Here is a 144179-nt window from a genome sequence, read left to right on the forward strand (position 1 = left end):
AGTTGATCTTGTTGCCATAGTTACCTTCTTTTTTTACGTCATCGATCATGCCGATGTATGATGATTCCCCTCTATTTACTTTGGCTCATATTTTATGTAATAAGCCTTACTAACCTAAAGGCTCCACCCATAACCATAGTGTACACTGACAATCATATCAAGGCAAAATACGCCATGCCTGCCCACCTTTAAAAATTAATTTCGTAAACTTTGAATTTAAACCACCACAACATCTCCCCCCCCCCTAAACCTCATGTGTTTGAATGCCGCCCGACTTCAGTTTGACGCATATTAATTAAACTCACTTTACTATCTAAATCTAAAGCATCTTCACCTTCGAAAGCTAAAGAAAGATAAGAATTCTTATGCTCTCCTCTTCTCTCCATTGACGGCCGTAATATAACCAGTGAAATCAACAGTCCCCCACCCGCATGAAGTCCCCCGTAATGAACACATGTTCAGACGATCTCAGACTCGTAACTCTCTCTCGCAGTCTTGCTTCGTAGTGTTTCTCACAGTTGCTCACTTGCCTCCTCCTCGAGAAGAAGGTCAGTACTTCATCTCCAGGTGAAAATTATTCCCCTTATAAATCAATAACTTTGTGAAACTCAATATCATTGTAAGAATAGTCTTAATACTTAAATTCCCACGTACTCGCTCGCCTGCTTCCTAAGAACAGAGCTGACATAAGCAAGATGTCACCGACTCAACGATGTTTCGCCACAACACACCACACAAACACACAAAAACGGGTTTTGTCTATCGAACCAAGTGAAGTCTTATAAACTCTTGGCATAAGTACTCAATGCCTAGGAAGTAGTGTCTTTGTGATAAGCGGCTGCTGGTGTTGTTTCTGGAATTATGTAAAATAAAGAAAACCCTCTAATTTTCTTAAAAGAAAAATAATCCTCTGAAGATTTTTATTATGTTCATTGTCTCGTCACGCTTACCTCAAACATTGGCTTATTAAACTTATTGATTGGTATTAGAATAAACGTACATATACTTTACTACAAAGTTTGTGTGTGCTATAATATTAACAGGAAATAAATAATTCTTTAAATACTCGCATTTCAGTAGAAGTAGGCTAATTCATTTCTCATCACTGCACTTCACAACGACAACACAATCCGTTATCATTGCTATTCATTGGAGTTACTCATCATATACTATTTTGACTTACTTTGATCTTCCTTCTCTTCCATGCATATCAATATATTACTTATTTTAATTTCATGCCCTTTACAGATTGTACAGAATGTCACCACCACCAGCTAAGAAACGATGTCAGTCAAATGAAGAGGATATTAGAGAATTTAAGGAATACTGGACTGAAAAGTTTGGCATGATTAAGAAGGATGATAAAGCTTTATGCATTTTCTGTTCTGACACAGTTGTTTGTAGAACTTCTTCTGTAAAGAGACATTTTGAAAATGTTCATAAGAACTTAAGCAATAAAACTGAGGAGGAACAAAGTGAATTAATTTCTCGTGAACTGAGCAAGACAAAAACACAAGCTGAAACTTTTATGAATTATATTTCAGGTAGGCCCAGTTCCAACTTAGTTGCTGCTAGTTTTGAAGTTTCAAAAGTTATTGCCCAACACGGAAAGCCTCTCTGTGATGGGGAGTATATTAAAGAAGCTTGGCTAGAATGTGCACCTTTTCTTTTTGACAACTTTTCAGAAAAGAAAAAGATTATTCAGCGCATTAAAGATTTGCCTGTGAGTAGGAAAACAGTTAAGGATAGGATACTTAAGTTGGAAAGAAATACAGCTGAACAATTGACAAAAGATTTGTCTTCATGCAAGTTTTTTTCTATTTGTGTTGATGAAAGTACAGACATTACATCATCAGCTAGGCTAGCCATATATTCTAGATTTTGTAGGGGTGATGAAGTATGTGAAGAGATGGTTGCTCTTGCATCACTACCTGAGCGTACTATCGGGACTGAAATATGTAAAACAGTTGTGAACGAATTCTCTACTCGGCAAATTGACATTTCAAAAGTAGTATCCGTCACAACAGATGGTGCCCCAAACATGACTGGTGAGAAGGCAGGATTTGTAATCTGTTTGCAAAAAGTGTTGGTCATCCACTGATTGGCTTCCATTGCATCATACATGAGGAGGCTTTATGTGCAAAAGCTGGCCTAAAGGAACTGCAAAAAGTGATGCAAACAGTTACCAAGGTTGTTAATTACATTTGTGGTCGGCCTTTAAATAAAAGACAATTTCAAACTCTACTGGATGAGGTAGAATCTGTGTATAAAGGACTGAAAATGTACAACCATGTTCGTTGGCTTAGCAGAGGCTTGGTTCTGAAACGATTTATTGAATGCTTAGATGAGATAAAGCTCTATTTGAACGACCAACAAGTGTCATACCATGAATTGTCTGACATCGTGTGGGTTTGTAAACTGATGTTTTTTGCAGATTTTTGTGAACATTTAAATGAATTGAATATTAAGTTACAGGGCTCTGGTAAGACACTTGATGTTATGTTTTGTTACATAAAAGCTTTTGAAATGAAGCTTAAAGTTTTTAAGAGGGATGTAGATAATGAGAGATTTAGATACTTTCCAAACCTAAAGAGGTACATCAGTGATCTAAAAGATGACAGAACAGACCACAAATGTCTTCAAAAGCTGTTTGTAAACATTATCGAGTCAACAGTTTGCAGTTCTCTACAAGATTTGCCAAATTCAGAGAACTGGAAGACACAGTAAAGTTCATCAAGTTTCCAGACAGCATCAAAATGGATGAACTAAACTTGCAAATGTTTTCATGGATAGACATGGATGATTTTGAGATGCAGTTGATTGAATTTCAGAGTAGCTCAATTTGGAAGCAGAAATTTGTTGACCTTAGAGTTGACTTGGAAAATATTGAAAGAGAGAGATTAGAGATGAAAGTAACAAAGAGAAATGCGGAAAACGAAGTATTAAGGACTTGGAATACTATTCCAGAAAATTATGTCTGTTTAAAAAACCTTGCAACAGCATTGCTACCATGTTTTCGTCTACATATGCTTGCGAATCTTTGTTCTCAATTATGAACTTTGTTAAGTCTCGTAACAGGAGTAGCATGACAGATGAAACTAGCGCTGCATGCATATCTCTCAATGTTACTAAATATAAACCCGATGTAAAATCTCTGTCATCAGTTATGCAGCAGCAGAAGTCTCACTGACAGTATATAAAAGGAGTCAACAAGTTTTTTATCTGTTGTATTCTATTAAAGTCACAAAAGCTTAAAGGCTGTTGAAATGTACTTCTGAAGGTTAAATAATTTTTTTTCTGTTTTTTTTATACTATGTTTTACTGCACTGAGGTAATTTATTATTTTTTCGTTTAAAAAGTTCTTAAGAGATACCAAATATGTTCTAAAAAAAATGGTTGGCACGTGGAAAAAGTTTGTGTCAGAGACTTGGCTGATTTTGGCACGCACTCTCAAAAAGGTTGCCCACCCCTGATCTATACCCTCCGGGAGATCATTTACATATATCAGAAACAAGATAGGACCGAATACAGAGCCCTGTGGACTCCACTGGTGACTTCACGCCAATCGGAGGTCTCACCCCTCACCGTAACTCTCTGCTTCCTATTGCTTAGGTACTCCCTTATCCACTGGAACACCTTATCAGCTACACCTGCCTGTCTCTCCAGCTTATGTACCAGCCTCTTATGTGGTACTGTGTCAAAGGCTTTCCGACAATCCAAGAAAATACAGTCCGCCCAGCCCTCTCTTTCTTGCTTAACCTTTGTCACCTGGTCGTAGAATTCTATTAAGCCTGTCAGGCAAAATTTACCCTCCCTGAACCCATGTTGGCGATTTGTCACGAAGTCCCTTCTTTCCAGATGTGCTACCAGGTTTTTTCTCACGATCTTCTCCATCACCTTGCATGGTATACAAGTCAAGGACACTGGCCACACTGTGTGTGTATGTGTGTGTGTGTGTGTGTGTGTGTGTGTGTGTGTGTGTGTGTGTGTGTGTGTGTGTGTGTGTGTGTGTGTGTGTGTGTGTGTGTGTGTGTGTGTGTGTGTGTGTGTATGCCTTCAGAAACATAACTATCACTATGGCATTAACAGAACATTCGTTGCTTGCCTCCTGCAGGTGGTGCCAGGAAGTGGGCGAGGCTGGCAGCTGTTCCGGGTGGAGGGTCGCCGCCGGGGGAGCCCAGGTGGCGACCTGCGCTCCGTCGCGCCCCTCGACTACGAGAACCCCAGCCACAGACGAGGCTTCCGCTTCAGAGTCCAAGTGACAGACATGGTACGTCTACCTCCCCCCCCCCCCTGAGCGTATCACAGCGTTGGTGAGGCATATATTGACTCAGGCCGCAGATAAAGCGTGCTGAAATAACATGTTTGTATTCAAATGTGCCACATATCTCTCTCTCATTATCCTGGAACGAGGACCCGGGCTGGAAGACTGCCTTTCATCAAGCAGGCTGTTACCTCTATCCTCGTGCCTTGTGCCGCATATTGCGTTATTTACATCGCTAAATAGCACATACGTAATGTTGTTTTTTGAAAGCTCGTAGACACAATTAACGATCAAAGAAATTTTGATAAGAAACGAAAAAATTAATTTCTCAATCAATTTTGTCGCATCTTGAGGTTATCTTCAGATGATTTCGGGTCTTTTTAGTGTCCCGGAGGCCCGGTCCTCGACCAGGCCTTCACCCCCAGGAAGCAGCCCGTGACAGCAGACTAACACCCAGGTACCTATTTTACTGCTAGGTAACATGGACATAGGGTGAAAGAAACTCTGCCAATTGTTTCTCGCCGGCGCCTGGGATCGAACCCAGGACGACAGGATCACAAGTCCAGCGTGCTGTCCGCTCGGCCGACTGGCTCCGTATGATAGAGGGACTTTTTAGATTACGGGGGAGGAAATTTATTTATATAATTATTTATTTAAAATGTATATTGATGATCATGTTGTTAATCATAGCATTTAATATGTACTGATAAGCAGATATCGATACTTTACTGAATATCAGCTTGTACATACTGTACTGTATATCAGCTTGTACGTACTGTACTGTATATCAGCTTGTACATACTGTACTGTATATCAGCTTGTACATACTGTACTGTATATCAGCTTGTACATACTGTACTGTATATCAGCTTGTACATACTGTACTGTATATCAGCTTGTACATACTGTACTGTATATCAGCTTGTACATACTGTACTGTATATCAGCTTGTACATACTGTACTGTATATCAGCTTGTACATACTGTGCTGTTTATCAGCTTGTACATACTGTACTGTATATCAGCTTGTACATACTGTACTGTATATCAGCTTGTACATACTGTTGCTGTATATCAGCTTGTACATACTGTACTGTATATCAGCTTGTACATACTGTACTGTATATCAGCTTGTACATACTGTACTGTATATCAGCTTGTACATACTGTACTGTATATCAGCTTGTACATACTGTACTGTATATCAGCTTGTACATACTGTACTGTATATCAGCTTGTTCATACTGTACTGTATATCAGCTTGTACATACTGTACTGTATATCAGCTTGTACATACTGTACTGTATATCAGCTTGTACATACTGTACTGTATATCAGCTTGTTCATACTGTACTGGATATCAGTTTGTAAGTACTGTACTGTATACTGTATTGTATAACAGCTTGTTTAATGACCGTTCTGCTTTCTCCAGTCGATTCAAGTCTTCTGTGTCTGTATGTTGGCATGTGACAAGTGATGGCAGTCTCGGCTCTCTGTAAACATTACCTGCCTCCACCACACACACACACACAAAACACCTGCTCATGTATCCGTCTCCATCACACACTTGTCATAAGTATATATATCACTGGAACTCTGCATATCTCCGCCCTTGCAACTGAGAACGCCAAAAAACTAGTCAGCAAAGAAGACACCTGTCTTCCCTTCTCACATGTTTTACATCAGGGGAACGACGGCTGGGAAGACAAGTATCACGTTGACAGTACCTGGGTGAACCTGCGACTGGTGGACGACAACGACAACACCCCCACCTTCAGCAGCGACCAGGCCCACCTCACCCTGCCGGAGGACACGCCCCCGGGCACACTCCTCGCCACCTTCGTCGCCCGGGACAGAGATGGGGTGAGTGATCCCCAGAAACCAGGAGTTTCCGTTGTTGATCATTGCTTTCCCGTTTTCCGATTGAGTAGATCTGTTAACATCTTTCATATTTTAATTGATTTAATTTATTTATGTGATAATTCTCATTTTTACCATTCACCATTTACCCTGAAGCATTCATTTTTCTTTACGTTCTTCATATTATTATGGATTATAATATTATAATAATATTAAATATTATTATATTATATATATTATAACACTATACTTCATATTATTATAATATATAATTATATATTATTATAATATGAAGAGGCATGACCCTCAGCAACCCTTCCCTGTCCCCCAGTCCTCCCCACCATTCCCCCCTCCTCTGTCCCCTTGTCCTACCAACCATTCCCCACCCCCGTCCCCTCGTCCTCCCACTCCCCCATCCCCTTGTCCTCCCCACCATCCCTCACTCCCCTGTCCTCTCGTCGTCCCAACCACTCCCCACTAACCTGTCCTCTTGTCCTTCTCACCATTCTCCTCTCCCCCATCCTCTCGTCCCCACCATCCCTCACTCCCCATCCCCTCGTCCCCACAATCCCCCACTCCCTCGTCCCCTCTTCCTCCCCACTATTACCCCCCTCCTCCGTCCCCTCGTCCTCCCCACCATCCCTCACTCTCGTTTTCTCATCCTCCCCACCATTCCCGTCCTCGTCCGATGCGTTCCTAAATGATCTGATGTTCCCATCAGACAAATGGAAACATCAAATGATATGATGTTCCCATCACTGAAAAATGAGAAGAATAGTTAAAAAGCGAAATAAAAACAATGAAGAAATTAAAAATAAACTATGCTTACAAAATGAACGGTATGGTAAACAACGCAGCTCAATTCCAACACAATGTCACACACAGTAATCAAATAAAAATGATATAAATCAAAATCTATGAAAATTCAATTTATCCATGCAATCGGTAACATTGAAATGTAATCGTAACATATTTAGTATAGCGTGTGTTACTTTTACAGGCAACAGAGGGCGCTGTTTTCCCAAAAAAACATGTCTTTACCGGTCATAGGTGTGGCATCTATATAGCAGGTAAAAAAAAAACGCGCGTGTTCAAATGCAACGTTGGGTCAAAATTTCAAAGCAATCGGTAAAGAGGTTTCGGAGAGTTCCTTCACATGAAAAGCATAGTTAAAAAAAAAAGGCATTTTTTTTTACCTGTCACATACGTGACATCTATTTAGCATGTATTTAAAAACACGCTCCGATACGAATGGAACGCCGTATCAAAATTTCAAAGCAATCGGTGAAGAACTTTCGGAGATTAGCGATTTTGAACAACATTTACATGTTTATTTATATAGTTTATTATTGATTATTAAACTATTCACCTTCAACCTCCTTTATCTACATCTTTCTCTACACTTTTCTTCTAATTTTCATGATATGTGGTTGAATGAGAAGGAGGGAATTATCAAGGTAAAGCACCACGCCATTACCATAATATCCAGGTTGAATGGAATTTATGGGTGGGAGGAAGGTTATGTAACGGCACATTTACACCTGCGGTGTCCCTGACCACATGGACACTGGTGGCGCCCCTGACCACATGGACACTGGTGGCGCCCCTGACCACATGGACACTGGCGGCGCCCCTGACTACATGGACACTGGCGGCGCCCCTGACCACATGGACACTGGTGGCGCCCCGGACCACATGGACACTGGTGGCGCCCCTGACCACATGGACACTGGTGGCGCCCCTGACCACATGGACACTGGCGGCGCCCCTGACCACATGGACACTGGTGGCGCCCCTGACCACATGGACACTGGCGGCGCCCCTGACCACATGGACACTGGTGGCGCCCTTGACCACATGGGCACTGGTGGCGCCCCTGACCACGTGGGCACTGGCGGCGCCTCTGACCACATGGACACTGGCGGCGCCCCTGACCACATGGGCACTGGTGGCGCCCCTGACCACATGGACACTGGTGGCGCCCTTGACCACATGGACACTGGTGGCGCCCCTGACCACATGGACACTGGTGGCGCCCCTGACCACATGGACACTGGTGGCGCCCCTGACCACATGGACACTGGCGGCGCCCCTGACCACATGGACACTGGCGGCGCCCCTGACCACATGGGGACTGGCGGCGCCCCTGACCACATGGGCACTGGCGGCGCCCTCACCACATGGGCAATGGCGGCGTCCCTGACCACATGGGCACTGGCGGCCCCCCTGACCACATGGGCACTGGCGGCCCCCCTGACCACATGGGCACTGGCGGCGCCCCTGACCACATGGGCACTGGTGGCGCCCCTGACTACATGGGCACTGGTGGCGCCCTCACCACATGGGCAATGGCGGTGCCCCTGACCACATGGGCACTGGCGGCCCCCCTGACCACATGGGCACTGGCGGCCCCCCTGACCACATGGGCACTGGCGGCGCCCCTGACCACATGGGCACTGGTGGCGCCCCTGACTACATGGGCACTGACGGCGCCCTCACCACATGGGCAATGGCAGCGCCCCTGACCACATGGGCACTGGCGGCCCCCCTGACCACATGGGCACTGGCGGCGCCCCTGACCACATGGGCACTGGCGGCGCCCTCACCACATGGGCGCTGGCGGCGCCCTCACCACATGGGCACTGGCTGCCCCCCTGACCACATGGGCACTGGCGGCGCCCCTGACAACATGGGCACTGGCGGCCCCCATGACTACATGGACACTGGTGGCGCCCCTGACCACATGGGCACTGGCGGCGCCCCTGACCACATGGGCACTGGCGGCGCCCCTGACCACATGGGCACTGGCGGCGCCCCTGACCACATGGACACTGGTGGCGCCCCTGACCACATGGGCACTGGCGGCGCCCCTGACCACATGGGCACTGGCGGCGCCCCTGACTACATGGACACTGGCGGCGCCCCTGACCACATGGGCACTGGCGGCGCCCCTGACCACATGGGCACTGGCGGCGCCCCTGACCACATGGTCACTGGCGGCGCCCCTGACCACATGGGCACTGGTGGCGCCCCTGACCACATGGGCACTGGTGGCGCCCCTGACCACATGGGCACTGGTGGCGCCCCTGACTACATGGGCACTGGCGGCGCCCCTGACTACATGGGCACTGGTGGCGCCCCTGACTACATGGGCCCTGGCGGCGCCCCTGACCACATGGGCACTGGCGGCGCCCCTGACTACATGGGCACTGGTGGCGCCCCTGACCACATGGGCACTGGCGGCGTCCCCAGACAACCTGGGCACTGTCGGCGCCCCTGACTACATGGGCACTGGCGGCGCCCCTGACCACATGGGCACTGGTGGCGCCCCTGACCACATGGGCACTGGTGGCGCCCCTGACCACTTGGGCACTGGCGGCGCCCCTGACCACATGGGCACTGGTGGCGCCCCTGACCACATGGGCACTGGTGGCGCCCCTGACCACATGGGCACTGGTGGCGCCCCTGACCACATGGGCACTGGTGGCGCCCCTGACCACATGGGAACTGGCGGCGCCCCTGACTACATGGGCACTGGCGGCGCCCCTGACTACATGGGCACCTGAGACGTCATAACCACAACGATACCTGCGGTGTTATCAGGGGTAACCCTGTTACCGCTGTAACAAGGTTATCACTGTTACCATCTTAAAACAGTAACCCGTTTTAAGTCGCGTGAACTTAAATCTGACATCAGAGACTCCAGAAGCATGATTTAAGTTAGGACTTTTAAATGAGGTTAACTTAGTGCAGTATGTTTGAATGTAATTTTTTTGTGGGCAGTCAAAATGACGTTCAATAGATTTCTGACGTCACTTGCATCATCAACTTCAAATGTGACCTAATTAAGCCAATTGCAAAAGCTGAAGGTTCAATCGCAAACAGTGATTCGCTAACGATAAGAAGATTCACTTTGTGGAGTGAAAGTTAGGTATAGTACACTGCTGAGGGAAAAAGATAAATGTCGCAGTCTTGCAGAAGTAGAAGAGAAGCGCCCAAGTGTGGTCGTCCTGATATTCCGAAATAAGTCAATATAAATTATCAAGTAAGCAGTGAAGACCATGTGATCGTTCTTATAGTAAACCATGTTAGAAAACGAGCCGGAGTGTATCCAGTGACGTTGCTGGAGTCTGACTCGTGGTTTCTTGAGATTATCTTGAGATGATTTCGGGGCTTTTTAGTGTCCCCGCGGCCCGGTCCTCGGCCAGGCCTCCACCCCCAGGAAGCAGCCCGTGACAGCTGACTAACACCCAGGTACCTAGTTTACTGCTAGGTAACAGGGGCATAAGGTGAAAGAAACTCTGCCCATTGTTTCTCGCCGGTGCCTGGGATCGAACCCAGGACCGCAGGATCACAAGTCCAGCGTGCTGTCCGCTCGGCCGACCGGCTCCCTTGAAGGAAGACCATGGAGGAAGAACTGAAACACGAACTTCCCAAGTAGTTTCATATATTAATACATCTTCATTCCTTCTGAAGATGTATTAATATACGAAAGTACCCAAGGAAATTCCTGTTTCAACTCTCTCTCCGTGGTCTGACACTTGTCATATTATATATATACCTATACATATATATATATATATATATATATATATATATATATATATATATATATATATATATATATATATATATGTATATATATATATATATATATATATATATATATATATATATATATATTTTTTTTTTTTTTTTTTTTTTTTTATATATATATATATATATATGAGAACAAGCCTGAATGGTCCCCAGGACAATATGCAACTGAAAACTCACACCCCAGAAGTTGTCCGGTCGTGATGGTCAAGTGGATTAAGGCGTCTTGTACATACCAGTTGCGTTGCTCCTGGGAGTATGGGTTCGAGTCACTTCTGGGGTGTGAGTTTTCAGTTGCATATTGTCCTGGGGACCATTCAGGCTTGTTCGCATTTGTGTTCCTCACGTGTGCCCCAAAGAATGAGGTGATTTGGTAAAATGCTATGCCCAAGATTACCATCCGAGTGCCGGCGGTGGGGTGGTTCAAATAGCTTCGGCTATCACCTCATTTTGTCCGGTCGTGATGGTCAAGTGGATTAAGGCATCTTGTACATACCAGTTGCGTTGCTCCTGGGAGTATGGGTTCGAGTCACTTCTGGGGTGTGAGTTTTCAGTTGCATATTGTCCTGGGGACCATTCAGGCTTGTTCGCATTTGTGTTCCTCACGTGTGCCCCAAAGAATGAGGTGATTTGGTAAAATGCTATGCCCAAGATTACCATCCGAGTGCCGGCGGTGGGGTGGTTCAAATAGCTTCGGCTATCACCTCATTTTGTCCGGTCGTGATGGTCAAGTGGATTAAGGCGTCTTGTACATACCAGTTGCGTTGCTCCTGGGAGTATGGGTTCGAGTCACTTCTGGGGTGTGAGTTTTCAGTTAGTTATATATATACATATATATATATATATATATATATATATATATATATATATATATATATATATATATATATATATATATATATATGTCGTACCTAGTAGCCAGAACGCACTTCTCAGCCTACTATGCAAGGCCCGATTTGCCTAATAAGCCAAGTTTTCATGAATTAATTGTTTTTCGACTACCTAACCTACCTAACCTAACCTAACCTAACTTTTTCGGCTACCTAACCAAACCTAACCTATAAAGATAGGTTAGGTTAGGTTAGGTAGGGTTGGTTAGGTTCGGTCATATATCTACGTTAATTTTAACTCGAATAAAAAAAAATGACCTCATACATAATGAAATAGGTAGCTTTATCATTTCATAAGAAAAAAATTAGAAAAAATATATTAATTCAGGAAAACTTGGCTTAGTAGGCAAATCGGGCCTTGCATAGTAGGCCAAAAAGTGAGTTCTGGCTACTAGGTACGACATATATATATATATATATATATATATATATATATATATATATATATATATATATATATATATATATATATATATATATATATATATATATATAATGGATAACGAGTAAATATATATATATGTGTATATATATGTATATATATATATATATATATATATATATATATATATATATATATATACACATATATATATCCTATAGCTAGCATTTTGAATATTTTAATGTATATGTTCATTTGGGGGAGGGGGGGGGGATGGGGTTTATGTGATGGTTACTTTAATAAGTGGGTGTAGTGTACAATGTAATTGAAATTTATTTTCACTTTCTATATACAAAATGAAAGATTCTAGCAAGTCAACCTGCATGTGTACACTAGTAAAATACCAATTTTAAATAAATAAATAAAAAGGCAATTATTAATATATTAACAATCTTGTTATGATGTAAAGATTATCAAAACACATATCAAATCAAATATGAAATTAAAAAACAACTAAAACAATTAGAAAGTCAATTTTTTACTTGTTATCTATTAAAATGAATTCTTTAGAAAACCCCTTCAGCTGACTTATAGTGCAAAGAATGAGATGATGCAGTAACATGTCAGGTCATGCAAACCTGACATGTGAATTGAATTAATTTTTATATGAATCAGTTCTCACCGACACGTACCGGCGTTATCACAAGTTGTGTGATGTCTTGCTACCTACACAACTCAACGTATTATTATTTACTGGCCCGCACGCATTACTGCATAATCTGTGCCATATACTTTGAGAGATATGTGTCAAATAGCTCTATATAAAACAAGAGCAGTTCATTCCTACAAGTTTACCATTTTAAACCCCACATTCTTACTAAAAACAAGACCCCTCATCCATACCATAGTTTAGACTAACTGTATTTGACTTGCACATACGTTGCCCGTTTTCAAAGATTAATAAATTTAGACTTGACTCCCCTAGCTGTTTTCTCGTGGATCACTACAAACTTTTACGTCATTTAACTACAAGATGAAGGAAGCAGCAGCAAGAGAAAAGTATAAATCTAATTACCTTTTTCACACAGGCAATATTTGGCTAGACAAGAATTAAAGGAATATGAGTAGATGAAAGATTATTTAAAACTTTGGTTCAGAAAATAACTTGTTAATAATAAAGCACAGTAACTAATAATAAAACAAAGTAACTTGCTTAAACACCAATTAAGCAAGGAGATAGCTTAAGACTGGAAACAATGAATTCATCCTTAAGCATAACATGGTAGCTGAAGATTGACCGCAAGTGTTCGTTACCACTTTGTAGAGGTGTCATAAAGAATCTCTAGTTCTTATTACCCCAAAGAGGACACAGCCAGGTGTCCTACACTAACACCCGTCACTAACCGCAGGGAGGACACAGCCAGGTGTCCTACACTAATACCCGCCACTAACCGCAGGGAGGACACAGCCAGGTGTCCTACACTAACACCCGCCACTAACCGCAGGGAGGACACAGCCAGGTGTGCTACACTAATACCCGCCACTAACCGCAGGGAGGACACAGCCAGGTGTGCTACACTAATACCCGCCACTAACCGCAAGGAGGACACAGCCAGGTGTCCTACACTAATACCCGCCACTAACCGCACGGAGGACACAGCCAGGTGTACTACACTAATACCCGCCACTAACCGCAGGGAGGACACAGCCAGGTGTCCTACACTAATACCCGCCACTAACCGCAGGGAGGACACAGCCAGGTGTCCTACACTAACACCCGTCACTAACCGCAGGGAGGACACAGCCAGGTGTCCTACACTAATACCCGCCACTAACCGCAGGGAGGACACAGCCAGGTGTCTTACACTAATACCCGCCACTAACCGCAGGGAGGACACAGCCAGGTGTGCTACACTAATACCCGCCACTAACCGCAGGGAGGACACAGCCAGGTGTCCTACACTAATACCCGCCACTAACCGCAGGGAGGACACAGCCAGGTGTCTTACACTAATACCCGCCACTAACCGCAGGGAGGACACAGCCAGGTGTCTTACACTAATACCCGCCACTAACCGCAGGGAGGACACAGCCAGGTGTGCTACACTAATACCCGCCACTAACCGCAGGGAAGACACAGCCAGGTGTGCTACACTAATACCCGCCACTAACCGCAGGGAGGACACAGCCAGGTGTGCTACACTAATACCCGCCACTAACCGCAGGGAGGACACAGCTAGGTGTCCTACACTAACACCTGCCACTAACTGCAAGGACACAGCCAGGTGTGCTACACTAACACCCGTCACTAACTGCAAGGACACAGCCAAGTGTGCTACACTAATACCCGCCACTAACTGCAAGGACACAGCCAGGTGTGCTACACTAACATCCGTCACTAACTGCAAGGACACAGCCAGGTGTGCTACACTAACACCCGTCACTAACTGCAAGGACACAGCCAGGTGTGCTACACTAATACCCGCCACTAACTGCAAGGACACAGCCAGGTGTGCTACACTAATACCCGCCACTAACCGCAGGGAGGACACAGCCAGGTGTCCTACACTAATACCCGCCACTAACCGCAGGGAGGACACAGCCAGGTGTCCTACACTAATACCCGCCACTAACCGCAGGGAGGACACAGCCAGGTGTCCTACACTAATACCCGCCACTAACCGCACGGAGGACACAGCCAGGTGTACTACACTAATACCCGCCACTAACCGCAGGGAGGACACAGCCAGGTGTCCTACACTAATACCCGCCACTAACCGCAGGGAGGACACAGCCAGGTGTGCTACACTAATACCCGCCACTAACCGCAGGGAGGACACAGCCAGGTGTCCTACACTAATACCCGCCACTAACCGCACGGAGGACACAGCCAGGTGTACTACACTAATACCCGCCACTAACCGCAGGGAGGACACAGCCAGGTGTCCTACACTAATACCCGCCACTAACCGCAGGGAGGACACAGCCAGGTGTCCTACACTAACACCCGTCACTAACCGCAGGGAGGACACAGCCAGGTGTCCTACACTAATACCCGCCACTAACCGCAGGGAGGACACAGCCAGGTGTCTTACACTAATACCCGCCACTAACCGCAGGGAGGACACAGCCAGGTGTGCTACACTAATACCCGCCACTAACCGCAGGGAGGACACAGCCAGGTGTCCTACACTAATACCCGCCACTAACCGCAGGGAGGACACAGCCAGGTGTCTTACACTAATACCCGCCACTAACCGCAGGGAGGACACAGCCAGGTGTCTTACACTAATACCCGCCACTAACCGCAGGGAGGACACAGCCAGGTGTGCTACACTAATACCCGCCACTAACCGCAGGGAAGACACAGCCAGGTGTGCTACACTAATACCCGCCACTAACCGCAGGGAGGACACAGCCAGGTGTGCTACACTAATACCCGCCACTAACCGCAGGGAGGACACAGCTAGGTGTCCTACACTAACACCTGCCACTAACTGCAAGGACACAGCCAGGTGTGCTACACTAACACCCGTCACTAACTGCAAGGACACAGCCAAGTGTGCTACACTAATACCCGCCACTAACTGCAAGGACACAGCCAGGTGTGCTACACTAACATCCGTCACTAACTGCAAGGACACAGCCAGGTGTGCTACACTAACACCCGTCACTAACTGCAAGGACACAGCCAGGTGTGCTACACTAATACCCGCCACTAACTGCAAGGACACAGCCAGGTGTGCTACACTAATACCCGCCACTAACCGCAGGGAGGACACAGCCAGGTGTCCTACACTAATACCCGCCACTAACCGCAGGGAGGACACAGCCAGGTGTCCTACACTAATACCCGCCACTAACCGCAGGGAGGACACAGCCAGGTGTCCTACACTAATACCCGCCACTAACCACAGGGAGGACACAGCCAGGTGTCCTACACTAATACCCGCCACTAACCGCAGGGAGGACACAGCCAGGTGTCCTACACTAATACCCGCCACAAACCGCAGGGAGGACACAGCCAGGTGTCCTACACTAATACCCGCCACTAACCGCAGGGAGGACACAGCCAGGTGTCCTACACTAATACCCGCCACTAACCGCAGGGAGGACACAGCCAGGTGTCCTACACTAACACCCGCCACTAACCGCAGGGAGGACACAGCCAGGTGCCCTACACTAATACCCGCCACTAACCGCAGGGAGGACACAGCCAGGTGTCCTACACTAATACCCGCCACAAACCGCAGGGAGAACACAGCCATGTGTCCTACACTAATACCCGCCACTAACCGCAGGGAAGACACAGCCAGGTGTGCTACACTAATACCCGCCACTAACCGCAGGGAGGACACAGCCAGGTGTACTACACTAATACCCGCCACTAACCGCAGGGAGGACACAGCCGCGTGCGCTACAAGATAGCAGAGGACAGTGACCCCAGACGACAGTTCAGTGTAGACGGGTCGGGGGCGGTCTGGGTTGTGGGCGGCCTGGATCGCGAGACAGCGGCCGCCCACTCGGTGCTGGTGTGGGCGGTGGATGACGGCACCCCTCCCAGGACTGCCACAGCCAACCTCACTGTAAGTACACATGTTTTTCACTGTATCAGCACTGTAGGTACACATGTTGTCACTGTATCAGCACTGTAGGTACACATGTTGTCACTGTATCAGCACTGTAAGTAATAACTTGTCTGTATAAGCACTGTAACAACCAGATGTTTCGTTAGGTTTACATCGTTTTGAATGTCCCTCACTGGCATCTTTTCCTAATATGCTTCCGAGCTAAAGTGTGTTCTCTCTTACTATTTCCGTTGACCAATTCTTTGTGTCAAAATGCGTTTCTATTCGCTATTCTGGAGGAGGTGTTTGTATATATTATCTCTCTGAACCTCCTCTCACTCGCCTCTCAAGCATTGACTCAAAATGAGTCCTACTTATCTGTATCCAATCGTGAATTATCTTTATTTATATATATATATATATATATATATATATATATATATATATATATATATATATATATATATATATATATATATATATATATATATATAAAGATAAATATATAAAGATAAATATATATATATATATATATATATATATAAAGATATATATATATATATATATATATATATATATATTTTATATATATATATATATATATATATATATATATATATATATATATATATATATATATATATATATATATATATATATATATATGTATATATATATATACATATATATGACAATGTCAGACTACGAAGGAAGAATTAAGGCAGGAATTTCCGTAAGTACTTATGTATTTAATTAATAATACTTCTTCAGAAGTGTTAATCCTTCTATATGACGCTGTATGTACACAACTTGTCACTGTCTCGGCACGGAAAGTACACAACTTGACATTGTCTCGGCATTGTAAGTACTCAACTTGTCACTGTCTTTGGAATGTCGTTATATCCATAGAGGGATGGTCAACCATATGCCTGAAGATGACCTCACCCTGGCTGGGTGCTCTTCCTGCAGGTGAACGTGACGGACGTGAACGACAACCCGCCGTTCCTGGCGGTGCCGCGGGAGGTGGAGGTGGTGGAGAACGGCAGGGCCCAGGTGGTGGCCCGGGTGAGGCTTGGGGACCCTGACGACTGGCGCCAGGGCCACGGGCCGCCCTTCACCGTAGCCCTCGACCCCAGAGCGCCCCAGCACGTCCTCGACAACTTCAGGGTCACCCACGACAAGAGTGAGTTGTCAGGGGCAATCAGAGATAATTATCAGGAGAAAGCACTAAGCCATTATGACAATAGCAGCCATCAGAATGTCACAAAAAATCACATGTCAATAGACAACATATCAGTTGATCAAATCTCCATTTTATCTATCTATCTATCTATCTATCTATCTATCTATCTATCTATCTATCTATCTATCTATCTATCTATATATATATATACATATATATATATATATATATATATATATATATATATATATATATATATATATATATATATATATATATATATATATATGTCGTACCTAGTAGCCAGAACTCACTTCTCAGCCTACTATGCATGGCCCGATTTGCCTAATAAGCCAAGTTTTCCTGAATTAATATATTTTCTCTAAAATTTTTCTTATGAAATGATAAAGCTACCCATTTCATTATGTATGAGGTCAATTTTTTTTCATTGGAGTTAAAATTAACGTAGATATATGACCGAACCTAACCAACCCTACCTAACCTAACCTAACCTGTCTCTATAGATAAGGTTGGGTTATGTAACCGAAAAAGTTAGGTTAGGTTAGGTTAGGTAGGTTCGGTAGTCGAAAAAAAATTAATTCATGAAAACTTGGCTTATTAGGCAAATCGGGCCTTGCATAGTAGGCTGAGAAGTGAGTTCTGGCTACTAGGTACGACATATATATATATATATATATATATTAGTATATTTTGGTAGCAGTCTTTCCTGTAGACATATATTATTAAATATGACCGAAAAAGTAAGATTAATAATTTTAACACGAATTTTCTCAATCTTTCGTACAATATGCTTCACTGTTGGAGGTAAATCAAAAATCACTTCTCCAAAATTCATTTTTATTTCTAGTCTGACGCGACACGGGCGCGTTTCGTAAAACTTATTACATTTTCAAAGACTTCACAAATACACAACTGATTAGAACTTGCGTTTCCCTGATTTTATATCTACATTTGAGTGAGGTGGGAAGGGTGATGTGGCATTACATTTGAGTGAGGTGGGAAGGATGATGTGGCATTAACACAAGACAGAACACTAGAGGATATTAATAGGGTATTAAAAGTATCAACACAAGACAGAACAGAAACAATGGGTATTGAATAGAAGTGTTTGTAGAAAGCCTATTGGTCCATATTTCTTGATGCTTCTATATTGGAGCGGAGTCTTGAGGTGGGTAGAATATAGTTGTGCAATAATTGGCTGTTGATTGCTGGTGTTGACTTCTTGATGTGTAGTGCCTCGCAAACGTCAAGCCGCCTGCTATCGCTGTATCTATCGATGATTTCTGTGTTGTTTACTAGGATTTCTCTGGCGATGGTTTGGTTATGGGAAGAGATTATATGTTCCTTAATGGAGCCCTGTTGTTTATGCATCGTTAAACGCCTAGAAAGAGATGTTGTTGTCTTGCCTATATACTGGGTTTTTTGGAGCTTACAGTCCCCAAGTGGGCATTTGAAGGCATAGACGACGTTAGTCTCTTTTAAGGCGTTCTGTTTCGTGTCTGGAGAGTTTCTCATGAGTAGGCTGGCCGTTTTTCTGGTTTTATAGTAAATCGTCAGTTGTATCCTCTGATTTTTGTCTGTAGGGATGAGCCCGGATGGGCACATGTATAAGCAAGTGGATGGGGTCGCCATGGGTTCTCCCCTAGGTGTCCTGTTTGCAAACTTCTACATGGGTACCATCGAGCAAAAAGTCTTAGTCGACATGAACTTGAAACCGGCCATATACTGCAGGTATGTTGACGACATTTTTACACAGGTACCTGATGTCAGACATCTGCAGGAGCTGAAGGAGGCATTTGAGCAGAGTTCCGTGCTGCGTTTCACTTACGAGACGGAAAAGGATGGGAAGCTGCCTTTTCTAGATGTAACAGTCATGGAAAAGGGCGGAGGTTTCCACACTGCAGTCTACACAAAGGAAACAAACGTAGGAATGTGCCTAAATGCCAACAGCGACTGCCCTGACAGGTACAAGAGGAGTGTTGTTAACGCATACGTCGACCGTGCTCTCAGCCACAGCTCAGAATGGAAGCAAGTCGACGAAGAACTCTGTAGGGTAAGGCAGGTTCTAGTCAATAACGGCTTCTCCAATGGTTTCATCGAAGACATCATAAGAAGGAAAGTGAAAAGCCATGCAACCTCCGAAGAGACAACTAACACAACACCTATACCCCCTATTAGACTATTTTACAGGAACTTCTTTTCCACAGCTCATAAAACAGAGGAAAGGGTCCTGAAAGATATTGTTAATAGAAACGTTATCCCTACAGACAAAAATCAGAGGATACAACTGACGATTTACTATAAAACCAGAAAAACGGCCAGCCTACTCATGAGAAACTCTCCAGACACGAAACAGAACGCCTTAAAAGAGACTAACGTCGTCTATGCCTTCAAATGCCCACTTGGGGACTGTAAGCTCCAAAAAACCCAGTATATAGGCAAGACAACAACATCTCTTTCTAGGCGTTTAACGATGCATAAACAACAGGGCTCCATTAAGGAACATATAATCTCTTCCCATAACCAAACCATCGCCAGAGAAATCCTAGTAAACAACACAGAAATCATCGATAGATACAGCGATAGCAGGCGGCTTGACGTTTGCGAGGCACTACACATCAAGAAGTCAACACCAGCAATCAACAGCCAATTATTGCACAACTATATTCTACCCACCTCAAGACTCCGCTCCAATATAGAAGCATCAAGAAATATGGACCAATAGGCTTTCTACAAACACTTCTATTCAATACCCATTGTTTCTGTTCTGTCTTGTGTTGATACTTTTAATACCCTATTAATATCCTCTAGTGTTCTGTCTTGTGTTAATGCCACATCATCCTTCCCACCTCACTCAAATGTAATGCCACATCACCCTTCCCACCTCACTCAAATGTAGATATAAAATCAGGGAAACGCAAGTTCTAATCAGTTGTGTATTTGTGAAGTCTTTGAAAATGTAATAAGTTTTACGAAACGCGCCCGTGTCGCGTCAGACTAGAAATAAAAATGAATTTTGGAGAAGTGATTTTTGATTTACCTCCAACAGTGAAGCATATTGTACGAAAGATTGAGAAAATTCGTGTTAAAATTATTAATCTTACTTTTTCGGTCATATTTAATAATATATATATATATATATATATATATATATATATATATATATATATATATATATATATATATATATATATATATATATATATATATATATATATATATATATATATGACGTACCTAGTAGCCAGAATGCACTTCTCGGCCTACTATGCAAGGCCCGATTTGCCTAATAAGCCAAGTTTTCCTGAATTAATATATTTTCTCTAATTTTTTTCTTATGAAATGATAAAGCTACCCATTTCATTATGTATGAGGTCAATTTTTTTTTATTGGAGTTAAAATTAACGTAGATATATGACCGAACCTAACCAACCCTACCTAACCTAACCTAACCTACCTTTATAGGTTAGGTTAAGTTAGGTAGCCGAAAAAGTTAGGTTACGTTAGGTTAGGTAAGTTAGGTAGTCGAAAAACAATTAATTCATGAAAACTTGGCTTATTAGGCAAATTGGGCCTTGCATAGTAGGCTGAGAAGTGCGTTCTGGCTACTAGGTACGACATATATTTATATATATATATATATATATATATATATATATATATATATATATATATATATATATATATATATATATATATATATATATATATATATATATATATATATATATGTCGTACCTAGTAGCCAGAACGCACTTCTCAGCCTACTATGCAAGGCCCGATTTGCCTAATAAGCCAAGTTTTCCTGAATTAATATATTTTCTCTAATTTTTTTCTCATGAAATGATAAACCTGCCCATTTCATTATGTATGAGGTCAATTTTTTTTAATTGGAGTTAAAATTAACGTAGATATATGACCGAACCTAACCAACCCTACCTAACCTAACCTAACCTATCTCTATAGGTTAGGTTAGGTTAGGTTAGGTAGCTGAAAAAGTTGAGTTAGGTTAGGTTAGGTAGGTTAGGTAGTCGAAAAAACATTAATTCATGAAAACTTGGCTTATTAGGCAAATCGGGCCTTGCATAGTAGGCTGAGAAGGGCATTCTGGCTACTAGGTACGACATATATATATATATATATATATATATATATATATATATATATATATATATATATATATATATATATATATATATATATATATATATATATATATATGTCGTACCTAATAGCCAGAACGCACTTCTCAGCCTACTATTCAAGGCCCGATTTGCCAAATAAGCCAAGTTTTCATGAATTAATGTTTTTTCGTCTACCTAACCTACCTAACCTAACCTAACCTAGCTTTTTTTGGCTACCTAACCTAACCTTACCTATAAATATAGGTTAGGTTAGGTTAGGTAGGGTTGGTTAGGTTCGGTCATATATCTACGTTAATTTTAACTCCAATAAAAAAAAATTGACCTCATACATAGATAAAAGGGTTGCTTTATCATTTCATAAGAAAAAAATTATAGTAAATATATTAATTCAGGAAAACTTGGCTTATTAGGCAAATCGGGCCTTGAATAGTAGGCTGAGAAGTGAGTTCTGGCTACTAGGTACGACATATATATATATATATATATATATATATATGTCGTACCTAGTAGCCAGAACTCACTTTTCAGCCTACTATTCAAGGCCCGATTTGCCTAATAAGCCAAGTTTTCCTGAATTAATATATTTACTATAATTTTTTTCTTATGAAATGATAAAGCAACCCTTTTCTCTATGTATGAGGTCAATTTTATTTTATTGGAGTTAAAATTAACGTAGATATATGACCGAACCTAACCAACCCTACCTAACCTAACCTAACCTATATTTATAGGTAATGTTAGGTTAGGTAGCCAAAAAAAGCTAGGTTAGGTTAGGTTAGGTAGGTTAGGTAGACGAAAAAACATTAATTCATGAAAACTTGGCTTATTAGGCAAATCGGGCCTTGAATAGTAGGCTGATAAGTGCGTTCTGGCTATTAGGTACGACATATATATATATATATATATATATATATATGTCGTACCTAGTAGCCAGAACGCACTTCTCGGCCAACTATGCAAGGCCCGATTTGCTTAATAAACCAAGTTTTCCTGAAATAATATATTTTCTCAAATTTTTTTCTTATGAAATGATAAAGCTACCCATTTCATTATGTATGATGTCAATTTTTTTTATTGGAGTTAAAATTAACGTAGATATATGACCTAACCTAACCAACCCTACCTAAACTAACCTAACCTATCTCTATAGGTTAGGTTGGGTTAGGTAGCCGAAAAAGTTAGGTTAGGTTAGGTTAGGTAGGTTAGATAGTTGAAAAACAATTAATTCATGAAAACTTGGCTTATTAGGCAAATTGGGCCTTGCATAGTATGCTGAGAAGTGCGTTCTGGCTACTAGGTACGACATATACACATATATATATATATATATATATATATATATATATATATATATATATATATATATATATATATATATATATATATATATATATATATATATATATATATATATATATATATATATATATATATATATATATGTCGTACCTAATAGCCAGAACGTACTTCTCAGCCTACTATGCAAGGCCAAATTTGCCTAATAAGCCAAGTTTTCATGAATTAATTGTTTTTCGACTACCTAACCTACCTAACCTAACCTAACCTAACTTTTTCGGCTACCTAACCTAACCTATAGAGATAGGTTAGGTTAGGTTAGGTAGGGTTGGTTAGGTTCGGTCATATATCTACGTTAATTTTAACTCCAATAAAAAAATTGACCTCATACATAATGAAATGGGTAGCTTTATCATTTCTTAAGAAAAAAATTAGAGAAAATATATTAATTCAAGAAAACTTGGCTTATTAGGCAAATTTGGCCTTGCATAGTAGGCCAAAAAGTACGTTCTGGCTACTAGGTACGACATATATATATATATATATATATATATATATATATATATATATATATATATATATTAGCCAATTCACTGACCGAAGACAGTGTTCCCAGTGGTAATATTGTTGGTTATATTCAGGGGCAGAGAGAGAATTTCGAGGAGAGATTTACTGTTCTTTTCAGCCAAGCTTTCGTGGCACACATAGAACGTTCACTCCCGAGAGCATGAGTGCAGGATTAATCAAAACCTCTGCTGACCTTTCTGGGCATCATTTATGTAATACTCTCTCTCTCTCTGGTGCTATTGAAGCTGTTAGTGGTAGTGGTGGTGGTGGTAGTTGTGATGGAGGTAGAGATGGTGGTGGTGCTGCAGTGGTCCAGGTTACAGGGCTGCAGGTGGTGGTGGTAATAGTGATAGTTGTCAAGGGTGCTGGTGGTAATGGTTGTCGGGTTGCTGGTGGTGGTGGAGGTGATATGTATGGGGCTGGCGGCAGTGACCGGCGACAGCAGCAGTGAAGGCGGCGGTGCTCTCCACACCATCAACGCTGCTCGGTCTGATACACAAATCTGAAGGACTTACTCTGGACTTTAGTGATTTAGGGTTTGTCGTCTGAAACAGCTTGTTGGCATATTGAGGGCGTAATCCGGGCGTGTGTGTGTGTCTGAGCCTGGATATTGCCATTGAATTATTGTTGTTGATACAGTATGCCCCTTTATGTTCTTCTTCAAAGGAATACGAATGGCGTGGCCGTACTAGCCGGTGGTATATTAACCACTGAATTCTCCTGCAGGAGGGGACGAGGGGCGTGGCGTGGGCGTGGTGTGGACGCGGGCGGGGGTAGACAGGGAGGAGCGGCGCTCCCTGCTGGTGCCGCTGGTGGTGGCGGACGCCGGCTGGCCGCCCCTCACCGCCACCGCCACCCTCACCGTCCATGTGGGCGACCTCAACGACAACCCCATGACCCCCGCCGCCAAGACTGTCACTGTCCACACCCTCCAGGTCAGTGCCACCCGCCAGGTCAGTGCCACTTTTTCAGGCTATAGTCACAGTCCATTCCCTCCAGGTCAGGGCCACCCTCCAGGCTATAGTCACTGTCCACACCCTTCAGATCAGTGCCGCCCTGATGGTCAGTGCCACCCTCCAGCCTATAGTTACTTTCTACACCCTCCAGGTCAGGGCCACCCTCCAGGCTACAGTCACTGTCCACACCCTGCAGAGAAATGTCATCCTACAGGCTGTTCATTACCCATACCCCTGCAGGTCAGTGTCACCCTGCAGGCACTGCCCACACAGTGTGGGAAGTCTCTGTTGTCACTTTCCTTCTATCAGTCACTGGGTTGGTACTGAAGGAACTTCAGTACCAACTTGTTGGACCTCAAACTCACCGTCATCTCCCTCTTCCCGAACCCAACCACTTGGGCTAGACGGTAGAGCAACAGTCTCGCTTCATGCAGGTCGGCGTTCAATCTCCGACCGTCCAAGTGGTTGGGCACCATTCCTTTCCCTCCGTCCCAGCTCAAATCCTTATCCTGACCCCTTCCAAGTGCTATATAGTCGTAATGGCTTGAGGCCTTACCCCTGATAATTCCCTCCCCCCTTCCCCCAACCGGTCATCGGACATCAACAACTTGAAATAAGTGTACTGTACTCTCTAACCAATAACGGGGCCTGACAGCTGAGTGGACAGGGCTTCGGATTCGTAGTTCTGAGGTTCCGGGTACGATCCCAGGCGATAGTGGAAACAAATGGGCAGAGTTTCTTTCACCCTGTTGCATCTGTTTATCTAGCAGTAAATAGGTACCTGGGAGTTAGACAGCTGCTACGGGCTGCTTCCTGGGGGGTTGTAACAAAAAGGAGGCCTGGTCGAGGACCGGGCCGCGGGGGACGCTAATCCCCGAAATCCTTTTAAAATAACCACAAGATAGCCATTATAATTTGTCTACACTCAGTTGAGCCTTTAATGATTGGCCACTGAAACAGTGGGGAGGTTACGTACTCCCATTATTATTTTTTTTTTACCATTCATATTGGCTCTTTAACTGGAATAACATTAGGCGGTGACCCCGTGGGTCTCGTCAACACCCCGAGAGATGGTCAGTTTAAGGACCCACTGCTTCAGAAGTAACACTGAAAATGTACAAGAGCTATTAGCCTCACCCAAAATGCGTTTCTGCATTCTTCCAACACTGTGTATACAGTTGCATTAACATAGTTCCTCAAACTTTCACTGTCAAACTTTTTTTTGTAACTAGGAGTGCTACAACCCCTCCCTGTATTTGTAACCTTTATTTTTGTAATGGCTAGTAATCTCCTGAAAATATTACATCTGAGATGATATTATTTATCTTGGTTTACCAATACTGCAATAATATTCTGAACTTTTTCTCAAACTCTCTTTTATTTCCTCAATTTTATTTGTAACTCCAACAGTATTTGTAAACTATTTCTTAAGGCATTCATTGAACACGATATTACCTGTGTTCTCAGAAAATAGTTTTTAATATGTTTCTACTGGTGTGAGATGTAAATGAGAAGTTAGATTAAGTGCTGGTTGTGATGATAAGTTGATGGTTAGAGAGGAATTGATGCAAGTACGGGAGTGGGCGCTGAACGGCGGTAGAGGGATGATGGGCCGGTGGGGGAGGGGTTATCTTGAGGGTATTATGAGATGATTTTGGGGCTCTAGTGTCCCCGCGGCCCGGTCCTCGACCAGACCTCCACCCCCCAAGAAGCAGCCCGTGACAGCTGACTAACACCCAGATACCTATTTTACTGCTAGGTAACAGGGGCATAAGGTGAAAGAAACTCTGCCCATTGTTTCTCGCCGGCGCCCGGGATCGAACTCAGGACCACAGGATCACAAGTACAGTGTGCTGTCCGCTCGGCCGACCGGCTCCCGACCGTGGGGTCAGAGAGTGAATCTCGAGGAGAGGTAGGCTGAGGGCCAAGTGAGGGCTGTATGTGAGTGTGTGTGTATTTACTGTTCCTATTTACTATGTGTGTTTACAGGATCCAGCTCGTGGCTCTGCATCCCGCCCTTCTAACCGTCGGTTGTCGTGTGTAACGTCTCACGACATAATGGTTCCTCATCGGCTAATACATAAATTGTTATCTTACTTATATATATGCATCCCCAGGATGCAGGCCGCAGCAGCTGACTAACTCCAAGGTAACTATATACAGATAGGTGAAGAGCAGAATTAGGTGAAATACTCTTCCCATTTGTGTTTATTCTTGTTAATAAATGCGTGTGTTCGTGTATATGCGTGTGTGTAGTTACTATGAGCATTTACAGTTTGTGCCGTTAAGGATCGAGGTGTCAGCTCTTGGACTCCGCCTTTCTTACTCCAGACTTATTTTTCCTCTATCACACACATTTCTCTCGAATGCACAAATACCTACGATGTAGCCCGAACGAGCGGTCTTATTCTTATGTACCTATTTACTGCTACGTGAACAGGGGGCTTCAGGTGAAAGAAACTTTTCCCGTCTGTTTCTTCCTCTACCGGGAATTGAACCCGGGCCCATGGACTACGATCCCTGAGCGATGACTGTGTGTGCATGTGTATGTGTGTGTGTGTGTGTGTGTGTGTGTGTGTGAATTCACTACGAAGTGAAATAAAAAATCACAGGAATGCCAGCGCCCCAGAGAAGAGTGTCACACTCACCTTCCTCTCTCTCCCCCAGCCTCAGGGGAGGCCGGTGCCCCTGGGGAGAGTGTCATTCTCACCTTCCTCTCTCTCCCCCAGCCACAGGGGAGGCCGGTGCCCCTGGGGAGAGTGTCACTCTGACCTTCCTCTCTCTCCCCCAGCCACAGGGGAGGCCGGTGCCCCTGGGGAGAGTGTACGTCCAGGACCCCGACGACTGGGACGCCGCCGCCAAGACGTACTCCTGGAGACACCATCTGTCTGGCTTCTTCCTTGACACCGACACCGGCGACCTCACTATGGCCCCCGACACTCCTGACGGCCGGTAGGTGAAGGTTCCCTTCCCACCTGGAGGTAGGTAGGTGAAGGTTCCCTTCCCACCTGGAGGGCGGTAGGTGAAGGTTCCCTTCCCACCTGGAGGTAGGTAGGTGACGGTTCCCTTCCACCTGGAGGTAGGTAGGTGAAGGTTCCCTTCCCACCTGGAGCTAGGTAGGTGAAGGTTCCCTTCCCACCTGGAGGTAGGTAGGTGACGGTTCCCTTCCCACCTGGAGGAAGGTACGTGACGGTTCCCTTCCCTCCTGGAGGTAGGTAGGTGACAGTTCCCTTCCCTCCTGGAGGTAGGTAGGTGACAGTTCCCTTCCCACCTGGAGGCAGGTAGGTGAAGGTTCCCTTCCACCTGCAGGTAGGTAGGTGAAGGTTCCTTTCTCACCTGGAGGTAGGTAGGTGAAGGTTCCCTTCCACCTGCAGGTAGGTAGGTGAAGGTTCCTTTCTCACCTGCAGGTAGGTAGGTGAAGGTTCCCCTCCACCTGGAGGCAGGTAGGTGAAGGTTCCCTTCCCACCTGGAGGTAGGTAGGTGAAGGTTCCCTTCCCACCTGGAGGTAGGTAGGTGACGGTTCCCTTCCCAGCTGGAGGTAGGTAGGTGAAGGTTCTCTTCCCACCTGGAGGTAGGTAGGTGACGGTTCCCTTCCCACCTGGAGGTAGGTAGGTGACGGTTCCCTTCCCACCTGGAGGTAGGTAGGTGAAGGTTCCCTTCTCACCTGGAGGTAGGTAGGTGAAGGTTCCCTTCCCACCTGGAGGTAGGTAGGTGACGGTTCCCTTCCCACCTGGAGGTAGGTAGGTGACGGTTCCCTTCCCTCCTGGAGGTAGGTAGGTGACAGTTCCCTTCCCACCTGGAGGCAAGTAGATGAAGGTTCCCTTCCCACCTGGGGGTAGGTAGGTGAAGGTTCCCTTCCCACCTGGAGGTAGGTAGGTGACGGTTCCCTTCCCACCTGGAGGTAGGTAGGTGACGGTTCCCTTCCCTCCTGGAGGTAGGCAAGTGAGGGTTCCCTTCCCACCTGGAGGTAGGCAGGTGACGGTTCCCTTCCCTCCTGGAGGTAGGCAGGTGACGGTTCCCTTCCCACCTGGAGGTAGGTAGGTGACGGTTCCCTTCCCACCTGGAGGTAGGCAAGTGACGGTTCCCTTCCCTCCTGGAGGTAGGCAAGTGAGGGTTCCCTTCCCACCTGGAGGTAGGCAGGTGACGGTTCCCTTCCCTCCTGGAGGTAGGCAGGTGACGGTTCCCTTCCCTCCTGGAGGTAGGTAGGTGACGGTTCCCTTCCCACCTGGAGGTAGACAGGTGACGGTTCCCTTCCCACCTGGAGGTAGACAGGTGAGGGTTCCCTTCCCACCTGGAGGTAGGCAGGTGACGGTTCCCTTCCCTCCTGGAGGTAGGCAGGTGACGGTTCCCTTCCCACCTGGAGGTAGGCAAGTGACGGTTCCCTTTCCTCCTGGAGGTAGGCAAGTGACGGTTCCCTTCCCACCTGGAGGTAGGAAGGTGAAGGTTCCCTTCCCACCTGGAGGTAGGCAAGTGACGGTTCCCTTCCCACCTGGAGGTAGGTAGGTGACGGTTCCCTTCCCACCTGCAGGTAGGTAGGTGAAGGTTCCTTTCTCACCTGCAGGTAGGTAGGTGAAGGTTCCCCTCCACCTGGAGGCAGGTAGGTGAAGGTTCCCTTCCCACCTGGAGGTAGGTAGGTGAAGGTTCCCTTCCCACCTGGAGGTAGGTAGGTGACGGTTCCCTTCCCAGCTGGAGGTAGGTAGGTGAAGGTTCTCTTCCCACCTGGAGGTAGGTAGGTGACGGTTCCCTTCCCACCTGGAGGTAGGTAGGTGACGGTTCCCTTCCCACCTGGAGGTAGGTAGGTGAAGGTTCCCTTCTCACCTGGAGGTAGGTAGGTGAAGGTTCCCTTCCCACCTGGAGGTAGGTAGGTGACGGTTCCCTTCCCACCTGGAGGTAGGTAGGTGACGGTTCCCTTCCCTCCTGGAGGTAGGTAGGTGACAGTTCCCTTCCCACCTGGAGGCAAGTAGATGAAGGTTCCCTTCCCACCTGGGGGTAGGTAGGTGAAGGTTCCCTTCCCACCTGGAGGTAGGTAGGTGACGGTTCCCTTCCCACCTGGAGGTAGGTAGGTGACGGTTCCCTTCCCTCCTGGAGGTAGGCAAGTGAGGGTTCCCTTCCCACCTGGAGGTAGGCAGGTGACGGTTCCCTTCCCTCCTGGAGGTAGGCAGGTGACGGTTCCCTTCCCACCTGGAGGTAGGTAGGTGACGGTTCCCTTCCCACCTGGAGGTAGGCAAGTGACGGTTCCCTTCCCTCCTGGAGGTAGGCAAGTGAGGGTTCCCTTCCCACCTGGAGGTAGGCAGGTGACGGTTCCCTTCCCTCCTGGAGGTAGGCAGGTGACGGTTCCCTTCCCTCCTGGAGGTAGGTAGGTGACGGTTCCCTTCCCACCTGGAGGTAGACAGGTGACGGTTCCCTTCCCACCTGGAGGTAGACAGGTGAGGGTTCCCTTCCCACCTGGAGGTAGGCAGGTGACGGTTCCCTTCCCTCCTGGAGGTAGGCAGGTGACGGTTCCCTTCCCACCTGGAGGTAGGCAAGTGACGGTTCCCTTTCCTCCTGGAGGTAGGCAAGTGACGGTTCCCTTCCCACCTGGAGGTAGGAAGGTGAAGGTTCCCTTCCCACCTGGAGGTAGGCAAGTGACGGTTCCCTTCCCACCTGGAGGTAGGTAGGTGACGGTTCCCTTCCCACCTGGAGGTAGGCAGGTGACGGTTCCCTTCCCTCCTGGAGGTAGGCAGGTGACGGTTCCCTTCCCACCTGGAGGTAGGCAAGTGACGGTTCCCTTTCCTCCTGGAGGTAGGCAAGTGACGGTTCCCTTCCCTCCTGGAGGTAGGTAGGTGACAGTTCCCTTCCCACCTGGAGGCAAGTAGGTCAAGGTTCCCTTCCCATCTGGGGGTAGGTAGGTGAAGGTTCCCTTCCCACCTGGAGGTAGGTAGGTGACGGTTCCCTTCCCACCTGGAGGTAGGTAGGTGACGGTTCCCTTCCCTCCTGGAGGTAGGCAAGTGAGGGTTCCCTTCCCACCTGGAGGTAGGCAGGTGACGGTTCCCTTCCCTCCTGGAGGTAGGCAGGTGACGGTTCCCTTCCCTCCTGGAGGTAGGCAAGTGAGGGTTCCCTTCCCACCTGGAGGTAGGCAGGTGACGGTTCCCTTCCCTCCTGGAGGTAGGCAGGTGACGGTTCCCTTCCCACCTGGAGGTAGGCAAGTGACGGTTCCCTTCCCTCCTGGAGGTAGGTAGGTGACGGTTCCCTTCCCACCTGGAGGTAGACAGGTGACGGTTCCCTTCCCACCTGGAGGTAGACAGGTGAGGGTTCCCTTCCCACCTGGAGGTAGGCAGGTGACGGTTCCCTTCTCTCCTGGAGGTAGGCAGGTGACGGTTCCCTTCCCACCTGGAGGTAGGCAAGTGACGGTTCCCTTTCCTCCTGGAGGTAGGCAAGTGACGGTTCCCTTCCCACCTGGAGGTAGGAAGGTGAAGGTTCCCTTCCCACCTGGAGGTAGGCAAGTGACGGTTCCCTTCCCACCTGGAGGTAGGTAGGTGACGGTTCCCTTCCCACCTGGAGGTAGGAAGGTGACGGTTCCCTTCCCACCTGGAGGTAGGTAGGTGAGGGTTCCCTTCCCACCTGGAGGTAGGCAAGTGACGGTTCCCTTCCCACCTGGAGGTAGGCAAGTGACGGTTCCCTTCCCACCTGGAGGTAGGTAGGTGAGGGTTCCCTTCCCACCTGGAGGTAGGTAGGTGAGGGTTCCCTTCCCACCTGGAGGTAGGTAGGTGAAGGTTCCCTTCCCACCTGGAGGTAGGTAGGTGACGGTTCCCTTCCCACCTGGAGGTAGGTAGGTGACGGTTCCCTTCCCACCTGGAGGTAGGTAGGTGAAGGTTCCCTTCCCACCTGGAGGTAGGTAGGTGAAGGTTCCCTTCCCACCTGGAGGTAAGTAGGTGAGGGTTCCCTTCCCACCTGAATGTAGGTAGGTGAAGGTTCCCTTCCCACCTGGAGGTAGGTAGGTGACGGTTCCCTTCCCACCTGGAGGTAGGTAGGTGAAGGTTCCCTTCCCACCTGGAGGTAGGTAGGTGACGGTTCCCTTCCCACCTGGAGGTAGGTAGGTGACGGTTCCCTTCCCACCTGGAGGTAGGTAGGTGAAGGTTCCCTTCCCACCTGGAGGTAGGTAGGTGAGGGTTCCCTTCCCACCTGAAGGTAGGTAGGTGAAGGTTCCCTTCCCACCTGGAGGTAGGTAGGTGAGGGTTCCCTTCCCACCTGAAGGTAGGTAGGTGAAGGTTCCCTTCCCACCTGGAGGTAGGTAGGTGACGGTTCCCTTCCCACCTGAAGGTAGACAGGTGAGGGTTCCCTTCCCACCTGGAGGTAGGCAGGTGACGGTTCCCTTCCCTCCTGGAGGTAGGCAGGTGACGGTTCCCTTCCCACCTGGAGGTAGGCAAGTGACGGTTCCCTTTCCTCCTGGAGTTATGTAAGTGACGGTTCCCTTCCCACCTGGAGGTAGGAAGGTGAAGGTTCCCTTCCCACCTGGAGGTAGGTAGGTGACGGTTCCCTTCCCACCTGGAGGCAAGTAGGTGAAGGTTCCCTTCCCACCTGGGGGTAGGTAGGTGAAGGTTCCCTTCCCACCTGGAGGTAGGTAGGTGACGGTTCCCTTCCCACCTGGAGGTAGGTAGGTGACGGTTCCCTTCCCTCCTGGAGGTAGGCAAGTGAGGGTTCCCTTCCCACCTGGAGGTAGGCAGGTGACGGTTCCCTTCCCTCTTGGAGGTAGGTAGGTGACGGTTCCCTTCCCTCCTGGAGGTAGGCAGGTGAGGGTTCCCTTCCCACCTGGAGGTAGGCAAGGGACGGTTCCCTTCCCTCCTGGAGGTAGGTAGGTGACGGTTCCCTTCCCACCTGGAGGTAGACAGGTGACGGTTCCCTTCCCACCTGGAGGTAGACAGGTGAGGGTTCCCTTCCCACCTGGAGGTAGGCAGGTGACGGTTCCCTTCCCTCCTGGAGGTAGGCAGGTGACGGTTCCCTTCCCACCTGGAGGTAGGCAAGTGACGGTTCCCTTTCCTCCTGGAGGTAGGCAAGTGACGGTTCCCTTCCCACCTGGAGGTAGGAAGGTGAAGGTTCCCTTCCCACCTGGAGGTAGGCAAGTGACGGTTCCCTTCCCACCTGGAGGTAGGTAGGTGACGGTTCCCTTCCCACCTGGAGGTAGGTAGGTGAGGGTTCCCTTCCCACCTGGAGGTAGGCAAGTGACGGTTCCCTTCCCTCCTGGAGGTAGGCAAGTGACGGTTCCCTTCCCACTTGGAGGTAGGAAGGTGACGGTTCCCTTCCCACCTGGAGGTAGGTAGGTGAGGGTTCCCTTCCCACCTGGAGGTAGGCAAGTGACGGTTCCCTTCCCACCTGGAGGTAGGTAGGTGAGGGTTCCCTTCCCACCTGGAGGTAGGTAGGTGAGGGTTCCCTTCCCACCTGGAGGTAGGTAGGTGACGGTTCCCTTCCCACCTGGAGGTAGGTAGGTGACGGTTCCCTTCCCACCTGGAGGTAGGTAGGTGACGGTTCCCTTCCCACCTGGAGGTAGGTTGGTGACGGTTCCCTTCCCACCTGGAGGTAGGTAGGTGAGGGTTCCCTTCCCACCTGGAGGTAGGCAAGTGACGGTTCCCTTCCCTCCTGGAGGTAGGCAAGTGACGGTTCCCTTCCCACTTGGAGGTAGGAAGGTGACGGTTCCCTTCCCACCTGGAGGTAGGTAGGTGAGGGTTCCCTTCCCACCTGGAGGTAGGCAAGTGACGGTTCCCTTCCCACCTGGAGGTAGGTAGGTGAGGGTTCCCTTCCCACCTGGAGGTAGGTAGGTGAGGGTTCCCTTCCCACCTGGAGGTAGGTAGGTGACGGTTCCCTTCCCACCTGGAGGTAGGTAGGTGAAGGTTCCCTTCCCACCTGGAGGTAGGTAGGTGACGGTTCCCTTCCCACCTGGAGGTAGGTAGGTGACGGTTCCCTTCCCACCTGGAGGTAGGTAGGTGAGGGTTCCCTTCCCACCTGGAGGTAGGTAGGTGAAGGTTCCCTTCCCACCTGGAGGTAGGTAGGTGAAGGAAGGAAGGTGAAGGCTGGCAGTTATTTGTATTTTAAGTACATGGACGGAGCATTTAGTGCGGTGAGATTCGACCACGGGTAAAAAGAGAAGTACTATCCAGGACGAATTTGAACCTAACGAGTTGTGTGTCAAATGTAAATGATCCTTATTCACAAACAGGGAGTTTTACTGCTGTATTAATGAGTATTTGGACGTTATTCCTGAGGACCGGATTGGACTTGTGCTCCATTTGTTGTTCTAGACTATCAATTAAACATTCTTAATCTTCATTAAACGTTGAGTCATGGATAGCAATGAAACTGTCTCATCTTTGTTTATTGTTTTCAAGGGAACACGTATCATGTCCATCAGGTACGAGCTAAGCTTCAAGGTCAACGACGTCAGCCAAGGTCAATTTGGGGTCAGGGCCAACGTCACAGTCGAGGTGAAGTCCCTAAACCACCATGACGTCACACACGCCACCCCGCTTACCTTGGCGGTGAACCCCTACCAGCTGGTCATGGCCAGAGAGGTACGTTTAAGAGAGTATGGTTCAGACAGAAACTGACAGACGAAAACAGACAATTAAACAAAGAGAGACAGAAGGATAAATAGACAGACGAAGACATGCACACCGGAGTGACAGACGAACAAGATTCGTATAGTGCTACATAGCCTTCCAGGCTTGGTGCCTTCTTTGATAATTACTTACTTATGAACAAGATCCACAAAAAGATCGATACTAAGCACATCCAACACATAACCGCGTCTTGTAACACAGGGTGAGGCATCAATACTCAGCCAGCTGGAGACGACGGTAGAGGCGTGGGCGGGCAGGAGGAGCATGGGCGTGCGGGCGGGCAGTGGCAGCATGGGCACGCGGGCAGTGTCAGTGGAGGCCCTGGGCGGGCACCACACCATGCCCGCCACAGAGTCGTCACGGGTGTGGCTGGTAGCTCCGGGTGTGCCCAATCTCGACCACATCCTCATGTATAGGAAAAATGAGGTGAGTTCACTCAGCTGGTAAGTCGTTATTAACAGCAGTAACATCATTTGTGTCGTAAATAATGAACCATATTAGAGGCCCGGTAGTTGTAATTGTGAGGACAATAACCGGAGTAGTGGTAGCAGTAGTTCCTTCCACTAGCAAGAAGTGAGTGTGGGCGTTTATTAGTACTGATAGTACTACTAATCGTGGCAGTAGTTGTAGTAAAAGTAGCTGTGAATAAGATTGTATGACTATTGCTGGGTAGTATGTGAAGAATAGGTGTTGACAAACAAATAATAGCTGTAGCTGTGTAAATAATATCTGTAGTCATGATAATATTAGCGAAAGTTCTGGGAATAATAGTAACAGAAGTTGTGATAATTGAAGCATTAGTCATGGTAATAGTTGGAATAGTTGTGGAAATGGTGGCAGTACTTATGATAACTTTAGCAATAGTCGTGACAGCAGCAGTCGCGACAACAGAAGTAAAACCATAAGTATAATTCAAAGCGGAAGTTGAACACTTCATTAACCTAAACATCAAAGTCAAAACATTTAATATGCCTCGTTTTTTATATGCTCATTTTATTAATATATATATTTTGAAATACCTAATGTTTGTGCAATGTAGCTCATTCCTCTTGTCGCAGTGAGACAAGTGAACCATTAAAGCTAGATTTGCATGCATATTACTTGGCTTAATATTTTTTATGTTTGTAATTAAGTCTGACATACGAGAAGAAGTAACTTTCCGTCATATGCTCTCTCAACATTTTACAGTTCAAAGTTATGCATGTACGTCTGTGGGGCGGTTGATAGAATTCCTCTGAAGTTTCCAGGTTACTACATGCGTGTCGTGGGCTGATTATTCATTGGGTGAAATATTTTCTTCACAGCTGAGCGCCATTTTAGGAGTCAGTGTGCAAGAGGTCGGCGTTGGGACATGCCAGGAGGTCGTTCGTACAGTCCCTTTGGAGAACACGTACGAGAACGAGAGCGAGGCCGACTATGAGGACCTGCGTGTCGTAGCCACCCAGGAGGCCGACGGGTGCGTGGACGGGTGCTGGGTGCGCGCTGCCCTTACTGACGGCTTCAGCATCATAGACGCCAACATCTCGGCGCTAGTGGGACCCAAGATGGAGGTCCGCACCACCTGCGGTTGTGGACACACCACACCTGCTACCCACGACACCTGCACCCCCTACACCTGTCTGAATGGTGGCAGGTGCATTCCAGCATCCTCAGGTACCAGGTGAGTTGCCAGTAACTGTCCACAACACATCGATGGGCACCACGTGAGTTAGTGGCACATGTATCCTCTGAACTTTGCACAAGAGTGCAACATGTTTAAAAATATGCATATAATAGGGAAAGGCAATTATAAGAGAAATGATAAAACAGCAGCAATTCCCACGTTGTCGCCACACATGTGCGTAAGTCGTATAGTGTGTTAACACCAGCCAAACTCTCGCCTCTGGTGTGATGTAGCCTGGTTACGCTCCTCTACTCTGCCATTTCATTGCTTGAAAGCTCCCTCTTGTAATAATTTACATTGTAATTAATATGAATATATGTATATATGTAGATATATATATTTATATATACACATATTATATATATATATATATATATATATATATATATATATATATATATATATATATATATATATATATATATATATATATATATATATATATATATATATATATATATATATTCCCTCCTCTTTAGGACTCTGAGTATGGTGTAGTTGGTACAAGTGCGTACCTGCCATCTTGGTGGCCAGGGTTCAAGTCCCCTGGTGGGCTTGTGTGTCTAAAGTTTCTATACTTCTAACTTGGAACTGATCAAGTTCCAAGTTAGTTCCAAATTATGTAATTATTGTTATATTAGGTAAAATATTTTATTTATTCATGTTTGTTTATTGAGACAACCCAACACACAAATTACTGCACATGAGCTTGACAAGGTCAGTTTTAACTTCCAGCTGCTCAGGCTACACTGGTTGAAGGCCCTTAAACATTCATAACTTGGCCGAGAGTCCCAATAACACGGATTTGTGTCCTAGTTTGGTGAAGTTTGGCAAACAAAAACTTAAAGAGTCAATTGGTAAGATTACACAGAGGTCCAGGTTGACTGAGTCCGGATTAGCGAGCTCCTTAGTCTGGTGTTGTACTAGAATTTCACAATTAGGAATATTTATCTGCAGAACATTGTAAAGTTATTTCCTGGGTTCTGTTTGGACGATACGTTCCTCAGATGCATCTGTCCTCACGGCACCTGGGGTTCTCGCTGTAAAGTGATCGTTAGGCACTTCGAGGACGACGGTGGAGGGTCAGACTTGGGAAGTAGTGAAGATGAGGTCGTTACAGTGGGCGGGTGGGCGTGGGTGCCGCCCATCCCGCCTTGTGCCGAAGTCCACTTGAGTCTGGAGGTACTGACCAGATCCATGGCGGCCACGCTGCTGTACTCAGGACCGGACCAGGGGGCACCAACCCCAGGGACCGAAGAGAACACCGCTAGGGACCTGTTGCTGCTGGAGCTGCGTCAGGGCCGTCCGTCTCTCCTGCTGGACCTGGGAGGCGGCCCTGTTACCCTCGACCTCAACGCCTCCTACTCCCTGGCAGACAACACCTGGCACAGGATCGACCTTATATGGAAAGACGAGGTGAGGAGTGAGGATGTAGAGCAGAGACTTTGGACTATAGGTATTAGTTTTGAAATCCAAATGATTGTTGTGACCAATATCGTTGCGACTTCCTTTGTAGTGGTAAATATTATCATTATTTCATATCATTCATTCATTATCATAACAAATCTCATGTTGTTAATCGCCTGACTAGTCTCGACAGGTCACGATTACTGCCTGTTATAGTCGATTAAACTATAATAAATGTCATTTAACACTTCACTGTGAACTATACCTAGTTTTCTTTGACACTTGCTGTAGGTACTGTCATCACCATAGAAGATAAATCCCTTTTGAAAACTGTGGTTGAAATTCGGCCTTCGTCAGGCCCATGTAATATATTTAATCTACATTCAAGAGAAAGGGCCACCGAATGAATATATTTTTATATTTGATAAAAGGTCGTTTTTCGATACACAGTTTAACATTTACGAATGCATACTTCGATTACATTGCAGCTTGGACAGCCAATACATGGGCAACCCAGCATTTTTTGCAATGTATAATATTATGGCAGGTAATTGGATCAGGGCATCAACGTGCCGATGCAAATAATGTTAAAAATGGGTGATACCCAGATTCAAATGTGTGGGACAGTCCACTAATGAATAATGAAAAGTACTAGATATTTTTTGGAGATAGAGTGAGTTTTACTCTTCGTGGTTCAGGAGAGTATGATCGTTATATATTTTTTCAGGCTTCTATGATAGGTATTCAATGTTTAAACTGGTATGATATATATAATTCAGGGTAGTATGCAATATTAAAAATTTTCAGGTGAGAATGTCATCTCTCACAATACTTATAGGAGTATGAAAGTTAATTTTTGTTCAGCAGAGATAGTCATCTATTGTTCAACAAAGTACGATTATAATTCAGTGTTCGGGAGACAGCTGCTCGTCAGGTGATAATTACTAATAGTTCAAAAGTGTGTAAAATACTCACCCAACACCATTTACATCAAAATATTAATCGCGGGTTATTCTCCTTTCCCAATTTGTGCTCTCCCACCTCCTCATCCTCCCCATTCACGCTTCCTTCTCTTCTCTTAATTCTTTTTCTTCACCCACTCTTATCTTCCGATCCCTCATCCAATTTTCCTTCTCTCATTAACCTGTGTACTGCTCTTCTTCCCTTGCTCGTCCCTTCTTCTCCTTCTCCATCCTCTTTCATTTCTCCATCACCTTCCTCTCTCCTCGCTCGTTCTCTCCCACTCTCACTCTCAGTTGGTGGAAATGATTGTGGACTTGTGCACGGGCAACGGACCAGACGACGTACCACCGCCTCCACCCTCCACCCTCGCCCACAACCACTCCAAGACGAACACCCATCCCGACGCCCACACTTGTAGAGGGGCGGCCAGACTGCCTCGTGCCGCCCGCGTCCTCAACACAAGTGGACCGCTACAAGTGGGTGGACTGTCACACCCTCTACCAGCAAACACTTTACAAGGGAGTTTCCCACCTTTCTATGGCTGTCTCCGGAACCTCAGAGTCAACGGCCAGGTGAGAGGCGCTGTAGTAGCAGTAAATATATATATATATATATATATATATATATATATATATATATATATATATATATATATATATATATATATATATATATATATATATATATATTGGTGTATACTGGCAGCAGGTTTTCTTTCAAACATGTTTCATTGAATATGACCGCATATTCTGTATTTATTATTTTCTGGTTTAGGGCTTCTATCCCTCTAACTATTTTCTTAGCATCAGGGCTTAATTGAAATAGGAGTTCTCCAAAACTCATTTTCGTACTTTTAAGGTGAAGAAAAGAAGTGATTTACTATAGAGTGTATTACACTTATTTGTATAATTTGCACGACGTTTCGAACCTCCATGGTTCATTCTCAAGTGAACCATCAACAGTGAACTATTTAACCTGAAACAACAACATAAAACTCTTGTAGAAACAAAGACACTCCGTAAGTTAACAGCCCTAAACGGTGGACAGCTAAAAATCCCTCGTCCTAAAGATGGCTACTTTAACCTGACTTCTTATGATCTTACCCAGGACCAACAAGACCTCTTAAATCTTGGTCTAAATTGTCAATTCTTATCTAAACCAAAGATGCATCAAAAACGCCTGGAAATCGAAATGCTTCTGGACGATATCCATAAGCTAGAAGACAACAAAAAAGTCATCACCACTGACACACTTCAAGCTGAACTACTTGCAGAAGCAGGGAAAAAACGAGGAACATATTCATCTACAATCTTAACCCCACGACTCAAAGAAGCAGCGAAACAACTAAAAAATCTGAAAGACGTAACAATAAGAAAAGCCGACAAAACAGCAGCATATGTATTGATTCCTACCCATGAATACATGAACAAAATTAGCGACATCCTAAGTGACGACTCCAAATTTCAACGAATCACGAGGAACCCCGTAGAAGACCTTAAGCGGAAAGTAAACAAAACAATTACAGCAATCAACGCAAAGAAAGGTAGGGTGCATTTCAATAAACTTCAAGGCGACTATGGCTTAGGATATGCCTACGGCAATGTTAAGACGCATAAACCAGGTAACCCACTACGCCCTATAATCAGCCAAATACCAACCCCAACTTATCACCTGGCAAAGAAACTCAATGAACTCCTAACTCCATACACTCCAAGTAAGTTTAGTCTACAATCATCAGCAGATTTCCTAGAATTGATCAAATCTACCCAGCCCGATGGAATCATCGCTTCCCTGGACGTTGAATCCCTTTTTACCAACGTCCCAGTCGACACAACCATATGAATGATACTGGACAGAGTATACAGAGACGAGAGCACCCCCAAATTAGACATACCTGAGCCACACTTGAAAAGTCTTCTCGAAGCATGTACAAAGGAAGCCCCTTTCATCAGTCCACAAGGAGACATGTATTTACAAATAGACGGAGTAGCAATGGGCTCCCCCTTAGGAGTTTTATTTGCTAATTTTTATATGGGAACCATCGAAGATAGGGTCTTCAGTAGCAGACAAAAACCAACTGTATACTGCCGTTATGTAGATGACATATTCGTAATAGTAAAAGACTCAGATGAACTAATTGACCTAAAAAGACACCTAGAGAGAGAGTCAGTACTCCGATTTACACATGAAAATAGTGAAAATAACAGTCTGCCATTCTTGGATGTACTAATAACAAAAACAGGAACCTCTTTAAGTACCAACGTATATACCAAGCCCACCAACATAGGATTATGCCTGAACGGTAGAAGTGAGTGCCCCCAAAGATACAAAGCCAGTGTTCTCAATGCTTATATTCGTCGAGCGCTTACCCACTGCTCTGAATGGAGCAACGTGAGTAGAGAGTTTGAAAGAGTAACTCAGGTATTGGTGAACAACGGATATAGCAACGCGGAAATAAACGCTGCTATAAGAAGACACTTGGACCGTTGGTATAATTCAGAACCTAGAACAGAAACCACAACACCCCCAATAAAATTATATTACAAATCAACCATGCACAGTGAACATATAAAAGAGGAAAGAATAATGAAAGAAATAATCCGTAAAGGAGTAAAAAGCACTACTCCTAACCAAAACATAAACCTGATAATATTCTACAAAACCAAGAAGACTTCCGAACTCCTTATCAAAAACAGCCCGAAGCCGACGGAGAACCCTCTACAGCAGTCAAGCGTTGTATACATGTACACTTGCCCCCACGAAGGATGTAACCTTCAATGTAAGTACATAGGTATGACGTCGACCAAGCTGACGAGGCGTTTGACATGCCATCTTCAATCTGGTGCCCCTAGGAATCACATGAGACAAGCCCATGACATTACTCTAACAAGAGAAATGTTGAACAAGAATACTTGCATAATAGACAAAACCCAAGATTCAAGAAGATTACAAATTCTTGAGGCAATTCACATAAGAATAGAGCGACCTACCATGAACACCCAAATCACGGAACTATTTACTCTACCCACCATGAGAGTAAGGACAAGACAAGAACATATCGATGCCAACACAGAAGACAATGTCCAACATAACAGGCCAATTACACTGGATTAATCTTTGTGTTTGGATAGGAGATGCCTCGTATGGGCCAATAAGCCTTCTGCAGCCCCTATGTTTATCCCTTATGTATCCCCCCATGTTTTCACCTTCATTGTATTATCACCTGACCTAATGCGGGTATAAAATCAACTAGTATTGTAAGATCTGTTCACTTGAGAATGAACCATGGAGGTTCGAAACGTCGTGCAAATTATACAAATAAGTGTAATACACTCTATAGTAAATCACTTCTTTTCTTCACCTTAAAAGTACGAAAATGAGTTTTGGAGAACTCCTATTTCAATTAAGCCCTGATGCTAAGAAAATAGTTAGAGGGATAGAAGCCCTAAACCAGAAAATAATAAATACAGAATATGCGGTCATATTCAATGAAACATATATATATATATATATATATATATATATATATATATATATATATATATATATATATATATATATATATATATATATATATAATCTTCTTGCAAGAAGATTACAAATTCTTGAGGCAATTCACATAAGAATAGAGCGACCTACCATGAACACCCAAATCACGGAACTATTTACTCTACCCACCATGAGAGTAAGGACAAGACAAGAACATATCGATGCCAACACAGAAGACAATGTCCGACATAATAGGCCAATTACACTGGATTAATCTTTGTGTTTAGATAGGAGATGCCTCGTATGGGCCAATAAGCCTTCTGCAGCCTCTATGTTTCACCTCACATTTATCCCTTATGTATCCCCCCATGTTTTCACCTTTATATATATATATATATATATATATATATATATATATATATATATATATATATATATATATATATATATATAATATATATATATATATATATATATATATATATATATATATATATATATATATATATATATATATATATATATATATATATATATATATATATATATATATATATATATATATATATATATGTACTAACTTGCCTAAAACACACAAGTGAAGTTTTACAACACTTTCCCATCAGGAGACTCGAACCCTAGCCAGCACAGAAGCCTCACAGCAACTGGCATAGCAGGTACCCCTTTAACCCACTGCACCAAACTCAGACCCTAAAAAGAAATGGTAATTTCGCGGTATTTAAACCCCCCAAAGATCACCACCTCCCAAGAGCAACTAGATCTAGTGAGAGGTCATTCACATTCTTTCATCAAGTCCCTGTTAATATGGGAGAACACTGTGTCTGTGCTTAATGCAGTAACTTGCCTAAAACACGCAAGTGAAGTTTTACAATTAAATAAAAAATCTAACAGATAGAACTCCCAAAAACTTTGTTTTAATATATTCATATTATATAAAATGTCTCTAATAATAATTTCATTTTTATAATTTGATATATTTTAAGAGGTTACTTCTTGTAATCAAAACTTGCTTTTCGATTTAATTAATTTCGGCTCGTTATTAATTCATCTTTACTTCAATTTTTTTTTAAATATTTCCTTTTATGTTTGTTTTGCTCATCTCAACTTCCATTTTCCATTTACGTTCCTTCGTTCTCTTCCTTACATGGTAATTGATGGTGTCTCGAATTTGGTGATTATGGTTACTCTGTGATTTGTCTAGTGTTGTGATTTACAGTTTTTTAGTCTGTCCTTTTTTGTATATCCTTTTCATTTCTTGAAGACTTCTAGTGGAGTAACAAACTTTATTCTTTTTTGTGTGTGTTAATGTATGAGATCTGTATACTGTCGCTGCAATGGGTGTTCATTACCTAAGTGTAGTTGCAGGATGAGAGCAACGCTCGTGGTGTCCCATCTTCAAAGTACTGTCATATAACGCTTTGAAACTTCTGACGGTTTTGGCCTCTGCAACTTTCACACTTAACTTATTCCAACCGTCTACCTCTCTGTTTGCAAAATATAGCTTTCTAATATTTTTGGCCCCTTTGTTTCCTTAGCTTGAATCTGTTACCTCTTGTTCTTGAAGTTGCTGGTTTCAGGAATTCCTCTTTGTCAATTTGGTGTTTGTGTGAATGAAAGTTCAATTGCATTCATATATTTAGCACTAGATGGAGTATCGGGCAATGACAGAGTCTCTCCCTCCTCGCCAAATCTTCAGCCTCTTCTGTCTGTCCCTTTCTTCCCCATCCCTCCTTTGCCTCCTCCCATTCTCCCTCTCTACTCTCCTTTACCCATTACCTTCTTCTTTTTCCTCGTCTTTCATATCTTCCCTTAATGCCTCCCGGCTCTCTTACCCAAAGCCTCCCTTATCTCAGATTTACCCTATCTTCCCCCCTAACCACTTATTTCCCTCTTTACTCTCTTCTTCCTTATCCCTCTTATCCCTGTCAACTGTCTCCTACCTATTCCCCCTTTCTTCCTTTTCCCATTTTACCCCTTCCCCACCTCATGTCTCTCTCTCTCTCTGGGAACATGGAATAAATTCACCCAGCACAAAATATAAGCACGTCATTTTGTTTATTTGATACAACCTTGTCACAACGTTGTGGTTATGTTGGAGAACTATGTAGAAACCCAAAACCCCTATTTGACTCCATACGAGTCACTGGGAGTTGCAGGGAACCGATCATATTAAAGGGGGACCTTGGGGCCAACCTCTACCAGCCCATGATAGTCGTGCACCTACCATCAATGAGTATTCAGAAGAGATGGCTGAGGTTAGCACCAGACATCTGCCGTGGAACATCACGCACATTCTCTTTTAGAGATATATTATATCAAATGATTTTATGGAAGGAGGGAGTTGGGCTGGAGCCTGGCCGTGTGGGTGGAGAACTCTCGTCTGCAAACTGGTGTGTGTTGTTCCAGCAGCTGGTGGACCTGGGCGGCAGCGTCCTCGGCCAGGGCAGTTACCCCGGGTGTCCTGCCGCAGACTGCCTCTCCAGTGGCCTCTACTGCGGCCTCCACGGCAGGTCAGTCCTCTATGTGTACATATCAAAGAGAGAGAGGGAGGAGATGGTAAGCTATAATATATGCTAGCATCTATAAACTTTTCCTTGTCTCCCTGCTCCTCTATTTTTAAACTAGTACTAGGGTTCATAACGGCTGTAAAATGACTTACCCAGTGAAACTGCAAGCAAAAGCCTGCTCCTAGTGACTCATTTATTTCATGAGTGTACTCTGAACACGGATAAGGATATCTCTCTCTCTATCTATCTATCTATCTATCTATCTATCTGTCTATCTATCTATCTATCTATCTATCTATCTATCTATCTATCTATCTATCTATCTATCTATCTATCTATCTATCTATCTATCTATCTATCTATCTATCTCTCCTACGTAAACAATTATTACAAATAAATTTCATGATATTAATAGTAATAACAAAATAATGATAATAATAACAATAATAACGCGAAAATTATTTGAAGCAAAGCGGGATTTACCCACCGACCTAGTAGACACCAGCCGTGTCGTATATATGTCGTACCTAGTAGCCAGAACGCATTTCTCAGAGTACTATGCAAGGCCCGATTTGCCTAATAAGCCAAGTTTTCATGAATTAATGTTTTTTCGACTACCTAACCTACCTAACCTAACCTAACCTAACTTTTTCGGCTACCTAACCTAACCTATAAAGATAGGTTAGGTTAGGTTAGGTAGGGTTGGTTAGGTTTGGTCATATATCTACGTTAATTTTAACTCCAATAAAAAAAATTGAGAGAGAGAGAGAGAGAGAGAGAGAGAGAGAGAGAGAGAAGGGATATGGTTGTGATTGTTCCTGAATACTTCACTGTCGGTACTGAGGTGAGTATGCAAATTAGGGAATTAATGTATATTACCTAAATGAAGTGTAACCTCGTCTGCAATGTGCAACACTCAATTGCTCTCTCCCGGTACTTATTGTGCACATTATTATGCTAACGATGATTAATGTGTGTGTGTCAGTGTTTGTGTTCCGATCTCTTGCGATTTATACTAGACACTTCCTTTATCACTAACTCTCATCTTCTCATCTCGCGTGTATCTCTCCTCTCCCCACTTCTTCAGAGTCTCGGAATCCTGTCTGCCTCTCTATCTCCCCTCTTTTCTCTCTCTTATTATACCTAATTTTATTTCACTGCCTTCATTTATTTCTATCACCTGTGCCCTCTCCACTGTTCTTCCCTCTATTATAGTGTGGGTTGGTGGTGTTGTCGTCGTTCCTCCTCCTTTACGGACAACCCAACCAATCCTTATCCTGTCATTGTTGCTGCATCTGGAGCTCTAACTGGAATCTCTCCAAGCTCCTATTTCGGCTACTCCTTCTACTGCGGCTACTCTTGCTGCTCCTACTCGATCCCTGGGACCTCACTTCATCCTGCCCATCGTCCTCCTTTCCACTTTCAGCTCCTTTCTGGGCTCCTTGCTCTGCCGCTTCACTTTTGGCTCTCAACTGTCTCAGAATCTCATCCTTCATCCCAGCTACTTTAGATGCTTTCAACCTAACGCCACATTTTTCTGCTATTTCTTTCAATTGATCCCTCGTGCAACCTTCCAAGTCCTCAGGCTTTCCTGACTCCACAAACGCTTGCACCTTATCCATCTTTGTCCTGTGAGTCTTCCCAAGAGAGAGAGTATACACCTGCGGTCACACAGTTTATCTATTTCAGGAAGGAATGTACAAATCCACTCTTGGACAGGGTGTGGGTGTGTCAGTTCACTCTCCTGGACACAGGCCCCTAATTTATTATAGTGTGGGTTGGTGGTGTTGTCGTCGTTGTTCCTCCTTTACGGACAGCCTAACCCACAACTCGGTAGAGTGCTTATACCTCACTAGAAGATCACACTAGGCGCTTCTGGCTCTTGGAGAGGGGCTCAACGTCACACATTTAGGGGATGCGGCTCCAACACTTAGACGCGTTGTCACGTGCACACACCTACTCGAGTTGCTGTGACTCCCCACTCTCTCCTTATGTGATATGATCTCCTCAATCCCCTTTAACTTACTAAACTTCCATCCTACCCTGTCCACAGCGGTGGTTCTTGGTTCTTTCTCTCTCTCTCTCTTCCTTTACTATTTCCTGGGAAGCCTCACTAGGACAAGGGCAAACACCAGCAAATTGGGATACATTTACTGGACAAAGCACATACACAATACATACACATATATAATAATAATGAATCCTATACTCTATACTATTATAATCAGGTTGCACCCCGACACCATCAGAACTCTATCATCAGCTTATCAAGTGGTACCCTATCTTCTGATTCACCACCTGATACTATCTACCTCCTCAAGTAGATCAAGTCTTATACTACAATGTTGCACTATCAGCGAGAGAATATATCTGTAAACATGTACAAAACATGAAAATCAGCATATGATTGCAATAACATAAATATATCAGTATCAATGTTCCTTGATACACAACAATGATCAGTCGATCACCCTATCAGTCCTAGAACACATACATCTGTAGATAATCCAACCTACGATTGTAACTCTAAACTTCAGTATAAAACACTCTTTGACATAAGAATGCAAACAATCGCCCACCTCTCACTGCGTCTTGCACGCTAATGACAACCAAACACTCGATTACCTCCCTACAAGTAATCATTTAGAACCTCCCTTCTACCTCTGGAAGTTCACTACCCTGATCTCTTCAGGTTCTTCCGGGTTTAACTACCAAAATCCTCTGCAGCTCCTCCAGGCTGCTACCATGAAGTTTTCCTTGAGCAACTACGGTGCTTCACCACTTCTGCTAGGGTCCTCCACAGCTCTCCTGGCTGCTACACCATGAAGTTTCCTCGAACAACTATGGTGCTTCACCACCTCTACAGGAGCACGTGACACTCCTCTTCACTGCTTCTCCTCACAGCTCGAGGTCCTCTGCTCCACTACCTTGGAGTCTCATCAACTACTCCCTCTGTGCTGGCTTCGAAGTTCTCAGCAACTTCTTTCCTAAAGACAACCCTGCAACCAATCGACACTCCAATAAAAATGTTTCCCCTTTAACACATAAACAAAAATAATCACACAATATGTTTGCCTCAAACATCTATCTGTCCTCTACATACTGTGAGAGTGGACTCCCCCGTTGGGCGGGTCCATGTTCCACCTCGCCCGGTGGGCCTCACTCACTCTGGGAGGGCCCTCCGCCGTCAGGAGCTCTCAGTCACCTCCCAGTGCTCAGAGGAGACGGATGTCGCTCCGTGTTCCATGATGTTCCTCCCTCTCCACTCTCTTATTTTAGGCTTTCCGCCTTATCAAAACATGTCTAACTTATCAATAAGCATTGCTACTGTCGCTGGGCACACGACCAACTACAAGCAATCACTATGGACTGGCTTAAATTGAGCTTACCACAGATTGTCTGGTCGAGGGCGCTCCTCCCTCTGAGAGAGCCTGGTCTGGGCGCTTGCACAGCCCACGAAAATGTCTCTGGGCGGCTTAATACTCTCCTCGCCATCCAGGACTTGAGACCACAACGTTCCCAGCTCAATTCCACAGCTGGAACGTCTGCACACTTCTCTTCTCTTGGAGATATATCACTAGGGGTTCCTTTCTGACGGGAGCTCAAACGGAGCACGGCTTTTCCCCTGCGATGTCTGGCCTCAAGTGAGGTCAAAGCCCTCCAGAAGCCAGCCTCACACCTCCAACAAAATATCCACATTTCCTAACCAGTCATTTATCTATTTCCTTATTTACTGCCCTTAATCTCAAATTGTTCATTGAATCCAACAAACTATTTTACATCTGTGTTATCGCTTCTATATTTCCTATAATTTCTAGTTAGGTCAGGCTTGTTGAATAACTCTCAAGGGGGGAGACTCGTTTCTCCTGTAGGCTGAGATCATAACACCCCCTGTCTCCTCGTTCTCTCTCCTCTCGCTCCATTTTCTCCTAATTCCCTCTTCATCCCAATTTCTCTCTGCAGGTGCCAGGGGTCGCCTGGCTCCCTGCGGTGTGAATGCCTGCCGGGGTGGGCGGGGCCAGGCTGTGTCACGCCCACCACGCCCACTACTTTCCTCCACAACAGTTACGTGAAGCTGACCCTCTCCTTCACGCCCCTCGGCTACACCACCACCATCTCCCTTAGGTATGTGGCACCTCTCTCAGGTGTGTGGCACCTCTCTCAGGTGTGTGGTACCTCTCTCAGCCTCTCTCAGGTGTGACGCATCTCCCTCAGAAAGACAGTCGTCTTTCATGCAATCATGATAACATTCCCTAATTACAGAATACCTGTTTCAGATATCATGTGTGTGAAATGTCCTAACACGTCAGCCATAATAACATATTACCTATAATCCCATTGTTACGGCCCTATTGGGTCGCAACTGGGTTCTTTCTCTGATGTTATTAGAGTTTGGGTATCCGGCCCCAAGCTAGAAGTGGCTTTCAAGGGGTGTGTTCCGTAACATAAGTAAATTAAAGGGGAAGGGATAAAACTGCACTAAACTTAAATATATAATTATTCCACCACCACAAATAAGTATATAAACAGTCACACGCGGTTACTATTACTACACTTCTTATTTACAATAATTCGTCTTCCTCCGAAGACATGGGATGCTCCACGGTGCTCAACGATGCTTAGCCCTTGGTCCTCTTCTCGTGGCCTCACGATGAATCCTTTGATTCTCCAGACGAGTCTACCCCGGCCGCAGGCCAGCCAAATCACAGTCCCACTGGGTGCACCGTCGTGGAGGCCTTCAACCACAAATCCAGCCTGTAGCTGGCAGGTTCCAATCAGCTACGCTGCGTAGGCCACTTCACGACCGATACTAGGGTTGCAAGCCCTAGGCAGGAGCCTCGTGTGATTCCACAGATCACTCTCCTCACCACAACACCCCAGTGGCTAGTCTTCTCCACCAGTCAGCCCTGGGTACGACAATTCCTCAACTGCCACGTCACAGGCAGGCTAACACAACAGTGTTCATCCGGGGGGTGACTCACAGCTTCTGCAGCAAACTCGTGGAAATACTATGGCTGCCTTGGGTAGACTGATCCAACGTCCAATACAGCAGTCCCAGGTCGACTCTGTAATCAGGCACATTATCAGTATTAGTTACACTCTAGGGCACCTCACTTACAGGCTTAGACACAAACGCCCACCTATCCACTCCATAGATGGCGCTGCTGTCTAAGCGTCACCTCACCAGAGGTCAGCAGCGGCTATGTCACGAGCTGATTAGGACGGGACACCAGCCCCTGTGGCAGGTATATCCTGTCCTCACTAGATGACGCTGTCCATTTGGAGGGGGTTTCGGGAGCTGACCCACAGATGGCGTGGTCGTCACAGCTCCGTGCTCGGACGCTGGGCTCGGGTCCGTAACACCCATCCATGGATTTATCATTGTCTACTGGAAATAGATCGTTACCCCTGTAACTTGCAAAAGGTACACGGACATCCTGGGAGAGGGGTATAGTTCTGGTGCCCTGATATATCTCATACCCTGATATACTTCGGTATTGCTTCCTGTATCCCTCACATGGCGAGTATTTGGCCCTAATAAGCGACATGTAATCAAAGGTCAGCATTGGTCGACCCACGTACACAGGTGGTAGGAGTGCCTCGTGCCCCACGTACACAGGTGGTAGGAGTGTATTGTGTCCCAGGTACACAGGTGGCAGGAGTGTCTCGTGTCCCACGTACACAGGTGGTAGGAGTGCCTCGTGCCCCACGTACACAGGTGGCAGGAGTGTTTCGTGTCCCACATACACAGGTGGTAGGAGTGTCTCATGCCCCACGTACACAGGTGATAACACGTGTTGCTGCCGCAGGTTCAGGACGCGGAGGAGAGGAGGTGAACTAGTGGTGATGACGTCACAACATGGGCGGGACATGTGGGCGGTGGAGATGGTGGGCGGCCGCGTGTGTGTGGTGCTGCGTCTCCACCCGCGACCCACCACCTCCCTCTGTCTCTCCCGGGCCACCCTCGCTGACGGCCGCTGGCACTCTCTCCTTGCTGCAAGGTACACGCGCTCTCTTATTGCCTCTCTATCCCTCTAGTGATGCATACAATTACTGATGTTACATCTTACCACTGTAACATTGACACCTGTTCCACTAGCGCTGTAACATTGGTACACTATTTCAGTCACTGCAATCCTGGCACTGTATCACTATAATACTGATATTGTATCACAGTAATACAGGCTTTGTATCACTGTAATTCATTCATTCATTGTATCACTGTAATACAGGCATTTTATCACTGTAATACAGGCATTGTATCATTGTAATACAGGCACTCTGTATTCCTCTAAAACTAATGACGTAATATTTGCATTTAATCAATGTATTAATGTTTCACGGGCATTGTTATTCTACTCCTTTAACATTAACATTGCAGAGCTTGCATTACATCACTGTAATACTAACAACAATATGGTCTGTAATACTGTGCCTGTAATACTATCCCTGTAATAGTGTCCCTGTAATACTGTCCTCGTAACTCTGTCACTAAGTTATTTGAATTTTGTTACTTTATCTTTACTTTATTTTTCCAATTTGCATTTAAACTAATTTGTTCACACAAAAGAGAAAATGTGAGCTGACCTTGTAGGTCAGTAAGAGGTGTGTCCCTGGCAGGTACGGCTCTGCGGTCTTCCTGACGGCTGACGACGGCGACGGGGACCTGTACAACGCCTCGGTGGTGCTGGAGGGAGGCCAGCTGCTGCAGGTGGACGGCCAGGAGGGCGTCCACGTGGGAGGCACGCCCGAGTATGCTGGAGTCACCGTGTTCAGCATACACAGAGACTATCACAATGGTTAGTGTTAAACTGGGTATGTTCAATATATATATTTATATATATAAATATGAGGGAGTGAGATATAAATATATTACTCCTGACCATTACCACTATAGGATGTATGGACGACCTGAGGATCTCCGGGCGGAGGATACCACTACCGCCAGCGATCAACAGCACAGCTTGGGGTCAGGTCAGCGTGTTCCAGGGCGTCGAGCAAGGGTGTGGGGCTCCTCCTGCCTGTGCCAACGTCTCCTGCAGGTCCCCGCTCTCCTGCGTCGACACCTGGAGGTCCTACCATTGCGGGTCTGTACACAACAATTCTCTGGTGTCCATCGCAATCAGTTTTAAACTTTCCCAATAACAAACTTTTTTGTTGTTCTCTTGAGTTGTTCTTCGCTTTAATTGCTGTTCTCGTAAAATGTTAGTCTCATAAGTTATTGTTGTCCTCCATTGTAATTCCCCGGAATAACAGATTGCTGCTCTGGACGCATATTTCTATAATCAGATACCAATTGTTACACAAATTATTGTACTATTCTAAATCTCGGGCAAGTTGGCAGCCTTATACAACTTTTGTCCTCCCACTGTCCACTCTTAACACGGATTAATTATTATTTAGTTAACATGTAATCTCTCTTAGAGGTCTTAAATGTTGATTTACTGAACGGCCTCTGATGTGTTTTACACTTAAAATATGGATGTATAATTACTAACATATTTCCATATTTAGATATGAAATTAAAAGCTGGTAGTGACAGGTGTGGACATCACAGGTTTGGTGACGGGCTCGTAGTGACAGGTTTGGTCATCACAGGTGTGGTGAGGGGCTGGTAATGACAGGTGTGATCATCACAGGTGTGGTGAGGGGCTGGTAGTGACAGGTGTGGTTATCACAGGTGTGGTGTGGGGCAGGTAATGACAGGTGTGGTCATCATAGGTGTGGAGGGGGCTGGTAATGACAGGTGTGGTCATCACAGGTGTGGTTAAGGGCTGGTAATGCCAGGTGTGGTCATCACAGGTTTGGTGAGGGGCTGGTTATGACAGGTGTGGTTAGGGGCTGGTAGTGACAAGTGTGATCATCACAGGTGTTGTGAGGGGCTGGTGGTGACAGGTGTGGTCATCACAGGTGTGGTTATGGGCTGGTAGTGACAGGTGTGGTGAGGGGCTGGTAGTGACAGGTGTGGTCATTACAGGTGTAGTGAGGGGACTAGTAGTGACAGGTGTGGTCATCACAGGTGTGGTGAGGGGCTGGTAGTGACCGGTGTGTTGAGGGGCTGGTAGTGAGAGGTGTGGTCATCACATGTGTGGTGAGGGACTGGTAGTGAGAGTTTTCGTCATCACAGGCGTGGTGAGAAGTTGGTAGTGATATATGTGGTAATCACAGGTGTGGTGAGGGGCTAGTAGTGACGGGTGTGGTCATCACAGGTATGGTGAGAGGTTGGTAGTGACAGGTGTGGTCATAACAGGTGTGGTGAGGGGCTGGTAGTGACATGTGTGGTCATCACAGGTGTGGTGAGAGGCTGGTAGTGACAGGTTTGGTCATCACAGGTATGGTGCGAAGCTGGTAGTGATAGGTGTGGTCATCGCAGGTGTGGTGAGGGGTTGGTAGTGACAGGTATGGTGAGGGGCTGGTAGTGACAAGTGTGGTCGTCACAGGTGTGGTGAAGGGCTTTTAGTGACAGGTGTGGTCATCACAGGTGTGGTGAGGGGCTGGTAGTGACAAGTGTGGTCGTCACAGGTGTGGTGAGAGGTTGGTAGTGACATGTGTGGTCATCACAGGTGTGGTGAAGGGCTTTTAGTGGCAGGTGTGGTCATCACAGGTGTTGTGAGGGGCTGGTAGTGACAGGTGTGGCGATGTGCTGGTAGTGAAAGGTGTGGTGAGGGGCTGGTAGTGACAGGTGTGGTCATCACAGGTGTGGTGAGGGGCTGGTAGTGACAGATGTGGTCATCACAGGTGTGGTGAGGGGTTGGTAGTGACAGGTGTGGTCGTCACAGGTGTGGTGAGGAGCTGGTAGTGACAGGTGTGGTCGTCATAGGTGTGGCGATGGGCTGGTAGTGATAGGTGTGGTGAGGAGCTGGTAGTGACAGGTGTGGTCGTCACAGGTGTGGTGAGGGGCTGGTAGTGACAGATGTGGTCGTCACAGGTGTGGTGAGGGGCTGGTAGTGACAGGTGTGGATGTCACAGGTGTGGTGAGGGCCGGGCGCTGAGCAGTAGTGAGGAGACGTGTGAGGACGAGGACGAGTGTGTGTGGCGTCCTTGTCTTAACGGAGGCACCTGCTTCAACACCCAGCCAGGTGAGGCGTCCTTGTGGGCCCCTCCCTTGTGGGGCCCTCCCTTATAGGGCCCTTTCTTTATGGGGCCCTTCCCTTGTGGGTCCCATCCCTTGTAAGTCCTTCCCTTGTGGGCCCCTGCCTTGTGGGGCCCTCCCGTGTGGGGGCCCCCTCCCATGTAGGGCCCTCCCGTGTGGGGGCCCCCTCCCATATGGGGCCTCTTCATTGTGGGCCCCTCCCTTGTAGGGAGGCGCCCCACCCTCTACACCCTCCCCACCACCTTGTAGGGAGGGGTAGGGAGAGGCAAAGGAGGGGCCCTTGTAGGGCCCCTACCTTGTGGGCCCCTCTCTTATAGGGCCTTCCCTTGTGGGGCCCCTCTCTTGTGGAGCTTTACCTTGTGGGGCCCTCCCTTGTGGGGCCCGTCTCTTGAGGGACTTTCCTTGTAGGGATCTTCCCCTATAGGGCTCTACCTTGTGGGTGGCCTCTCCCTTATAGGGCTTTTCCTTGTGGGTCCCTTCCCTTGAGGGGCCCTACCTTGTGGGGGCCTCTCCCTTGTAGGGCTTTTCCTTGTGGGGCCCTTCCCTTGAGGGGCCCTACCTTGTGGGGGCCTCTCCCTTGTGTCGGACCCTCTCTTGTGGGGCCCATCCCATGTGACGCCGTTCCGTGTGGGCCCCTCCCCTGTTCGACCCTCCCTTGGGGGGGTCCCTCTCTCATGGGCTCTTCCTCCTTGGGCCCCTCTCTTGTGGGCCTCTTCCTCAGGTGTTCCTCCTCTGTGGGGCCCCTCCCTTGTGAGGGCCCCTTCCATGTGGGCCCCGCTTGTGGGCCCATACACCTGATTTGGACTGCCTATTCATCCACCTGACGGATTACATATCCAGCTAACTTGGTCATATCCCATTTCTCCTCGAATGCCTATTCCTCCACCTGACTTGCATTGTCTACTCTTCCAACTAACTTGAACTGTCTACTCATCTTATTCATCTTCTATAATTAACTTGGAATTTGCCACTACTTCCTTTGTTTCTAATGTTCATGAGTGAAATTCTGTTCCACCTAATAATGAGATGGTTAGATTTTTTTCTTTCTTTTAAGTTACCCTCTTCTAATGGTATTCCGTTCTCTGTGAAGGCTTCATGTGTGCGTGTCCGGCGGGGTTCAGCGGACAACACTGTCACCTGCCAGACGTGGGGGAGACTTCACTAAAACTGCCGCTCGGGATCCTGGTGACCATTGTCGTCTGGTGCACATTTCTCCTGCGTGAGTATATCTACCTGTTAAGTTCACTCTGTTAATGCTGCTTTGGTGATGTTCAGCAGTCCACGTCTTTAACAATGTGTGACAATTGTTTTTTTATTGAGTAGTTTATTTTGTAATTGCTTATGTCTCATATTATTGGAAATTGCTATTATTTCTGAAACTTTGCTTTAGTGATTGCTGGAGGCCTTTAAGTCCGGCTGGGACGTCATCAGAACCTTCAAACAGGTCACGTTTCTGATTGATCTCCAAAGAGGTATTACCAATTGACTGTCCATAGGAGATAAAGTTCTCTGTGGGGAAGAACAAAGCCAGTTGGGAGCCAGGGAGGATCCCCAGAAGATACTAATCCCACCACTGCACATAAAATTTGGGCTTATGAAACAAGTTGTCACAGCGTTACATAAGGAGTCAGGAGCCTTCGAGTTCCTGCAAGATTTCACTCTAAAAAGTCTTAGGCAAATGTCAAAGACGGTGTCTTCATCAGACCAACAGATAAAAGAAGATCGTAGAGTACAAGAAATTCCCCAAAGAAAGCCACTAAGAAAGAAATGTGTCGTGAGTAAATTTTTTCATCAATTCCCAGGGCATGTTCTTGTGGCGCTGAGCCTACACGAGTGAGAAAGGTTGAATGGTCCCAATGCCAATAAATGACAAAGAACTCTATGACAAGACCAGGATTCGCAACTGCGTTTCCAGGGCTCATCCCACTCAATCATTCCAGCAGAATGTGGGCGATAAAAACACACAACTAAAAGTTTTGTTTTATATTACTTTAAAAGGTAATATAAAACACAGAAAAATTTTAAACCATATTTTTTTTTAATTCGAATCCCTATATAATAAGCTATATGATAAAACTTCTCATAATGTTATATTCATCATTATTCAGCTGATATTTTACTGATATGTTGATAATAGTCTACATCATTAGACTACTGTCAGTGTAGGTCACATCATTAGACTACTGTCAGTGTAGGTCACATCATTAGACTACTGTCAGTGTAGGTCACATCATTAGACTACTGTCAGTGTAGGTCACATCATTAGACTACTGTCAGTGTAGATCACATCATTAGACTACTGTCAGTGTAGGTCACACCATTAGACTACTGTCAGTGTAGGTCACATCATTAGACTACGGTCAGTGTAGGTCACATCATTAGACTACTGTCAGTGTAGGTCACACCATTAGACTACTGTCAGTGTAGGCCACATCATTAGACTACTGTCAGTGTAGGTCACACCATTAGACTACTGTCAGTGTAGGTCACATCATTAGACTACTGTCAGTGTAGGTCACATCATTAGACTACTGTCAGTGTAGATCACATCATTAGACTACTGTCAGTGTAGGTCACACCATTAGACTACTGTCAGTGTAGATCACATCATTAGACTACTGTCAGTGTAGGTCACACCGTTAGACTACTGTCAGTGTAGGTCACATCATTAAACTACTGTCAGTGTAGGTCACATCATTAGACTACTGTCAGTGTAGGTCACATCATTAAACTACTGTCAGTGTAGGTCACATCATTAGACTACTGTCAGTGTAGGTCACATCATTAGACTACTGTCAGTGTAGGTCACATCATTAGACTACTGTCAGTGTAGGTCACATCATTAGACTACTGTCAGTGTAGGTCACATCATTAGACTACTGTCAGTGTAGGTCACATCATTAGATTACTGTCAGTGTAGGTCACATCATTAGACTACTGTCAGTGTAGGTCACACCATTAGACTACTGTCAGTGTAGGTCACATCATTAGACTACTGTCAGTGTAGTTCACATCATTAGACTACTGTCAGTGTAGGTCACATCATTAGACTACTGTCAGTGTAGGTCACATCATTAGACTACTGTCAGTGTAGGTCACATCATTAGACTACTGTCAGTGTAGGTCACATCATTAGACTACTGTCAGTGTAGGTCACATCATTAGACTACTGTCAGTGTAGGTCACATCATTAGATTACTGTCAGTGTAGGTCACATCATTAGACTACTGTCAGTGTAGGTCACACCATTAGACTACTGTCAGTGTAGGTCACATCATTAGACTACTGTCAGTGTAGTTCACATCATTAGACTACTGTCAGTGTAGGTCACATCATTAGACTACTGTCAGTGTAGGTCACACCATTAGACTACTGTCAGTGTAGGTCACATCATTAGACTACTGTCAGTGTAGGTCACATCATTAGACTGCTCTCAGTGTAGGCCACATCATTAGACTGATAGTGTAGGCCACACCATTAGACTACTGTCAGTGTAGGTCACATCACTAGACTGTCAGTGTAGACCTTACTATTAGACTACTGTCAGTGTAGGTCACATCACTAAACTGTCAGTGTTGGTCACATTAGTAAACTGTCAGTGTGGGCTACATCTCTAGACTGTCAGTGTAGGTCACATCACTAGACTGTCAGTGTTGGACACATCACTAGACGGTCAGTGTAGGTCACATCACTAGACTGTCAGTGCAGGTCACATCATTAGACTGTCAGTGTTGGTCACATTAGCAGACTGTCGGTGTAGGTCACATCACTAGACTGTCAATGTGGGTCACATCACTAGACTGTCAGTGTGGGTAACATCTCTAGACTGTCAGTGTGGGCTACATCTCTAGACTGTCAGTCTAGAGTCACATCACTAGACTACTAAACCCTGAGCTCATCACGTGCTCCTCCCAAAACAGTGCTGATCTGCGCCTTTCTGCTGCATCAGCACCACCGCCGCTCTGCGCTGCGCAGAGGCGCCGCTGACAACAAGGAAGACGCCGTCAGCTGTGAGCAACAGGTTTCCCCGCCCTGCAACAACACGCCCAACCTGCTGGAGCTGCAACTGTTGACGCCGCCCAAAGCCAACGGTCAGCCTGCCTGGACCAAGAACCCCAACATAGCAGGTATGTGGCCCTCCCCCCTATCAGCCTGGACCAAGAACCCCAACATAGCAGGTATGTGGCCCTCCCCCCCCCCCTACCAGCCTGGACCAAGAACCCCAACATAGCAGGTATGTGGCCCTCCCCCCACCCTACCAGCCTGGACCAAGAACCCCAACATAGCAGGTATGTGGCCCTCCCCCCACCCTACCAGCCTGGACCAAGAACCCCAACATAGCAGGTATGTGGCCCTCCCCCTACAAGCTTGGACCAAAAACCCCAACATAGCAGGTATGTGACCCTCCCCCCCCCCTACCCGCCTGGACAAGGAACCCCAACATAGCAGGTATGTGGCCCTCCCCCCTACCAGCCTGGACCAAGAACCCCAACATAGCAGGTATGTGGCCCTCCCTCCCCCTACCAGCATGGACCAATAACCCCAACATAGGCGGTATGTGGTCCTCTCCCCTACCAGCTTAGACCAAGATCCCCAACGTAGCAGGTATGTGGCCGTCCCATTACCAGCATTGACCAGAAACCCAACATAACAGGTATGTGGCCCTCTTCCTACCATCCTGGACCAAGAACCCCAACAAAGCAGGTATGTGGCCCTTCCCACTGCCAGCCGGAATCAGAAACCTTAACCTACCAGGTCAGTGGCCTCTTGAGTTGCATTAAGTACTTGATCAAAGCCAGCGAATGGCTTCATCCCGGTAGGCATCAGAGGAGCCCTTCAATACCATTCACAAGTGATTAAGTATCTTTATAGTTTCAGCTTTCATATGCTATTCGGATCTCTGTGTATAAATCGCTTGCCCTTGGAGAGAACTGTATTTATATCTTTATCTCGTCAGCTTATGTAAGTTTTTTTCTGAGAATGTTTTGTTTATTTCATTTAATAATATTGGGCAGGCGTAGATGTGCTGCAGGTGGACGCCGCCTCTGAGACCAGCAGCATGGAGGACCAGAGACGGAGCGGGTCCTTAGTGCCTGCCCCGGACGTTGAGCGTGGAGGCAAGAAATCCGGAGGGACGACGCTGGAGAATGGGAAGCAGAACGGCGTCGGCGGTAAGAGAGGTACCGGCAGTATCCCTCCCGCAGGGGACCACCTGAGGAATTATGCTTACGAAGGCGATGGCTCTTCTCCCGGATCACTGTCTTCCTGTGAGTTTGAACTACTGTGTGTGGAAGATACATGATTTTGTTTTACATGTTTTAAGACCAGAGAATTGTTTGCTGCACTCATAAACACACACACACACACACACACACACACACACACACACACCACAATCACATACCACACTCATCCACACATGCTCACGAGTGAGCAGATTACTAGAAGAGTACAAGATTACATTTTGTTCTGTAATTAAGAAGTTAAATTCTTACCTGTAAAACCGTGTTATTTTTAGTAATAAAGTGCAAGGGGTCGTCGGATCCCTTATTGCATCTGTTGTTATAAATTTGCTATTCTAGGATGTCGCAACAAATTAATAAGAATGTATGTCACATTAAGAATAATCTGAAGTGTGTTTTTCTATAGATCATCCACGTAAATTTAACCTGTGTTGTGATAATATGCGATGTTAATGCTTCAATAGTTTTGTGGATCCAGAAGCAGTATTAATGGATTTCTTTCCTACTGAATGTTCCACGTCAGCTCCAGACCTCACTTACGTGATATATATCAACGTTCCAATTAATTTTCTCATTGATATATCACGTTAGTGGGATTTCCTTGTCATGGAAGTTAGAGGGTTCGGTTGATGACCTTTACCTACACCAGAGTGCTTGGGGTTTATATGTGAAACTTGGACCGGCTTCAGTAGAAGCCTGCTAACCTCCCGTGGATTCAGTGAAATCCCTGGTTGTATAACTTAGACCATGTTGTGGTACAGTGGTAAGGTGGGCGGCTTGACGTACCATGATCACTGGTTCGAGTCACTTCAGTGCTCCAAATGATTTTGTAATTACGCTCAGCATTACTATAACAATACTCTCAGTGCCACTCTTGCAGTATCAGTGCCACTATAACATGCTGAGTAAAACTGTTACTTCAGGTCTGGAGAGCTGCAGCGGAAGTGCCAAGTTTCTGGGCGGATTCCGTGAGGTGGCGCACATGCTGGAGTCCTGACACACCGCCAACACCAGTCCACAGTCCACCCACTCAACAACAGCCTCAGGCAAACCAAACGGGGCCTCGCCCGTGACAGCAGTTATCTGCACCTCCATTGGAGCCAACAGAGGGGTAGCAACCTCCACCCTGTACGTAACGACTAGGCCTCTGTCCCTGTCAGCCAGTGACGACTTCACGGGGCTGCAAGACCTTAAGTGTGGAGTCAGTTCTGTCTCGCCGCCAACGCCAGACCCTCCTAGTGCCTTCGGAAGGAAATGATTAGCTTGTTGGTAGTGAAGAGTTTTTAAATATCTGTCCAGAAATTCATTCCCTGAAGTGAAACAAATCTTTTGTATCACCATAACCGTTAACTGTTCCCTGTTGTTTGTCTGTGCACAAAACCATTTTTATTACTTGATATTTGATGTAAGTCGTGTAATTATTCGTCCAGTTTCGAATAACTTTATACAGAGAGAGAGAGAGAGAGAGAGAGAGAGAGAGAGAGAGAGAGAGAGAGAGAGAGAGAGAGAGAGAGAGAGAGAGAGAGAGAGAGAGAGAGAGAGAGAGAGAGAGAGAGAGAGAGAGAGAGAGATAGAGAGAGAGAGATAGAGAGAGAGATAGAGAGAGAGAGATAGAGATAGAGAGAGAGATAGAGAGAGAGATAGAGAGAGAGATAGAGAGAGAGATAGAGAGATAGAGAGATAGAGAGATAGAGAGATAGAGAGAGAGAGAGAGAGAGAGAGAGAGAGAGAGAGAGAGAGAGAGAGAGAGAGAGAGAGAGAGAGAGAGAGAGAGAGAGAGAGAGAGAGAGAGAGAGAGAGAGAGAGAAAGTGTGTGTCTTCATCCACATACTGGGTTGTAGACAATATAATGGTTTGGTTTAATGTTGGACAAAATGCCTGTCAACCATGGGAGGTTATTAAGGCCACTACATTATCTTACTGACCAACCAGAAAGTATACATTTAATTATGAATATATTCCAGGACTAAAGTAAACTCTGAACAGTATTTACACCGAGAAGTGGAACACATCTCTCGGTGGGTATATCCCTTGGGCGGTATTCATTTGTTGAAGCACTTGTTAAATGAAGACTCTAAGGTTGGTAGGAGACATTCTTGCAAGACTCATGCTATTTACAGCAAATTGCCTTAACAAAACAATTGCAGAGAAGACGGTGATGACATTCATTGTCAGGCAGGGAAAGGCTTTTCTGTTCATCTTAAAGAAGTTAGGCCGTTTAGTAAATTTTATGCTTGCATGCTTTATACGCTATTCGAGTCATTCTTATTGAAGTATAAAATTTCAATTTCGTGGATCTTCCTGTTTCCTGAACGACTTACAACCACTAACAAGAGGTATCACTAGGACCCATAATTTTGTCTACAGAATTAATATCGAACAATGCACAGATAGATCTCTTGAGGAACTTGTGAGTGACATGGATGGAGATCGAGCTGTGAAATATTAGCTTTCTTTATGGATAACTATATAAAATATAGTGTTTTATTTAATTATGACTGCAATAATTTTTTGCATATTTTAATTTTATTTTATAATGTAGCATAAGGCGTTGTTATCAACGTAATTTTTTAAATAAAAGTTTTTTGCGTGTGGAAGTGTTGTTTTCGTGTTGTCCTCTTGGCCCCTTGGTGGCCGGCCCAGCCATGGTTTCACGCGCTGCTTGCTCGGTGTCCGAACCCGGAGGTTTTCCAGCACGTCCGCCTCTTTCAGCACATCACTGGTGCGTCACGTGACTGGTTCGATCTTCTCCTCGATTCTTCGCTTATGGTATTTTTGACTTGAGCTTGTCATCTCTTCTATGGTGACTAGGTGGTTTCCTTGTTAGTGTCCCACCTGCGGGTTTCGTTTCAGTGGCTGTATAAAGTTTCCTGGCAGTCCTTCCGTTTCTTTTGACTCTTCGTCATTGTACTCGCTTTCGGTTCTGGTGGTGTTGTCCTTTCTCTCTTAGTTGTTCCATGATCGTCATCTTATGCTGAATACTGTCTCCTCGTATTGGGCGGCACTGGTGGAGCCGCTTCAGCTTGCTTTCGGTATAGATGTTACTTCTGCCCCGTTTCGCAAGCGTTCTCGTGCGTTGTTTCACCTCCGGCCTGCTCATGCGCCGCCTGAGCCGTCCTGGTCATTGGACAGACTGCTCTCCTATCTTTATTCTCCTTGGTTTGTTGTGGCCCCTTCGGTTCAGGATTGTTTCTCGAAGGCTCTCTTCCTGTTGACATTTGCCTCTTCGGGGTCGGGTCGGCGAGCTTCATGCTCTCCTCCGACGCAGAGGTTTCTGCTCTTTCGGGAGTGGTAATCGGTGTGTTCGTCTGCACCGTCTCCTTCTTTTTTGGTGAAGAATGAGACGGCTGCTTTCCGGAGGGGTCCTTGGGTTGAGATGCCTGGTTGGCCAGGCCAGGGGTGCATCATGTTTTGTGTCCGGTTGCGGCCCTCCGCCGTTATTTCCGCGCCACGGCTTCTGTGTTCGGGGACGCGCTTTGGGTTGATCCGGTTTCCCTTCTTCCCTGTTCGCGAGTTCGGGTTTCCCAGGTCGTTTGCAGGGTTAATAAGTCTGGCCAGCCTGTGCTCTATCCCCATGCTCATGACGTTCATAAGTTCGCTGCTGTTGCTGCCGTCTTTGACAACATGTCCTGGGCTGACATTAGGGCTCGGGGTTTTGGGCAGTCGAACAGGGTCATGGCTGCGTGCTACCTCGTGAACGTTCCTGGGCCTAGTCGGGCCTGTGTCGCTTTGGGTCGGCGAATGCAGCCAGTTGTCTCTACTTCGGGTTGAGAAGTGAGCAGCGACCGCCTCCCGGGTAAGTCCCTCTGGTTTTCCACTGTGGGTAGTTATGTCGGGGGGGCCGTAGGGGCTCCCCCCCAGAAAACCAAGGATGAATATAATAATAAGCCATTTTCTGGGTGAGACCCGGAGGCTTCCCGGCAAACCTCCCTCCCCCGGTCGGCGGGTTTTTCGCTTGTTTTGATGTCCAGCCTCGGAACTCGGAGGTGGATTGCCAGTGCAGTGGTTTGGGGCTCCCCCTTTTCCATACCTGGGAGGAGGGAAGCTGCGCAGACAGCGGCGCGGCGATGTGTGACGTCATGCTCGTTTCTGTTTGGAGAGTTCTATACACTTGTTCGGCTGTTTGTAGCAGTTTTCATCAGAATAGGAGTTTGTTTTGGTACGCTTACCTTTTTGGGTGACAGACCCGGTTGATGGCAGACATAGAATGCTTCCAATCACACGGGGGTTTCTATAGGCCATTGCTCCTCGTGCCTCTTCTGAGGAGGACAGGTTCTAGCTCATGGTCCCCAGTAGGCCCACAGAACTCCATACACATGACTGATGCCAAAGACTGACATTAGCATATCCACCGGAATAGTCCCGGGGGAGCCTTCGGAGCTCACCCAAAAAATGGCGTTTCATTATATTCAACGCTGGTATTTGTGCTTACTGGTCAGGGCTAATGTTGTGAATAATCAATTGCTTATTGCTGTAGGGATAATAAATATTTTAATAACTTAGTTTAATAGTTTTTACTTGGTTAAAATCTTTATAAAGTGCTCAAACTGAATGTCATTGCATTATGAGTTCAACAAATTCTTCAGCATTTGTGTAAACTTCTTCATTCACTTTTGATCACTTACAGTTTATCTTGTCATTACTTATTACAGACCATTAATTCTTCAATACTGTTTTAATTGGGAAATGGTGAACTGTGATGAGCAAAATATGAATAACATGCTCAGTTCAGCTTTGCAATGTATTGTATGGAGCTTTTTTTATGAATTTCTGTGATGGAATATGAATGGCGTGATGCAGTGCATGATATGCGGATCATTTGACTACTTTTTTAAACATCTTTGCGTCTGGCCAGTAACTGGATGGATGGCCACGTAGATTGTAGTATCTTTAGCTAGGGGGGAACCTAAACCTAACAGGTTTGATGTCCCATAAATGGGACAAAAAAATATTGTCTTATGCCTAATTAAGGCTGCTGACATGAAAGCAGACTTTGAAATTGGAATGGAAATGCACATTTCAAACTTTGTGATGCACTAGTCACATGTTATCAGAATTGTCTTTATTTGATCTGGGAAAATCTCATCACTCTTGTTCCTGAATGGTATTGCCACTTTGGATGGAAAATAAACCCTTGCTTTACCATAACATAAGTAAATGTTGATTAGGCTTGTGTGCATATTTGGCAAAATGAAGGGCAGGCTATTGATAGGTCCATTATTGTTGTTGTTGTTTTGTAGGTTCCTACTGCAGAAAATCTAGTTATGTTTGGTATATTGTGAAGCTCAAGACTTTTCGCAAGTCACCTTCACACCAAAATTGTTCAAAGTCAATCTGATTTTGAGTGTTTTCCTACATTGCTCAGTTCAAATGACTGAAATTTGTGTTACCAGTGAATTACAGTTTAAAATGCTAGAAGAGTTCCATTTATTACTTTTAGACTGTAGCTGCTTCAAAGACCAATTTGGAGCATTAATTGTGCATTCTCAATCTTCACTTACAAAAGGTAGGAGAAGTAAGTAATTATCAATAGAAGGCACAAAACCGGGAAAAGGTAGAAGTCAAGTGTAATTATGGAATTTAATCACCACCACTGATATCAGTATACTGTATTCACAAATAAATCAAGAAATAGGAAGATAACACTTAAAATAAATCTATTTAAATTTTTTATCGGGTATAATAGCCATGTAGAACATAGATGTTTGAACCTGTCTGCACTTCAGTACTATTGCATATAAACCCATAAAATACAAACACACACATTTCAAACACTTATTCATATAATGCTTTATCATTTGTAAGCATGTGCAATATGTCCATCAGTTTATTAATTAATTGCTTTTTCTCATATGTTTTATCTCAAAACCACCACCATGCTGCAACTTATCAGTATCTTAATTACAATAAATATAAATTTTAACAGAAAAACTAAATCCTCTCATTTTCCTCCCCATAAAGTTGATCTTACTGCGTGCTCTTTCAACAGGAATTCCCGTAGATGGAGGGAGTGACTGGCTGTGTCTCAATCGCGATTTTGTTGAATATGTAGTTAACAGTCAGGATCAGCTTGTGAAAGGCCTCAAGAAATCTTATTCCTATTCGCTGTTACCTGCCGAGGTAAGCATTCCAGAATGCCTGTGCCCCTTGTCTCAGATTTTATTTCATTTTAATTATTCCCGTTTCAACAGTGTGTGTTTGTGCTAGCATGTTCCTTGTAGGTTGGAAGGATTAGCTCTTGGGCCTGCCTTTTCATCATCAGGTATCTAGTTAAAAAATTATTTTAATTTCTTTTTTCTCTGTTATCTACATTTAATGTAGCGAATTTAGTTGGCTTCCATTACCACCTTTAAGTTTTCCTCCTGTTCACTACTCATGCACTGAAAGAGTAGTTCCTTCCTCATACTCTTGTAATTACCTAGGTGAGGTTAAATGATAATTGTGGCTCATGGTGTCCCTGTTTTCCTCCTGGTGTTCTTTGTCATATAATGCTTTAAAATTACTGTACTGATGGTTTAGGCTTCCACCACCTTTTCACTTAACTTGTTACAACCGTCTACCACTCTGTTTGAAATAGTGAACTTTCTAATGTTTCTTCAGCAGCTTTGTTTCCTTAGTTTGAATTTTAGTCTTCATGTTTTTGAAGCTGCAGTTTTCAAAAATTCTTTGTCAATTTTGTCAATTCCTAATGCTGTTTTGTACGTAGTGGTCATATCACATCTTTTTCTTCTATCTTCCAACTTTAGCGTATTAGGAATATAAAAGAAAAGGATACTTATTGAAAAATTATTATATGTACTGTAAAATTAGTATATGTGACGTAAAAGAAAGAATATAACAGTGGCTCTTCTGGCAGGTGGAATGCCAATCACATTAAATGAAAAAAAAAATAAAACAAAGTAAATAAAACTGCTTCTGACCTCTTTACGGTGTGAGAGCTGCGGGTAAAGTTCAAAGAATGAAAAACTTTAAATATATAATAAAAAATGACTTTAACAACAAATAAAGCAACTCCCATAATCTACTTGGCGAAACACAAAACACAATGTAATATGAACAGGTGACAGTTACGCTAATAGCAAATTAAGGTGAAATATATAACATACAATAAGCAGCACGCATCTACGGTTTCCTGGAAGGTTACAGTAGACGTTACTGCTGAGAGCACGAAGTGTATTGTGAGGACTGGCTGGTGGTGAGCTGCTTATATAGGCGTCCAGGCCTAGTGTAGGTGGCGCTGATGTGCAGGGAACTATCGCCGGCAGTCTCAAACAAGCAATTAAGGGCTGGTCGACCGTCGAGTGGCGCTGGGCCCCCAGACAGACAGCAGTGTCCTGGTGTCTCGGGTACTTGAGGGTAGAGGGAGGGGTGGTGTCTGTCTGACACAGGTTCTGAACACTTATTGTTGATGTTCTTGATGTTGATTTCTTATACTGGAGTATGCAGATATGTTGTTGAATAGGCGGTAATGGAATAGGCAGGATCTCCTTGCCTAAGAGATTACCGTATCAATATGTATATTATCATTTTGTGCTATTTGCCACCTACAGTTTTGAAACTTTCGATGGTTCTGATCTGCAGTATATACACTTCATATGTAACCCTTTCATTCAATACTCTCCATCCATCTATCATAGCTTACAAATTGGAATTTACATGAATGTATTGTTTCCCTTGTTTTCTTAGTTTGAATTTATGGAGTCTTGTTATTGATGGAGATCCGTTCAAAATTTGCTCCTTAACAATTTTATCGATTCAAGTTGCAGTTTTGTATGAGGTGATTATATAATTTATTTTTATTATGTCTAAAAGTTTGACATGCGTGTGTGTGTTATTGTAAACATTTTATGCTGAAATGTATTCATATTTATTTGCCCCTTAATATGTGAAACAATATGTTAACTATTTAATTACAGTTAAATCTTGAGTGTATATGAATGACATAATTTCCAGCAAAGAAGATATGCATGAGGTGCAATATTAGAACTTTTATGATGATTACCCAAAAGACATTTGTGGCTTTTCAGAGATAGCCTAAACCTTCGTTTTATTTTTCCAGTCATTCTTTCATATTGTCTTGCGCAACTCGCGATTCTGCCAGTCATTCATGGACAACGATCTCCATGTAACTAACTGGAAAAGGAAACTGGGTTGCAAGTGTCAGTACAAACACATTGTTGACTGGTGCGGATGCTCACCCAATGTCTTCATTCCAGGAGACTGGGTCAAGCTCGAGGTTAGTTATAATTATATTATCGAGTGAATAATTATATTATCAATAGGTGGAAGCTATATTCCAACCATTGCTTTAACCTTAACAGAAAGCATTTACATTGCCTGTGTTAAGAAAATCTTTTGTTGTAATTCAGTTAAAGAAATCCATTATTGACTGATGATATTTGCTAAAGTGTGTGTTACTTCAGTGCATAATTTTGGTCTGGCTTTTGGAAGCAGCATGCTACCAGGCCTCTGAACTTGTGTAGGCATGTCTAACACAAGCACCAGAACCTGGTATGCTCATAGAGGCAAAGGGTGCATGGGATCCAAGATCATCCCAAGACTGAGTAAAACTCACCTGGGAAGTGCAGATGAAATAAACAGGCTACTTATCTTGATTCAAGATAGAAGAATGAAGCCACGCTAGCTGGAACCTGGCCAACCACACCTTTACTCACGTGGTCTTGCATGTATTACACCATCATCTCAACAGGGATCACTCTCCTTGTCTAGATAAATTACAACAGTCCTTGTAGCATAGTAGTACTGTGCGCGTCAAATGCTTTGCTAGCAATTTTTGTTAGATTCAAGCCCTTGGCAGGGAGGGTTGAGTGGGAGCCGAGCCTTAACTGTCCTAAACAAATAAAAAGTTCACCCAACTTTTGTTTAGTGTCATCTTCTCTGGTGTCATTTTGCATTCCCATTTCCTCTATAGAAAATTCTGCTGTGAAGGGGTTCAGGCATCCTCCTTTCTGGAGCTGCTTCTCTTCAGTTGTTTTGCTCAGGGTAGTGCTTTGGACTTGGCCCGCTTGTCAGCCCTGTTGTAGAGTCGATAAATGACGCGAGGCTATAGTCTGGTTTGTGGGGGATTCTTTGTATCTTTCTGGGGTTCTTCTTGAGTGGTGAACAGGAATTCTTTCAGTTTAGTTATGTGGTTCCATATGCTTATTCACGTCTGGTTTATGCAGTTCGGTGTGAAGTAGTTGGCTTCACATCCCTCGTGTCTGGCACTATTGGGTATTTTAATGGCTCTAATTGTTAGTTATATTTGGGACCATTGAGATTGTTGATTGGTTCTTGATGATGTCCCTACCCACCTGTGCTCGGTCCTCTTTGGTGTTTTTTCCTTGAGGGGGGGGGGAGGGCTAGGTTGCATCTAGAGTGACAGCACTTATGTGAGGGTGTAGAGTAGCTGAACTTGAAAGGAGCCCTAGTTACCATCTGGTAGCACACCTGGTAACTGTTGCATGAATTGTAAACCTTGGGTTAGCTTCCTTGCCTTGTTTCAATCTTTTCGATCTATAATCAAGATACTGAATGTAGTTTGTTTTGTTTCGCCTTTACTCTCTGGCTGAGTTTTACTTGGTTCCACCTCAGATCTCCATGTTTCCCTTACGTCTACAAGCACAACAGTCCTGATCCTATTGTTAGATAAGTTTTAGCAAGTCTACAGACCTGGTAGAACTCTGTTTGTGTGTGTACTAGCACCAGGAAGCTGCTGCAGTCAGCCAGAGAAGAGTGCTTCATTACATTCATGCTTGAATTTTTCTGAATACTAAAAAAATATTACTAAAGCATTTACTCATGATAAATATTAAATATATTTTTTTAATATAGGCTGCTTGGTTGCTCTCAGGAGAAATATTCTGTATTCTGTTTAGTAGTGAGTTGACCTTGACCTTTTCTTGGCAGCCAGGTGACATGACCATATGAAAAGTTCCTCATAACCGTGGGGCAGAGGTCATTGAAGACATAGTGAGAGTTATTGTATCCAGGCCCTTGCTCGGAGTGACACTGAGGGGCCACTTAGGAAGAAGAGTTTCTTGTACTCACAATCTTGTTTGTTTCTGGCTTCTTCATCACGCAACCTGTTTTTTGCTCGCAACTTTGAGCCAGTGATGAGCCAAGCAATTATTAACCAGGTGGATGCATGGCTCTACACTCCCTATTACTCTTGTAAGCACATTTTACCAATTTGTTAAAATATAAGTTATATGGTTTTATGTCTGTTGATACCTTTTTCTCTCTAATTTTTCTGTTCTGTTTTATCTGGCAGTCCCCCTCCATAATATTTTAAAGAAGTGACCTTGTATAAGAATGAGAACATTTCAGAATTTGTTTTGAATACTTTAAATATTTGTCAAATAATTACCATGTTCATGTTTGGACATATTATAGGTAAAGTAGGGATTACATGCTGGCATTGAGATAATTTTGGTTGCAATAAATAGGACATATATAGTCAAAGTATGACCAAGCCGTGTTCATTTGCAAGAGTAATAAAGAGTCTGAGAAAATGAAAGAGACCAAGTGTAGCTCTAGTAACCATTAAAGTGAACTAGTGAGCTCACTTGGCATCCCCCATAGTAGGACACCGTTGCTTATTCTTACGTGATCTCTATTACCTTGCAGTAATTTTCTGTAGGCAGAATGGTTTGTAGGTTTTGATAATTTCTTTTTATTTGAATGTGGCAAGTTTCTTGTAGCATGTAAGACAACAACATTATCTTAAATCATCATCTGATTTTTAAAAGTTTTTATGAATGACCTCTTTATTAAAGGCTATTACACTCGTAGCCTGGTAGCCTCGGGGGCCTCGTAGCCTGGTAGGGGGCCTCGTAGCCTGGTGGATAGCGCGCAGGACTCGTAATTCTGTGGCGCGGGTTCGATTCCCGCACGAGGCAGAAACAAATGGGCAAAGTTTCTTTCACCCTGAATGCCCCTGTTACCTAGCAGTAAATAGGTACCTGGGAGTTAGTCAGCTGTCACGGGCTGCTTCCTGGGGGTGGAGGCCTGGTCGTGGACCGGGCCGCGGGGACACTAAAAAGCCCCGAAATCATCTCAAGGTAACCTCAAGATAACACTATTCTCAAATTAACCAACCAGACAACATTAAAGAATGTTCAGATCAACAAATTTTAATATTGATTTGATTGCTGTGAATATCTTGCATGACACAGGTGAGTAGTTGCTAACTATTGAATGGTTCTTCCATTTTTGGACTGGTCCTACATGAGCATTCTTGTATGGGGATGGGCCATATACCTTGTGCCTGGGAGAGGGGGGGGATGGCATCACCTCAAGCACGAGGTGATGCCAGTTGGTCTGTACAACTCCCTAACTGTCTCAGGCTGAACTTATTTACCCCAATTGCTCTTCCTATGGTGCTGTCATTACTATCATTATTACGGTATTATTATTATTTTATATTATGAACTAAGGCTAGGGTCAATTGGGATAGTATTAATACAATAAACTAAGTCCTGGTAGATCTTGTCTTCTATCCCTTCTTACTGCTTACCTTATTACTCCTGGTTGTGCTTCTGCAGTATGCACCTATCCTTTTTTTTTTGTAAGATTTCCAGATATTGTGCAGCCATGTTTTTCGTAGTATAATTCAGTATAGTACTGTTTATCATATTCTTACATATTTTTTTCTAATTTTCAATGGTAGCCACTCCTGGGCTAGAGAGATACTTGAAAAATCGTTACCCCATAACAAGGATAAGCTGGATGGTGGAAATGCTGCAGCATTGACGCTCTACCATGCAGGGGCTAGACTTGGTACCAGGGCGTTGGCTCAGCTCGTCAACGCCGAGAAGAACAAATGCAATGTGTATGCAACTTTAGTTCTTCAGGTTCATTCATACCATCTTGGTGATACATTCATGGTAATATATGGTGTTAATTGTACACACAGTGGTTAAATGCTTTGACAGATATTATTAGTCTTAATGTGTGTTAACTGGTCATAAGTTGATGTGAAAGAATAATTTATTGATGTAAACTACAGAAAGTTGAAGAGTACACGGAAACCTCAATCTGTCAAACCTTGCTCCAGCGAACCTCCAATTGCAACGCATGTTTGCAAGTTGGATCTTATCACCAATTTGCCAAACACTTAACAAGTGTTCGTTGAAGCCAAAGAGAGAGCATTAAGCCTTTATGAATATGTAGCACTTGGAAGGGATGAAGATAAGGATTTGGAATAAAATGGAGGAAAGAAATGGTGCCCAACCACTTAAGCGGTTAGGGGATTGAACACTGACTTGCAAGAAACAAGATCGCTGCTTTAATGTCTAGTTACAGTGGTTGAGTTGAATTGGGCCTTGTCCCATTAAGTTTGCTGAATAAAGGTTGCACTGAACTCAGTTTATCCCTTTGATTTTTAAGTTTGTTGACTTAAACTAGTTTATCTAGCACCAGTTTATTTATAATTTGTATTAATTTGATACTGGGTTTCATGTGTAGCTATATACTTCAGATTAAACTTCTTAGATTTGATCCTTGTCATTATAATTTTTAATTTGTTGTATTATGATCACATACTTTTCAAGAACTTTGTGCAGTATTGTTAAACCTGTTTATAAGGATCATCAGCTGATGGAATTAAGGGACACTTACCTGAAGCTCTCACTTTGATAGGACTCTAGAGTACTTGAATGGCTTCATTATATGCCTCGGGTAATATCATTAAGCATAAATGAGTGTTTCTGCCATTCAAGATGATTTCCAAACAAAATTTGTGTGATCTCTGATGGCTAAAGGAGTTGCTGCGTATGACTGTATAGCTAAAGTAATAAATTTATTCCCACATATATGTTTTTCATGATAAATGCAGAGGTTTATATTTGTAATAGATTTTCTTATTCATTTTTATTTTCTGTACAGAAAGCGTGTATGTATCTTTAAAATATGTTTATTGTGATTGCAGGTCGACTGTGGAATAGCGGTCATATTAAGATAGAAAAATATGACTGATTTTGTTTCAGGGGACTTTTGGTTCAGTACATAGGCAATATTGACAGCCTGAGAGCGTTTCCGATCGAGACTTGAATTTTTCCACTTTTCAAATATAGACTGTCCTTTGAGAAAACAAACCATAGATTACTTGTAAGTATGAATAGTATCATTTGATTATCTTGTCTTTACATTTAGGAATAATTAATAATATAAAAATGTTAATATTTAATTTCTCACTTGAGCCTTGAGGAAGCTTTATCAGAACATAAAGACTAATTTCTTAATACTTGTTTTTCTTACAGGATTTTAAAGGTAGGGTCAGAATTTGATGTGAAAGAGCAAGTTTTTCGCAACTTGGGTGGAGCTCTGGGCCCCAACAGTGATATAACTGTGGTTAGAAGATGGTCTGGAGGAGTAACAGGTGATGCCAGAGTTGCTGGAGAGGACACCGTACAGCACCCACTTGTTGTACTTAGTGATCCAACTTCAACTCTTGCTGCTGAAGGGAAGATCACCTTGGAACCTGGAGAACAGGTCTTGTCATCATGTTTCCATCTGTAAGCTGTTGCCCTAATATTTACAATTTCTTGTTTTTTTGTTTTGTTCTTGCAGTAGGAAATATACAATACTGTATGTTGTTTATGTTTGTAATTTCACTATTAACCCTTTCACTCTGGAACATTTTCTGGGAGTCCTCCTCAGTTGCTTCATTCATGGACCCCAGAAGCTGGACTCAAAAATCACAATTCCACAAAATAACCACATCTTAATTGTCCATAATGACATATACAGAAGTAAATCGGCCAGATAAGACACATGCTCAGGAAATAACAGCCAAACTATGCATAGCCTCAAGTGAAACACAAGACCTGACAACACAGGAATAGAGCAAGTCTTGACAGCCACTTCACATCAGCAGGCCTTAGAGTGGAAAATAAGCCTATCTATTTCCCAGTAATGAGACTCAAAATTAGCCAGCTCATAGAGCAAGGAACCTGAGCTCTGCAGACTAGATAATTTTGATTGGGCTAGGGAAAAATGAGACACACTGGAGGAGGGTGTCTTGTTTTTCTAGGAGAATTTTCCTGCCCGAAACGCTTTGCGTAATAGTGGCTTTAGGCATTGTATGTACTAGCTCTTATCTATAAAGCCAACAAACTTTGTAAAATCTCTTTATGTATGTACCTTTGCCTAAATAAAAATTATTATTATTATTATTATAATTCATTTGTGGTTCAGTAGCTATCTTGCTATCAGCAAGATAGCTACAGGGAGATACATACAAGCTACAAAAGTCACATCAGTCACAGTTCTTTTTGGCCTAGTGTTGACCAGAGCCAAAACCTGGCCCCTCCTTACAGTGGCAGAGAGTAATTGACATTATGCCATTTCACTGGGGAAAAATCAGAATGTCAGCAAAGCTTTATAGGCATCTGCTGGAGTCACAAGAACCAAAGCCTTGAAACTGCCAAACAACTCTCCAAACGAAAGGAAATAATTTATTTGAAATTAGCTTGAACCAATTAGTATCGATTGTTGCCACCAGGAGAGCTGCAGCTGGTCAGATCCCTTCTCACTTACTGCTAGGTGAACAGATCCATTAGGTGATAGGTAATGTGCCCAACCATTTCTGTCTCACCCGGGATTCTAACCTGGAATTTTCTATTGTTAATCAAGAACGAACCCGACTGTACTACTGGGACCCGTAGGCACAAAAAGTATTATTGTGACTTATTTTTTATATATCTTGATGTTATTTTGAGATGATTTCGAGGCTTTAGTGTCCCCGTGGCCCGGTCTTCGACCAGTCCTCCACCCCCAGGAAGCAGCCCGTGACAGCTGACTAACACCCAGGTACCTATTTACTGCTAGGTAACAGGGGGCATAGGGTGAAAGAAACTCTGCACATTGTTTCTTGCCGGCGCCGGGATTGAACCCGGGACCACAGAATGACAGTCCAGCGTGCTGTCCGCTCGGCCGACCGGCTCCCCTATATATTTGTTAGTTATATTTTCTGAAATAAAATTTTACTTTTGGATTTGTAACTTCAGTTTCAAAATACCTTACAGAATGTTTTAATAAAATCATATTGTCAAGAAATAGAACATAATAGAAATGTTTCACTGAAACTGAATTTTCTCTGCAGTAGAACGCCCACTACAAAGGAAGGACTTGGATCAACTTGGTTTGGATAATAATGTCATCAATATTTTTATTTCATTCCACATCTGCAGCATTGCTTCTCACTAATTATAATTATTTTGCATTTACCAGGTAGTTTCCCACAACTTTGATATGCGTAAACCATTGCTTCCCGGGTCATGGATGGTTAGAGTGATGATTGATAATGTTGTGACACTACTGCCGCTGCAGGTCGTGCACGGCCGCCAAATATCAGTCAAAGAAGGCCAGGTAAGAGAACACTCACATTGATGAATTTATGAATTTTACTTAATTGTGTGATGTAGTTGCTTAATCATTAGATATAATGTAAAATGTTCTAATTTTGTAGAGAATTTATGAATCTGTAGTACTATATTTATAACGCTCCACTGAGTTCACTACACAGAACAAAGCAGAAGCAGGCAATGTTCTATTGATTCATTGATGGAAGCTCCCAACAGGAGCACAATAAACTCCTTGAAGACCTTCCATGCCAACACCTGAAAACAACAAAACAGATGCTAGCAATGAAGCTAAATGTTATTTGAGGAAACCTGGATGCATAGCCATGCCATCAACAAGCCAATGGAAATGCACCTGGGAGTAGAAGGGACAAGGTTTACATCAGCTTTAACTGGGTGGGAGGATTCAACATATTCCCCACCTGGAAAAACAGACACCCTATGTGAAAACTGCACAAACACTGGACAGATTCAGACCCTGGACAAGTTAGTAGATATATGTTCACTCAACTAGTAAGGAAACGAGTTAAACAACCTCTCAGATACTGGAAAATAGTACAATATGACCATAACAGATGACTTCTGATTGAAAAAGACCAAACTTGAGACGATGCATACAACATGCCAACACTGAGCCCTATTTCTCATAAACAAGGAAGGACAAAAGTTGCCACAAATAAGCAATGAATAAATTATCAAATAGTTTCTCTTTAACAAAATACCTGAAAATGGCTATATCTATGCCACTGCAATGGCCTTACAGCAAGAGATATTAATAAACTGCATACATACCATCAAACTTTTTTTTAGCATGGAACCCCTTATGCAAGGACACTTAGTCATAAAGAGGGCGAGTCAATTTATCTATAATAAGTGTAGTCTCATTTGTGCCAGTTAAACATGTGAAGTGGCTTCATTTCCTGAGTCTTGGATGGATCAGGCCCCACCACTTGGTCACTTGGAAGTGGTGGGGCCACCACAACAGGTGGCTGTTGTACTACCTGATGGTGGTAGGGGTAGTTTAATTAGTGGGGGATTAACTTGTTCTAGGATTTTGTTTGCCAATTTAATATTCCAAACATTATTCAGAGGCATTATGCCTGGAGAAATGTACTTGTCCCTGGTGTACCAAGATTGTCACTGGGAATCTGACAATCAGTGTCTTATATTTATTGTACTGGTAACAGAAACTAAGGGAAGCTGCAAAGGAACCACTCGGACTGGGGCATTACATTTCACGCTGCACTCTGTTCTTTACATGTTCAGCTTTTTGTGCTGTTGTGCCACTTCCATCTCCACCCATTGTCCAAACATGGTATTTTCTTTATGAAATTCATTGATAATTTCATTTTATGATGAAATTGTTTGCAATTTTCAGGGCACTAAACAAAGGGCCATCGGGATCCTACACTGATGCAGATCTCAGTAATACTTGCCTCCTCCTTAGTCTGGGACATCATGGCAACTCCTCAGCACAGGAAGTCTCTGCCTCTCACTCAACTTTATATGGTCCACAGCTGTCACAGTGGATCGATGTGTTAGTCACAAGGTACAGTGAGCCCTTTAAGGGATGCATTCCAGTAAAACTTCAGCACTTTGAATTTGTGAATATTGACATAAATGGTACATTTGTGAACATTGAATGAGGGCAAATAGGGAATGCATTCTAGTGACAATGCAAAATGTACTTTTTGCTGCTGCTATATAATTTATCTAAATATTGTTGTTATTACACCTTATCTAAAGGTCGTTATTAAGTAATCCTGCTACTATCCAGCCACATACAGTATTTAGTGTAGTTTTGTAGAAAGTACTTTTGCACAATCACCAGTGATGTACAGTTCACTCCCACTTCTACACACTTTAATTTAGCGACCTCCACTTGAATGTAGTGTAAACAGTTACACCAATATTACTGTTTATTTTCCAATTTTACACTTGTTGTTAGCCATCATCACCAAGAACTTTATAACTTTTTGAGCTATTACATTTACTTGATCTGTGATGTATCAATAAACCATATTATGCAGTCATATATCATTATGGAACTGGCACTATTGTCGTCATATCTTCAGCCATGTTATTGTGACTCATCGTCTGCATATAACCCGGTGACTGTTACAGTATTAACAGCCAAGTGCTATTGGATATTATCTGTTCAGTCCATGTTCATAGTGAAGGATTGAGGTTATCAGAGTTATGTGTGTGATCTACAGATTATCGCCGCTTGATTACTGAAAGATTTGAAATAATTCTAAACTTGCTACCCGATTATTTTGTTTTGTGACTTAAACCCAACCTAAAGTGCCGACCCAGGGTCCACAAGTGTGTGTACCATACATGTTGCAGTGTGAAAGTCCAGCTTCGCACACGGAGCCAACACGTTCATTGTTCCGTGATGCCCTGCCCCATGTCTCACGTAGTCATGCATGTTCTTTGGAGTTGCCATCCATTAAGTTGACCGAGTAACCTCGCATGTTCAACCACGTGTGGTAGTGAATGAGGTTAATGAGAAGAAGAGACCGCCATCTATGCAATCCATGAGTCAAGCCAGTGTCAGTGCAGCCAACACATCATCATCCAACTATTATGGATGTGTGTTTGTATTGGGAGGGAATGTGTCAAGGCCGGCCCACAGTAAGTACAAATCTCTACTACTTTTCCCAGGGTTGCCCCGTGTAGATCTTGGTAATTAACCGACCGATTAAGTATACCTCCTTTCCAACCACTTCAGTTGAGTGGTAAAACAACTGAGGTGACCCACAAATGTCAAGATGTTTACCTGACCTGAGTGGGAAGTGCTCAGAGAATTAACATACACCACATATAGTCTCTCAGTGATGTATGTGTATTTCAATTATTAATAAATCATTGTGAAATTGATTTCAGTGATACAGTGATATTGTGTGCATTATTGATGTCATTGATGGTGTTACTGTGAATTTCTTGATATTGTTGTGTATTGCCCGAGTGTTCTGTTGGAACTCCAATCAGATGTCGTTAGGCAGTAACTGTCGGGGTGTTCACTATTATTCAGTTACTTCACTATTGTTCCGTGCAAGTGAGTAGAGACCGTGTGTCTTCTCATATCAACACCGTGGGAACGATTCCTGCTGTGTGTGATTTGTATGGTTTTGTTGAGCCACTCTTGATTAAAGTAATGTAAAGCTCCCAATGTATTAATAAATTTGCTGAATAAACATTATTATTAGTTTTTGTCTTTTTGTCAGCATTTCCCTACGTACTGCCTCATACATTTTTTCCACTTAATTATTGGGTACCGGTTCTGGGTATAGAGACCCCAAGTCATTTCTCTGGAAAAGCATTTATGCATTGGAGTGAGGCTGACGACCCAGTGACGGGTGATTCCTCATACTCGACTGGAGACAGTGTGGTGTGCACCTCTTCTCGATTTGACATACAGCGAATCTCTGTGGCTGCTCTCGCACACATTTTCTGTTAATTGATAGCTTCCAAGGTGACCACCATTGTGATTGGGGCTGTTGCATGCAGTTGCAATCATTGAAGAAATATATGCCCTCACAACCAATAAATAAAATGAAGAAACAATGACCTTTCAGTCTGTCCTGGACCATTATCAAGACACGATTTGATAATGGCTCAAGACAGACCAGAACGTTGTCCTTTCTTCATTATTTGATGTGTTGTTGGGTCATCACTGGATTACATCTTTCTCTATTGTAGTTTCTCACTTTATAGACTTCTAAGATAGTAAATTTCGAGCAGTTGTGTAGGGGACTAAACTTTGCCTTTGTCATTTTTGCTTTGGGCAATCTGTGCTTTTGGTAGTAAATTTCTGGGTGAGTCTCGGTGGCTTCCTGATCCCCTTCTTCCAAGTTGTCAGGTGGCTGCCTACATTTTTCCCTAGAACTGAGCTTGGGAACACAAGCTGGCATTAGGCCACCTCCTTCCCTTTCCCCTCAAATGAGTGGGGTAGGTGGGGTGAGCAAAATCGCACATGTTTTGAGAGATTTTGATAGTTTGTTTACATAGTTGGGGGAGCTCTTTCAGCTGGTTTTGAGCCTTCGGTCTCTCCTGAATCCACCATTTGTTTGTTTTTGTCTCGCCGACTTTCTGGATGCCATCCCGAATGTGGTGACAGTAGTAAATGTCATTGCTCCCTGTGACTCTGTGATGGAGTCGGGTTCTGGCCTCAATAGGCCTCTAGAACGTTACAGCTGATGTGACCCAGTAGATAGTAACCATCTCAGCATATAGCTGTAGGGAGCCACTGGGGCTCACCCAGAAATTGCATTTCATTAAATTCAATGCTTGTTTTATAATGTTAAGTAAGAGTTCAGTAGGGTTTAATATTTTTCTAATAATTTTTACTACTAAATGTATACCAATATAAAAAATACTGATTAAATATGATTAGCTATAGTATGTTAATGCTAAAGCAGTTTAGAGTTTCATTAAAAGTTTTGAAACTTAGGGTCCGAGAGCAAATTCTTAAAGAATTTATAGTTTTCCTTGTACTGTACTGAGGTTCAGATTTTCAAGGTTCCAATATATTTTAAGGTTGATTTTAATTTGAATGTGCTGTTATTTTAAGTGTGAAAAACTAAAGGCAGAATTTTAATATTTATACTATTGAATATCCTTAAATTTTACCTTGCCTTATTAATCATTTTCAATTCAGTTTGACGGGTGACTAATAACATGTAAACTGAACCAACATGCAAAATGTGACAAATGTTGAATATCTGCCCTCATGACAGGTTCTACACTATTCAAGATTCTTGCTACATTGCTAGTCCAGATGAGCCAGAGTGTGTTCGTTCCTTGATCCCTCTGAAAAAACGCCATGAAGCTCTCGGTCTCCCGATCCCAAGTCTCACCTTGGAGAAGTGGACCAACCGAGTGAGAGAATTACCGATTCCTACCGAGTCGGAAGTGGCGAATTCAGATAAGTATGGCTCTGTGTATAGATTTACATAATTTATATAAAAAGAGCAAAGACTTAATAGGTATGTCTATAGGCATGATATATATAAACAAAAATGATGGGCATTATTAATAGGTATTACATCATTACCAGATATTGATATATGCCACTGTGTCAGGAATAAAGGCTTTGCATGTAAAGTTGGTGTAACCATTAAGTGTTGATATTGCTTGATGCGCGTTGCTGGATGTAAATTGTTTGCTAAGTGACTTATAGCATTCAAATTCACTAGAAATTAATGTTAGAATACAATATATCCTTATAACTGCTATTCCCGTGTTTCTAGTGTTTAATATTTGTTTTGTGCAATTGATGTGATATCAATACAGCACATGATCAGTGTTACAAGATGAAATTAATTTATATAAAAATATGAAAGTAAAATGCACAGTGCATACAATTATTTTATCGAATGTCATCAGCCAAGGTAACTTTATTTATTTTACTGTGTGTGTGTGTGTGTGTGTGTGTGTGTGTGTGTGTGTGTGTGTGTGTGTGTGTGTGTGTGTGTGTGTGTGTGTGTGTGTGTGTGTGTGTGTGTACTCACCTATTTGTACTTACCTATTTGTGCTTGCGGGGGTTGAGCTTTGGCTCTTTGGTCCCACCTCTCAACCGTCAATCAAGAGATGTACAGGTTCCTGAGCCTATTGGGCTCGATCATATCTACATTTGAAACTGTGTATGGAGTCAGCCTCCACCACATCACCGCCTATGCCATTCCATTCGTTAACTACTCTGACATTGAAAAAGTTCTTTCTAACGTCTCTGTGGCTCATGTGGGTACTCAGTTTCCACCTGTCTCCTTGTTCGCGTACCACCAGTGTTGAATAGTTTATCCTTGTTTACCCGGTTGATTCTCTTGAGGATTTTGTAGGTTGTGATCATGTCTCCTCTTACTCTTCTGTCTTCCAGTGTCGTAAGGTGCATTTCCCGTAGCCTTTCCTCGTAACTCATGCCTCTTAGTTCTGGGACTAGTCTAGTGGCATACCTTTGAACTTTTTCCAGCTTCGTCTTGTACTTGACAAGGTACGGGCGCCATGCTGGGTCCGCATACTCCTGGATTGGTGTGAGTGTGTGTGTGTGTGTGTGTGTGTGTGTGTGTGTGTGTGTGTGTGTGTGTGTGTGTGTGTGTGTGTGTGTGTGTGTGTGTGTGTGTGTGTGTGTATGTGTGTGTGTGTGTGTATGTGTGTGTGTGTGTGTATGTGTGTGTGTGTGTGTGTGTGTATGTGTGTGTGTATGTGTATGTGTGTGTGTGTGTGTGTATGTGTGTGTGTGTGTGTATGTGTGTGTGTGTGTGTATGTACTCACCTATATGTACTCACCTATATGTGCTTGCAGGATCGAGCATTGACTCTTGGATCCCGCCTTTCTAGCTATCGGTTGTTTACAGCAATGACTCCTGTCCCATTTCCCTATCATACCTAGTTTTAAAAGTATGAATAGTATTTGCTTCCACAACCTGTTCCCCAAGTGCATTCCATTTTTCTACTACTCTCACGCTAAAAGAAAACTTCCTAACATCTCTGTGACTCATCTGAGTTTCCAGTTTCCACCCATGTCCCCTCGTTCTGTTATTATTACGTGTGAACATTTGATCTATTTCCACTTTGTCAATTCCCCTGAGTATTTTATATGTCCCTATCATATCTCCTCTCTCCCTTCTTTTCTCTAGTGTCGTAAGGTTCAGTTCCTTCAGCCGCTCTTCATATCCCATCCCTCGTAGCTCTGGGACAAGCCTCGTCGCAAACCTCTGAACCTTCTCCAGTTTCTTTATGTGTTTCTTCAGGTGGGGGCTCCATGATGGCGCGGCATACTCTAAGACGGGTCTCACGTAGGCAGTGTAAAGCGCCCTAAAAGCTTCCTCATTTAGGTTTCTGAATGAAGTTCTAATTTTCGCCAGTGTAGAGTACGCTGCTGTCGTTATCCTATTTATATGTGCCTCAGGAGTTAGATTAGGTGTCACATCCACTCCCAGGTCTCTTTCTCGAATCGTTACAGGTAGGCTGTTCCCCTTCATTGTGTACTGTCCCTTTGGTCTCCTGTCACCTGATCCCATTTCCATAACTTTACATTTACTGGTGTTAAACTCCAGTAGCCATTTCTCTGACCATCTCTGTAGCCTGTTTAAGTCCTCTTGGAGGATCCTACAATCCTCGTCTGTCACAACTCTTCTCATTAATTTTGCGTCATCTGCAAACATTGACATGTATGATTCCACTCCTGTAAACATATCATTTACGTAAATTAGAAAGAGGATTGGTCCCAGCACCGATCCTTGAGGTACTCCACTTGTTACTGTTCGCCAGTCCGACTTTTCGCCCCTTACCATTACCCTCTGGCTCCTTCCTGTTAGGTAGTTCTTCACCCATACTAGGGCCTTTCCGCTTACTCCTGCCTGCCTCTCAAGTTTGTATAGCAGTCTCATGTGCGGTACCGTATCAAAGGCCTTTTGGCAGTCAAGAAATATGCAGTCTGCCCAGCCTTCTCTGTCCTGCCTTATCCTTGTTACTTTATCATAGAATTCTAAAAGGTTTGTTAGGCATGATTTCCCTGTCCAGAACCCATGTTGGTGCTTGTTTACAAACCCAATGCTCTCCAGGTGCTCAACAAGTCTTAGCCTAATTATTCTTTCAAGTATTTTGCAGGGGATGCTTGTCAGTGATACGGGTCTGTAGTTAAGTGCCTCCTCCCTATCCCCCTTTTTGAAAATCGGTACGACATTTGCCTCCTTCCAGCAACTGGGCAATTCTCCCGACATAAGTGACTCATTGAAGATCATTGCCAGAGGCACGCTGAGAGCCTGCGCTGCCTCTTTAAGTATCCACGGTGATACTTTGTCTGGTCCAACAGCTTTATTTGCATCCAGTGTTGTCAACTGTTTCATTACATCCTCTGCTGTCACCTCTATATCTGATAGTCTTTCATCTTGGGTAATCTCTTCCAACAATGGGAGCTGCTCAGGCTCGGTAGTGAACACTCCATGGAATTTTGCATTCAGTACCTCGCAGATTTCCTTGTCGCTTTCTGTATATGCCCCTTCTGTTTTCCTCAGTCTTGTCACTTGGTCATTTACCGACATCTTCCTTCTTATATGGCTATGTAGTAATTTTGGTTGCTTTTTCGCTTTGACTGCAATATCGTTCTCATAATTTCTTTCCGACACTCGTCTTATGTTAATGTAATCATTCCTAGCTCTGTTACATCTAATCCTGTTGTCCTCTGTCCTTTGTCTTCTGTACTTCCTCCACTCCCTCTATGTGTGTGTGTGTGTGTGTGTGTGTGTGTATGTGTGTGTGTGTGTGTGTGTGTGTGTGCGTGTGTGTGTGCGTGTGTGTGTGTGTGTGTGTGTGTGTGTGTGAGTGTGTACTCACCTAGTTGTGTTTGTGGGGGTTGAGCTCTGGTCCTTTGTTCCTGCCTCTTAAATGTCAATCAACTGGTGTACCGAGTCCTGAACATACTAGGCTCTATCATATCTACATTTGAAACTATGTACGGAATTAGCCTCCACCACATCACTGCATTATGCAGCCCATCTGCTAACTACTCTGACACTGAAAAGGTTCTTTCTAATGTTCCTGTGGAATTTGGGTATGCAGTATCCACCTGTGTCTCCTTGTTGGCATGCCAGACTTTCCAGACATAGTGTGTATGTGTGTGTGTGAGTGTGTGCACTCACCTAGTTGTACTCACCTAGTTGTGTTTGCGGGGGTTGAGCTCTGGCTCTTTGGTCCCGCCTCTCAACCGTCAATCAACAGGTGTACAGATTCCTGAGCCTATTGGGCTCTATCATATCTACACTTGAAACTGTGTATGGAGTCAGCCTCCACCACATCACTTCCTAATGCATTCCATTTGTCAACCACTCTGACACTAAAAAAGTTCTTTCTAATATCTCTGTGGCTCATTTGGGCACTCAGTTTCCACCTGTGTCCCCTTGTGCGTGTGCCCCTTGTGTTAAATAGCCTGTCTTTATCTACCCTATCAATTCACTTCAGAATCTTGAATGTGGTGATCATGTCCCCACCTAACTCTTCTGTCTTCCAGCGAAGTGAAGTTTAATTCCCGTAGTCTCTCCTCGTAGCTCATACCTCTCAGCTCGGGTACTAGTCTGGTGGCAAGCCTCTGAACCTTTTCCAGTTTAGTCTTATCCTTGAATAGATATGGACTCCATGCTGGGGCTGCATACTCCAGGATTGGCCTGACATATGTGGTATACAAAGTTCTGAATGATTCTTTAAACAAGTTTCTGAATGTCGTTCGTATGTTGGCCAGCCTGGCATATGCCGCTGATATTATCCGCTTGATATGTGCTGCAGGAGACAGGTCTGGCGTGATAACAACCCCCAAGTCTTTTTCCTTCTCTGACTCCTGAAGAATTTCCTCTCCCAGATGATACCTTGAAACTGGCCTCCTGCTCCCTACACCTATCTTCATTACATTACATTTGGTTGGGTTAAACTCTAACAACCATTTGTTTGACCATTCCTTCAGCTTGTCTAGGTTTTCTTGAAGCCTCAAACAGTCCTCTTCTGTTTTAATCCTTCTCATAATTTTAGCATCATCCGCAAACATTGAGAAAAATGAATCGATACCCTCCGGGAGATCATTTACATATATCAGAAACAAGATAGGACCGAGTACAGAGCCCTGTGGGACTCCACTGGTGACTTCACGCCAATCGGAGGTCTCACCCCTCACCGTAACTCTCTGCTTCCTATTGCTTAGGTACTCCCTTATCCACTGGAGCACCTTACCAGCTACACCTGCCTGTCTCTCCAGCTTATGTAACAGCCTCTTATGCGGTACTGTGTCAAAGGCTTTCCGACAATCCAAGAAAATGCAGTCCGCCCAGCCCTCTCTTTCTTGCTTAATTTTTGTCACCTGATCGTAGAATTCTATCAAGCCTGTAAGGGAAGATTTACCCTCCCTGAACCCATGTTGGCGATTTGTCACGAAGTCCCTTCTCTCCAGATGTGTTACCAGGTTTTTTCTCACGATCTTCTCCATCACCTTGCATGGTATACAAGTCAAGGACACTGGCCTGTAGTTCAGTGCCTCTTGCCTGTCGCCCTTTTTGTATATTGGGACCACATTCGCCGTCTTTCATATTTCTGGTAGGTCTCCCGTCTCCAGTGACTTACTATACACTATGGAAAGTGGCAAGCAAAGTGCCTCTGCACACTCTTTCAGTATCCATGGTGAGATCCCGTCTGGACCAACAGCCTTTCTAACATCCAGATCCAGCAGGTGTCTCTTTACCTCCTCTCTCGTAATTTCGAACTCTTCCAAGGCCGCCTGGTTTACCTCCCTTTCTCCTAGCACAGTGACCTCACCTTGTTCTATTGTGAAGACCTCCTGGAACCTCTTGTTGAGTTCGTCACACACCTCTCTGTCATTCTCTGTATACCTGTCCTCGCCTGTTCTAAGTTTCAATACCTGTTCTTTCACTGTTGATTTCCTTCTGATGTGACTATGGAGTAGCTTTGGTTCGGTCTTGGCTTTATTTGCTATATCATTTTCAAAACTTTTTCTCTGCTTCTCTTCTCACCCTGACGTACTCATTCCTGGTTCTCTGGTATCTCTCTCTGCATTCTGGTGTTCTGTTATTCCGGAAGTTCCTCCACGCCCTTTTGTTCAGTTTCTTCGCTTCCATACATGCCCTATTATACCATGGATTCTTCTGTTGCTTCTCGGATTTTTCCCTTTGGGCCGGGATGAACCTGTTTACTGCCTCCTGACACTTTTGGGTAACATAGTCCATCATACCCTGTACAGACTTATCTTTGAGGTCAGTGTCCCAAGGTATTTCCCTTAGGAAACTTCTTATCTATTCATAATTCCCCTTTCGGTATGCCAGCCTTTTGACTCCTAGTTCTTTTTTGGGGAGATAATTCCTAGCTCAACCAGGTACTCAAAGTTCAATATACTGTGGTCACTCATTCCCAAGGGCGCTTCCATCTTAACTTCCCTTATATCCCACTCATTTAGGGTAAATATCAAATCAAGCATTGCTGGTTCATCTTTTCCTCTCATTCTTGTTGGTTCTTTGATGTGCTGGCTTAGAAAGTTTATTGTTGCCACGTCAAGCAGCTTAGCTCTCCATGTTTCTGGTCCTCCATGCGGGTCTCTGTTCTTCCAATCTATCTTCTCACGGTTGAAGTCTCCTGTAATTAGTAGTCCAGATCGATTCCTGCTAGCAACAGAAGCTGCTCTTTCTATTATGTTAATGGTGGCCATGTTGTTTCTATCATATTCCTCTCTAGGTCTTCTGTTATTTGGTGGTGGATTATATATGACTACGACTATAATTTTTTTCCCTCCATTTGTTACGGTACCTGCTATGTAGTCACTGAAACCTTCACAGCCCTGAATATCCATCTCCTCAAAATCCCAGCCTTTTCTTACCAGCAGAGCTACACCACCCCCACCTCTTCCTTCCCTCTCTTTCCTCATAACATAATAGTCCTGTGGGAACACTGCGTTTGTTATCGTTTCGTGAGCTTTGTTTCTGTGAGGGCTATTATGTCTGGGTTTTCCTCTAGTACCCGTTCTCCAAGCTCATTTGCAATCTTTTTGTAATTCCATCTATGTAAGTGTACATTGCTTTGAGGCTCACTTTCTTCTGTCCCTTCTCAACTCGCCTCCTTGGTGAGTGTTCTGCTGGTGGGGAAAACTGTTCCATGGGTGTGAGGACCTGTGAGGTGAATACCAGGGTCTCAGAGGATGCTGGGATGAGGGGCGGGGGATCCTGTGAAAGGGGAGGGTATGGGGTGAAAGGGGAGGGAGGACAGGAAGGAAAGGGGGGGGGAGGGAGGACTCGGCAGGAGGAGGGGAGGGGTAGAAGGGTGGGGATTGGGTGTGGGGGGAGGGAGATTTGGCTGAACATTTGAGTGGGGTAGGGAGGGTTTGGGGTAGGGGGTTTCTATGCAGAGTAGGGTGGCGGGGTTGTCCTCCCTTCTGGTGTTACTGGGTAGCTGGTTGTGGGTTCCCTCTTCGCCTCTGGGGGTGTTGTGTTGGGAGCTGTGACTTCCTGGTTTTCCCCTCTCACCCTGCGCCTCTTCCTTGCTTCTGCCGCCACAGCTCTCTCCTCCCTTGTCATGTCTCTCTGGAGGAATACATTTTTTAATTTTCCCACGTTTTTCAGGGAGCTCTTCCTTGATAGGATCTTCTCCTTTGTGCTCTCGTTCGCAAACACTATCTTTATCATTCGGTCTCGGTCTTTGTTGTACCAACCTAGCCTGAAAACCTTCTCAATGCTATGCTCAGCCCCTTCCATGTCTAGTGCCTTTAGTACTTCATTCACTGCTGCTTTGTCCTTGTCATTCCACTCTGTCCTATTAGAGCCTTCCTGCTCTTTAATACCCACAGCAACCACTGATCTGTTCCTTTCCAGCAGTTGGCTAGTGGAGAGTGCCGCCTCCTGTGAGGTGGCTGCTTTCATGGCCACCTCCATCACTGCAGTCATTACTTCAGAGCTATTTTTTACTAGTATTTCTGCAAATGTCGCTTTTATTGTGGCATTCTCATCCAAAAAACTATTAACACCTTCTCCCTGGATGGTTTTCTGAGTCTCAGCCTCGATACCATTCACTTTGAGGGCTCTAATCTCCTCCTCTGCTGCTGTCAGCTCTCTTTTCAGGTTGCTTATTTCGTTCTTCATTTCCTGCATCATTTCTTGCATCTCACTCTTGATGTCCTCAAGAAACTGGGTGAACTTTTCCTTCATTTCATCACCTTGACTTTTCCCTGTTCCTCTGATACCTCTGGCTGTCATGCTTGCCCCTGTTCCTATAGTTGTGCCGTGATAGGATTTGCCAGGAGGGCAGAGCGGGATGGGGGAGGGAGAGAGAGAGAGAGAGGAAGAGAGAGAGAAAGAGAGAGAGAGAGAAAGGGAGTGATAAAGGGAGAGATAAATGGGTGGGTGGGGGTGATCCGATCCTTCCACTGAAGTGAGAAGAAAGTAGAAGGGGAGGGGGGGGGGAGGAGATGGAGAGAGAGGCGGGAGGGAGAGAGAGGGAGAGAGGGAGAGAGAGAAGATGGAGAGGGAGAGAGCGGGTAAGGGAGAGACGGGGTGAGGGAGAGACAGGGTGAGGAGAGAGGGGGGGAGGTGTGTGTGTGTGTGTGTATGTATGTGTGTGTGTGTGTGTGTGTGTGTGTGGGCAGAGAGGGGAGGAGGAAAGAGAGGGAGGGAGAGAGAGAGAGAGGGAGAGAGAGAGAGGGAGAGAGAGAGAGAGAGAGAGAGAGAGAGAGAGAGAGAGAGAGAGAGAGAGAGAGAGAGAGAGAGAGAGAGAGAGAGAGAGAGAGAGAGAGAGAGAGAGAGAGAGAGAGAGAGAGAGAGAGAGAGAGAGAGAGAGCGAGTGGGAGAGAGAGAAAGAGAGAGAGAGAGAGAGAGAGAGAGAGAGAGAGAGAGAGAGAGAGAGAGAGAGAGAGAGAGAGAGAGAGAGAGAGAGAGAGAGAGAGAGAGAGAGAGAGAGGGAGAGAGATGGAGAGTGGGAGAGAGAGTGGGAGAGAGAGAGAGTGGGAGAGAGATAGAGAGTGGGAGAGAGAGAGAGAGGGAAGTGGGAGAGATGGAGTGGGAGAGAGGGGGAGAGAGTGGGGAGGGGAAGAGTGTGTGTATGGGGGATGCGGGGGACTAGGGGTGGGGGGGGGCGGAGATGGCGACCAGGTCAGATCAGGTTAGATGGGGGGGGATAAGAGGGGGGGTATAGTAAGGTCCTATCCTCTGTTCCCAGGTGTTAATACTTTTTCCCCTGACTGAACGTTTGTGTGTGTGTGTGCGTGTGTACTCACCTAGTTGTACTCACCTAGTTGTGTGTGTGTGTGTGTGTGTGTGTGTGTGTGTTTTAGCGTGTGCACGCTTGTGTGCGTGCATATGTACGTGGGCGGGCGTGCGTGAGTGTCACGAGTTCCCTTAAGCGTTACCCCCACCTAAATGAGCCACTTTGAGATTTTTAAATATATATGCTATCCTGAACAAGAATTTGATAATATTTTACCTCAATCTGTACACCTGATTAATTGACCAGAGAGGGGGTACATACCAGTGTCTCCCGCTCACACAACTAGATGAGTAAGGATGATGTATGATGACGATGGTTATCCGTCGTTGTCTCCCACTAGGTGATTCACTAAGTGCTGTTAGATTGATGATGTCTGTTCTTCTCTGTCTACACAAAGCTCTGGAGTCAGTCACTGTATCGTTGTGTGACAGTTCACTAATTTACTCTACCACTGATCACAGTCACCACTCAACAAACACAATCAGGCAGTTCCACGGCGGGTCGTCCCACCTGGCCGTCAGGTCACGTCGCTCCACGCGATCCTCCACACTGTATGCACCGGTGATGCCACTAGCTTCACTTTGGTTTCTTCGCACTATCGCTAGCGATATGACTATGCTATGTTGCACCCTGCTAGGTACACACTGCGAGAGGCCAAATACTATGATCTAGCCTCTATACTCCTTCAATGTCCCGAGAAATTGACAAATTTCCGCGGACCTCACTAATCGTGTGTGTCCCTCTACCGGCTCACGGCTACTGTGTGTGTGTGTGTGTGTGTTTGCATTCACCTAATTGTATTCACCTAGTTGTGCTTGCGGGGGTTTACCTCTGCTCTTTCGGCCCGTCTCTCAACTTTCAGTCAGTCAACTGGTACTAACTACTAGCTAACTAGTTTTTTCACACACACGCACACACACACAGACACACACACACCCCAGGAAGCAGCTCGTAACATCTGTCTAACTCCCAGGTACCTATTTCTTGCTAGGTAACAAGAGAAGCAGGGTGAAAGAAACTCTGCTCATTGGTCTCTGCCTAGTCCGTGAATCGAACCCAAGCCACAGGATTACTAGTCATGCGCGCTGTTCACTCAGCTACCAGACGGAGCTGAATGTGTGTGGGTGTGTGTGTGTGTGTGTTTGTGTACTCACCTAGCTACGCTTGCGGGGTTTGAGCTTTGGCTCTTTGGTCCCGTGTCTTAACTGTCAATCATCTGGTGTACAGATTCTTGAGCCCACTGGGCTTTATCATGTCTACCTTTGAAACTAATGTGTATATGGAGTCAGCCTCCACCACATCACTGCTTAATGCATTCCATTTGTTAACTAACCTGACACTGAAAATTTTTTTTCTAATATTTCTGTCTCATTTGGTTTCTAAGTTTCCATCTGTGTCCCCTTGTTCGTGTTCCACCCATGTTTAAGTGTTTGTTTTTGTCCACACTGTCAATTCCCCTGAGAATTTAGTAGGTAGTTATCATGTCTTGCCCCTTACTCTTCTGTTTTCCAAGGATGTGAGGTTTAGCTCCCTTAGCCTTTCCTCATAGCTCATTGTGAGAGTTTTTGATGAGAATTTGTGGAATAAATTGTAATTGGTATAAGGAATTTTAGCTCGGAAAATTTCTAAGAATTTTCTTTATTCTTTAACCTTTATTCCTGTCGTGATATTCAATTAGGTCGCCTGAGGAAGGACTTGCTTAGCTAACACACCAGTGTAGTAAACAGCTCATTCCTCACTTTGGGACCATGTATGAACAATTGACTAGGCGCGAGCAAACGCCTAGACCCCCAATGAAAATTGAAATCCCCTCCACTAGGCTGCCGACCTTCGCCATTCGCCAAAGCGAATCTAACGAGTAGGTCAAGGGCTCTCACAACAATAATTTATTGTTGTGTGGTGCCGTATATTTGGTCCAAAGCTCAGAATTAGTCTCAATTTTATTAGTCGAGTGTGAAGAACATTTGCATAACAATAATAATGTGTGGGGTGTAACGAAAAGACAGTGTTAACCATAACAACTTAGTTTATTCAATAAAGTACTAACTACTACAACAAAACAAAAGAATTGTCAATGACGTTACTCGAAATCCTTCCTGTGACACTATCAATGACAGCTAGACACCAGCCCCTCGGACTGCATAATGAACTAACTCGAACATAAGCGTGACCACAGAGGAATCAACAAGAAACAAGAACTAACAGATCTATAATCACAATTACAGCAAATGACACAGTAGCTTCTGAAACACGTCTCCAGTAGCCTCCTAACTGTTCTACGCCTCTGTGCAGTCTACACCTGCAATAGCGGTTGCAATGCAATCAAATCAGTAGTCTTTCAATGACAACAATAACTAATGGGTTCACTGGCAACTCCAGCAACCCTTCCTCAAATTAATCCTTACGTTAACACTCCTTCCCACGGACGATCAACAATCAATAACAATTGAATTACGTTAATAACACAATAACATTTACGTTAAATTAATAATTCTTATAACTGTCACTAGTAACGCGGAAATTACACAACACTCTACCCGTCGAGCATTCAGTGAGAAAATCCCATTAATCCCTGTACTTCCAGACAGCTGATTAATCTCTTTACTAGTTACGTTAATCGGTTACTAATCACTCAGCGATGGTAAACTCTGATTTACAATGTCCAAAGTGCTAAGAGAACGGTAATCACTCGTGATTTCCTTTAGAGTAATTAATTACTATCCTCAAGATCAATAATTAAACAATTAAAATACGCAACCTTTCACACTGGCTCAGCAATTTACATTAAGGTATGAATTCCGTCTAAGCCTTCCATACTCAGACCAATTCAGGTGGCTAATAACAGTAATTAGCACCACGTTTATGTTATTCTAAAATGACGTTACTCCTCCCACGAGTCAATCAAGTGCCGGTACTTCCGGGCAGATAAATAACGAAGTTACGTTAATGGAACAATGTAGCCTTCGTGTGGGTCGATCAAACAAGGATCGAGGTTTATTACTTTGACTTCCTGAAACACGTCAATTACCCGGCCCACTGACCGTTAATTACGACAGACAATACTCTAATTCTTATCTGGCCGATGGCTAGGCTCCTCGAGACTACCGTAGCTGCTTGCAGGAAAGTACATTAACCCAAACGTATTCTACGTTACTCAAATTGTCAAAGAACAAATTCTCTTAAAGCAATGGGCGTTCCCTTGGTTACGTTATATTAATTGCCTCGCAATCACCTCACTGAATACTGGACTTCGATGTCCTACCAGATAACCAGGAGACTATATGTGTACCCAAGTACTCGTCTACAGCCGAGTTCACCCACGACAATGACAAATCACACTAACAAATCACCGTGATTTACGTTACAATCAGGTTGCAATGACAATACTGCAGAATCTAGTAAAATAACATACAGAACATGAACCCTGCCCCACAATGACTTACTGAACTGCAATCACATACGGTGATGCTCAACACTAGCAACAATCACCATCAAATAACAACCCCTTTGCAATAACACACACGGCAAGTACTCTAACTTCCAAGTATTAGAATCCTGCACACACTTACTTACTTACTGTTGCAAATGACCCCAATGCACTCAATAACCCCTAGAACATAGGTCAATATATTTCAATCAACACACAGTAAATAACACAATAACACTGGGCACCGTGACACTACGATTATATATATATATATATAATTACTGACAACACATGTAGCCTACAGCTATCAAACGTTATTGGGAACACTAAGGAGATTTCGCACTCCTTAAATCACATGAGTGAGTGATTTATCGATCACGCATGTCGATAAACACTCTCGAGAGTTACCTTACTCGACAGAGCGATGCCGGTCTCTCCAGCCATCCTCGTCACTAACCAAATTCTACCAAAATTACGTTAATACATGTATATATATAAATATAAATCAAACTTGTCACGGCCCTGGGAACAATACAAGAAATTAAGACCACACTGTGGTACACTCCACAATAATCATTGCCAGAAATCACTGGCGTTACACATACCTGAGCGCTCAGTGTTGGAATTCCAAACCTACAAGACCACACATGGAAATGATATCACTCCGTCCCACGGACGATCAAAAATGACTACCACAATGAAATAATATAATTATTACATGGACATCCTCTCAGTCCTTGGCTAATCTATGTATACTCTGTTCCCGAGTGTACCCACACACACACACACACTGTACGTCTGTTTACACCAGACGTAAGTCCCTCGGGACTGACAAGATGACAACAAGGGTGAATATCTCCACGCCCACACTCCACTTCACCTCACAGGTGCTACATGACAATGTGACGGAACACTTGACCTCGAATTCAAGCTTTAGAGACTACTAATCACCAGAAATACACACATAGGTACTTACTCATTCACACTGCCGGCTACACACCATTCTCATACATCAGGCACCCCGCTATAGGTGGCTGGCTGCTCAGGGTGGCGTAGGCGGCGGTAATACCTTACGTGGTTTTTATTTGAAAAATTGGCGCACACTCGAACCCCTCCCACTCAACACGGCTGAGTTCGCACCCTCGACCCACCGGTGAAGTGTAGCGTTCGCACCCAGGTGACGCGCACAACGATAGCGTCTCACTCAAACATGGGAAATCTGCCTTAACCCTGACATGAATTTCCCCGTTCCCATCGACTGCTACAGAGCACTAGCAAGTCTAATCATCACTGGTATGGGATCTACGAGACTGTTACTGCTCGCATGCACATTCCCAACGATCCCAGATCACTGTACCTCACCCACTGTACACAATGTCTTAAACCCCTCCAAGCGACGACTTCGGCCGGATTCTGTGACGACCGCTGTCGTTGGTGAAGCAGGAAGCATCAGCAGTTGGGTAGTCCAGCCACCACGATGCCCTATACTTCAATTTGGCCGAATTGAGTACAGAGAGCGTCTTGACAAGGTGGCAGCTGGGTTCAGAATGATGCTCACACCGACAATCCCCGCGTCCTTCTCGAAATAACAAATGAGAGGAAGGCATACAGCGGCCTACCCCTCTCATCCAATCAGCGACGGTGTAGCATAGCCCCTAGGGCAGCTCCAAGATGGCCGACCAACATGGCGGCTCAAGATGTTTACTAAGATAGCGGCTGTTTCCATGACAACGACTCAAGTGGCCAGCGAGCGCGGGAGGCCCACAGCTCACCCACGCCGGCGGCCCATTTGTTTCCGCGCAAAGTCGAGTCTCGCCTCAAAGCCATACAATGAGATGATGCTATCAGCTCTAGCACTGTCCACAGTCATGCCACCCCGGCCAGGGTAACATTTATTGACTGCTGATGACTGGGGCTCTCACATGAGCCCAAACACTAGATGTTTCGGTTGCTGGTTACCAAACTTAAGTCCGCCCACTTAACAAGTGCACTTAACAAGTGTACTGGCTCCCACAGGCATAAGACACTATTGTAAGTGAGCTGGTGAACCATCCCCTCACACTCATAACTCACAGTTCCGGTGGCATACCTCTAAATCTTCTCTAACTTCGTGCGCGCGCGCGTGTGTGTGTGTGTGTATTCACCTAGTTATATTCACCACATTGTGCTTGCGGGAGTTGAGGTCTGCTCTTTTGGCCTGCCTCTCAACTGTTACTACTATTTTTTTCCACACATCCCCCCCCCTTTCCAGGAAACAACCCGTAATAGCTGTCTAACTCCCAGGTACCCATTTACTGCTAGGTAACAGAGGCATCAAGGTGAAAGAGACTGCCCATTTGTCTCTGCCTGGTCTGTGGAATCGAACCCAGGCCACAATATTACGAGTCCCGCGTGCTGTACCCTCAGATACCAGACCGCTGGTCTGTGTGTGTACTCACCTATTTGTGTTTGCGGGGGTTGAGCTCTGGCCCTTTGGTCCCGCCTCTCAACTGTCAATCAACTTGGTTTAGAGGTTTCTGAGCCTACTGGGCTCTATCATATCTGCACTTGAAACTGTGTATGGAGTCTGTCTCCACCACATCACTTCCTAATGCATTTCATTTGTTAACCACGCTGACACTAAAAAAGTTCTTTCTAATATCTCTGTGGCTCATTTGGGCACGTAATTTCCACCTGTGTTCCCTAGTGCGTGTGTCCCTTGTGTTAAATAGCATGTCCCTATTTACCCTATCATTATCATCGAGAATCCTATATGTGGTGATTATGTCCCCCCCTAACTCTTCTGTCTTCCAGCGATGTGAGGTTCAACTCCCATAGTCTCTCCTCGTTGCTCATACATCTTAGCTCGGGTACTAGTCTGGTGGCAAACCTTTGAACCTTCTCCAGTTTAACCTTATGCTTGAATTATGAAGTATACAAAGTTCTGAATGATTCCTTACACAAGTTTCTAAATGCCGTTCTTAAGTTGGCCAACCTGGCATATGCTGCTGATGTTATCCTCTTGATATGGGGACTTCAGGGGACAGGTCTGGCGTGATATTAACCCCCAAGTCTCTCTCTCTCTCTGACTCTTGGAGAATTTCATCTCCCAAATGATACCTTGTATCTGGTCTCCTGCTCCCTACACCTATGTTCATTACATTACATTTGCTTGGGTTAAACTCTAACAACCATTTGTTCGACCATTCCTTTAGTATGTCTAGGTCTTCTTGAAGCCTCAAGCAGTCCTCCTCTGTCTTAACCCTTCTCATAATTTTGGCGTCGTCAGCAAACATTGAGAGGAATGAGTCTATACCCTCCTGGAGATTATTTATGTATCAGAAACAGGATAGGCCCGAGTACAGAGTCCTGTGGGACTCCATTGGTGACTTCACGCCAATCTGAGGTCTCACCCCCTCACTTTATCTCTCTGCTTCCTATTGCTTAGGTACTCCCTTATACACTGGAGCACCTTACCAGTCACTCCTGCCTGTCTCGCCAGCTTATGTAGCAGCCTCTTATTGTGTACTGTGTCAAAGGCTTTCCGACAGTCCAAAAAAATGCAATCCGCCCAGCCTTCTCTTTCTTGCTTAATCTTTGTCACCTGGTCATAGAATTCTATCGAGCTTGTAAGGCGATTTGTCACATAGTCCCTTCTCTTCAGATGTGTTACTAGGTTTTCTCACGATCTTCTCCATCACCTTGCATGGTATACAAGTCAAAGAGACTGGCCTGTAGTTCAGTGCCTCTTATCTGTCACCCATTTTGTATATTGGGACCACATTAGGTGTCTTCCATATTTCTGGAAGGTCTCCCGTCTCCAGTGACCTACTATACACTATGGAAAGTGGCAAGCAAAGTGCCTCTGCACACTCTTTCAATACCCATGGTGATATCCCATCTGGACCAACAGCCTTTCTCACATACAGATCAAACAGGTGTCTCTTGACTTCATGTCTCGTAATTTCGAATCCTTCCAAGGTCACCTGGTTTACCGCCCCCTCTCCTAGCGCAGTGACCTCACTTTGTTCTATTGTGAAGACCTCCTGGAACTTCTTGTTGAGTTCTTCACACACCTCTTTGTCATTCTCTGTATACCTGTCCTCGTCTGTTCTAGGCTTCATTACATGTTCTTTCACTGTTATTTTCCTCTTGATATAACTGTAGAATAGCTTTGGTTTGGTCTTGGCTTTGCTTGCTATATAATTTTCATAATTTTTCTCTGCTTCTCTTCTCGCGCTAACATACTCATTCCTAGTTTTCTTGTATCTTTCTTTGCTTTTTGGTGTTCTGTTTTTTTCGGAACTTCCTCCACACCTTTTGTTCAGTTTCTTTGCTTCCATTCATGCCCTATTAAACCATGGATTCTTCTTCTGCTTCTCGGATTTTTCCTTTTGGGCCGGGATGAACCTGTTTACTGCCTCCTGACACTTTTGGGGTGACTTAGTCCATCATGTCTTGTACAGCGGTCCCTTGATGTGTTGGCTTAGAAAGTCTCTTGTTGCCACATCCATTACCTTAGATCTCCATATATCTGGTCCTCCATGTGGGTCTCTTTTCTCCCAATCTATCTTCCTGTGGTCAAATTCTCCCATGATTAGTTTTCCAGATCCTTTCCTGCTAGCAACAGAAGCTGCTCTCTCTTTATTATGTTAATGGTGGCATGTTGTTTCTATCGTATTTCTGTCATTTGGTGGTGGGTTATATATGACTACGACTATAATCTTTTGTCCTCCAGTTGCTATAATATGTGTTATGTAGTCACTGAAACCTTCTCAACCCTGAATAACCATATCCTCAAAACCCTAGCCTTTTCTTTCCAGCAAATCTGCATCACCACCTCCTCTTCTTCTCTCTCTTTCCTCACAACACAGTAGTCCTGTGGGAACACGGCATTTGTTATAGTTTTTGTTAGCTTTGTTTCTGTGAGTGCTATTATTTCTGGGGTTTCTTCTTGTACCCATTCTCCAAGGTCATTTCCTTTATTTGTCATCCAATGTATATTAGTTTACATTGCCTTGAGGCTCACTTTCTTCTGTCCCTTCTCATATCCCCTTCTTGGTGAGTGCTCTGTTGATGGGGGAAGCTGTTCCATTGGTGTGAGGATTTGCGGTGGATAACAGGGTCTCAGAGGATTCTGGGGTGAGAGGTGGGGGTCAAGTGAATGGGGGACAGGGAGGGTATGGGATGAAGGGGAGGGAGGACAGGAATGAAAAGGGGGTGAAGCGGGACATGGTGGGAGGAGGGGAGGGGTAGCAGGGTTGGAATGGGGTGAGGGAGAGTTGGCTGAGAATTTGAGTGGGGGCAGGAAGGGTTTGGGGTAGGGGGAGGTTTCTATGCAGAGGAGAGTGGTGGACTTGCCCTCCTTTCAGGTGTTACTGGGCTGCTGGTTGTGGATTCCCTCTTTACCTCTGGGTATGTTGTGTTGGGGGCTGTGATTTCTTGGTTTTTTCTTCTCGTCCTGCGCTTCTTTGTTGCTTCTACTGCCATGGCTGTCTCCTCCCTCGTCATGTCCCTCTGAAGGAATACTTTTCTGGAGGGAGCCCCTATGGCTCCCCGGAGCTATCCAGGCTGATATGCTAATGTAAGACTTTGGCATCAGTCATGTGTATGGAGTTCTTCGGGCCTAATGGGGACCACGGCCAGAACCTTGCCCCCTCAGAGAGGCAAAGGGAGCAATGGCCTTTTGAAGCCTCCGTGTGGTTGGAAGCATTTTATGTCTCCCATCAACCGGATCAGGCACCGAGAAAAGGTAAGCATCCCAAAACAAACCCCTATTCTGGTGAAAATATTGCTACCAAAATCCAAACAAGTGGATAGAACTCCCCAAACAGAAACGAGCAAACTAGTGTGACGTCACCCGCTGCCGCCGTCTGCGCCGTTCCCCCCCTCCCCAGGAGGGGGAAGGGGGAGCCCCAGATCTACCGTGCCGGCTACCCACACCCCAGTTCTTGAGGCTGATGTTATAGGCAGCGGCTGTGTGCTCTGGCTCCAGACTTTTACGGCGCTGTGCATTCATATTAAGGCCAGAGTCACGCAGTGTGTGGCAAACACTTATTATAAGTCTCTGTTACACACGAATCCTGTGTGTAACAGGACGCTGTGCCTTAAGTGTTGCGGCTGTTCTCCAGGGGTGCGAGAGCCAGGAGTTACTCCTCAGTATTCGGGCTGCATTTTGCTGGTGACTCAATTTACCCAATCTGTAGTAATGATTTTCGGTTACAGGCTGCACAAGCGTTGCATTCTAGGTTCCCTTTGTTGCAACGTGCTCGGTTGGTTGCTTGTTGGAAATTTCCAACACTGATACATCTCTATTGTATCACAATACACTACTATTATATATTAACCACAATATCAATTAACCTTACTAACTGTAATACTAACATAAATTAATATTTCTTTATCTGCGCATTAATTGCTGAAATTCTCACAACATCGAGAGACAGGATTGCTTCAGATAATGTCTATCTAGACATATTTATTACCAATATGTTAGAGAATTAAATATGGTTCTCTACTTTTATCAGTATTCTGTATAATAATTAATTACTGATAATATAACTCCTAATGATCCAATAACTGAGAGCTATTAACTAAGATTATCACTAAATAACAGTTTTATCTGTTATATACGAACACCATGGAAATATTTCCCATGTCTCGTTAATAAGGAAACGGTGTTTAATCAACACTATCTAGCGAGAATATAAACAATATAGTTCTCTACAATTGCAACCCTATTCTTTTAAAGCATTACTTCAGTAATTACACAGAAAAGAATTCTCCGTGATTACTAAATTCTATTGTGAATGCGAGGAGGGGTTTGAGGGACGCTAGAGGCGAGCCGCCATTATTCCTCGTGTTCGACTGGCGATTAGGAACGGAAGCGCATGGTGGTGGTTTGACTGAAGATTTTCCAACATTAATTTCGTTGCAACTCCACCAGTAGTCACCAATTACCCCCTCCCTCCACGTGTTCTACAGTGCCTTACCAGTTAATAATACGTCAACAATTGAAGTCACAGCCCGTAATTACGCGTACACAGCAGTGAACGCCTGGGACTGACTGACGCGGTTTTGGCACACTTTAGTGTTTGGCACGCTCACGTTAAGTATACTATTCTTGTTTGATGCATTACTTCAGATTGTGTTTTTGTGGGTAGTCTGTCGTTACGTAGCAAGAACAACAACAATACAACGTTAGTTGATTTTCTTCATTTATTTCAATTTCAATGAATATTGAAATAATTCATATCCTAATAAAGTGCTACTTAATTTTCCCTGATTGGAGCGTGTAGATGAGGAGTTAATTAGTTGTCTCTCATCACTCACGATATTCTCCATGGGTTTCTTCTTTATTGGGGTCTTGTGATCACGAGGACGAGTAATGAAACGGAATTACAGAAGTCGTCTTACAGCTAAGGCACCCGCTTTTGTATAAATTTAGCTAAGATTATTATTAGTTTCTATATAAATTCTTATATAGGATATTTACAGTGAATAAGTTAATGCCAGAATTTATGGCTGAGTGTTTAATGTGTTTTACTCTTACTGTTGCTCAGCATTTCATAATCTTTCAATATATTCATTATTTGATATCATATCTTTGAATCTATATTTAGTTCAGATTTGCCATGTTACTAACTCAACAATGAACTAGTGAGGAACCACACTGGTTCCTAGATATATATGAACTTCTAGAAATACTCCCCCCCCACAATGTTGATATTTGAGGCTATGACTTTAATTAATTAATAATACTGTCTATTCATTATCTTCAAGTGATTATTAAGTTAATTATCGTACATAGGCACTGGTTCTATAGTGTCAATCAAATAATCACCTTTATTCGTTTTCCCTCTTTTCTCAATAGTGGGTGGTCTTTTGATTTATGTTAATCATAACAATCAAATAATTTAATATATGAGTTAAAGCCCCAGATATCCAACATTGCTTACCCTGATGCCCTGTTTTGCTTATAGGATCCCGGACTTTGGGGTGGGGGTCGCTTCGACCCTGGTTCAGTCCCCAACTCCTCGACCTTCCTCTCCTGTTGTTCGTTATGGTCTCCCTCCCCTGCTTCCGGCCCCGCAACGTCTGAGGGTTTCGGAGTCGGAGCAGGGGATAGTTGGTCTTGAGACTCGGGCAGCCTCAGGTGATGCCCCTTTCGGTGTGGCGACAAAGACATCCAATCTACTCCCCTGGCCAAAGCCTCTGGTTATGACCAGTAGGCCCTCTTCTGTCTGGCTTCTACAGCTGCGCCAGCCTTGTCTGGTGGGGTCGGTGCTTGTGGGGGAGGACTTGGCCCCGGGTCCTGCAGAGGAGGACCTTGGGGCTGGGGAGGGGCTGACTTCGGGGCCTTGGGCCCCACCGGACCCTGCCTGGCGTTTTCTGCCCTCTGAGTGGGGGCTTACTGTTATAAGGAGTGGGGTTTTCGTTTCCCTCCTCTGTATACGAGTTGGACTTGGTGTCTGCCCCTCCCCTCGTTCGGTTCCGTGATCTCCCAGGTGCTTCGGTTCTGTCTTTCTGGAGATTTTCGGCTTATCGCTGCGGTGCGGGCAACCCTTGCAGCAAACCTGCTGCGGTGCGGGCGGCTCTTGTGGCAAACCTACTGCGTGACCCAGAATATGCCACGGCAATGGATCCCTCGGCTTTCAGGTTTGGGACTTCATTCCCTTTATGGGTCCGTTACGAGGTTCCGGAGTCGTCCTGGCTGGCGGACTTTCCTGTCTTTACCTTGGAGGCCTGGCACTCTTCTGCCATTCCCGCATGCTTGAATGGTGGGGGGGGGGCTTCGACTGTACTGCAGGTTTTCCTGGAGGGCTTCCCCTGCACTTCAATGAGTGTTTGTTTGCTCCTGCCCTTCCCCAGGATGTTGGTGTCGTTCAGCTCCATGTGTAGGTTCCCTTTCAGCAGCGCTGGTGGCTGAAGACTTCGCGCCCAGGCCTTTTGGCTTCAGCCTTGCATTTCTTTTCACTCCTCGAGCTGTCTTCGGACTGGCTTATGGAGGATGTGGGGGCGCTTAGGGCTGTTCTTGGTTCTGGCGCCTTGGCCTCGGCGGCTCGCTCGTCGACTGCCTTGCTGAAGCTTTTCGAGCCGATCTTGCAGTTGCGCTGTTTTATGCTTCCTAGCTTGTGTGTCGGCAGGCAGTGCTTGCCTCTTCTGTGGAATCCGCTTGGGCCTTGGCACCTAGGCTGTCTTCACCCTTTTGTCCTCTCCTGTTTGAGACTTCAGCTGTTGCGCAGTATATTCAGGCTGCTTCGGCTTCTTGCCATCCTATGTCAGACTTGCTGGTTCTTTGGGGGTCCCGTGGTTGAGCCTTCCTGGAAGGGTCATGCCAAGGCTCGGGGTTCCTCTCGTCATGGTAGGCCACTGGAGTCAGGTTCGGGTTCGGCTCCTCCTTCAAACCCATCTTCATCTGGTCGCCGCGGTGTTCATTCTGTGCAAGGTTCTGTGCAAGGTTCTGGGTCTCGTAAGGGACGCCGGCCCTTTTGCGGTTCGCCCCATTGAAAGGGCGATGGGGGGGGGGGAGGCTTGCGCTGTTTGCTCACACCTGGTCCCACGATTCGTGAGCGTTTTGGGTCATATCGCGTGGCCTCCGGTGGCATTGGATAGCCCCTCTTCGGGGGAATTCGGGGCAGGCCTCTTCCCTTGCGCTCTGTCAGGTCATCTTCGAGTGGGTTCGCTGGGGCGTGGTCGAAAAGACAACGTCCCTCAGATGGGTTTCCGGTCTGTTTCCAGTCCCGAAATGGGACTGCGCGGACCTGCAATTCATTCTGAACTTGTCCCGTCTGAACCCCTAGCTTTATTGCTCCTCCTTTCGAAAGACTACGCTGTCCCAGGCTCGGCTCCTTTTAGAGCCGGGCGCTTGGATGGTGTCCATGGACCTCCGGGATGCTTATTGGCATGACCCGATTCATCTGGGGTTCAGGAACTGGATCGGTTTTGTTGTGGGGCGTCAAGGTTACCGCTTTCGTTGTCTCCCGTTCGGGTTGAACCTGGCACCTTGCGTGTTCATGCGCCTTAAGCGGGTCATGGTGTCCCGTCTGCATTTGTTAGGTGTTCGGGTGTTGGCCTACTTTGACGACTGGCTGGTTTGGGCTCCCAGCCGGTCCTCTTGTCTGCTGGCCAGGGATTTGGTTCTTTCACAGCTTACCGGGTTCGGGTTCTTGGTGAACTGGAGGAAGTCCCATCTGGTTCCCTCCCAGGTTCAGACATGACTGGGCCTTGTGTGGGACATCCCGGAACGCTTCCTTGTCTCTTCCTCCGGAGACTCCTGTGGCTGTGGTCCCGCATGCGCTTGTTTCTGGGAGGGAGAAGGGGCTCCTGGGTCACCCAGCGGTTGCTCGAAGGTCTGTGCGGGAGCTTGAACTTCGCGATGCTGGTCTACTGGCTGGGTCGGGTTTGGCTTCCTTCGGCTGTTCTGGTTCCTTCAGGGATGTTCCTTCTGCCTGTCTCGCGATCGTCCTCTTAGCCCCATGGTGGCCGGCCCAGTCGTGGGTTCAGGCACTGCTTGCTAGGTGTCTGAACTGGGAGGTTTTCCCGCGGCTCTGCCTCTTCCAGCAGATCAGACTGGTGTGTCACATGGCTGGTTCGATCTTCTCCTAGAGTCTTCGCATAAGGAATTTTTGACTCGAGTTTATCATCATCTCTATGGTGATCAGGTGGCTTCCATGTTAGTGTGCCACCTGTAGGCTTCATCTCGGCGGCAGTATGAAGTTTCCTGGCGGTCCTTCTGATTCTTCTTACGTCTTCGTCGTTGATCTTCGCTTTCGGTTAGGATGTTATTGTCCTTTCTCTCTTGGTTGTTCCAAGACTGTCTCCTCATTCCTAACACTGATGCCTCATATCGTGCGGTGCTGGCAGAGCCACTTCAGCTTGCTTTAGGTATCTATATTATGTCTGCGCCGTTTTGCAAGCTGTCTCGGGCGTTGTTTCACCTCCGGCCTGCTCATGTGCCGCCTGAGCTGTCTTGGTCATTGGACAGAGTGCCTTCTTACCCTTCTTTTCCTCAGTTTGTTGTGGCCCCTTCAGTTCATGATTGTTTCTCCAAGGCTCTTTTACTGTAGGCTTTAGCCTCTGGTGGTCTGGTTGGTGAGTTTCATGCTCTCCTATGGTGCAGGGGTTTCTGCTCTTTCAGTCGAGGAGATTGGTTTGTTTGTTTGCAGCCTTTACCTTCTTTTCTAGCAAAGAATGAGACTGCTGCTTTTTGGACCTGTCTCTGGGTTGTTGATGCTTGGTTGGTTGGGCCGGGGTGCATCATGTTTTGTATCCGGTTGCAGCTCGCCACCGTTATTTGTGCGCCACAGCTTCTGTGTCTGTGGACGCGCTTTGGGTTGATTCGGTTTCCCTTTTTCCCTGTTCGCAGGTGCGGGTCCCACTGGTCGTCCACAGGGTTATTAAGGCTAGCCACCCTGCGGTCTATCCCCGTGCCCATGACATCCACAAGATCGCGGCTCTTGCCGCCGTCTTTTGCAATATATCTCGGGCTGACGTTCTAGTGCGGGGATTTTGGTGGTCGAACGGGGTCCTGGCTGCTTGTTACCTTGTTAATGTCCCTGGGCCAGTCGGGCCTGTGTCGCTTTGGATTGGCGGATGCAGCCAGTTGTCTCAACTTCTGGATGAGGAGTGAGCAGCAACTGCCTCCCAGGTAAGTTCCTCTTTCTTCCTCTATAGGTAGTTAGCTCCGGAGAGCTGTAGGAACTCCCCCCCCCCCCACCCCCAGAAAACCAGCGTTGAATGTAATGAAATGCCATTTTCTGAGTGAGACCGCCTCAGAACTGGGGTGTAGATCGCCGGCGCAGTTGGTCTGGGGGCTCCCCTTTCCCCCTCCCGGGGATGGTAGGGAGCTGCGCAGACAGCGGTGCAGCAATGGGTAACGTCACAATAGTTTGCTCATTTTTGTCTGGGGGAGTTCTATCCACTTGCTCGGATTTTGGTTTGGTAATAGGATAGGGCTTTGTTTTGGGATGCTTACCTTTCTGGATGCCTGACCTGGTCGATGGTAGACATAGAATGCTTCCATCCACAAGAGGGCTTGTGGTTGGAAGGGGTTGCATAGGCAATTGCACCCCTTGCCTCTCTGAGGGGGCCCAGGCTCTGGCCGTGGTCCCCGGTAGACCTTAAGAACTCCATACACATGACTGATGCCAATGTCTGGCATCAGCGTATCAGCCTGGATAGCTCCGGGGAGCCTCCAGGTCTCACCTAGAAAATGGCGTTTCATTACATTCAACGCTGTTTTCTTTATTCTCCCATATATTGCAGGTGGCTCTTCCTTGTTAGAATCTTCTCTTTTGTGTTTTCGTTTGCAAACACTATCTCTAACACACGGTCTCTGCCCTTGTTGCACCAGCCTAACCTGGAAACCTTCTCAAGGCTATGTTCAGCCTCTTCCATCTCTAGTACCTTCAGTATTTCCTTCACTGCTGCTTTGTCTTTATCATTCCATTCTGTCCTATTGGAGCCTTCCTGCTCTCTAATACCCACAGCTACCACTGATACCTTTCTTTCCAGCTGCTGACTAGTGGAGGGTGCTGCTTCCTGTGGGGTGGCTGATTTCATGGTTTCTGACCGATTTCTACCTCAACACTGTGGACATTACTTCCAAGTTATTTATTTTTAGCAAATCTGCAAATGATGCTTGTATGATGGCATTATCTTCCAATCTACTATTTCCATCTTCTCCTTGGATGATTATCTGAGTCTCATCCTCAGTATTGCTCTCTTTGAGGGTTTTAATCTCCTCCTTTGCTGCTGTCAGCTCGCTTTGCAGGTTGCTTATTTTATTCTTCATTTCCTGTATCTCCCTCCGGATATATTCCAAAACCTGGGCGAACATTTCCTTCATTTGGTCACCTTGACGTTTCCCTGTTCCCTTGGTATATCTAGCTGCCATGCTTGCCCCTGTGCCTACTATGCCGTGATAGGGTTTGCCAGGTGTGTGTGTGTGTGTGTGAGAGAAAATGTATATTTTATTATGTTTGAATGTATAAATGAGTTAAAACTGAAATATATCATTGTTTAGAAGTAGGAGTACCTGTTATCTGATGTATCTGAAGGTAATTTATGCAATTTTAATTATTACCATTTAGTTAGAAGACAAACTTACTGACTTTGGAAGTAAAGTAGTAATGAAAATACTAATACAAACCAGTTCTCAAACTAGGCATGTAACTGTTTCTGTTCACTGGTCATGTCTTGAGCTTCTGATACAAAGTTATGGCATGCCCTCTTGTGATACTAGTACATTAATGCAGCTTTTTATTTTTCGTATGAATTGTTAATATAAATTGTAGAGGCCTGTTTATATTTTTTATTTTTTTAGAAACCATTGAGTGTCCATTGATATGGTATTAGGACAGATAAACTTCCACGTTGTTTTCTAGGCATTTAAAGCAGATTTTTATCAGAAGTTTCTCGGTGTGCTATTTCCTTGTAATGCCAAACTTAAGAAAAGGAATAATAGGTTTTTCCAAGAAAAGCCTGTTATAATGTTTTTTCTTGATATTCACAAATGACTTCAATCACAGTTTTATTCTTCGTACAGTATATTGTTCATGCTAATATGAAACTTGCATTTTGAATGTAAACGTGGTTTGACTCTTAACTCTACTAAATGAATGAGTGATATTTTGATGAGCAAAATTACTCTGTAGCTGTTTAATATGCTTGTCCTCTCGAGTTGTCATATCACAAAAATAGTGCATAAAATTACGTGAATCTAACCTGAGACAACATGAATAGAAAACGGAACAGCCGGTCAATTTTGCAAGCCACTATGGTTTATAACATACATTTTGGCTGTTGGAGATTTACATGTCAAAATGCAATGTCTATTCATGAGGACAGATTAATTTAACGAAGAAATTGTTAAATTGTTTTTTGTTTTTGTCTGCTGCAAGATGAATTAACAATAAATTTGTTTTTTAAATAAAGCAGATGATAAAAAAAATAGTTTGAGAATATATGACAATTAAATTTAGGACTCATGTGAAACGATGTGGTTTTCCAGTTACTTGCGTCTCAACCTGTTATACAAGTAGAATTAACAGTAGTTGCGCTGACACTTATTTCCAAGTGCTGTGCAATTCTGAAACATTTTTGATGGTACGAAAACATTTATTTGCAATAGGTAACTGGAAACATTTTGTACATTTACATTTGGGTAGTGTGTTTTGTAGCACTTTTTCATTGTCACAAAATTAATCTTGAGATACGTACAGGCTGTTAATTACATACTATAGGGAGGTCCCTATTTATGAACATCCGACTTAGGATGATCTGTTTATGAACATCCGACTTCGGATGATCTGATTATGAACATCCGACTTAGGATGATCTGATTATGAACATCCGACTTAGGATGATCTGATTTTGTGACTGGCCAAATTTATGACTGGCCCATATTAGACCCTCTTCCGATTTTAGCTTCTCAGCCCCTTTTAACCTTTCGTCCTGCTGTATGACCCTATTTATAAGTCCCAACATTTCGATGAGTGCTATTAATGCACTTCTTTAGTTGTTTATCGAGAAAAAGTGCCTCAATAATGGCTGATCATAAGAGGAAGCATGTTAGTGGTTCTCCAGTGCCATTTATCAACTTTTACTACCTCCTCTCATAGCAATTATACCTCATCGCTCTTCAAAAAGAGCCAAATTAAACAAGCAGGACAATTCAATTATTAAAAAGTAAATTATAAAGCCATGTTATGTCAAACAAATTTGGTTTATACGTCCATTTTTGGTGGTCCAAGAATGTCTCTCCCTTTTATAGCATTGCGATTAAAGGAAACCTGATACCAGGTTTTGAACAGCAGACTTATGGATGCTTATTTAGAATGTATCCATTTCTTAAGTTGGGTGCTGGGCTAATGTTACGTAGCTGTGACCTAAGCTGTTCTCATATAGCTGTGACCTAAGCTGTTCTCATGTCAAGCCTCAAAATTGGCTGATGCCGAGAAGGTAACTTGGCTTTTTTTTTCAAATATTGAGTGAGACCATGTTCTCACCTTACTTCCACTGTGGTTACTAGAAATAGTTTAAAAATTTTCCCTTGGCATGCATGGTCAACAATCTTCTTACCTGAGGAATGTAGTCAACTAGTACTACAGTACTAGTTGGCAATTTATGTTTAATTTTATTACAGCTAACATTTATTTTGAAGTGTTGTTATAAAGATTAAAATTATTAGTGTTATGAAATATTGGTCTTCCTCAATGAAGTAAGAAGTCAGGAGACACCAGCTGAATTATGCACTCCTTGTACCAATATTACATGAGTATGTATTCAAGTGTTGCTCTTGTATTAAATGTAAGGAAACGATGCAAGTCAGTCCTGTTTTACTGTATATCAACAACACTAAATACAGTCTTTTAATGATAGTAGTGATATGTTGCGATAAAAATTGCAGGCTTTTAATCCGAGTCAAATACCTTACCTTGTGGTGATTCCAATGGTCAAGGTTCCTACCTGTTTGTGACCAGGCTTTCATTTCCAACTAATTATCTGTGGCTTTCGATGTTAAGAGCATATTTTTCACTAAATTGTAACTATCCTGTTTCCAAGATAAATTACATTGGGATTAATAGATGAGCGAGTTAACAATATTTGTTTCAAATGTAGCTATTTAAAACTTGAAGTCAGGTTCTACTAAAGTTGTGATTAAATTTTATTTCAACTTTACTTTTTAAGCCATCTTAGGTCATATCACTGCATCAAACAAAATTTTGTGACACTTTAGTGGAAAAGATAAACCCTTTGTTGTAGTTTTTGTGTTTTTTATAATTACATATCCTAGTAAATAGTTTTGTTATAATGTGTGTGAATGTATGTTTATTAAACTACAGCATATCAGTTATGACATTCACAAAATCATGCAAACTTGCAAAGTAGATTGGCAAGGTGTATCACCATGAGCGTCTGCCGTGGCCTACATCCAACGTACGCACGTCTACAAATGTATAAGCTGGGAGTGTGTCGACTTGTTTCATATCTGCATTAATTCCTTTCTTAATAAAAATTCAATGCAAGTAATATATTTTCCCTGATTAGTTCAGTTTATCATTACTGCTGTTGTGCTATTTAATGTGGATCAAGAGATAATTTCTTTCTGAAACTTTGTAAAAAGAAAGATATATAAGATATGGATGAATGGTATAATTTTTATTATTGTCTAGTATTGCATAGCTTATTATGTTTTATTGGCATTTTGTCAATTATATCAAATATTTGTCAATTGTAACATACGTGTCAGCTATATCGGAATAAAAATGAAACTTGCCATTCTACTTAAATCACACCAATATTTTATTTTGTCACGCTTTAAGCAGACTTGTTTGCAATTTTGTATATATGTTCAATTTCCATTTTAATTTGAAAATTGAAGACAGAAACAAATATTTAGGATATAGATTAATTTCAATAAATTATATTTTCCTGGTTAGAAGTTAACATTTTGAAATACATTGTATTCAAATTTGACTAATTCTGCATTGCCACTTTTTTAGCTACCAATTATCTGACTTTATAAAGGTCATCAAACACTTGCCAAAATACCAAAGTCAGTTTTAGAAAGCGAATACAACTTCTTTACTCATTGATGATCTTTCCCCAGCTGTTGATATTTTATATATTTAAATGTTTAATGTGGCAGAATATTGTAATACTGGAAAGGAAGTATTTAAGTCCTGGGTTATCATTTCTGTGATAAAGTCATTGTAAATACAGATTTGTCAAGGCTGTAATTAGAAGCATTAATGTCAGGTGCACTGAAAGAAGTGTTCATCCTACAGATGGCTCTTTTCATTATACTGAAAACAGCATTTTCTAAAGATTTTTTTTAGGTGCATCATAGGGGCTTCCCAGGCTGAGATTTCTGGTAAACAAATGGAATAAAGTTAAATGGCCATTTATTCCACTTTACAAAGCCTGATGTCCCTCCTGCCTCCTCCACACCTGGCATATCACCCCTGGCTCCTCTACACCTGGCACATCTCCCCTGCCTTTTCCACACCTGGCACATCACCCCTGCCTCCTCCACACCTGGCATATCACCCCTGCCTCCTTCACACCTGGCACATCACCCCCTGCCTCCTCCACACCTGGCACTTCACCCCCTTGCCTCCTCCAAACCTGGCCCGTCGGCCCTGCCTCCTCCACACCTGGCACATCACCCCCTGCCTCCTCCAAACCTGGAACGTCGGCCCTGCCTCCACCAAACCTAGCACATCACCCCCTGCCTCCTCCAAACCTGGCACATCACCCCTTGCCTCCTCCACACCTGGCACATCACCCCTGCCTCCTCCAAACCTGGCCCATCACCCCCTGCCTCCTCCACACTTCGCACATCTCCCCCAGCCTCCTCCACACCAGGCACATGACCCCCTGCCTCCCCAACACCTGGCACATCACCCCTGCCTCCCCAACACCTGGCATATCACCCCGCTGCCTCCTCCACACCTCGCACATCACCCCTGCCTCCCCAACACCTGGCACATTACCCCTGCCTCCTCCACACCTCGCACATCACCCCTTGCCTCCTCCACACGTGGCACAATACCCCCTGCCTCCTCCACACCAGGCACATCACCCCCTGTCTCCTCCAAACCTGGCACGTCGGCCTTGCTTCCTCCACACCTGGCACATCACCCCCTGCCTTCTCCACACCTGGCACATCACCGCTTGCCTCCTCAACACCTGGCACATCACCCCCTGCCTCCTCCACACCAGGCACATCACCCTCTGCCTCCCCAAAACCTGCCACTCACCCCTGCCTCCCCAACACCTGGCACATCACCCCTGCCTCCCCAACACCTGGCATATCACCCCTACCTTCTCCACACCTTTCACATCACCCCCTGCCTCCTCCACACCTGGCACATCACCCCTGCCTCCTCCACACCTAGCACAACACCCCTGCCTCCTCCACACCTGGCACATCACCCCCTGTCTCCTCCAAACCTGGCACGTCGGCCTTGCTTCCTCCACACCTGGCACATCACCCCCTGCCTTCTCCACACCTGGCACATCATCCCCCTGCCTCCTCCAAACCTTGCACGTCACCCCTGCCTCCTCCACACCTGGCACATCACCCCCAGCCTCCGCCACACCAGGCACATCACCCTCTGCCTCCCCAACACCTGCCACTCACCCCTGCCTCCTCCACACCTGGCACATCACCCCTTGCCTCCTCTACACCTGGCACATCACCCCCAGCCTCCTCCACACCAGGCACATCACCCTCTGCCTCCCCAACACCTGGCACTCACCCGTGCCTCCTCCACAAAAGGCACATCACCCCCTGTCTCCTCCACACCTGGCACATCACCCCCTGCCTTCTCCACTCCTGGCACATCACCCCCCTGCCTCCTCCTCACCTGGCACATCACCCCCTGCCTCCTCCACACCTGGAACATCACCACCTGCCTTCTCCACACCTGGCACATCACTCCCTGCCTCCTCCACACATAGCACATCACCCCCTGCCTCCTCCACACCTGGAACATCACCCCCTGCCTCCTCTACACCTGGCACATCACTCCCTGCCACCTCCACACCTGACACATCACCCCCTTCAACCTCTACGAATGGCACGTCACCCCTTGCCGCCTCCACGGATGGCACATCACCCCCTGCCACCTCCACGGATAGCACATCGGCCCCTGCCGCCTCTACGGATGGCATCACCCCCCTGCCGCCTCCACGGATGGCACATCACCCGCTGCCTCCTCCACGGATGGCACATCACCCCCTGCCGCCTCCACGGATGGCACATCACCCCGTGCCTCCTCCACGGATGGCACAACACCTCCTGCCTCCTCCACAGATGGATGGCACATCACCCTCTGCCACTTCCACGGATGGCACATCATCCCTTGCCACTTCCACGGATGGCACATCACCCCCTGCCGCCTCCACGGATGGCACATCAACCCATGCCACTTCCACGGATGGCACATCACCCCCTGCCACTTCCACGGATGGCACATCATCCCCTGCCACTTCCCCAGATGGCACATCACACCCAGCCACTTCCACGGATGGCACATCACCCCCTGCCACTTCCACGGATGGCACATCACACCCAGCCACTTCCACGGATGGCACATCACCCCCTGCCACTTCCACGGATGGCACATCACCTCTGCCACCTCCACGGATGGCACGTCACCCCCTGCCACTTCCACAGATGGCACATCACCGTCTGCCACCTCCACGGATGGCACATCACCCTCTGCCACCTCCACGGATGGCACATCACCGTCTGCCACCTCCACGGATGGCACATCACCCTCTGCCACTTCCACGGATGACACATCACCGTCTGCCACCTCCACGGATGGCACATCACCGTTTGCCACCTCCACGGATGGCACATCACCGTCTGCCACCTCCACGGATGGCACATCACCGTCTGCCACCTCCACGGATGGCACATCACCCTCTGCCACTTCCACGGATGGCACATCACCCTCTGCCACCTCCACGGATGGCACATCACCCTCTGCCACCTCCTAGGATAGCACGTCACTCATAGAATGGCGTAATTTAATGACCAATATGCAAAACTTTATTCTTTCTAGTAGCTACCATCATTTTCTAGTCTCTCCTGTTTTTAAACTAATCGGAAGCATCAGCCAGCAAACCAACCATGATTCTATTTGCTTCGTTTGACCAATTTTAGACATATTTCTTTAATCCTACATTCAGGAAGTTGCAGATCCATTTGCAACTAATAACTGTTTATTAGACCAGGATGAGAGACATACTTTATACCGAGTTTGTTTATATTCATTCTTGCATTTACTGGACATTATTTCAATGCTGTATTAAATGCTGTGGGAGGTATTTTATAAGTGTTATTGCTCCACTTGACTTGGGATTTTATTACTAAAATTGATTGTAGATTGTGCAGTGCAGTTTATATATCCAAATAAATCTTGTTTTCATGCAGGGAACCATCATCCCAGATTCGGTGTCCATTTCTGCAAGATAAAGTTTTTGAGACTAGTTCATTTCATTCCATTATCACTGAAATTATACCTAGATATTATGTTTTATTAATAAATTTAGACACTATATCGCAGGGGAAATCCAAATTTGAGAGCAGGTTTTGCATTAAACAGTTTCTTTAATTAAGAAAGAATCCACCTATTTTACACAAGATGATACACTCATCAGGTTAATTGCTCGTCATACAAAGAAATCTTTGATGCAGGGAGAAAAAAAAGTAACAGTAATCTTCACCCAAAAGTCATAAGCAGTATCGTGTTGGTGTTTTGACTGAATGGTATGGTAGTTGGTATATTATGATTTACATACAAGTGGCATTGGTTATTTTTAGTGTGTTTTGGAAATATGGTCTTTGAAGTCATTATTTTGAAATGAGGCAGCTGTAAAATTGTTTGCTCCAAATGGGGAAGCTTAACTTGTGATGGTAAATATTGTGATTTCTACTTGTTATACAGCCACCACTGATCTAAATGGGAACAAGGTAGCTCTCACATGCCCAGAATATTATAATTCTTTTATATTGCTTAATTATAATTTAGTTTAGTTTTACTATCTATTTACATGGTAAATCAATGATGACCAAACCACGCAGCAGAATGTGAAGAAATGACAACATTTCGGTTCATCCTGAACCATTATCAACTCGTACAATTTGATAAAGGTTCAGGACAGACCAAAACGTTGTCGTTTCTTCATCTTCTGGTGTGTGGTTCGCTCGTCATATCTTCAGCCACATTATTGTGACTCATCATCTGCAAGCTAAATCAATAATTATGATGTCATATATATATATATATATATATATATATATATATATATATATATATATATATATATATATATATACTTGGCTTATTAGGCAAATCGAGCCTTGCATAGTAGGCAGAGAAGTGCGTTCTGGCTACTAGGTACGATATATATATATATATATATATATATATATATATATATATATATATATATATATATATATATATATATATATATATATGTCGTACCTAGTAGCCAGAACGCACTTCTCAGCCTACTATGCAAGGCCCGATTTGCCTAATAAGCCAAGTTTTCCTGAATTAATATATTTCCTCTAATTTTTTTCTTATGAAATGATAAAGCTACCCATTTCATTATGTATGAGGTCAATTATTTTTTATTGGAGTTAAAATTAACGTAGATATATGTCCGAACCTAACCAACCCTACCTAACCTAACCTAACCTATCTTTATAGTTTAGGTTCGGTAGCCGAAAAAGTTAGGTTAGGTTAGGTTAGGTAGTCGAAAAAACATTAATTCATGAAAACTTGGCTTATTAGGCAAATCGGGCCTTGCATAGTAGGCCAAAAAGTGCGTTCTGGCTACTAGGTACGACATATATATATATATATATATATATATATATATATATATATATATATATATATATATATATAAATATATATATATATATATATATATATATATATATATATATATATATATATATATATATATAAATATATATATATATATATATATATATATATATATATATATATAAATATATATATATATATATATATATATATATATATATATATATATATATATCGTACCTAGTAGCCAGAACGCACTTCTCTGCCTACTATGCAAGGCTCGATTTGCCTAATAAGCCAAGTTTTCATGAATTAATTATTTTTCGACTACCTAACCTACCTAACCTAACCTAACCTAACTTTTTCGGCTACCTATCCTAACCTAACCTATAAAGATAGGTTAGGTTAGGTTAGGTAGGGTTGGTTAGGTTCGGTCATATATCTACGTTAATTTTAACTCCAATTAAAAAAAATTGACCTCATACGTAATGAAATGGGTAGCTTTATCATTTCATAAGAGAAAAAATAGAGAAAATATATTAATTCAGGAAAACTTGGCTTATTAGGCAAATCGGGCCTTGCATAGTAGGCTGAGAAATGCCTTCTGGCTACTAGGTACGACATATATATATTTATATATATATATATATATATATATATATATATATATATATATATATATATATATATATGTGTATATATATATGTCGTACCTAGTAGCCAGAACTCACTTCTCAGCCTACTATTCATGGCCCGATTTGCCTAATAAGCCAAGTTTTCCTGAATTAATATATTTACTATAATTTTTTTCTTATGAAATGATAAAGCAACCCTTTTCTCTATGTATGAGGTCAATTTTTTTTTATTGGAGTTAAAATTAACGTAGATATATGACCAAACCTAACCAACCCTACCTAACCTAACCTAACCTATATTTATAGGTAAGGTTAGGTTAGGTAGCCAAAAAAGCTAGGTTAGGTTAGGTTAGGTAGGTTAGGTAGACGAAAAAACATTAATTCATGAAAACTTGGCTTATTAGGCAAATCGGGCCTTGAATAGTAGGCTGAGAAGTGCGTTCTGGCTATTAGGTACGACATATATATATATATATATATATATACTAGGTACGACATATATATATTTATATATATATATATATATATATATATATATATATATATATATATATATATATATATATATATATATATATATATATATATATATGTCGTACCTTGTAGCCAGAACGTACTTCTCAGCCTACTATGCAAGGCCCAATTTGCCTAATAAGCCAAGTTTTCATGAATTAATTGTTTTTCGACTACCTAACCTACCTAACATAACCTAATCTAACTTTTTTGGCTCCCTAACCTAACCTAACCTATAAAGATAGGTTAGGTTAGGTTAGGTAGGGTTGGTTAGGTTTGGTCATATATCTACGTTAATTTTAACACCAATAAAAAATATTGACCTCATACATAATGAAATGGGTAGATTTATCATTTCATAAGAAAAAAATTAGAGAAAATATATTATTTCAGGAAAACTTGGCTTATTAGGCAAATCGGGCCTTGAATAGTAGGCTGAGAAGTGCGTTCTGGCTATTAGGTACGACATATATATATATATATATATATATATATATATATATATATATATATATATATATATATATATATATATATATATATATATATATGTATATATATATATATGTATATATATATATATATATATATATATATATATATATATATATATATATATATATATATATATATATATATATATATATATATATGTCGTACCTAGTAGCCAGAACGCACTTCTCAGCCTACTATGCAAGGCCCGATTTGCCTAATAAGCCAAGTTTTCCTGAATTAATATATTTCCTCTAATTTTTTTCTTATGAAATGATAAAGCTACCCATTTCATTATGTATGAGGTCAATTATTTTTTATTGGAGTTAAAATTAACGTAGATATATGTCCGAACCTAACCAACCCTACCTAACCTAACCTAACCTATCTTTATAGGTTAGGTTCGGTTAGGTATATATATATATATATACATATATATATATATATATATATATATATATATATATATATATATATATATATATATATATAACGTAGATATATGTCCGAACCTAACCAACCCTACCTAACCTAACCTAACCTATCTTTATAGGTTAGGTTCGGTTAGGTATATATATATATATACATATATATATATATATATATATATATATATATATATATATATGTATATATTATATATATATATATATATATATATATATATATATATATATATATATATATATATATATATATATGAAAGATTACTATAAAACCAAAAAAACGGCCAACCTTCTCATGAAAAACTCTCCAGACACAAAGCAAAATGCCTTAAAAAGGACCAACGTCGTCTATGCCTTCAAATGTCCACTTGGGGACTGTTAGCCCCAAAGAACTCAGTATATAGGCAAGACAACAACATCTCTTTCTAGGCGTTTAACGATGCATAAGCAACAGGGCTCCATTAAGGAACATATAATCTCTTCCCACAACCAAACCATCGCCAGAGAAATCCTAGTAAACAACACAGAAATCATCGATAGATACAGCGATAGCAGGCGGCTTGACGTTTGCGAGGCACTACACATTAAAAAGTCAACACCAGCAATCAACAGCCAATTAATGCACAACTATAGTCTACCCACCTCAAGACTCCGCTCCAATATAGAAGCATCAAGAAATATGGACCAATAGGCTTTCTACAATCACTTCCATTCAATACCCATTGTTTCGTGTTCTGTCTTGTGTTGATGAAATTAATACCCTATTAATGCCACCTCACCCCATCCACCTCACTCAAATGTAGATATAAACAAATCGGAGATGTGTAAGTTCTATTCAGTTGTGTATGTGTAAACTAAAGTCTTTGAAAATGTAATAAGTTTTACGAAATGCGCTCAAGTGTCGCGTCAGACTAGAAATACAAATGAATTTTGGAGAATTGATTTTTGAATTACCACCAACAGTGAAAAGAAATGTACGAAAGATAGAGAAAATTTGTGTTAGAATTATTAATCTTACTTTTTCGGTCATATTTAATAATATATGTCTACAGGAAAGACTGCTACCAAAATATACTAATATTAAAACGCATGACCCAGCAGCAAGGAATCAAGCCTTCACGATAAAATATCGCCAGGATCTGATTCGTGATCAGATATACAAGGCGGAAAATGAAATCAAAGACAACAAAACGCAACTACTTCATGCTACAAATGAATGGAGAAATAGCAACATCGACGAAAGTCTCCGTACCCGCATTGAACAACACCTCGACATCCTCACAGACCGACATCACCTCAGCACTGAAACAAGGATTATCAAGAAACTAACAACGTTATATGGAGGAACTATGGCAATTCCACGACCAAGAGATGGCTTCCTGAACCTTGCAGGAACCAACCTCACTGCGGACCAAATCAATCTCCTAAATCTGGGTATAAACTGTCACGTTATGTTTAGACCGTGTGAGATGGCCCGGAAAGTGGAGTTGGAAATCCTGTTGGATGACATATTCGACCTCGAGACACAAAAGAAGGTCACTACCAAAGACAACTGGCATGCAGAACTTATTGCGGAAGGAGGAAAGAATCGTGGCAATTACAGAAGCACCATACTGTCCCCCGAGCTCAAAGCGGCAGCTAAAAGCCTTCGTGAGAACAAGGAGATAGTTGTCAGGAGAGGCGACAAGTCGCCAATATACGTCATTCTTAAAAAAGACGAATATCTGGCGAAAATGAACCTCATACTCTCTGTTCAAACTAAATTCCAAAGGGTAACGAAGGACACTACAGCCGAATTAAAAGCAAAGGTCAACAAACTGATCGAAACTGTGAACGCCAAGAAATCCGGACTCCACCTGCCAAAGATTATTGGGGAATATAAACCTGGATATGCGTATGGAAATGTCATGACACACAAACCTGGAAACCCACTTCGGCCAATCATTAGCCAGATACCCACACCCACGTACAGACTGGCGAAGCGACTCAACGGCCTGCTGGCTCCTTATGTCCCTTGCGCCTTCAGCCTGAAGTCTCCAAAGGAATTTGTTGACTTACTGCGGGGCACACGGGCCACAGGGATAAGAGCCTCGATGGACGTAGAATCACTGTTCACCAACGTACCTGTGGACGAGACAATCGGGATGATAGCTGACAGAGTGTATCGTGATCCAGCCTGTACTCCTCTTGACATACCAGAAAATATTCTAAGGAAACTACTCCAAGCTTGTACTAAAGAGGCACCCTTCTTGAGCCCGGATGGGCACATGTATAAGCAAGTAGATGGGGTCGCCATGGGTTCTCCCCTAGGTGTCCTGTTTGCAAACTTCTACATGGGTACCATCGAGCAAAAAGTCCTAGTCGACATGAACTTGAAACCGGCCATATATTGCAGGTATGTTGATGCATTTTTACACAGGTACCTGATGTGAGACATCTGCAGGAGCTGAATGAGGCGTTTGAGCAGAGTTCCGTGCTGCGTTTCACTTACGAGATGGAAAAGGATGGGAAGCTGCCCTGTCTAGATGTAACAGTCATGGAAAAGAGCGGAGGTTTTCACACTGCAGTCTACACTAAGGAAACGAACATAGGAATGTGCCTAAATGCCAACAGCGACTGCCCAGACAGGGACAAAAGGAGTGTTTTTAACGCATATGTCGACCGTGCTCTCAGCCACAGCTCAGAATGGAAGCAAGTCGACGAAGAACTCTGTAGGGTAAGGCAGGTCCTAGTCAACAACGGCTTCTACAATGGTTTCGTCGAAGACATCATAAGAAGGAAAGTGAAACGCCATGCAACCTCTGAAGAGACAACTAACACAACACCTATACCCCCTATTAGACTATTTTACAGGAACTTCTTTTCCACAGCTCATAAAACGGAGGAAAGGGTCCTGAAAGATATTGTTAATAGAAACGTTATCCCTACAGACAAAAATCAGAGGACACAACTGACGATTTACTACAAAACAAGAAAAACGGCCAGCCTACTCATGAGAAACTCTCCAGACACAAAGCAGAACGCTTTAAAAGAGACCAACGTCGTCTATGCCTTCAAATGCCCTCTTGGGGACTGTTAGCCCCAAAGAACTCAGTATATAGGCAAGACAACAACATCTCTTTCAAGGCGTTTAACGATGCATAAGCAACAGGGCTCCATTAAGGAACATATAATCTCTTCCCACAACCAAACCATTGCCAGAGAAATCCTAGTAAACAACACAGAAATCATCGATAGATACAGCGATAGCAGGCTGCTTGACGTTTGCGAGGCACTACACATTAAAAAGTCAACACCAGCAATCAACAGCCAATTAATGCACAACTATATTCTACTCACCTCAAGACTCCACTCCAATAGAGAAGCATCAAGAAATATGGACCAATAGGCTCTCTACAATCACTTCTATTCAAAACCCATTGTTTCGTGTTCTGTCTTGTGTTGATGAAATTAATACCCTATTAATGCCACCTCACCCAATCCACCTCACTCAAATGTAGATATATACAAATCGGAGATGTGTAAGTTCTATTCAGTTGTGTATGTGTAAACTAAAGTCTTTGAAAATGTAATAAGTTTTACAAAACGCGCTCAAGTGTCGCGTCAGACTAGAAATAAAAATGAATTTAGGAGAATTGATTTTTGAATTACCACCAACAGTGAAAAGAAATGTACGAAAGATAGAGAAAATTTGTACTAGAATTATTAATCTTACTTTTTCGGTCATATTTAATAATATATGTCTACAAGAAAGACTGCTACCAAAATATACTAATATTAAAACGCACGACCCAGCAGCAAGGAATCAAGCCTTCACGATAAAATATCGCCAGGATCTGATTCGTGATCAGATATACAAGGCGGAAAATGAAATCAAAGACAACAAAACGCAACTACTTCATGCTACAAATGAATGGAGAAATAGCAACATCGACGAAAGTCTCCGTACCCGCATTGAACAACACCTCGACATCCTCACAGACCGACATCACGTCAGCACTGAAACAAGGATTATCAAGAAACTAACAACGTTATATGGAGGACCTATGGCAATTCCACGACCAAGAGATGGCTTCCTGAACCTTGCAGGAATCAACCTCACTGAGGACCAAATCACTCTCCTAAATCTGGGTATAAACTGTCATATTATGTCCAGACCGAGTAAGATGGCCCGGAAAGTGGAGTTGGAAATCCTGTTGGACGACATATTCGACACCGAGACACAAAAGAAGGTCACTACCAAAGACACCTTGCAAGACGAACTTATTGCAGAAGGAGGAAAGAATCGAGGCAAATACAGAAGCATCATACTGTCCCCCGAGCTCAAAGCGGCAGCTAAAAGCCTTCGTGAGAACAAGGAGATAGTTGTCAGGAGAGGCGACAAGTCGCCAATATACGTCATTCTTAAAAAAGACGAATATCTGGCGAAAATGAACCTCATACTCTCTGACCAAACTAAATTCCAAAGGGTAACGAAGGACACAACAGCCGAATTAAAAGCAAAGGTCAACAAACTGATCGAAACTGTGAACGCCAAGAAATCCGGACTCCACCTGCCAAAGATTATTGGGGAATATATACCTGGATATGCGTATGGAAATGTCAAGACACACAAGCCTGGAAACCCACTTCGGCCAATCATTAGCCAGATACCCACACCCACGTACAGACTGGCGAAGCGACTCAACGGCCTGCTGGCTCCTTATGTCCCTTGCGCCTTCAGCCTGAAGTCTCCAAAGGAATTTGTTGACTTACTGCGGGGCACACGGGCCACAGGGATAAGAGCCTCGATGGACGTAGAATCAGTGCTCACCAATGTACCTGTGGACGAGAAAATCGGCATGATAGCTGATAGAGTGTATCGTGATCCAGCCTGTACTCCTCTTGACATACCAGAAAATATTCTAAGGAAACTACTCCAAGCTTGTACTAAAGAGGCACCCTTCTTGACCCCGGATGGGCACATGTATAAGCAAGTAGATGGGGTCGCCATGGGTTCTCACCTAGGTGTCCTGTTTGCAAACTTCTACATGGGTACCATCGAGCAAAAATTCCAAGTTGACATGAACTTGAAACCGGCCATATACTGCAGGTATGCTGATGACATTTTTACACAGTTACCTGATGTCAGACATCTGCAGGAGCTGAAGGAGGCGTTTCAGCAGAGTTCCGTGCTGCATTTCACTTACGAGACGGAAAAGGATGGGAAGCTGCCCTTTCTAGATGTAACAGTCATGGAAAAGAGTGGAGGTTTTCACACTGCAGTCTACACTAAGGAAACGAACATAGGAATGTCCCTAAATGCCAACAGCGACTGCCCAGACAGGTACAAAAGGAGTGTTGTTAACGCATATGTCGACCGTGCTCTCAGCCACAGCTCAGAATGGAAGCAAGTCGACGAAGAACTCTGTAGGGTAAGGCAGGTCCTAGTCAACAACGGCTTCTCCAATGGTATCGTCGAAGACATCATAAGAAGGAAAGTGAAACGCCATGCAACCTCTGAAGAGACAACTAACACAACACCTATACCCCCTATTAGACTATTTTACAGGAACTTCTTTTCCACAGCTCATAAAATGGAGGAAAGGGTCCTGAAAGATATTGTTAATAGAAACGTTATCCCTACAGACAAAAATCAGCGGACACAACTGACGATTTACTACAAAACAAGAAAAACGGCCAGCCTACTCATGAGAAACTCTCCAGACACAAAGCAGAACGCTTTAAAAGAGACCAACGTCGTCTATGCCTTCAAATGCCCTCTTGGGGACTGTAAGCTCCAAAAAACCAAGTATATATGCAAGACAACATCTCTTTCTAGGCGTTTAACGATGCATAAGCATCAGGGCTCCATTAAGGAACCTATAATCTCTTCCCACAACCAAACCATCGCCAGAGAAATCCTAGTAAACAACACAGAAATCATCGATAGATACAGCGATAGCAGGCGGCTTGACGTTTGCAAGGCACTACACATTAAAAAGTCAACACCAGCAATCAACAGCCAATTAATGCACAACTATATTCTACCCACCTCAAGACTCCGCTCCAATATAGAAGCATCAAGAAATATGGACCAATAGGCTTTCTACAATCACTTCCATTCAATACCCATTGTTTCGTGTTCTGTCTTGTGCTGACGAAATTAATACCCTGTTAATGCCACCTCACCCCATCCACCTCACTTAAATGTAGATATAAACAAATCGGAGATGTGTAAGTTCTATTCAGTTGTGTATGTGTAAACTAAAGTCTTTAAAAATGTAATAAGTTTTACGAAACGCGCTCAAGTGTCGCGTCAGACTAGAAATAAAAATGAATTTTGGAGAATTGATTTTTGAATTACCACCAACAGGGAAAATAAATGTACGAAAGATAGAGAAAATTTGTGTTAGAATTATTAATCTTACTTTTTCGGTCATATTTAATAATATATGTCTACAGGAAAGACTGCTACGAAAATATACTAATATTAAAACGCATGACCCAGCAGCAAGGAATCAAGCCTTCACGATAAAATATTGCCAGGATCTGATTCGTGATCAGATATACAAGGCGGAAAATGAAATCAAAGACCACAAAACGCAACTACTTCATGCTACAAATGAATGGAGAAATAGCAACATCGACGAAAGTCTCCGTACCCGCATTGAACAACACCTCGACATCCTCACAGACCGACATCACCTCAGCACTGAAACAAGGATTATCAAGAAACTAACAACGTTATATGGAGGACCTATGGCAATTCCACGACCAAGAGATGGCTTCCTGAACCTTGCAGGAATCAACCTCACTGCGGACCAAATCACTCTCCTAAATCTGGGTATAAACTGTCACGTTATGTTTAGACCGAGTGAGATGGCCCGGAAAGTGGAGTTGGAAATCCTGTTGGACGACATATTCGACCTCGAGACACAAAAGAAGGTCACTACCAAAGACACCTTGAATGCAGAACTTATTGCGGAAGGAGGAAAGAATCGAGGCAATTACAGAAGCACCATACTGTGCCCCGATCTCAAAGCGACAGCTAAATGCCTTCGTGAGAACAAGGAGATAGTTCTCAGGAGAGGCGACAAGTCGCCAATATACGTCATTCTTAAAAAAGACGAATATCTGGCGGAAATGAACCTCATACTCTCTGATCAAACTAAATTCCAAAGGGTAACGAAGGACACTACAGCCGAATTAAAAGCAAAGGTCAACAAACTGATCGAAACTGTGAACGCCAAGAAATCCGGACTCCACCTGCCAAAGATTATTGGGGAATATAAACCTGGATATGCGTATGGAAATGTCAAGACACACAAGCCTGGAAACCCACTTCGGCCAATCATTAGCCAGATACCCACACCCACGTACAGACTGGCGAAGCGACTCAACGGCCTGCTGGCTCCTTATGTCCCTTGCGCCTTCAGCCTGAAGTCTCCAAAGGAATTTGTTGACTTACTGCGGGGCACACGGGCCACAGGGATAAGAGCCCCGATGGACGTAGAATCACTGCTCACCAACGTACCTGTGGACGAGACAATCGGGATGATAGCTGACAGAGTGTATCGTGATCCAGCCTGTACTCCTCTTGACATATCAGAAAATATTCTAAGGAAACTACTCCAAGCTTGTACTAAAGAGGCACCCTTCTTGAGCCCGGATGGGCACATGTATAAGCAAGTAGATGGGGTCGCCATGGGTTCTCCCCTAGGTGTCCTGTTTGCAAACTTCTACATGGGTACCATCGAGCAAAAAGTCCAAGTTGACATGAACTTGAAACCGGCCATATACTGCAGGTATGTTGATGACATTTTTACACAGGTACCTGATGTCAGACATCTGCAGGAGCTGAAGGAGGCGTTTCAGCAGAGTTCCGTGCTGCATTTCACTTACGAGACGGAAAAGGATGGGAAGCTGCCCTTTCTAGATGTAACAGTCATGGTAAAGAGTGGAGGTTTTCACACTGCAGTCTACACTAAGGAAACGAACATAGGAATGTCCCTAAATGCCAACAGCGACTGCCCAGACAGGTACAAAAGGAGTGTTGTTAACGCATATGTCGACCGTGCTCTCAGCCACAGCTCAGAATGGAAGCAAGTCGACGAAGAACTCTGTAGGGTAAGGCAGGTCCTAGTCAACAACGGCTTCTCCAATGGTATCGTCGAAGACATCATAAGAAGGAAACTGAAACGCCATGCAACCTCTGAAGAGACAACTAACACAACACCTATACCCCCTATTAGACTATTTTACAGGAACTTCTTTTCCACAGCTCATAAAATGGAGGAAAGGGTCCTGAAAGATATTGTTAATAGAAACGTTATCCCTACAGACAAAAATCAGAGGACACAACTGACGATTTACTACAAAACAAGAAAAACGGCCAGCCTACTCATGAGAAACTCTCCAGACACAAAGCAGAACGCTTTAAAAGAGACCAACGTCGTCTATGCCTTCAAATGCCCTCTTGGGGACTGTAAGCTCCAAAAAACCAAGTATATATGCAAGACAACAACATCTCTTTCTAGGCGTTCAACGATGCATAAGCATCAGGGCTCCATTAAGGAACATATAATCTCTTCCCACAACCAAACCATCGCCAGAGAAATCCTAGTAAACAACACAGAAATCATCGATAGATACAGCGATAGCAGGCGGCTTGACGTTTGCAAGGCACTACACATTAAAAAGTCAACACCAGCAATCAACAGCCAATTAATGCACAACTATATTCTACCCACCTCAAGACTCCGCTCCAATATAGAAGCATCAAGAAATATGGACCAATAGGCTTTCTACAATCACTTCCATTCAATACCCATTGTTTCGTGTTCTGTCTTGTGCTGATGAAATTAATACCCTGTTAATGCCACCTCACCCCATCCACCTCACTTAAATGTAGATATAAACAAATCGGAGATGTGTAAGTTCTATTCAGTTGTGTATGTGTAAACTAAAGTCTTTAAAAATGTAATAAGTTTTACGAAACGCGCTCAAGTGTCGCGTCAGACTAGAAATAAAAATGAATTTTGGAGAATTGATTTTTGAATTACCACCAACAGTGAAAAGAAATGTACGAAAGATAGAGAAAATTTGTGTTAGAATTATTAATCTTACTTTTTCGGTCATATTTAATAATATATGTCTACAGGAAAGACTGCTACCAAAATATACTAATATTTAAACGCATGACCCAGCAGCAAGGAATCAAGCCTTCACGATAAAATATCGCCAGGATCTGATTCGTGATCAGATATACAAGGCGGAAAATGAAATCAAAGACAACAAAACGCAACTACTTCATGCTACAAATGAATGGAGAAATAGCAACATCGACGAAAGTCTCCGTACCCGCATTGAACAACACCTCGACATCCTCACAGACCGACATCACCTCTGCATTGAAACAAGGATTATCAAGAAACTTACAACGTTATATGGAGGACCTATGGCAATTCCACGACCAAGAGATGGCTTCCTGAACCTTGCAGGAATCAACCTCACTGCGGACCAAATCACTCTCATAAATCTGGGTATAAACTGTCACGTTATGTCCAGACCGAGTGAGATGGCCCGGAAAGTGGAGTTGGAAATCCTGTTGGACGACATATTCGACCTCGAGACAAAAAAGAAGGTCACTACCAAAGACACCTTGCAAGCAGAACTTATTGCGGAAGGAGGAAAGAATAGAGGCAATTACAGAAGCACCATACTGTCCCCTGAGCTCAAAGCGGCAGCTAAAAGCCTTCGTGAGAACAAGGAGATAGTTGTCAGGAGAGGCGACAAGTCGCCAATATACATCATTCTTAAAAAAGACGAATATCTGGCGAAAATGAACCTCATACTCTCTGACCAAACTAAATTCCAAAGGGTAACGAAGGACACTACAGCCGAATTAAAAGCAAAGGTCAACAAACTGATCGAAACTGTGAACGCCAAGAAATCCGGACTCCACCTGCCAAAGATTATTGGGGAATATATACCTGGATATGCGTATGGAAATGTCAAGACACACAAGCCTGGAAACCCACTTCGGCCAATCATTAGCCAGATACCCACACCCACGTACAGACTGGTGAAGCGACTCAACGGCCTGCTGGCTCCTTATGTCCCTTGCGCCTTCAGCCTGAAGTCTCCAAAGGAATTTGTTGACTTACTGCGGGGCACACGGGCCACAGGGATAAGAGCCTCGATGGACTTGGAATCACTGTTCACCAACGTACCCGTGGACGAGACAATCGGGATGATAGCTGACAGAGTGTATCGTGATCCAGCCTGTACTCCTCTTGACATTCCAGAAAATATTCTAAGGAAACTACTCCAAGCTTGTACTAAAGAGGCACCCTTCTTGAGCCCGGATGGGCACATGTATAAGCAAGTAGATGGGGTCGCCATGGGTTCTCCCCTAGGTGTCCTGTTTGCAAACTTCTACATGGGTACCATCGAGCAAAAAGTCCAAGTTGACATGAACTTGAAACCGGCCATATACTGCAGGTATGTTGATGACATTTTTACACAGGTACCTGATGTCAGACATCTGCATGAGCTGAAGGAGGCGTTTCAGCAGAGTTCCGTGCTGCATTTCACTTACGAGACGGAAAAGGATGGGAAGCTGCCCTTTCTAGATGTAACAGTCATGGTAAAGAGTGGAGGTTTTCACACTGCAGTCTACACTAAGGAAACGAACATAGGAATGTCCCTAAATGCCAACAGCGACTGCCCAGACAGGTACAAAAGGAGTGTTGTTAACGCATATGTCGACCGTGCTCTCAGCCACAGCTCAGAATGGAAGCAAGTCGACGAAGAACTCTGTAGGGTAAGGCAGGTCCTAGTCAACAACGGCTTCTCCAATGGTATCGTCGAAGACATCATAAGAAGGAAACTGAAACGCCATGCAACCTCTGAAGAGACAACTAACACAACACCTATACCCCCTATTAGACTATTTTACAGGAACTTCTTTTCCACAGCTCATAAAATGGAGGAAAGGGTCCTGAAAGATATTGTTAATAGAAACGTTATCCCTACAGACAAAAATCAGAGGACACAACTGACGATTTACTACAAAACAAGAAAAACGGCCAGCCTACTCATGAGAAACTCTCCAGACACAAAGCAGAACGCTTTAAAAGAGACCAACGTCGTCTATGCCTTCAAATGCCCTCTTGGGGACTGTAAGCTCCAAAAAACCATGTATATATGCAAGACAACAACATCTCTTTCTAGGCGTTTAACGATGCATAAGCATCAGGGCTCCATTAAGGAACATATAACCTCTTCCCACAACCAAACCATCGCCAGAGAAATCCTAGTAAACAACACAGAAATCATCGATAGATACAGCGATAGCAGGCGGCTTGACGTTTGCAAGGCACTACACATTAAAAAGTCAACACCAGCAATCAACAGCCAATTAATGCACAACTATATTCTACCCACCTCAAGACTCCGCTCCAATATAGAAGCATCAAGAAATATGGACCAATAGGCTTTCTACAATCACTTCCATTCAATACCCATTGTTTCGTGTTCTGTCTTGTGCTGATGAAATTAATACCCTGTTAATGCCACCTCACCCCATCCACCTCACTTAAATGTAGATATAAACAAATCGGAGATGTGTAAGTTCTATTCAGTTGTGTATGTGTAAACTAAAGTCTTTAAAAATGTAATAAGTTTTACGAAACGCGCTCAAGTGTCGCGTCAGACTAGAAATAAAAATGAATTTTGGAGAATTGATTTTTGAATTACCACCAACAGTGAAAAGAAATGTACGAAAGATAGAGAAAATTTGTGTTAGAATTATTAATCTTACTTTTTCGGTCATATTTAATAATATATGTCTACAGGAAAGACTGCTACCAAAATATACTAATATTTAAACGCATGACCCAGCAGCAAGGAATCAAGCCTTCACGATAAAATATCGCCAGGATCTGATTCGTGATCAGATATCCAAGGCGGAAAATGAAATCAAAGACAACAAAACGCAACTACTTCATGCTACAAATGAATGGAGAAATAGCAACATCGACGAAAGTCTCCGTACCCGCATTGAACAACACCTCGACATCCTCACAGACCGACATCACCTCAGCATTGAAACAAGGATTATCAAGAAACTAACAACGTTATATGGAGGACCTATGGCAATTCCACGACCAAGAGATGGCTTCCTGAACCTTGCAGGAATCAACCTCACTGCGGACCAAATCACTCTCCTAAATCTGGGTATAAACTGTCACGTTATGTCCAGACCGAGTGAGATGGCCCGGAAAGTGGAGTTGGAAATCCTGTTGGACGACATATTCGACCTCGAGACAAAAAAGAAGGTCACTACCAAAGACACCTTGCAAGCAGAACTTATTGCGGAAGGAGGAAAGAATAGAGGCAATTACAGAAGCACCATACTGTCCCCTGAGCTCAAAGCGGCAGCTAAAAGCCTTCGTGAGAACAAGGAGATAGTTGTCAGGAGAGGCGACAAGTCGCCAATATACATCATTCTTAAAAAAGACGAATATCTGGCGAAAATGAACCTCATACTCTCTGACCAAACTAAATTCCAAAGGGTAACGAAGGACACTACAGCCGAATTAAAAGCAAAGGTCAACAAACTGATCGAAACTGTGAACGCCAAGAAATCCGGACTCCACCTGCCAAAGATTATTGGGGAATATATACCTGGATATGCGTATGGAAATGTCAAGACACACAAGCCTGGAAACCCACTTCGGCCAATCATTAGCCAGATACCCACACCCACGTACAGACTGGTGAAGCGACTCAACGGCCTGCTGGCTCCTTATGTCCCTTGCGCCTTCAGCCTGAAGTCTCCAAAGGAATTTGTTGACTTACTGCGGGGCACACGGGCCACAGGGATAAGAGCCTCGATGGACTTGGAATCACTGTTCACCAACGTACCCGTGGACGAGACAATCGGGATGATAGCTGACAGAGTGTATCGTGATCCAGCCTGTACTCCTCTTGACATTCCAGAAAATATTCTAAGGAAACTACTCCAAGCTTGTACTAAAGAGGCACCCTTCTTGAGCCCAGATGGGCACATGTATAAGCAAGTAGATGGGGTCGCCATGGGTTCTCCCCTAGGTGTCCTGTTTGCAAACTTCTACATGGGTACCATCGAGCAAAAAGTCCTAGTCGACATGAACTTGAAGCCGGCCATATACTGCAGGTATGTTGATGACATTTTTACACAGGTACCTGATGTCAGACATCTGCAGGAGCTGAAGGAGGCGTTTGAGCAGAGTTCCGTGCTGCATTTCACTTACGAGATGGAAAAGGATGGGAAGCTGCAATTTCTAGATGTAACAGTCATGGAAAAGAGCGGAGGTTTCCACACTGCAGTCTACATTAAGGAAACGAACATAGGAATGTGCCTAAATGCCAACAGCGACTGCCCAGACAGGTACAAAAGGAGTGTTGTTAACGCATATGTCGACCGTGCTCTCAGCCACAGCTCAGAATGGAAGCAAGTCGACGAAGAACTCTGTAGGGTAAGGCAGGTCCTAGTCAACAACGGCTTCTCCAATGGTTTCGTCGAAGACATCATAAGAAGGAAAGTGAAACGCCATGCAACCTCTGAAGAGACAACTAACACAACACCTATACCCCCTATTAGACTATTTTACAGGAACTTCTTTTCCACAGCTCATAAAACGGAGGAAAGGGTCCTGAAAGATATTGTTAATAGAAACGTTATCCCTACAGACAAAAATCAGAGGACACAACTGACGATTTACTACAAAACAAGAAAAACGGCCAGCCTACTCATGAGAAACTCTCCAGACACAAAGCAGAACGCTTTAAAAGAGACCAACGTCGTCTATGCCTTCAAATGCCCTCTTGGGGACTGTTAGCCCCAAAGAACTCAGTATATAGGCAAGACAACAACATCTCTTTCAAGGCGTTTAACGATGCATAAGCAACAGGGCTCCATTAAGGAACATATAATCTCTTCCCAAAACCAAACCATCGCCAGAGAAATCCTAGTAAACAACACAGATATCATCGATAGATACAGCGATAGCAGGCGGCTTGACGTTTGCGAGGCACTACACATTAAAAAGTCAACACCAGCAATCAACAGCCAATTAATGCACAACTATATTCTACCCACCTCAAGACTCCGCTCCAATATAGAAGCATCAATAAATATGGACCAATAGGCTTTCTTCAATCACTTCCATTCAATACCCATTGTTTCGTGTTCTGTCTTGTGTTGATGAAATTAATACCCTATTAATGCCACCTCACCCCATCCACCTCACTCGAATGTAGATATAAACAAATCGGAGATGTGTAAGTTCTATTCAGTTGTGTATGTGTAAACTAAAGTCTTTGAAAATGTAATAAGTTTTACGAAACGTGCTCAAGTGTCGCATCAGACTGGAAATAAAAATGAATTTTGGAGAATTGATTTTTGAATTACCACCAACAGTGAAAAGAAATGTACGAAAGATAGAGAAAATTTGTGTTAGAATTATTATTCTTACTTTTTCGGTCATATTGAATAATATATGTCTACAGGAAAGACTGCTACCAAAATATACTAATATTAAAACGCATGACCCAGCAGCAAGGAATCAAGCCTTCACGATAAAATATCGCCAGGATCTGATTCGTGATCAGATATACAAGGCGGAAAATGAAATCAAAGACCACAAAACGCAACTACTTCATGCTACAAATGAATGGAGAAATAGCAACATCGACGAAAGTCTCCGTACCCGCATTGAACAACACCTCGACATCCTCACAGACCGACATCACGTCAGCACTGAAACAAGGATTATCAAGAAACTAACAACGTTATATGGAGGACCTATGGCAATTCCACGACCAAGAGATGGCTTCCTGAACCTTGCAGGAATCAACCTCACTGCGGACCAAATCACTCTCCTAAATCTGGGTATAAACTGTCACGTTATGTTTAGACCGAGTGAGATGGCCCGGAAAGTGGAGTTGGAAATCCTGTTGGACGACATATTCGACCTCGAGACACAAAAGAAGGTCACTACCAAAGACAACTTGCATGCAGAACTTATTGCGGAAGGAGGAAAGAATCGAGGCAATTACAGAAGCACCATACTGTCCCCCGAGCTCAAAGCGACAGCTAAATGCCTTCGTGAGAACAAGGAGATAGTTGTCAGGAGAGGCGACAAGTCGCCAATATACGTCATTCTTAAAAAAGACGAATATCTGGCGGAAATGAACCTCATACTCTCTGATCAAACTAAATTCCAAAGGGTAACGAAGGACACTACAGCCGAATTAAAAGCAAAGGTCAACAAACTGATCGAAACTGTGAACGCCAAGAAATCCGGACTCCACCTGCCAAAGATTATTGGGGAATATAAACCTGGATATGCGTATGGAAATGTCAAGACACACAAGCCTGGAAACCCACTTCGGCCAATCATTAGCCAGATACCTACACCCACGTACAGACTGGCGAAGCGACTCAACGGCCTGCTGGCTCCTTATGTCCCTTGCGCCTTCAGCCTGAAGTCTCCAAAGGAATTTGTTGACTTACTGCGGGGCACACGGGCCACAGGGATAAGAGCCTCGATGGACGTAGAATCACTGCTCACCAACGTACCTGTGGACGAGACAATCGGGATGATAGCTGACAGAGTGTATCGTGATCCAGTCTGTACTCCTCTTGACATACCAGAAAATATTCTAAGGAAACTACTCCAAGCTTGTACTAAAGAGGCACCCTTCTTGAGCCCGGATGGGCACATGTATAAGCAAGTAGATGGGGTTGCCATGGGTTCTCCCCTAGGTGTCCTGTTTGCAAACTTCTACATGGGTACCATCGAGCAAAAAGTCCAAGTTGACATGAACTTGAAACCGGCCATATACTGCAGGTATGTTGATGACATTTTTACACAGGTACCTGATGTCAGACATCTGCAGGAGCTGAAGGAGGCGTTTGAGCAGAGTTCCGTGCTGCGTTTCACTTACGAGATGGAAAAGGATGGGAAGCTGCCCTTTCTAGATGTAACAGTCATGGAAAAGAGCGGAGGTTTCTCCACTGCAGTCTACATTAAGGAAACGAACATAGGAATGTGCCTAAATGCCAACAGCGACTGCCCAGACAGGTACAAAAGGAGTGTTGTTAACGCATATGTCGACCGTGCTCTCAGCCACAGCTCAGAATGGAAGCAAGTCGACGAAGAACTCTGTAGGGTAAGGCAGGTCCTAGTCAACAACGGCTTCTCCAATGATTTCGTCGAAGACATCATAAGAGGGAAAGTGAAACGCCATGCAACCTCTGAAGAGACAACTAACACAACACCTATACCCCCTATTAGACTATTTTACAGGAACTTCTTTTCCACAGCTCATAAAACGGAGGAAAGGGTCCTGAAAGATATTGTTAATAGAAACGTTATCCCTACAGACAAAAATCAGAGGACACAACTGACGATTTACTACAAAACAAGAAAAACGGCCAGCCTACTCATGAGAAACTCTCCAGACACAAAGCAGAACGCTTTAAAAGAGACCAACGTCGTCTATGCCTTCAAATGCCCTCTTGGGGACTGTTAGCCCCAAAGAACTCAGTATATAGGCAAGACAACAACATCTCTTTCAAGGCGTTTAACGATGCATAAGCAACAGGGCTCCATTAAGGAACATATAATCTCTTCCCAAAACCAAACCATCGCCAGAGAAATCCTAGTAAACAACACAGATATCATCGATAGATACAGCGATAGCAGGCGGCTTGACGTTTGCGAGGCACTACACATTAAAAAGTCAACACCAGCAATCAACAGCCAATTAATGCACAACTATATTCTACCCACCTCAAGACTCCGCTCCAATATAGAAGCATCAATAAATATGGACCAATAGGCTTTCTTCAATCACTTCCATTCAATACCCATTGTTTCGTGTTCTGTCTTGTGTTGATGAAATTAATACCCTATTAATGCCACCTCACCCCATCCACCTCACTCGAATGTAGATATAAACAAATCGGAGATGTGTAAGTTCTATTCAGTTGTGTATGTGTAAACTAAAGTCTTTGAAAATGTAATAAGTTTTACGAAACGTGCTCAAGTGTCGCGTCAGACTGGAAATAAAAATGAATTTTGGAGAATTGATTTTTGAATTACCACCAACAGTGAAAAGAAATGTACGAAAGATAGAGAAAATTTGTGTTAGAATTATTATTCTTACTTTTTCGGTCATATTGAATAATATATGTCTACAGGAAAGACTGCTACCAAAATATACTAATATTAAAACGCATGACCCAGCAGCAAGGAATCAAGCCTTCACGATAAAATATCGCCAGGATCTGATTCGTGATCAGATATACAAGGCGGAAAATGAAATCAAAGACCACAAAACGCAACTACTTCATGCTACAAATGAATGGAGAAATAGCAACATCGACGAAAGTCTCCGTACCCGCATTGAACAACACCTCGACATCCTCACAGACCGACATCACCTCAGCACTGAAACAAGGATTATCAAGAAACTAACAACGTTATATGGAGGACCTATGGCAATTCCACGACCAAGAGATGGCTTCCTGAACCTTGCAGGAATTAACCTCACTGCGGACCAAATCACTCTCCTAAATCTGGGTATAAACTGTCACGTTATGTTTAGACCGAGTGAGATGGCCCAGAAAGTGGAGTTGGAAATCCTGTTGGACGACATATTCGACCTCGAGACACAAAAGAAGGTCACTACCAAAGACACCTTGCATGCAGAACTTATTGCGGAAGGAGGAAAGAATCGAGGCAATTACAGAAGCACCATACTGTCCCCCGAGCTCAAAGCGACAGCTAAATGCCTTCGTGAGAACAAGGAGATAGTTGTCAGGAGAGGCGACAAGTCGCCAATATACGTCATTCTTAAAAAAGACGAATATCTGGCGGAAATGAACCTCATACTCTCTGATCAAACTAAATTCCAAAGGGTAACGAAGGACACTACAGCCGAATTAAAAGCAAAGGTCAACAAACTGATCGAAACTGTGAACGCCAAGAAATCCGGACTCCACCTGCCAAAGATTATTGGGGAATATAAACCTGGATATGCGTATGGAAATGTCAAGACACACAAGCCTGGAAACCCACTTCGGCCAATCATTAGCCAGATACCCACACCCACGTACAGACTGGCGAAGCGACTCAACGGCCTGCTGGCTCCTTATGTCCCTTGCGCCTTCAGCCTGAAGTCTCCAAAGGAATTTGTTGACTTACTGCGGGGCACACGGGCCACAGGGATAAGAGCCTCGATGGACATAGAATCACTGCTCACCAACGTACCTGTGGACGAGACAATCGGGATGATAGCTGACAGAGTGTATCGTGATCCAGTCTGTACTCCTCTTGACATACCAGAAAATATTCTAAGGAAACTACTCCAAGCTTGTACTAAAGAGGCACCCTTCTTGAGCCAGGATGGGCACATGTATAAGCAAGTAGATGGGGTCGCCATGGGTTCTCCCCTAGGTGTCCTGTTTGCAAACTTCTACATGGGTACCATCGAGCAAAAAGTCCAAGTTGACATGAACTTGAAACCGGCCATATACTGCAGGTATGTTGATGACATTTTTACACAGGTACCTGATGTCAGACATCTGCAGGAGCTGAAGGAGGCGTTTCAGCAGAGTTCCGTGCTGCATTTCACTTACGAGACGGAAAAGGATGGGAAGCTGCCCTTTCTAGATGTAACAGTCATGGAAAAGAGTGGAGGTTTTCACACTGCAGTCTACACTAAGGAAACGAACATAGGAATGTCCCTAAATGCCAACAGCGACTGCCCAGACAGGTACAAAAGGAGTGTTGTTAACGCATATGTCGACCGTGCTCTCAGCCACAGCTCAGAATGGAAGAAGTCGACGAAGAACTCTGTAGGGTAAGGCAGGTCCTAGTCAACAACGGCTTCTCCAATGGTATCGTCGAAGACATCATAAGAAGGAAAGTGAAACGCCATGCAACCTCTGAAGAGACAACTAACACAACACCTATACCCCCTATTAGACTATTTTACAGGAACTTCTTTTCCACAGCTCATAAAATGGAGGAAAGGGTCCTGAAAGATATTGTTAATAGAAACGTTATCCCTACAGACAAAAATCAGAGGACACAACTGACGATTTACTACAAAACAAGAAAAACGGCCAGCCTACTCATGAGAAACTCTCCAGACACAAAGCAGAACGCTTTAAAAGAGACCAACGTCGTCTATGCCTTCAAATGCCCTCTTGGGGACTGTAAGCTCCAAAAAACCAAGTATATATGCAAGACAACATCTCTTTCTAGGCGTTTAACGATGCATAAGCATCAGGGCTCCATTAAGGAACTTATAATCTCTTCCCACAACCAAACCATCGCCAGAGAAATCCTAGTAAACAACACAGAAATTATCGATAGATACAGCGATAGCAGGCGGCTTGACGTTTGCAAGGCACTACACATTAAAAAGTCAACACCAGCAATCAACAGCCAATTAATGCACAACTATATTCTACCCACCTCAAGATTCCGCTCCAATATAGAAGCATCAAGAAATATGGACCAATAGGCTTTCTACAATCACTTCCATTCAATACCCATTGTTTCGTGTTCTGTCTTGTGCTGATGAAATTAATACCCTGTTAATGCCACCTCACCCCATCCACCTCACTTAAATGTAGATATAAACAAATCGGAGATGTGTAAGTTCTATTCAGTTGTGTATGTGTAAACTAAAGTCTTTAAAAATGTAATAAGTTTTACGAAACGCGCTCAAGTGTCGCGTCAGACTAGAAATAAAAATGAATTTTGGAGAATTGATTTTTGAATTACCACCAACAGTGAAAAGAAATGTACGAAAGATAGAGAAAATTTGTGTTAGAATTATTAATCTTACTTTTTCGGTCATATTTAATAATATATGTCTACAGGAAAGACTGCTACCAAAATATACTAATATTAAAACGCATGACCCAGCAGCAAGGAATCAAGCCTTCACGATAAAATATCGCCAGGATCTGATTCGTGATCAGATATACAAGGCGGAAAATGAAATCAAAGAAAACAAAACGCAACTACTTCATGCTACAAATGAATGGAGAAATAGCAACATTGACGAAAGTCTCCGTACCTGCATTGAACAACACCTCGACATCCTCACAGACCGACATCACCTCAGCACTGAAACAAGGATTATCAAGAAACTAACAACGTTATATGGAGGACCTATGGCAATTCCACGACCAAGAGATGGCTTCCTGAACCTTGCAGGAATCAACCTCACTGCGGACCAAATCACTCTCCTAAATCTGGGTATAAACTGTCACGTTATGTCCAGACCGAGTGAGATGGCCTGGAAAGTGGAGTTGGAAATCCTGTTGGACGACATATTCGACCTCGAGACACAAAAGAAGGTCACTACCAAAGACACCTTGCAAGCAGAACTTATTGCGGAAGGAGGAAAGAATCGAGGCAATTACAGAAGCACCATACTGTCCTCCGAGCTCAAAGCGGCAGCTAAAAGCCTTCGTGAGAACAAGGAGACAGTTGTCAGGAGAGGCGACAAGTCGCCAATATACGTCATTCTTAAAAAAGACGAATATCTGGCGAAAATGAACCTCATACTCTCTGACCAAACTAAATTCCAAAGGGTAACGAAGGACACTACAGCCGAATTGAAAGCAAAGGTCAACAAACTGATCGAAACTGTGAACGCCAAGAAATCCGGACTCCACCTGCCAAAGATTATTGGGGAATATAAACCTGGATATGCGTATGGAAATGTCAAGACACACAAGCCTGGAAACCCACTTCGGCCAATCATTAGACAGATACCCACACCCACGTACAGACTGGCGAAGCGACTCAACGGCCTGCTGGCTCCTTATGTCCCTTGCGCCTTCAGCCTGAAGTCTCCAAAGGAATTTGTTGACTTACTGCGGGGCACACGGGCCACAGGGATAAGAGCCTCGATGGACGTAGAATCACTGCTCACCAACGTACCTATCGACGAGACAATCGGGATGATAGCTGACAGAGTGTATCGTGATCCAGCCTGTACTCCTCTTGACATTCCAGAAAATATTCTAACTAAACTACTCCAAGCTTGTACTAAAGAGGCACCCTTCTTGAGCCCGGATGGGCACATGTATAAGCAAGTAGATGGGGTCGCCATGGGTTCTCCCCTAGGTGTCCTGTTTGCAAACTTCTACATGGGTACCATCGAGCAAAAAGTCCAAGTCGCCATGAACTTGAAACCGGCCATATACTGCAGGTATGTTGATGACATTTTTACACAGGTACCTGATGTCAGACATCTGCAGGAGCTGAAGGAGGCGTTTGAGCAGAGTTCCGTGCTGCGTTTCACTTACGAGATGGAAAAGGATGGGAAGCTGCCCTTTCTAGATGTAACAGTCATGGAAAAGAGCGAAGGTTTCTCCACTGCAGTCTACATTAAGGAAACGAACATAGGAATGTGCCTAAATGCCAACAGCGACTGCCCAGACAGGTACAAAAGGAGTGTTGTTAACGCATATGTCGACCGTGCTCTCAGCCACAGCTCAGAATGGAAGCAAGTCGACGAAGAACTCTGTAGGGTAAGGCAGGTCCTAGTCAACAACGGCTTCTCCAATGGTTTCGTCGAAGACATCATAAGAAGGAAAGTGAAACGCCATGCAACCTCTGAAGAGACAACTAACACAACACCTATACCCCCTATTAGACTATTTTACAGGAACTTCTTTTCCACAGCTCATAAAACGGAGGAAAGGGTCCTGAAAGATATTGTTAATAGAAACGTTATCCCTACAGACTAAAATCAGAGGACACAACTGACGATTTACTACAAAACAAGAAAAACGGCCAGCCTACTCATGAGAAACTCTCCAGACACAAAGCAGAACGCTTTAAAAGAGACCAACGTCGTCTATGCCTTCAAATGCCCTCTTGGGGACTGTTAGCCCCAAAGAACTCAGTATATAGGCAAGACAACAACATCTCTTTCAAGGCGTTTAACGATGCATAAGCAACAGGGCTCCATTAAGGAACATATAATCTCTTCCCAAAACCAAACCATCGCCAGAGAAATCCTAGTAAACAACACAGATATCATCGATAGATACAGCGATAGCAGGCGGCTTGACGTTTGCGAGGCACTACACATTAAAAAGTCAACACCAGCAATCAACAGCCAATTAATGCACAACTATATTCTACCCACCTCAAGACTCCGCTCCAATATAGAAGCATCAATAAATATGGACCAATAGGCTTTCTTCAATCACTTCCATTCAATACCCATTGTTTCGTGTTCTGTCTTGTGTTGATGAAATTAATACCCTATTAATGCCACCTCACCCCATCCACCTCACTCGAATGTAGATATAAACAAATCGGAGATGTGTAAGTTCTATTCAGTTGTGTATGTGTAAACTAAAGTCTTTGAAAATGTAATAAGTTTTACGAAACGTGCTCAAGTGTCGCGTCAGACTGGAAATAAAAATGAATTTTGGAGAATTGATTTTTGAATTACCACCAACAGTGAAAAGAAATGTACGAAAGATAGAGAAAATTTGTGTTAGAATTATTATTCTTACTTTTTCGGTCATATTTAATAATATATGTCTACAGGAAAGACTGCTACCAAAATATACTAATATTAAAACGCATGACCCAGCAGCAAGGAATCAAGCCTTCACGATAAAATATCGCCAGGATCTGATTCGTGATCAGATATACAAGGCGGAAAATGAAATCAAAGACAACAAAACGCAACTACTTCATGCTACAAATGAATGGAGAAATAGCAACATCGACGAAAGTCTCCGTACCTGCATTGAACAACACCTCGACATCCTCACAGACCGACATCACCTCAGCACTGAAACAAGGATTATCAAGAAACTAACAACGTTATATGGAGGACCTATGGCAATTCCACGACCAAGAGATGGCTTCCTGAACCTTGCAGGAATCAACCTCACTGCGGACCAAATCACTCTCCTAAATCTGGGTATAAACTGTCACGTTATGTCCAGACCGAGTGAGATGGCCTGGAAAGTGGAGTTGGAAATCGTGTTGGACGACATATTCGACCTCGAGACACAAAAGAAGGTCACTACCAAAGACACCTTGCAAGCAGAACTTATTGCGGAAGGAGGAAAGAATCGAGGCAATTACAGAAGCACCATACTGTCCTCCGAGCTCAAAGCGGCAGCTAAAAGCCTTCGTGAGAACAAGGAGATAGTTGTCAGGAGAGGCGACAAGTCGCCAATATACGTCATTCTTAAAAAAGACGAATATCTGGCGAAAATGAACCTCATACTCTCTGACCAAACTAAATTCCAAAGGGTAACGAAGGACACTACAGCCGAATTGAAAGCAAAGGTCAACAAACTGATCGAAACTGTGAACGCCAAGAAATCCGGACTCCACCTGCCAAAGATTATTGGGGAATATAAACCTGGATATGCGTATGGAAATGTCAAGACACACAAGCCTGGAAACCCACTTCGGCCAATCATTAGACAGATACCCACACCCACGTACAGACTGGCGAAGCGACTCAACGGCCTGCTGGCTCCTTATGTCCCTTGCGCCTTCAGCCTGAAGTCTCCAAAGGAATTTGTTGACTTACTGCGGGGCACACGGGCCACAGGGATAAGAGCCTCGATGGACGTAGAATCACTGCTCACCAACGTACCTATCGACGAGACAATCGGGATGATAGCTGACAGAGTGTATCATGATCCAGCCTGTACTCCACTTGACATACCAGAAAATATTCTAAGGAAACTACTCCAAGCTTGTACTAAAGAGGCACCCTTCTTGAGCCCGGATGGGCACATGTATAAGCAAGTAGATGGGGTCGCCATGGGTTCTCCCCTAGGTGTCCTGTTTGCAAACTTCTACATGGGTACCATCGAGCAAAAAGTCCAAGTCGCCATGAACTTGAAACCGGCCATATACTGCAGGTATGTTGATGACATTTTTACACAGGTACCTGATGTCAGACATCTGCAGGAGCTGAAGGAGGCGTTTGAGCAGAGTTCCGTGCTGCGTTTCACTTACGAGATGGAAAAGGATGGGAAGCTGCCCTTTCTAGATGTAACAGTCATGGAAAAGAGCGGAGGTTTCTCCACTGCAGTCTACATTAAGGAAACGAACATAGGAATGTGCCTAAATGCCAACAGCGACTGCCCAGACAGGTACAAAAGGAGTGTTGTTAACGCATATGTCGACCGTGCTCTCAGCCACAGCTCAGAATGGAAGCAAGTCGACGAAGAACTCTGTAGGGTAAGGCAGGTCCTAGTCAACAACGGCTTCTCCAATGGTTCCGTCGAAGACATCATAAGAAGGAAAGTGAAACGCCATGCAACCTCTGAAGAGAAAACTAACACAACACCTATACCCCCTATTAGACTATTTTACAGGAACTTCTTTTCCACAGCTCATAAAACGGAGGAAAGGGTCCTGAAAGATATTGTTAATAGAAACGTTATCCCTACAGACAAAAATCAGAGGCTACAACTGACGATTTACTATAAAACCAGAAAAACGGCCAGCCTACTCATGAGAAACTCTCCAGACACAAAGCAGAACGCTTTAAAAGACACCAACGTCGTCTATGCCTTCAAATGCCCTCTTGGGGACTGTAAGCTCCAAAAAAACCAGTATATAGGCAAGACAACAACATCTCTTTCTAGGCGTTTACCGATGCATAAGCATCAGGGCTCCATTAAGGAACATATAATCTCTTCCCACAACCAAACCATCGCCAGAGAAATCCTAGTAAACAACACAGAAATCATCGATAGATACAGCAATAGCAGGCGGCTTGACGTTTGCAAGGCACTACACATTAAAAAGTCAACACCAGCAATCAACAGCCAATTAATGCACAACTATATTCTACCCACCTCAAGACTCCGCTCCAATATAGAAGCATCAAGAAATATGGACCAATAGGCTTTCTACAATCACTTCCATTCAATACCCATTGTTTCGTGTTCTGTGTTGTGCTGATGAAATTAATACCCTGTTAATGCCACCTCACCCCATCCACCTCACTTAAATGTAGATATAAACAAATCGGAGATGTGTAAGTTCTATTCAGTTGTGTATGTGTAAACTAAAGTCTTTAAAAATGTAATATGTTTTACGAAACGCGCTCAAGTGTCGCGTCAGACTAGAAATAAAAATGTATTTTGGAGAATTGATTTTTGAATTACCACCAATTGTGAAAAGAAATGTACGAAAGATAGAGAAAATTTGTGTTAGAATTATTAATCTTACTTTTTCGGTCATATTTAATAATATATGTCTACAGGAAAGACTGCTACCAAAATATACTAATATTAAAACGCATGACCCAGCAGCAAGGAATCAAGCCTTCACGATAAAATATCGCCAGGATCTGATTCGTGATCAGATATACAAGGCGGAAAATGAAATCAAAGACAACAAAACGCAACTACTTCATGCTACAAATGAATGGAGAAATAGCAACATCGACGAAAGTCTCCGTACCCGCATTGAACAACACCTCGACATCCTCACAGACCGACATCACCTCAGCACTGAAACAAGGATTATCAAGAAACTAACAACGTTATATGGAGGACCTATGGCAATTCCACGACCAAGAGATGGCTTCCTGAACCTTGCAGGAATCAACCTCACTGCGGACCAAATCACTCTCCTAAATCTGGGTATAAACTGTCACGTTATGTCCAGACCGAGTGAGATGGCCCGGAAAGTGGAGTTGGAAATCCTGTTGGACGACATATTCGACCTCGAGACACAAAAGAAGGTCACTACCAAAGACACCTTGCAAGCAGAACTTATTGCGGAAGGAGGAAAGAATCGAGGCAATTACAGAAGCACCATACTGTCCCCTGAGCTCAAAGCGGCAGCTAAAAGCCTTCGTGAGAACAAGGAGATAGTTGTCAGGAGAGGCGACAAGTCGCCAATATACATCATTCTTAAAAAAGACGAATATCTGGCGAAAATGAACCTCATACTCTCTGACCAAACTAAATTCCAAAGGGTAACGAAGGACACTACAGCCGAATTAAAAGCAAAGGTCAACAAACTGATCGAAACTGTGAACGCCAAGAAATCCGGACTCCACCTGCCAAAGATTATTGGGGAATATATACCTGGATATGCGTATGGAAATGTCAAGACACACAAGCCTGGAAACCCACTTCGGCCAATCATTAGCCAGATACCAACACCCACGTACAGACTGGTGAAGAGACTCAACGGCCTGCTGGCTCCTTATGTCCCTTGCGCCTTCAGCCTGAAGTCTCCAAAGGAATTTGTTGACTTACTGCGGGGCACACGGGCCACAGGGATAAGAACCTCGATGGACGTAGAATCACTGTTCACCAACGTACCCGTGGACGAGACAATCGGGATGATAGCTGACAGAGTGTATCGTGATCCAGCCTGTACTCCTCTTGACATTCCAGAAAATATTCTAACTAAACTACTCCAAGCTTGTACTAAAGAGGCACCCTTCTTGAGCCCGGATGGGCACATGTATAAGCAAGTAGATGGGGTCGCCATGGGTTCTCCCCTAGGTGTCCTGTTTGCAAACTTCTACATGGGTACCATCGAGCAAAAAGTCCTAGTCGACATGAACTTGAAACCGGCCATATACTGCAGGTATGTTGATGACATTTTTACACAGGTACCTGATGTCAGACATCTGCAGGAGCTGAAGGAGGCGTTTGAGCCGAGTTCCGTGCTGCATTTCACTTACGAGATGAAAAAGGATGGGAAGCTGCCCTTTCTAGATGTAACAGTCATGGAAAAGAGCGGAGGTTTTCACACTGCAGTCTACACTAAGGAAACGAACATAGGAATGTGCCTAAATGCCAACAGCGACTGCCCAGACAGGTACAAAAGGAGTGTTTTTAACGCATATGTCGACCGTGCTCTCAGCCACAGCTCAGAATGGAAGCAAGTCGACGAAGAACTCTGTAGGGTAAGGCAGGTCCTAGTCAACACCGGCTTCTCCAATGGTTCCGTCGAAGACATCATAAGAAGGAAAGTGAAACGCCATGCAACCTCTGAAGAGAAAACTAACACAACACCTATACCCCCTATTAGACTATTTTACAGGAACTTCTTTTCCACAGCTCATAAAACGGAGGAAAGGGTCCTGAAAGATATTGTTAATAGAAACGTTATCCCAACAGACAAAAATCAGAGGCTACAACTGACGATTTACTATAAAACCAGAAAAACGGCCAGCCTACTCATGAGAAACTCTCCAGACACAAAGCAGAACGCTTTAAAAGAGACCAACGTCGTCTATGCCTTCAAATGCCCTCTTGGGGACTGTAAGCTCCAAAAAAACCAGTATATAGGCAAGACAACAACATCTCTTTCTAGGCGTTTACCGATGCATAAGCATCAGGGCTCCATTAAGGAACATATAATCTCTTCCCACAACCAAACCATCGCCAGAGAAATCCTAGTAAACAACACAGAAATCATCGATAGATACAGCGATAGCAGGCTGCTTGACGTTTGCGAGGCACTACACATTAAAAAGTCAACACCAGCAATCAACAGCCAATTAATGCACAACTATATTCAACCCACCTCAAGACTCCGCTCCAATATAGAAGCATCAAGAAATATGGACCAATAGGCTTTCTACAATCACTTCCATTCAATACCCATTGTTTCGTGTTCTGTCTTGTGCTGATGAAATTAATACCCTGTTAATGCCACCTCACCCCATCCACCTCACTTAAATGTAGATATAAACAAATCGGAGATGTGTAAGTTCTATTCAGTTGTGTATGTGTAAACTAAAGTCTTTAAAAATGTAATAAGTTTTACGAAAATGAAATCAAAGACAACAAAACGCAACTACTTCATGCTACAAATGAATGGAGAAATAGCAACATCGACGAAAGTCTCCGTACCCGCATTGAACAACACCTCGACATCCTCACAGACCGACATCACCTCAGCACTGAAACAAGGATTATCAAGAAACTAACAACGTTATATGGAGGACCAATGGCAATTCCACGACCAAGAGATGGCTTCCTGAACCTTGCAGGAATCAACCTCACTGCGGACCAAATCACTCTCCTAAATCTGGGTATAAACTGTCACGTTATGTCCAGACCGAGTGAAATGGCCCGGAAAGTGGAGTTGGAAATCCTGTTGGACGACATATTCGACCTCGAGACACAAAAGAAGGTCACTACCAAAGACACCTTGCAAGCAGAACTTATTGCGGAAGGAGGAAAGAATCGAGGCAATTACAAAAGCACCATACTGTCCCCCGAGCTCAAAGCGGCAGCTAAAAGCCTTCGTGAGAACAAGGAGATAGTTGTCAGGAGAGGCGACAAGTCGCCAATACATGTCATTCTTAAAAAAGACGAATATCTGGCGAAAATGAACCTCATACTCTCTGAGCAAGCTAAATTCCAAAGGGTAACGAAGGACACTGCAGCCGAATTAAAAGCAAAGGTCAACAGACTGATCGAAACTGAACGCCAAGAAATCCGGACTCCACCTGCCAAAGATTATTGGGGAATATATACCTGGATATGCGTATGGAAATGTCATGACACACAAGCCTGGAAACCCACTTCAGCCAATCATTAGCCAGATACCCACACCCACGTACAGACTGGCGAAGCGACTCAATGGCCTGCTGGCTCCTTATGTCCCTTGCGCCTTCAGCCTGAAGTCTCCAAAGGAATTTGTTGACTTACTGCAGGGCACACGGGCCACAGGGATAAGAGCCTCGATGGACGTAGAATCACTGTTCACCAACGTACCTGTGGACGAGACAATCGGGATGATAGCTGACAGAGTGTATCGTGATCCAGCCTGTACTCCTCTTGACATACCAGAAAATATTCTAAGGAAACTACTCCAAGCTTGTACTAAAGAGGCACCCTTCTAGAGCCCGGATGGGCACATGTATAAGCAAGTAGATGGGGTCGCCATGGGTTCTCCCCTAGGTGTCCTGTTTGCAAACTTCTACATGGGTACCATCGAGCAAAAAGTCCAAGTCGACATGAACTTGAAACCGGCCATATACTGCAGGTATGTTGATGACATTTTTACACAGGTACCTGATGTCAGACATCTGCAGGAGCTGAAGGAGGCGTTTGAGCAGAGTTCCGTGCTGCGTTTCACTTACGAGATGGAAAAGGATGGGAAGCTGCCCTTTCTAGATGTACCAGTCATGGAAAAGAGCGGAGGTTTCCCCACTGCAGTCTACACTAAGGAAACGAACATAGGAATGTGCCTAAATGCCAACAGCGACTGCCCAGACCGGTACAAAAGGAGTGTTGTTAACGCATATGTCGACCGTGCTCTCAGCCACAGCTCAGAATGGAAGCAAGTCGACGAAGAACTCTGTAGGGTAAGGCAGGTCCTAGTCAACAACGGCTTCTCCAATGGTTTCGTCGAAGACATCATAAGAAGGAAAGTGAAACGCCATGCAACCTCTGAAGAGACAACTA

General features: G+C 44.1%; 3 protein-coding genes and 1 pseudogene across 3 annotated transcripts; all 4 read left to right on the plus strand.

Annotated features, from left to right (window-relative positions):
* Nucleotides 1–1246: 1246 nt before the first annotated feature.
* LOC138373534 (SCAN domain-containing protein 3-like) lies at nucleotides 1247–2101 on the plus strand (the record flags this gene model as incomplete). Its single annotated transcript, XM_069339751.1, has 1 exon — nucleotides 1247–2101. A coding segment is annotated over one exon (855 nt), but the record flags the coding sequence as incomplete, so codon positions are not given.
* A 179-nt stretch (nucleotides 2102–2280) lies between these two features.
* LOC138349707 (putative neural-cadherin 2) lies at nucleotides 2281–60218 on the plus strand. Its single transcript, XM_069339752.1, has 23 exons — nucleotides 2281–2409; nucleotides 4115–4270; nucleotides 5951–6127; nucleotides 16390–16578; nucleotides 17530–17743; nucleotides 24499–24707; nucleotides 27520–27680; nucleotides 34111–34270; nucleotides 34520–34744; nucleotides 35623–35682; nucleotides 35767–35978; nucleotides 36989–37397; nucleotides 38645–38923; nucleotides 44271–44371; nucleotides 48332–48493; nucleotides 50179–50370; nucleotides 50990–51168; nucleotides 51267–51456; nucleotides 53339–53448; nucleotides 54553–54681; nucleotides 57383–57589; nucleotides 58478–58729; nucleotides 59629–60218. The coding sequence occupies exons 1-23, from the start codon at nucleotides 2281–2283 to the stop codon at nucleotides 59700–59702; spliced, it is 4176 nt and encodes a 1391-aa protein (XP_069195853.1). The 3' UTR covers nucleotides 59703–60218.
* Nucleotides 60219–64075: 3857 nt separating this feature from the next.
* LOC138373535 (xylosyltransferase 1-like) lies at nucleotides 64076–79004 on the plus strand (annotated as a pseudogene).
* Nucleotides 79005–109931: 30927 nt separating this feature from the next.
* On the plus strand, nucleotides 109932–110762 carry LOC138373536 (uncharacterized). The gene has a single exon (XM_069339754.1). The coding sequence runs from the start codon at nucleotides 109932–109934 to the stop codon at nucleotides 110760–110762; it is 831 nt and encodes a 276-aa protein (XP_069195855.1).
* The last annotated feature ends 33417 nt before the right edge of the window (nucleotides 110763–144179 follow it).

The sequence above is a fragment of the Procambarus clarkii genome, chromosome 42 (genome assembly GCF_040958095.1).
Source record: "Procambarus clarkii isolate CNS0578487 chromosome 42, FALCON_Pclarkii_2.0, whole genome shotgun sequence".
In the NCBI taxonomy this organism is placed as follows: Eukaryota; Metazoa; Arthropoda; class Malacostraca; order Decapoda; family Cambaridae; genus Procambarus; species Procambarus clarkii.

Excerpts from the sequence above, each read along its gene's own strand:
- LOC138349707 (XM_069339752.1), top strand. The coding sequence starts at position 2,281 with ATGTACAACCATGTTCGTTGGCTTAGCAGAGGCTTGGTTCTGAAACGA. Across the intron at positions 48,494-50,178 it reads ACCACCACCATCTCCCTTAG|GTTCAGGACGCGGAGGAGAG; the intron begins GTATGTGGCACC and ends TTGCTGCCGCAG. Across the intron at positions 53,449-54,552 it reads CTGCTTCAACACCCAGCCAG|GCTTCATGTGTGCGTGTCCG; the intron begins GTGAGGCGTCCT and ends TTCTCTGTGAAG.
- LOC138373536 (XM_069339754.1), top strand. The coding sequence starts at position 109,932 with ATGGCACATCACCCGCTGCCTCCTCCACGGATGGCACATCACCCCCTG.